Here is a 144,179-nt window from a genome sequence, read left to right as displayed (position 1 = left end):
GCTCACACTAACCCCCACATAACCACCAACTAACCACTCACTAACTCACTTCTAACCCCACGCTAACACCATTCTAACCCCACAATAACCCCACAGTACAACACCACTCTAATCCCACAATAATCCCACACTAACCCCATTCTAAACCCACTCTAACCCCACACTAACCCCACTCTAACCCCACAATAACCCCACGCTAACCTCCCTGTTACCCCATTCTAACCCCACAATTACAACACAAAACCCCTCTTTAACCCTACTCTAACCCCATTCAAACCACAGTTTAACCCCACTCTAACATTCCTCTTACCCCACTCTCTCCCCACTCTAACCCCACACTAACTCCACACTAACCCCACTCTAACCCTACTCTAACCCCACACTAACCCCACACTAACCCCAAAATAACCCCACACTAACCCCATATTAAACCCACAATAACCCTACACTAAACCCACATTAAACCCACACTAACCCCACACTAACCCCACTCTAACCTCCCTCTTACCCCACACTAACCCCACATTAAACCCACAATAATCCCACACTAACCCCACATTAAACCCACAATAACCCCACACTAACCCTACACTAACCCCATTCTAACCCAACACTAACCCCGCTCTAAACCCATACTAACCCCACTCTGACCCCACACTAACCCCACTCTAAACCCACACTAACCCCACTCTAAACCCACACTAACCTCACACCATCCCTCCACTAACCTCACACTAACGCAACACTAACCCCACAATAGCCCCACTCTAACCCCACACTAACCCTACTCTAACCCAAGTCTAACCCCACTATAACCCCATAATAACCTCCCTCTTACCGCATTCTAACCCCACTCTAACCTCACTCTAACCCCACAATAATCCCACATGAATCCCAAACTAACCTCACAATAACCCCACTCTAACCTCACAACAATCCCAGTCTAACCCCACAGTAATCACACTCTAACCCCACTCTAACCACACTCTTACACCACTCTGACCCCAAACTAACCCCACTCTAACCCCATGCTAATCACACACTAACCTTACACTGACCCCACATTAACCCCAAAATAACCCAACACTAACCGCACTCTAACCCCACACTAAAGCCACACTAACCTCATACTAACCCCATTCTAACCTCACATTAACACCGCACTAACCCCACAATAATCCCACACGAACCCCACGCCAACCTCACACTAACCTCACTCTAAACATTCTACTAACCCCACACTAAGCCCATTCTAACCCCACCTTAACCCCATGCTAACCCCATTCTAACCACAGTCTAACCCCACTCTAACCTCCCTTTTATCCCACACTAACCCCACATTAAATCCACAATAACCTCACAATAATCCCCCATGAACCCCACACTAACCTCACACTAACCCCACTCTAACCATACTCTAATCCCACAATTACCACACAATAACCCCACTTTAACCACACAATAACCCCACTCTAACACCGCAATAACCCCACAATAATCCCACACAAACCCCACACTAACCTCACTCTAACCCCACACTAACCACACATTGACCCCACTCTAACCACAATCTCACCCCACTCTAACCCCACACTAACCTCATACTAACCCCACAATAACCCCACACTGATCCCACTCTAACCATGGTCTAACCCCATTCTAACCCCACACTAACCCCACTCTAAACCCACACTAAGCCCACTCTAACCCCACAATAACCCCACAATAGCCCCATGCTAACCTCCCTTTTACCCCATTCTAACCCCTCAATTACTGCACAATAATCCCACTTGAACCCCACAATAACCCACTGTAACCCCTGTCTAACCACAGTCTAACCCCACTCTAACCTCCCTCTTTCCCCACTCTAGCCCTACACTAACCCCTAACTAACCTCACTCTAAACTAGCACTAACCCCACTCTAACCCCATTCTGGATTAGTGGTGCTGGAAGAGCACAGCAGTTCAGGCAGCATCCGAGGTTTCCAGCATCTGCAGTCCTTGTTTTTACCCACTCTAACCCCACATTCACCCCAAACTAACCCCACACTATCCCTCCACTGCTCTGTGACTCTCTGACTCTATAAACCCACATGAATACCACTCTAAACCCATTCTAACCCCACAATTACTGCACAATAACCCCACTTTAACCCCACAGTAACCCCACTCTAACCACAGTCTAACCACACACTAACCTCACATTAACCCCACTCTAACCCTACAATAATCCCACACAACCCCACACTAACCCCACACTAACCCCACTCGAAACCCACACTAACCCACTCTAACCCCACAATAACCCCATGTTAATCTCCCTTTTACCCCACTCTAACCCCACAATAATCCCACACAACCCCACACTAGATCCACTCTAACCCCACAATAACACCATGATAATCTCCCTCTTTCTCCATTCTAACCCCATTCTAACCCCACAATTGCCGCACAATAATCTCACTTCAACCCCACTCTAACCTCACACTAACCCTAAACTAACCCACCACTAACCCCACTCTAACCCCACATTAACCCCACAGTAACCTCTCCTCGGATGCTGCCTGACCTGCAGTGCTTTTCCAGCACCACTCTAATCTAGACTCATTCATCCCACACTAACCCCATTCTAAACCCACACTAAACCCACTCTAACCCCACACTAACCCCACTCTAACCCCATACTAACCCCACAATAAACCCATATTAACCCCACACTAACCCCACTCTAACCCCATGATAACCGCACGATAATCCCAGCCTACCCCCACACTAACCCCATACAAACCACACTCTAACCCCACAATAACCCCACACTAACCCCACGCTAACTCCACACTAACCCCACTCTAACCACACTCTGACCCCACTCTCACCCCACACTAACCCCACGATAACCCCAGCCTACCACCACACTAACCCCATACTAACCACACACTAACCCCACACTAACCCCACAATAACCCCACCCTATCCACACTAATCCCACACTAAACCAACAGTGCCCTCTTCCAGATCATTTATGTAGATTACAAACAACATTGGTCCCAGCACTGACCCCTGTGGAACACCATTGGTCACCTTTCTTCATTTCGAGAAACTCCCTTCAACTACTACTCTCTATCTCATGTTGTTCAACCAGTTCTTTATCCACCTAGCTAGAACACCCTGCACACCATGTGACTTCACTTTCACTATTAGTTTGCCATGGGGAACCTTATCAAACACCTTACTAAAGTCCATGTATATGACATCTACAGCCCTTCCTTCGTCTATCAACTTGGTGACTTCCTCAAAGAACTCTATTAAGTTGGTAAGATACGATCTCCCCCGCACTAATCCATGTTGCCTATCACTGATAAGCCCCTCCTTTTCCAAATATAAATGGATCCTATCCCTCAATACCTTTCCAAGCAACTTCCCCACCTCTGATGTCAGGCTCACCGGTCCGTAGTTACCCGGAATATCTCTACTACCCTTCTTGTACAGGCGGACAACATGAGCAACCCTCCAGTCCTCCGGCACCTCACCTGTGTTTAAGGATGCCACAAGATATCTGTCAGGGCCCTAGCTATGTCCTGTCTTGCTTCCTTCAGCAACCTGGGATAGATCCCATCCAGTCCTGGGGATTTGTCCACCTTAATATCCTATCGCCTACCCAACACATCTTCCCTCCTTCTTCTAACCCCACACTAACCCCACACTAACTGCATTCTAACCCCACACTAACCCTACAATAACCCCACACTAACCACACACTAACCCCACACTAACCACATTCTAACCCCACACTCAACCCATACTAAAAGCAATCTAACCCCACAATAACCCTACAATTACCCCACACTAACCCCACACTAACTTTACACCTCGCCACAATAATCCCACAAAAACCCTACACTAACCAAACATTAACCCCACTCTGACCCCACACTAACCCCACTCTAACACAACACTAACCCCACACTAACCCTACTCTAACCCCACACTAACCTCACTCTAACACAACACTAACCCCACACTAACCCACACCAACCTCACTAACCCCACTCTGACCCCACACTAACCACACTCTAACCCCACACTAACCCCACATTAACCCCGCACAAACCCCACACTAATCTGACTCTGACCCCACTCTAACCCCACATTAACCCCACACAAACCCCACTCTAACCCGACACTGACCCCACTCTAACCCCAATCTAACCCCAAACTAACCCCACAATAACCCACACGAACCCTACAGTAACCCCATACTAACCCCACAATAACCCCACAATAACCTCACACTAACCCCACTCTAACCCCACACTAGCCCCATTCTAACCCCTCTAACCCCACACTAACCCCACAATACCCCCACACGAACCCCACACTAATCCCACATTAACCCCACACTGACTCCATTCTAACCCCACATTAACCTCGCACTAACACCACACTAACTCCAAACTAAACCCACACTAACCCCACTCTAACCCCACAGTAACCCCACAGTAACCTCTCCTCGGATGCTGCCTGACCTGCTGTGCTTTTCCAGCACCACTCTAATCTAGACTCACACTAATCCCACACTAACCCCACTCTAACCCCATACTAACCCCACAATAACCCCATATTAACCCCACACTAACCCCACACTAACCTCACACTAACCCCACTCTAACCCCGTGATAACCCCACGATAACCCCAGCCTACCCCCACACTAACCCCATACTAACCCCACACTAACCCCACACTAACCCCACACTAACCCCACAATAACCCCACTCTAACCCCACAATAACCCCACCCTATCCCACATTAATCCCACACTAAACCAATAGTGGCCCCTTCCAGATCATTTATGTATATTACAAACAACATTGGTCCCAGCACTGACCCCTGTGGAACACCATTGGTCACCTTTCTCCATTTCGAGAAACTCCCTTCAACTACTACTCTCTGTCTCCTGTTGCTCAACCAGTTCTTTATCCACCGAGCTAGAACACCCTGCACACCATGTGGCTTCACTTTCTCCATTAGTTTACCATGGGGAACCTTATCAAACACCTTACTAAAGTCCATGTATATGATATCAACAGCCCTTCCTTCATCTATCAACTTGGTGACTTCCTCAAAGAACTCTATTAAGTTGGTAAGGAATGATCTTCCTTACCAATAATCCCACACTAACCCTACACTAACCACACAATAACCCCACCATAACCCACACTATCCTTACATTAACCCAACAATAATCTCACAGTAACCCTATACTAAGTACACAATAACCCCACACTAACCCCACACTAACACCACTCTGACCCCACACTAATCTCATTCTAACCCCATCCGAACCAAACTCTAACCCCAAACTAACCCCACAATAACACCACACGAACCCTACACTAACCTCACAATAACCCCATACTCACCCCATAATAACCCCACACTAACCCCACTCTAACCTCACACTAACCACAGTCTAATCCCACTCTAACACCACACTAACCCTACAATAGCCCCACACTTACCCCACACTAACCCTACTCTAAACCCACTCTAATCCCATTCTAACCCCACATTAACCCGACACTAACTACACTCTAATCCCACACGAACCTCACCCTAATCTCACACTAACCCCACTCTGACCCCACTCTAACCCACACTAACCCTGCTGTAACCCCACACTAAACCCACACTAACCCCACTCTAACCCCACAATAACACCACACAATCCCTACACTAACCCCACAATAACTCATACCAACACCATAATAACCCCACAATAACCCCACACTAATCCCACTCTAACCCCACTCTAACCCCACACGAACCCCACAGTAACCCCACATTAACCCCACACTAACCCCACGCTAACCCCACATTACCCCATACTAACCCCGCACTAACCCCACACTAACTCCACACTGACCCCAACCTAACCCCGCACTAACCCCACACTAACCGCAAGCTAACCCCGCACTAATCCCACACTAACCCCACATTAACTCCGCACTAACCCCACAATAACCCCACACTAACCCCACACTAACCCCACACTAACCCCGTGCTATTCCCGCACTAACCCCACACTAATCCTGCATTAACCCCACATTAACCCCACACGAACCCCACACTAGCCCCACTTTAACCCCACTCTAACCCCACACTGACCCCACACTGACCCCACACGAACCCCACACTAACCCCACACTGACCCCACTCTGACCCCACTCTGACCCCATACTAACCCCACGTGAACCCCACACTAACCCCGCACTAATCCCACACTGATCCCACACTGACCCCACACAAACCCCACACAAACCCCACACTAACCCCGCATTAACCCCACACTAACCCCAAACTAACCCCACATGAACCCCGCACCCACTCCACACTAACCCCGCACTAACCCCACACGAACCCCACACTGATGCCACACTGATCCCACACTAACCCCACACTAACTCCACACTAACCCCACACTAACCCCACACTAAACCCACAGCCCCGGTACATACTCACCTTTCAGGGGGTTTACAGCATGTGGCTGCCAAGGGTGGTGCATGCTTTTAGAGTTTCCCATTCTCGAGGAGGTCGGTTTGGAATTCAGAGACTCTCCTGAATACCTTGATAACGGGATCAGAACTCCTGACGAGAAATGCGCTGCTCTGTACCAGCCGAAGGAGAACAGAAATCTCTGAATATGGTTACCAGTGCTCGGAATATCTGGGCCTACAGAGAACGGTGAGAACTCGGATGGAAAACTACAGCATGTGGTAGGTCTAACATATGAGGAATGGCTGAGGATCCTGGGATTGTATTCATTGGAGTTTAGAAGATTAAGGGGAAATTTAATAGAAACGTACAAGATAATACATGGCTTGGAAAGGGTGGATGGTAGGAAATTGTTTCCGTTAGGCGAGAAGACTAGGACCCGTGGACACAGCCTTAGAATTAGAGGGGGTCAATTCAGAACAGAAATGCGGAGACATTTCTTCAGCCAGAGAGTGGTGCGCCTGTGGAATTCATTGCCACAGAGTGCAGTGGAGGCCGGGACGCTAAATTCTTCAAGGCAGAGATTGATAAATTCTTGATGTCACAAGGAATAAAGGGCTAGGGGGAGAATGCTGGTAAGTGGAGTTGAAATGCCCATCGGCCATGATTGAATGGCCTTACTTCCACTCCAATGTCTTCTAGTCTCTTATGGTCTTATGGTCTTTCAGCCCCTCAAGCCTGCTCTGCCATTGTACTAGACTATCTGTACCTCAACCTCATTGCACCGCCTTGGCTGCATCCCTCTTAGGAACCTAAGAGCAGGAATAGATGAGATTGCACAGCATGATCCCACATATACAAGGTGGTAATAATACTTTTATTTTATTGAGAGAAGTGGTGACTAGAGACTCAACTCTATCAATCGTCCCCACTCCCTCCGTACCCTGATGTTCTTGTAAAGAGTGGAGGGTATCTTTGGAGGGTTTCCCTCCTCAGCGATAGACAGCCCCCTCCCTCATCATTCTACTGGCAGTCTCAGTCCAGATTGTCTCTTCAAGCCTCAGAGATGGGAACCCGGAACCTCCCCCTGTACAGACAGAGGGTGAGAGGAGGGCTATGTTCGTTTATGTTTCAACCTCATTGAGAAAGAGATCGTGCGACGTGAGTGCGAAGATTCATGTGGCGCCCAGTTGACAGCTTCCGACCCACGTCTCGAGGGATTCTCAAGGCCCGGCATCCCCAAAGCAGCCGCTGTCCTTTGGATGGTAAATAACTGGTTGGTCGTCTGTCAATTATTCACGCCTGACATTCGAGAAGGGCTCCGATTCTTCGGGTGCCTTTCACGTGTTACTGAAGCACTTACGGAGGATCAGACTGAGGTGAAACTTCTACAGCCCACCCCCAAGGGTCAAGTGTGGCCCCCACCAGAGGTTTTAAGGGTACAGATGTTAATAGAAACTAATAAAGAGGAAGCGTTGACATTGCCTTGCAACCAGCCCTTATTCTGGGCTAGACAGCAGTGAAGTAAAAAGTGAGGTCTGCAGATGCTGGAGATCAGAGTCGAAAATGTGTTGCTGGTTAAAGCACAGCAGGCCAGGCAGCATCCAAGGAACAGGAGATTCGACATTTCGGGCCAGAGCCCTTCATCAGGAAAGATTCCTAATGAAGGGCTCTGGCCCGAAACGTCGAATTTCCTGTTCCTTAGACAGCAGTGAACCCATGCAGCTAGGGAGCAGAAACAGGGATTGGCCCTTCTCTACTGTTTGATAGGATAGGGGTCTGATCTACTGTCAATCACGTTGCTGCCTATGTGCCCCCCACTTCCCCCACTATTATCTTCATGATGCTATAGAACTTTCATGGACTGAAGGAATCAACAAAAAATAGATGGATGGAAGCAGCAATAATTCTGTCTGGAATAAACTGTAAATGGGCAAGGACAAACGTACACAGGAACTGAAAGTGCCTGGGAAAAGAGGGGGCTGAAGAGACAAGAATAGAACTGCTTTGACATCTGCTTGATAAACTGGCTGCTTTATATCATAAGGACAACTGATTTAGATTATTTTTAGTGTCATGTGTGCTCAGGTATAGGACTACAATGAAATACGTGTGTACAATGTCGTCATGTGTGGTGTCACCTTCGGTATAAAGCTACCCAGGGACAAAACCTTAGGGATAAAGTAGTAAAAGAAACAATGTTTAAAACGTTAAGTGTTATCTTCATTAAATAAGTCAGAAAATAGAGAAATAAGGTAACAATTAATGTAAAAGTCCTTCTTAATGTAAACTAGAAAAATAAAGGAATGAACATAGACCATAGAACAGTACAGCACAGTACAGGCCCTATGGCCCTCGATGTTGTGCTGACTTTTTATCCCACTCTAAGATCAGACATACCCTTCATTGTACTATCATCCATCTGCCTATCCAAGAGTCGCTTAAATGTCCCTAATGTGTCTGAATCTACTACCACTGCTCACAGTGTATTCCATGCACTAACCACTCTCTGGGTAAAGAACCTACCTCTGCCATCTCCCCTAAACCTTCCTCCAATCACCTTAAAATTATGCCCCCTCGTGTAGCCATTTCCGCCCTGGAAAAACGTCTCTGACTATCCACTCTATCTATGCTTCTCATCGTCTTGTACACCTCGATCAAGTCACCTCTCATCCTTCTTCGTTCCAATTAGAAAAGCCCTGGCTCTCTCAACCTTTCTTCATAAGACATGTCCTCCAGTCCAAGCAGCATCCTGGTCAATTTCCGCCTCATCCTCTCTAAAACTTCCACATCTTTCCAGAACTGAACACAATATTCCAAGTGTGGTCTAACCAGGGCTTTATACAGCAAAGTCTCACGGATCTTAAACTCAATCCCTCCTGCTAATGAAAGCCAACACACCATGTGCCTTCTGAATAACCCTATCAACTTGGGCGGCAACATTGAGGGATCTATGGACATGGACTGCAAGGTCCCTGTGTTCCTCCACATTGCCAAGAATCCTGCCTTTCACCCCGTATTCTGCATTCAAATTCAGCCTTCCAAGGTGAATGCCTTCATGCATTGCCAGGTTGAGCTCCATCAGCCACTTCTCAGCCCAGCTCTGCATTCTGTTAATGTCCTGTTCCAACCTACAACAGCTCTCCACACAATCCACCACTCCAACCTACAACAGTCCTCCACACAATCCACCACTCCACCTACAATAGCCCTCCACACAATCCACCACTCCACCTACAACAGCCCTCCACACAATCCACCACTCCACCTACAACAGCCCTCCACACAATCCACCACTCCACCAACAACAGCCCTCCACACAATCCACCACTCCACCTACAACAGCCCTCCACACAATCCACCACTCCACCTACAACAGCCCTCCACACAATCCACCACTCCACCTACAACAGCCCTCCACACAATCCACCACTCCACCAACAACAGCCCTCCACACAATCCACCACTCCACCAACCTTGGTCATTGGCAAACTTACTAACCCAGCCTTCCACTTCCTCATCCCAGTGATTTATAAAAATGACAAGAGCAGACGTCCCCAAACAGATCCCTGCAGAACACCACCGGTCACTGAGCTCCAGGCTGAATACTTTACATCCACCAAACAACCTCTGTTATCCAAAAATCAGTTATCTGAATTTCAGATTATCCGAGCAAAATTTCAAGGTCCCGAAGTTGAGATCAGAAACCAAACTTTCTTTCCTTCCTTCTTTTCTTCCTTCTTTCTTTCTTTCTTTCCTGCCCTTCTGCCTCATTCTATCTCTCTCACGTTGCATCTGCCCCCCTTTCTCTCTGTCTCCTTCTTTCTCTCTTATTCTCTCTCTTTGTCATACACAGAAGGAAGTTTCTGACAGCTGTTCTTTCAGGAGTTATATTTACAGACATACAAACAGTTTTATTTCCATTGTACCTTAACTACAATGTAAAGTTCGGATTTGGCTATTTTAAACAATCAGTTTTAGACTCGGGTACCTCGTTCTATGACCTGAATGAGTAAAGCAGTGTGGCTCTGAGCTAAGGCACTGACAGACACCCAGGCAGATATTTGAGCACCTATGTAAGATGGCCCAGCTCCATCCCAGAGTGCCTTTTGATTTGATTTGATGAGGTCGACGGGTGTAACACGCGAGTGGTGCTTCTGCTGAGGCTTTGTGTCATCGGGTTGCAGTTACACTTGAGAATGCTTCCTTTGTTTATGATCAGATCAGTTATCCGAACAAAATACTCCCCACCCACCTCATTCGGAAATCGAGGTTGTTCAATACCTCCACCATCTGTCTTCTATGGACCAGCCAATCCTGTATCCAAACGGTCAGATTTCCCTGTATCCCGTGCCTCCTTACTTTCTGGATGAGCCTACCATGGGGAACCTTAGCAAACACCTTGCTAAAACCCAACCACTGCTCTGCTTTCCTCAAAGAATTCAATAAGGCTGGTGAGGCATGACCTACCCCTCACAAAGCCATGCTGACTATCTCCAATCAAGCTATGGTTTTCCAAGTAATCATAAATCCTGTCTCTCAGAATCCTCTCTTTACCCACCACTGACATAAGACTGACTGGTCTGTAACTCCCAAGATTATCCCAATTCCCTTTGTTGAGAATTTGCCACTCTCCAATCATCTGGCACTACTCCAGTAGACAGGGAAGACGCAAAGATCAGCAATCTCTTCCCTCATTTCCTGTAGCAACCGAAGGTATATTCTGTCTGACCCAGGAGATTTATCTATCCTTATGTTTTTCAAAATTTTCAGCACATCGTCCTTCCTACCATCAACCCGTTCGAGCACATCAGTCTGTTTCACACTTCTCTCAGAGACATCAAGGTCCCTCTCAGCAGCAAGTACTGAAGCAAAGTATTCGTTGAGGACCTCCCCTATTTCCTCCGACTCCATCCACTATCCCTGATCATTCCTACCCTCACTCTGGCCATTCTCTTGTTCCTCACGTAAGTGTAGAATGCCTTAGGGTTTTGCTAAGTTGAAAGGTCACCAGTTTTTGGTGAGTGCTCTGCTGACCTTGCTCTCTGGGAGAGTCCAGCTGCCTGCCCTCGATTCAGCCACAGATGCTGTGGGTGCTCCCTCAACACGCCGTCGTCTCGCATTTGACCACGTGGTCATCACTGCTGCTGTTCCCCTCATCTCCTCCTGGACATGACCAGACAGGACCCACATGCATGCCAAGATGCCGCCACACCAGCTCGAGAGACCAGGCCAAGGGGCCACCACGGCCAGACTGAGAAACCGGGCTGAGAGACCGCCACCCCGTGCTGAGAAACCGGGCCGAGAGACCAGTCCGAGAGACTGCCATGCCAAGCTGAGAGACGGCCATGATGTGCCAAGAGACCAGGCCAAGAGACTGGCACGGGCCTTCAGAGACCAGAACTGATTGCCCTGCAGAGGAATTGAAGGAGTTAGTCACAGGAAAGCTGTGTCTTCAAACAGACAGTCAATGCCAAATAAAACAAGGGACAGAGACATTACTTCCGATAAGAGGGCAAGCTGAAGGCTTGTAATAATTTGGATCAAAGAATTTAAAGAATCATCCGTAATATCAGATCTGAGGCCCGAAGAACAAAAATCTGCAAAAGGAATTCAGCAGCAGAACAAGTTAGCAGCAAGGCCTCAAAGAACAGCAGTGCACGAGGATCAAACCCTCGCCATCAGAGACACACACTGATGGGTGGAATCATCGAAACATCGAAGATAGGAGCTAGAGTAGGTCATTCGGCCCTTCAAGCCAGCTCCGCCATTCAATATGACCATGCAATCTCAGTCTCCCATTCCTGCTTTCTCTCCAGCCCCTTTAGCCACAAGGACCACGTCCAGCTCCCTCTTGGATATATCTAAGGAACTGGCCCCAACAGCTTCCTGTGGGAGAGAATTCCACAGATTCACAACCCTCCAAGTGAAGAAATTCTTCCTCATCTCAGTCCTGAATGGCTTACCCCTTATTCTCAGACTGTGCCCCCTAGCTCTGGAGTTGCTAAGTTCCACCATTAATCACTTAATAACCAGGTTGGGTTGTTAACCAGCTTGCTTGAAGGATCTTACTTCGGTTGCTACATGCAATAGAACTTAAATCATTGTTTCAGTCCTTGACTGTCTGTGAGATTTCTTGAATTGAATTGGATTGAACTGAATTTATTGTCACGTGGACCGAGTCACAGTGAAAAGCTTTGTCTTGCGAGCAATTCAGGCAGATCACAGAGTTCAGTAGCGTAGATAAGTAACTAACAGGTAAACAGCAACAAAAGTAAAAACACAGGGACAGGTGAATGTTCAGAGTTTGTGAGTTCATTCAGTATTCGAACAACAGAAGGGTAGAAACTGTTACGAAACCCGCTGGTGCTTCTGTACTTTCTCCCCGATGGTAGAGGTTGTGGGAAAACATTCCCAGGGTGGGATGGATCTTTGAGAATGCTGGCGGCCTTTCCTTTACAGCGGGCCTGGGAGATGGATTCTTAATGAGCAGCCAATTAAAGGCATCTAGTGGTGATTTAGCCGCAATGTCCCTCTGACTCCCTCATGGGCTCTGTCTTTAAAATAGTCCCTCTGCCTCATTTTCTGGGCAAAAAGAATTTACGAGACTCATTTCTTTTCTCATCTGCCATTGCCAAGTCTAATACTGGGGGGGGAGGACATGCGTTTAAGGTGAGCAGGGGCAAGTTCAATAGAGATATGAGGGGCAAGTATTATACACAGAGTCTGGAATATGACGCCAAGGGTGTTGGTACAGTCAGATAAGATGGGGATATTTAAGGGGCTTTTAGATATGCACATGAATAAGTAAGGAATAGAAAGATATGGACAAAGGGCAGGCAGAAGTGATTAGTTTAACTTGGTGTCATGTTTAACACAGCATTGTGGGCCGAAGGGCCCACTCCTGTCCTGTAGAGACTCATGTTCTGGGAGAGTGTGTGCTGAGCAGGATTTATGACTGGGAATGGCCAATCCCTGGACATTTCCCACAAGGAAGGATGTCGCTATGTCGACGGATTGCACTTAAGTAAATGGAGGCTAATAATTCATGGAATGGGAGTTCAAATCCCATCCTGCCAATTTGTGGATTAAATCCATTTTTTTTCTTTTAAGATGTTCAAACTTCTGCAGATCTTTGTTCCAAATATGCAGAACCGGGTTCCACAGCAGGCTGGCTGTTGATCAAAAGGAAGATATTTCCGCAGAAGAATGCGAGGAGAATTTTTTTTCTTTCTTGCAAAATGAGATATGATCCAAGTTGTACTGCTTGAGAGAGCGATGGCAGATAATTCAATGGCATATCATTAGAGTTAGGTGTGCATTTGTGAAGGAAACATTTGCAAGACTCTGGGAAGAAGAACAAAAGTAATGAGGTTGACTGAACAGCTCTTTCAAAAAGCTAGCACAGATAAATGGGCCAAATGACCTCACCCTATCCAAAGCATTCTATGATTTGCCGGGTCCAAGAGGAGGCAGCTATAGACAGCCATTTTTTTTTGTATCCTTCATTTTTCAGGGGTCACAGAGTCATGCAGTACCAAGTGGTTCACGGTGGCTCAGCGGTTAGTGTCAGGGACCCAGGTTCAATTCCAGCCTCGGGCGACTGTCTGTGTGGAGTTTGCACATTCTCCCCGTGTCAGCGTGGGCTTCCTCCCACAATCCAACGACGTGCGGGTTAGGTGGATTGGCCATGCTAAATTGCCCCATCATGTTCAGAGATGTGTCAGTTAGACGCATTAGTAAATATAGAGGAATGGGCCAGGGTGGGTTTTTCTTCAGAGGGTCAGTGTGGGCTTGTTGGGTCGAAGGGCCTATTTCCACACTAGGGATTCAGTGAAACAGTCCATGGTGCCCATGGTCCTAAACTAAACTAGACCCACTTGCCTGTGATTGGACCATAGCTGAAAAATGTGTTGCTGGAAAAGCGCAGCAGGTCAGGCAGCATCCAAGGAGCAGGAGAATCGATGCCTGAAGAAGGGCTTATGCCCGAAATATCGATTCTCCTGCTCCTTGGATGCTGCCTGACCTGCTGCGCTTTTCGAGCAGCACATTTTTCAGCTCTGATCTCCAGCATCTGCAGTCCTCACTTTCTACCTGTGATTGGACCATATCCCTCCAAACCTTTCCTGTTCATGTCCTTATCCCACTGTCTTTTAACCATTGTAACCATATCTGCATCCATCACCTTCTCTGGCAGTTCATTCCACACATGAACCACTCCCTGTGCAGAGAAGTTGCCCCTAACAACAAAAAACATGATAGCACTGGCACAGGCCCTTCAGCCCTCTAAGTTCTTTCTAAATCTTTTTCCCCTCACCTTAAAAATATGCCCTATAGTCTTGAAATCCAACATCCTAGGGAGAAGCGCCTTGTCACTCACCTTATCTACACCCCTCATGGTTTTATGAACCTCTCTAAAGTAACCCCTCAACCTCCTACACTCCAATGGGAGAAGTCCCAGCCTTTCCAGTCTATTTCGATATCTCAAGGCTTCCATTCCCGGCGACATCCTGGTCAATCTCTTCTGTACCTTCTCCAGTTTAATAATATCCTTCCTATAACAGGGGAACCAGAACTGGACACAGTCCTCCAGAAAAGGATTCACCAACATCTGATACAACCTCAACAGGATGTGAAAATGTGTTGTTGGAAAAGCGCAGCAGATCAGGCAGCATCCAAGAAGCAGGAGAGTCGACGTTTCGGGCATGAGCCTGAAAGAAGGGCTCATGCCCGAAACGTCGATTCTTCTGCTCCTTGGGTGCTGCCTGACATGCTGCGCTTTCCCAGCAACACATTTTCAGCTCTGATCTCCAGCATCTGCAGACCTCACTTTCTCCTCAACAGCATGTGTCAACTCCTGTGCTCAAAGATCTGAGCAATGAAAGCAAACATGCAAATGCCTTCTTACAACCCCACCCCACCCCACCCCCACCCCCCGTCTACCTGTGATGCAAACTTCAAAGAATTACGGACCTGAACCCTTCAGTCCCTCTGTTCTACAATACTGCCCAGGGGTGTGTGAGCAACAGTTCCTTGTGTGTTGCTGAACTAAGCCGGGTACTGTCAGAATTTCCCATCTTGCATTCATCAGGAGAGATGTGAGAATGCCAAATTTCAAAGACAGTATTGATTTATACAGCAATGAGGAACAGATGCAGAGATTGGAGAACAAGTCAACTCTGATTCATTCTGGTATGGCCAAGGAGATCAGGGTCAAGGAGCTATTACCCCAGGCTTTTGATACCTGAACACAATCCTTTTGCTCACAGGGGACAGACCCCTGGATATAAAGGTGTGTAACTTCCAGCAAGTTTAAGTGTGATTCATTTCAAATTTAAATCAGTTGTTTGTGTAATTCTCAGCACACTCGGGATTGTCCACCAAGTTGCAACCTCCTTCCCTTGCTGTAATCAATCACCTCAGCAAGTGGGCTCTATTTGGCATCGAATACCTTACTGCTGCCATCTTAGAGGCACGTGCTGCTGGGAAACCAAGTTACTGCATTGAAAGGAAAGCGCGAGAATTGATTGATACGGACATAGAGCCAGACAGTCAGCTCAAAAAGCTGAGTTCCCTCCTCAGTGACAGGCTAAGGGCCTAATGTGGATAAATCGCATTGGGTAGTCAGAATCTCAGGGCATGCAAGGTTACAGAGCCAATGCCTATTGATTAGAGTCATAGAGATGTACAGCACAGAACCAGACCCTTCAGTCCAACTTATCCATGCCAACCAGAAAGGGTTAAGGTTAGGGTTAGGGTTAGGTTTAGGGTTAGGGTTAGGGATTTAACAGGATGTGAGCAGAACTCAGAAGCCAGTAAGCTGTCAGCATGGGTTCAAGTTAGTGTTACGGTCATGGTTAGGGTTAGGATTATGGCCAGGATTAGGGTTAGGGATTTAACAGGATGTGAGCAGAACTCAGAAGCCAGTAAGCTGTCAGGATGGGTTGGGGTTGGGGTTAGGGATTTAACAAGTTGTGAACAGAATGCAGAAACTAGCAAGCTGTCAAGATGGTTTTGAGTTAGGGTTAGGGTTAGGGTTAGGGTGGAGGATTTAACAGGATGTGAGCAGAATTCCGAAGTCGGTAAGCTGTCAGGATTTGAATTAGGGTTAGGGTTTGGGTTAGGTTAAGGGTTAGGGTTAGGGTTCGGGTTGAGGATTTAACAGGATGTGAGCAGAATTCCGAAGTCAGTAAGCTGTCAGGATGGTTTTGAGTTATGGTTAGGGTTAGGGTTGAGGATTTAACAGGATGTGAGCAGAATTCCGAAGTTGGTAAGCTGTCAGGATGAACGGAACAGATTTGGACTCTTTTCTCTGGAGAATGGAGTTTGGAGCGGGTGACTGTTTAAGATAACAGAGTGGAAATTACCCAGCAATATCAATTAGGGGCGTACAGATGAAGGTCAGGGATGCGCTGGAGGTCAAATCTTTCCAACCAAACCTACGATAAGACTGAGCTGTCGAGCAGTTCCCACATGTTCTGCTTCAATGTCCAATGAGTGAGGAATTCACGGGTCTGAGTCCTCAGATTTCTAGTACATGCTTTCCCTTAGCTGACACTCACAGTGCAGCACTGAGGGACTGCCGCATTGTCAGCGGTGTCACATTTCACAGCAACAACCTGCATTTATATAGTGCCTTCCCGAATACTTTAAGTGTTTCACCTGAGCATTATGAAACTAACTATAGCTCCTCATGGGGCTGGGTAGATAACCAAATCTTGTCATTATTTTGGTTTATTCATTCACAGTAGTTGGCTGGGCCTAGCATTTATTTATTCCCTGTTCCTAGTTGCCCCTTGAGAAGGTGGTGGTGAGCTGCCTCCTTGAGCCAGTGCAGTCTGTGTGCTGTAGGTTAGACCCATAATGAAAAGGATTTCATGGCAATTGTACTTTGGAAAGGATGTGAGTACATTGGGGAGGGCTCGGAGAGAGACCACAAGAATGGTTCTAAGGGTAGGAACTTCAGTGATGAAGATAGATCGGAAAAGGTGGGACTGCCTTCCTCGTGGGTTATGGGGAGATCTGGTGGAGATCTTCAACAGTGTGAGGGGTTTGGATGCAGTTGATAAGAAGGATTTTCTCTGGCTCGTAAAAGGACGGGGAACGAGAAGACACAGATTTAACGTGATTGAGAAAGAAGTGGAAATGATGTGCAGTGACGATCTAGATTGTCTGGTTGCAGTTTGGATGAAAGTTTTCAGGTTGGAACCTGACTGTTTTTGCAGGGGAATAGTGTACAGGGTAAAGGCAGGAGAATAACATTGTTCCTTTGGGAGAGCTGGTGCAGACATGATGGGCTGAACGGCCTCCCGCAATTGCTAGGTGCCCTAAACCTGAAATGTAAGATAGTCACTATCAGAATTCAGGAGGGTGTTCTTTACAGAGAGAGAGAGAGGGGGGTGTGAACATGTAACTGCAGAAAGGCAGTGGACATAATTGGTGTAACAGGAAGTGTATACTGGAATCAGAGTGTGTTACAAAATGGTGATAGGAAGGGCAGGAGGAGTTATGCATACACTGGGATGGTGTGAGTTGAGTGGGAGGAGGGCTGTCTGGATTTCAAACTTTGGAATAAACCAGTTCAGTTGGATGTCTGTTTACTCGGACTGATTTCTGACACTGATCGCTTGAAATAGAAACTTAGCCAATTCCCTCGAGCCCACGTCCTTCCGCCTACAATGTGTACATTTATTTCAGTCCACATGAGCAATGCTGCCGCATTGGGCAGTGGTTCTGATGTAATGGGTGACCAACATTTGATGAGGCTTCAAGCTGATCACAGAGAACTGAAGCAACCCTTCCAGACTGCTGAGTCTCAAAGCAAGGAGTGGGCTTCAATCCTACTGCCTGCCCACCGAGATCACTCTACAGCCAGGAACCACTGACCCCAACTCCCAGTCTCCTCCAACTGTGACCGACTCCTGCCACACGCTGATGAGGTAGAATTTGAGTTCAAACCCTAGCATGGGTTCAAAGCTGGGGCAGTCGCGACATTTTCCAACGGAGGAACAGGTTTTAATCGGGACCCACTATTATTCTGATAAACACAGAAAATGCTGCACAAGTTGTTGAAGTGAGAATCACTGTGGCTGATGCAACGCACAGGAGCCAGTCGGTGATTTACCACTAGGCAGCGCTGTCTGCTCACTGGAGACAGTCACTGAGGCCCCAGCAAACGACAGGAGAAATCCCAAACCAGACTCGACAGAAAGTTCAAGTCATACAGTAACTGAAAGCTGATGACTGTGTCAGCGTGCAGTGCAGGAGAATCCCTCAGGAGGGGGGTGGGGTTTAATCATTTACAAATCCACAATGTCAGTGGCAGTCTGAGTCATAGGTTGTGCTGTGTGTGTGTGTCCCTGTCTGCTAGCCTGTCACACCACAACCCTTTAGAACCCCTCCAAGGCCATCTGTTTCTCCTTCTGTCCCCTCTGAGCCCTGCTTCTGATGACGAATGAAAGACACAATGTTGTACTCTTCCTCCGTCATCTCCCACAAGATGTCACTACCAGGCACATATCCCCTTCCCGTCCAATGTCAGCGTTCCACAGGGACCATGCCCTCGGTGGTACCCGACCTCATTCTCCTATCATTGCGAACACTTAGAGTCATAGGGACATACAACACGGAAACAAATCCTTTGGCCCAACTCGCCCATGCCGACCATGTATCCTAAACTAATCTCCTCCCATTTGCCAGCATTTGGCCCCTATCCCTCTAAACCCTTCCTATTTATGTTCCCATCCAGATGCCTGTCAATGCTGTAATTGTCCCAACTTCCACCACTTCCTCCAGCAGCTCATCCCATACACACACCACCCTCTGAGTGAAAACATTGTCCCTCAGGTACCTTTTGAATCTTTCCACTCTCACCTGAAACCTATGCCCTCTAGCTTTGGCCTCCCCTCCCCAGGGGGAAAGACCTGGACTATTCACTCTATCCATGCTCCTCATAATTTCATAAACCACTGTTCAGCCTCTGACGCTCCCAAGAAAACAGCCCCAGCCTATTCAGCCCCACCCTGTAGCTCCAACCCGCCAACCTTGGCAACATCCTTGTAAATGTTCCTGCACCCTTTCAAATTTCACAACATACTTCCTTTAGCAGGGAGACCAGTATTGTATTCAATATTCAATATTGGTGGGAGGCACGGTGGCACAGTGGTTAGCACTGCTGCCTCACAGCGCCTGAGACCCGGGTTCAATTCCTGACTCAGGCGACTGACTGTGTGGAGTTTGCACATTCTCCCCATGTCTGCGTGGGTTTCCTCCGGGTGCTCCGGTTTCCTCCCACAGTCACAAAGATGTGCGGGTCATGTGAATTGGCCATGCTAAATTGCCCGTAGTGTTAGGTAAGGGGTAAATGTAGGGGTATGGGAGGGTTGCGCTTCGGCGGGTCGGTGTGGACTTGTTGGGCTGAAGGGCCTGTTTCCACACTGTAAGTAATCTAATCTAATCTATTCCAAACATGGCCTCACTAATGACCTGTACAGCCTCAGTATGACCTCCCAACTCCTGTACTCAACACTCTGACCAATAAAGGAAAGCATACCAAACCCCTTCTTCACTATCCTATCTACCTACAATTCTATTTTCAAGGAACTATGAACCTGCACTTCAAGGTCTCTTTGTTCAGCAACACTCCCCAGGACCTTACCGTTAAGTGTATAAGTCCTGCCCTGATTTTCCCAAAATGCAGTACCTCACATTTACCTGAATTAAACTCCGTCTGCCACTCCTCAACCGATTGGCCCATCTGGTCCAGATCCTGTTGTAATCTGAGGTAACCTTCACTGTCCGCTACATCTCCAATGTTGGTGTCATCTGCAAACTTACTAACCATACCTCCTGTGTTCACATCCAAATCATTTATATCGCAGTGGGTGTGTGTATGGGTGTGTGTGCGTGGGTGTGTGTGTGTGTGGGTGTGTGTGTGTGTTTGTGTAGGTGTGTGTGTGAGGGTGTTTGTGTGTGGGTGGGTGTGGGTGGGTGTGTGTGGGTGGGGGTGTCTGTGTGTCTGTGCGTGTGGGTGTGTGTGTATATCTGTGTTTGGGTGTGTGTGGGTGTGGGTGTTGGTGTGGGTGTGGGTTGGTGTGTGTGGGTGTGGGTGTGGGTGTGTATGGGTGTGTGTGTGGGTGTGTGTGGGTGTGGGTGTGTGTGTGTGTGTGTGTGGGTGTGGTTGAGTGTGGGTGTGTGTGGGTGTGGGTATGTGTGTGTGTGTGTGTGTGTGTGGGTGTGGGTGTGTGTGTGTGTGTGTGTGTGCGTGTGTGCGCGTGTGGACGTAAAAATACAACTGAATAGTTCATCCAGAGCTGAAGGACAATGGTGTGTGATTGTGGTGGAGATAATGCTGAGTGAAGTATTGTGGCAAACTATAAACCAATCCTGTGAATGACTGTCCCTTTCCCAGCTCAAACCTCGATCTTATTGTTGATTTATTCATGGTGTGTGGGTATCGATGGTGATGCCAGAGTTTGTTCTTGAACCCTAATTACCCTGGGGAAGGTGATGATGGGCAGCTACAGTCCTCAGAAGTAGGTACATTCAGCTGCTCACGAGAGCATTGTAACATTTTGACCTCGGGACACAGAAGGAATAGCGATATATTTCCAAGTCAGCACAGTGGGGTGACACAGTGACTCAGTGGATGACATCGCTGCCTCACAGCGCCAGGGACCCGGGTTTGATTCCAACCTCGGGTGACTGTCTGTGTGGAGTTTGCACATTCACCCCGTGTCTGCGTGAGTTTCCTCCTGGTGCTTGGGTTTCCTCCCACATTCCAAAGATAAGAAAGTCAGGGTGGATTGGCCATGCTAAATTACCCTGTGGTGTCCAGGGAAGTACAGGCTCAGTGGGTTAGCCATGCAGAGTAGTGGGGATAGTGTCTGGATGGGTAGTCTTGGAAGGAATATGTTGATTGGGGATAGTCAACACCATTTTGTGAAGGTTAGGTCATGTCTCACAAACCTTCCTGAGTTCTTTAAGATGGTGACCAAACAGGTGGATGGGGGTAAAGCAGCTGATATGGTGTATATGGGTCTCAGTGAGGCATTTGATAATGTTCCCCACGGAAAGCTATTACACAAAATACTGAGGCATGGGATTGAGGGTGATTTAACGATTTGGATCAGAAATTGGCGTGCTGAAAGAAGGCAGAGGGTGGTGGTTGATGGGAAATGTTCATCCTGGAGTTCAGGTACTAGCGGTGTGTTTAGTGGCGTGTTCCTCCCACGGAGGAAACAAAGATCTTGCCCACTACTGTTTGTCATTTTTATAAACATCCTGGATGAGGGTGTACAATAATCACAGAGTCATAGAGATGTATAGGGCAGAAACAGGCCTTTGGTCAAACTCATCAAGCCGCACAGGTATCCCAACGCAATCTAGTCCCACCTGCCAACACCCAGCCCATATCCCTCCAAACCCTTCCTATTCATATACCCATCCAAATGCCTTTTAAATGTTGCAATTGTACCAGTCTCCACCACTTCCTCTGGCAGCTCATTCCACACACGCACCACCCTCTGCGTGAAAAGGTTGCCCCTTACATCTCTTTCCCCCACTAACCCTGAACCTATGCCCTCTAGTCCTGCACTCCTCCACTCCAGGGGTAAGACTTTGTCTATTTACCCAATTCATGCCCCTCATGATTTTATAAACCTTTTTAAGGTCACCTCTCAGCCTCCAACGCTCCAGGGAAAACAGCCCCAGCCTGTTCAGCCTCTCCCTATAGCTCAAACCCTCCAACCCTGGCAACATTCTTATAAATCTTTTCTGAACCCTTTTAAGTTTCACGACATCCTTCTGATAGAAAGGAGACCAGAATTGCATGAATATTAAAATTGGCCTCACAAATGTCCTGTACAGTTGCAACATGACCTCCCAATTCCTGTACTCAATACTCTGACCAATAAAGAATAGCATACCAAACGCTGCCTTCACGATCCTATCTACCTGTGACTCCACCTTTAAGGAACTATCAACATGAACTCCAAGGTCTCTTTATTCAGCAATACTCCTGAGACTGTTACCATTATGTGTATAAGTCCTGCGAAGATATGCCTTCCCAAAGTGCAGCACCTTGCATTTATCTAAATGAAACTCCATCTGCTACTCCTCAGTCCATTGGCCGATCTGATCAAGATCCTGTTGTAATCTGAGGTAACCTTCTTCCCTGTCCACTGCACCTCCAATGTTGGTGTCATCTGCAAAGGGGTTAGTACATTTGCAGCGGACACGAAGGTCAGTGAAGTTGTGGACAGTGCGGAATGTTGCAGGTTACAGAGGGACAGAGATAAGCTGCAGGACTGAACTCAGGTGGCAAATGGTGTTTAATGTGGAAAAGTGTCAGGTGATTCACTTTGGAAGGAGTAACAGGAATGCAGAGTGTTGGGCTATTGGTGAGTGTAGATGAGCAGAGAGATCTTGGTGTCCATAAACATCATTGGTGAGATTCTTGGCAGTGTAGATGAGCAGAGAGATCTCAGTGTCCATGTACATCGTTCCCTGAAAGTTGCCACCCGGGTTGATCGGGTTTGTTAAGAAGGTATACGGTGTGTTAGCTTTTATTGGTAAAGGGATTGAGTTTGGGAGCCACGAGGTCATGCTGCAGCTGTACAAAACTCTGGTGTGGCTGCACTTGGAGTATTGCGTACAGTTCTGGTCACCGCATTATAGGAAGGATGTAGAAACTTTGGAAAGGGTTCAGAGGAGATTTACGAGGATGTTGCCTGGTATGGAGGGAAGGTCTGATGAGGAAAGGCTGAGGGACTTGAGGCTGTTTTCATTGGCGAGAAGAAGGTTAAGAAGTGACTTAATTGAGACATATAAGACAATCAGAGAGTTAGATAGGGTGGACAGGGAGATACTTTTTCCTCGGATGGTGATGGCTAACACGAGCGGACATAGCTTTAAATTGAGGGGTGATAGATATAGGACAGATGTCAGAGGATGTTTCTTTACTCAGAGAGTAGTAGGGGTGTGGAACGCACTGTCTGCAACAGGTGTAGACTCGCCAACTTTAAGGGCATTGAAATGGTCACTGGATGGACATATGGATGAGAATGGAATAGTGTAGGTGAGATGGGCTTCAGATTGGTTCTACAGATCAACACAACATCGAGGGCCGAAGGGCCTGTACTGTGCTGGAATGTTCTACGTTTTGTGTTTAAATGAAGCCCCTGTTTTTTGAGCAGAAAAGGAGGTGGAAACTCAATGTGAAAGGTCTTCCTTGCAGCTTTGCTCCTCCTGCCTCTCTCCCTCTGGTGGACCTGCTGTCCCACTCACTCCAGCAGGGGGCAGCCTATCCCATTGGTTCCCAGCTTGGAGAGAAAGAGATGGTGCAATTCTCTGTCCCAAGCTGAATCTCTCACATCACCTTCCAGCAAGAGTCTGAGCAATGGGCCACAGCTCTGCTACTTACTGCCATCTGCACAGTCATGTCTAAGGCCCGAAGGATGGGGCATTCAACAGCAACTTGCAACTGCGGAGCTCCCACACGATGCAGGACAATATTGAGACAGGCAGTCTCCCGAGGCTGGAATCGAACCCAGGTCCCTGGCACTGGGAGTCAGCAGTGTCAACCACTGAGCCATTCTGCCACCTCTGACACTGCTAACCTCCAGAGGAGACAGGTCAAACCTGTCTGCATGAGGTGATCTCATCAAATGTGTCAGGATCACGGTATTTAATTAAGCAACAGTGAACTGGGGCTGGTTGCAACTCTGTTACCTCCCAGAGAAAGGGTGAGCTGAACGTTGACTGTAAAACAGTCGCCAGGGTTACCCGGGCAATGGCTAAAACCGAGAATAGAGAGTGACTGTGAGATTCCTCACACACTCCAATGAATAGCTCCACGACTTTGCGTTATCGTGGTCCTGTAACTCTGCTGAGGAAGGGGTTTGCAGGATTTGGGACATATCCCAGTGATAAGGGTCATGGTTCAAGGGCAAAACAACCGTAAGGAATAGGCACAGGAATACGCCCTGTTCCATGTTCCATAAGGGAAGGTATTCAGGGGAGCTCACATTTGGAGTTGTTCTGGAGTCAGTGCCTCGATGGGAGGGGGCGAGGTGAGGGGGCACCTTGAAGGGAGAGGGAGGGTGCCACATGTCAACCCTTGGATTAGGCAGCACAGCACACCCTCCTGAACAACAGGCCAACCCCAACATATAGAAACCAGAACTGGGCGGCCCGTTGGCCCCTATTGTAAGAGATTGTCGCTTTACATCAACTATTTGTCCATCAGCCACTGCTTTCGACTTGTATTCAGAGGGAAGTGTGTGGGGTACTGAGGCTGAGAGATCCCAGGATGTGACCCTCAAATATGGCCACATATTGTGGCCTATTGGTATTATCGCTGGAACGTTAATCCAGAGACCCAGGTAACATCCTGGGGACCTGGATTTGAATCCCACCATGGATTCAAATTCATTAGCGAGGGGAGGACTGATGCTGGCTTAATTTGAGGGTCCCCATGCCTCAGGGAGAGTGGGAAAGGAGAGAGAGAAAGCATGAAGTGAGACATTACACTTTACTGTAATAATGTGTTCTTGTATAAGCATCATAGTCTTGTTCAAGTAACAGATGCCTTTAGTTTGTTTGGATAGAGTCAAAACTCCAGTGTTTTGTCTGTTTCCTTGAATTGTGACTGTACTGAATCAAAGTGTATTTGTGACGATGTAAATATACAAAAATATTTTTAAGAATAAAGCATATTTTTGAAATTAAGTAAGAGCAAATGCATCCAGACACAGGGAGAATCTTGTCAGAAGGAGAGAGTGAAAATGTTGGATAAACTGTTCAGAAAAGAGTGAGAAATAATCTTTTGTCGTGTTGAGAGATTGTGTGTGTGTCAGAGAGTGAGAGAAGTAATATTACAATAGAGTAATAATACAACAGAGGGAACCCAGCAGTATGAAGCTTCGATAAGACACTATAATCTTCCCCGTACTGATCAGTCAGTACATACCGAGTAGTAGCTGGATGCTGGGCCGGGTGGTCATGGTTCCTTAAGGAGGGTTTCCCAGTTGGTCTAGTCACTCTCTCAGCCTGGTAACTGCACTCTCTCCTCCAGCACTGAGACCATCTGGCAGCACTTCAACAATTGTAGTCACAGACCCACCCGAAAAGGGGGAGGAGAGTCTGTCGTTCATTGGGTCAGACTCTGAGGCTGCTTGGTTTGTTAAAGGTGCAGTGTTTTATTTTGATGTTCCTCAGGAAATCTCCTGTGTGGCCTGCTTTCTGTTCTCCCCCTCCAGCCTTTAGGCCTCAACACCTCCAAGGAGAGTCGAACCCTTGAACTGAGGGAGTCCCCGTTCAATGTTTATGTTTCTCTCCATTCTCCCATGGGATGTCCAGGTTAGCCTTTCTTGCCCGTCTCTGATCGATTTTGAAGGGAATGGTTTGCTGGAGACATTTCAGTGGGCAGTTGAGAGTCAATCACATTGCTGTGGGTCTGGAGTCACATGTAGGCCAGACCAGGGAAAGATGGCAGTTTCCTTCCCTAAAGGACATGAGTGACCCAGATGGGGGAGGTGATGGCCTAATGGTGTTAACCTTAGACTGTTCATCAAGAGACCCCTGTTGATGTTCTGGGGACCTGGGTTCAAATTCTGCCACAGCAAATAGTGGAATTTGATTTCAACAAAAATCTGGAATTAAGAGTCTAATGATGACCATGAGCCCATTTCCAATTGTTGGAAAAGCCCATCTGGTTCAATCATGTCTTTTAGGGAGGGAAATCTGCTGTCTTACCTGGTCTGGCCCACATGTGACTCCAGACCCATTTTAATGTGGTTGACACTTAGCTGCCCTCTGGGCAATTAGGGATGGGGTAATAAATGCTGGTCTAGTCAGTGATGTTCTCATTCTCTGAGTGAATAAGAAACTGTAGAGCCCCCTGAGATTCACCACTGCAATGACATGTCAGACAATGCTCATGGGAGGGAAATCGGACCGTAGTCAGGAACCTTTTCCACCTCTTCCGAGACCTGGTGATGAATAAACTGCTGAATTCAATCCTGAGGAAGCCAGTTCTGGAAGAGAATTCGAAGAGGGGATGATTCTAATAACTGACCGTTTTTTGTAAATTAATCTCACTCATGGGGTGCAGGCATTTCTGGGTAGGTCAGCATTTACTGCCCATCCCTGATTGGCCAGAGGGCAGTTAAGAGTTGACAGCATTGCTGTGGGTCTGGCGTCACATGTAGGCCAGACCAGGTAAGGATGGCAGGTTTCCTTCTCTACAAGACCATGAGTGAGGAAGGTGATTTTGTAAAGAATAATCGATAATCATTTTGTGGTTGCCATTACTCAGAACAGAAGGACTTCACTCGGCCTGACTCTCTCTCTCTCTGACTCTCACACATCTCTCTCTTTCTCTTTCTCTCTCTCTGACTCTCATTCATCTCTCTATTTCTCTCTTGCTCTGACTTTCACAGTCTCTCTCTCTCTCTCTGTCTCTGACTCTCACACCATCTGTCTCTCTCACTCTCTTTCTCCCTCTCTTTGACTCTCACAGTCTCCCTCCCTTCTCTCTCTCTCTCTCCCTCCCTCTCTCTGACTCTCACACATTCTCTCTTTCTCTGAATGTGTGGGTATTGCTGGTGATGCCAGTTCTTGTTCTGGATCCCGAATCACTCTGGGGAAGGGGATGATGGGCCTTTGGAACATCCTTGTAAATCTTTTCTGCACCCTTTTAAGTTTCACAACATCTTTCCAATAGCAAGGAGACCAGAATTGAATGCAGTATTCTATTCTGGTTCACACAAAGAGGGATGGACCAGTACGAGTGAGAAATGAACATACTGGTTTTCCCAGACCTCCGTGTTGATGTACGTCAGACAGGATGGACCAATATTGCCTTTTTCACCAGTTTTGCTGGTTTTCCCTTTTGGGATAACATTCCTCATGTTAGTTCAAGGGAAGAAGTGAGAGAGAAAGACTCCTTGAGAAAGAGAGAGAGAGTGAGAATGTGTGTGAGAGGGAAAGAGAATGTGTGTGTGTGAGAGAGAGAGAGAGACAGAGATGATGTGAGACTCAGGGACAGAGATGATCTGAAAGTCAGAGAGAAAGAGAGAAAGGCTATGTGAGAGTCAGAACGAGAGAGAAAGAGAGAGAGAATGTATGAGAGTCAGACAGAGAGAGAGAGCGACAGTGAGAGTCAGAGAGAGACAGTATGAGTGTCAGAGACAGAGAAAGTGAATGTGTGTAAGTCAGAGAGAGAGAGAAAGACAGTATGTGTGAGTCAGAGAGAGATAGAGTGTGTGAGATTCAGAGAGAGAGAGATAGAGAGAGACAGTGTGAGAGTCAGAGACAGAGAAAAAAAAGAGACTGTATGAGAATCAGAGATAGAGACTATGTGTGAGTCACAGAGAGTGAGAGAGACTGCATGAGAGTCATGAAGAGAGATGGAGAGACACTGTGTGACAGAGGTGAGAGCAATGCAGTAAAGAAATGGAGTGTATTTCTATATTCTGCATGAGCCAAGGTGTGTGTGCATTTGACAACCCATTAGGTTAACCACACTGAACAAAACAGTAATACTGGGTGTGAACAGACAGGTCTCACTGGGCCATAGTTCTGAGGTACAAGTCAGATCAGCTGGTACCATTGACAAGTTGTGCTGTTTATTCCTTCACAGTATGGCTGTGTGAGCTGGCAGCTTAAACAGCCTCCTAGTCACACAGTAACCGTGCAGCCTGATGAACAGATTACACCTGCAGACCCTGATCAAACAGACTGGACACATGAGGCATGGGGTGGCTGAGACGCTTGAGGCCTGGAAACAGGCTGCGGTACATGTAGCCTGCTGCAGGTTAGACAAATGCGGCCTACTCTGACAGGCTGCACAGGCAGCCCTCCCCAAACAGATTATTTCTTGAGACTCCTTGTGAGCAAGAATGTGCAAATTCTGATGCTGATCCTATCACTCTGTCGGGTGGAGGTTGTGTAGATGTTGCTTCACAGCCACAGGAACCAGAGGCCTTGCTGATATTTCCAGTGAACTGTATCTGAGTGCGGGAGAAAGATCTGTCACCTGACCCACCCACAACATAACCACATTAAAAACAAAACAAGCCGGACAACATGCACAGAACACACCCACAATGCACCAGTCTTGGCCAAACAGGCTAACATAGAAGCCAGACATGGCCAAGCTACTCCCAGACCAGAGAATACACTTCCCAACAGCCTTCACAGTGAGCTCCCAGCCCAGCTTAGCACCACGGTCCCAGTACCCTTCGGGCAGGCTCCTTTCCCACTGAAACCATAGCGCGTAAACAAAGAGGCAGATTGAGACACCCCGGAAAACTTCGCTCCCAGGAGGAACATAATGGACACACCTGAAAGCCAGGAGAAGGGACATTTACACATATTCACGTAGACGGGAAATCCAGCGAAGAATCTTCTGGAAGACATTCTCACCCACTCACGGAGATGGCTGGAATCTCCTGTGCCAGTTCCAAAGGGATGACAAAAACAGTCAATGAGGGGGAGAGTTGTGCTCTCTCAGGTCTGGAAAGGTATTGGGGGGGGTAGTCTTCATAAACAGAGAGAGCTCTTCACAGAGCCTCAGCTCAACACCTCGATGCGGAGCTGGTGAAAGCAGCGGGGAATCTCACAAAATGCCACCTGACCTTCTCCAGTCAGGGTCTTCCTGCACAGGCTGAGGTAACCCATTACCAAGTGGAGTATGGCCCTCACCTGAACAAAGAGACCTCGGAGTACAGATTCATAGCTCCTTGAAAGTGGAGTCACAGGTAGATAGGATAGTGAAGAAGGCGTTTGGTATGCTTTCATTTATTGGTCAGAGTATTGAGTGCAGGAGTTGGGAGGTCATGTTGCAGCCGTACAGGACATTGGTTAGGCCACTGTTGGAATATTGCATGCAATTCTGGTCTCCTTCCTATCGGAAAGATGTCGTGAACTTGAAAGGGTTAAGAAAAGATTTACAAGGATGTTGCCAGGGTTGGAGGATTTGAGCTATAGGGAGAGGTTGAATTGGCTGGGGCTGTTTTCCCTGGAGCGTCGGGGCTGAGGGGTGACTTTATAGAGGTTCATAAAATCATGAGGGGCATGGATAGGGTAAATAAGCAAAGTCATTTCCCTGGGGTGGGGGAGTCCAGAACTAGAGGGCATTGGTTGAGGGTGGGAGGGGAAAGGTATAAAAGGGACCTGAGGGACAACATTTTCACACAGAGCGTGGTACATGTATGGAATGAGCTGCCAGAGGAAGTGGTGGAGGCTGGTACAATTGCAACATTTCGAAGGCATCTGGATGAGTATATGAACATGAAGGGTGTGGAGGGATATGGGCCAAGTGCTGGCAAATGGGACTAGATTAGGTTCAGATATCTGGTCGCCATGGGTGATTAGGACCAAAGGCCCTGTTTCTGTGCTGTACACCTCTATGACTATGACTCTAAACGGCCCACCCCTTATCCTTAGGCTGTCACCCCCTGGTTCTGGACTTCCCCGTCATCAGGAACATCCTTCCTGTGTTTACACTGTCTCGTCCTGTTAGAATGTTATACGTTTCTATGAGATTCCTCTTCATTCTTATAAACTCCAGAGAATATAGTCCTAACCGATCCAGTCTCTCTTCCTACGTCAATCCTGCCATCCCAGGGAACTTCTGGGAGTCCTTTGTTCCCCTCCCTCTGTAACCAGAGCACCCTTCCTCAGATACAGGGACCAAAACTGCACACACTGCTCCGGGTGTGGTCTCAGTGAGGCCCTGTACAATTGCATGAAGATATCTAATATAACGCACAATCGAGGAATCATAAAAAGTGAAGTCATCAGCTCACCAGGAACCATCTTGCCAATAAAGAATGTCTTGTCCGATCTGCAGAAGACCGAGCCTGCACACAGCCTGGAGTCTAACACAGGCTTGGTCTGTGTGCTTTAGCCATTAATAGACACTCTGATAACTTGACAACTGCAGCTAACTGCGTGAAAAAGATACCCCTCAGATCCCTTTGAAATCTTTCCCCTCTCACCTCAAACATACAAGGCTACAAACCAACTTCAAATGGGAAGGTGAATCATTCCGAGAGTTCTGATCTTGACATAGCGTGATTGAAGAGCAGGGTTCAGCCAATTTCCACTCGGATGATGAACAGTAATGACTAACCCGGAAACAAGGAAGTAAAGTCAGGATTAAAATTGCTGCCTTTTTGTAAGTGACTGACCAAAACAGCCCGGCCTCAAACATCAAGAACTCCAAATGGGCCTGACAGCCTTGATGTTGGCCAGGGAATGTGTTAACTTCCAAACCTAGGTCTTGTTCAATTCACCGGATTCTCCTTCAACAAGGAGGGAACCTGTCCAGATCATGTTTCCTGCTTTGCCAGGAATTGGCCAAACCTGCCGCACGGAATACCCAATCCTATCGCCTGCCATGTTTTCTGCACCCCAACATTGGGGTTTCAAAATGGCCGATCCCATCCCTTCCCTGGTTTTGGTGGGTTCTTTTGGCTTTTGCTGGGGGAAGGCCCCATACACAGTCCGGGCAGCACTGCAATACACGTCCTAATCTGAATTCCATGATCCGCCCACATTCCTGGGGAATGTTTCACGTATGCAAATGTCCGATCCAGAGGGATGTCAATATTGGGGGTTCAATTCCTGCACCAGCTGAGTTTACCGTGAAGGATGCCCCTTCTCACCCTCTCCCCTTGCCTGGGGTATGGTCACCCTGGGGTTAACCCACCAGCAGCGTCCCTCACTCTCTCTCATGGGAGTACAGGACTATGGTCCACTGCGACTACGGCCCTATTTTACAGACAGGTAATGGCAGCTGGTCAGAACATGGAATCACAGGCCAATACAGCACATGGCCCGATATATGGCTGTGATGTTCTTCAGTGGAGCTAATGGGTCAGTCCCACTCTAATTACAATTCCAGTGTAAAAAACCCGTTCGTGATTGGGAAACCCTTGAATCTTCCCTTCGGTAGGATGGCCTGTTTACTCTCCTCTATTCATTCTCAGGGTAAGGCTGACATTAGTTGCACATTGCTCATTGCCTTTGGGGTGTGAGTACAGCCAAACGGTTTCCATGGCACATCAAAGGGTAGCTCCGTCAGAATAAACGACATGGATGGAGGCGTCTCAACCACATGTAGGCCAGGCAGGGTAAGAACGGCTCGAGTCATAGAGATGTGCAACACGGAAACATTCCCTCCGGTCCAACTCGTCCATGCTGACCAGGTATCCTAACCCAATCTAGTCCCGTTTGCCAGCACATGTCCCATATCCCTCTAAACCCTTCCTATTCATATACCCATCCAGATGACATTGAAATGCTGTAAAAGACATGAGGGGCAATCTTTTTTACATGGAGGGGGTGGTTCACATGTGGAACGAACTACCAGAGGAAGTGGTGGATGCAGGTACAGTTACAATGTTTAAAAGACACCTGGATAAGTTCATGTACAGGAAAGATTTGGAGGGATATGGGCCGGGAGCAGGCAGGTGGGACTAGTCCAGTTTGGGATTATTTTCAGCATGGACTGGTTGGACCAAAGGGTCCGTTTCCATTCTGCAAGACCCTATGACCCTATAACTTCCTCTGGCAGCTCATTCCATACAGGCACCATCCTCCACATGAAAATGTTACCCCTTAATCCCCTTCAGTCAACTAACCCTCCTCCCATTCTTCTAAACCCCACGTGACCAAGTCCAACTGTCCTCATAAGTCGAGCTCTCACTCTCAAAACCCTCTGGGCTCAGGGGAGTGATTGGATTTTCATTGTAATCAGTGAATACAGCCACAAGGGATATGAAGTGAAGGGAGAGGAGGCATGAAATGGAGTTTAATCAGGGTTACGGTTAGGATTGGGGAAAATAATCAGTCTAATGATCAGCTATTACAGGCAACACAGTGGCTCAGTGGTTAGCACTGCTGCCTCACGGCGCCTGGGAACCGGGTTCAATCCCACCCTCAGGCGACAGTCTGTGTGGAGTTTGCACATTCTCCCCGTATCTGCGTGAGTTTCCTCTGGGTGCTCCGGTTTCCTCCCACAAACCAAAGATATGCAGGTTAAGTAGATTGGCCATGGGAAATTCCCTGTGGTGTTTAGGGATGTGCAGGCTGGGTGGGTCAGTCAAATGGTAAAAGCCAATGTCGGGCTGGGGGGGGTCTGGGTTGGTGCGGGTATGATGGGCTAAATGGCCTCTCCAACACTACAGGCAATCATATCCCTATGGAGAGCTTAAGGAGTCCTCACACCCTTCCCAATGAACAAGTCCACACTTTGCAGACATCCCATTTTGAACAAGGTCAGGTTATCCTCTGCTCTACCTCAAGGACACTCTGGGTAGTGACAATAATTTCCCAAAGAGCATCAATTAGAATGGAAACAAGATGAAGATTAGTCATGACTTGAATGAATTATGAAGCAGACTTGAAGGATCTGAATAGCTTCCTTCTGTTACTTCCTACCTCTCCTTAATAATTGCATTTACTTCAATTGACTGCACCAATATAATCATGGTTTGTCAATGGTCATTCTTTCAATTCACTAGTGGGACTTGGGTCCCATTGGCTGGACCAGCATTCATTGCCCATCCCTAGTTGCCCCTTGAGACATTGGTGACAATCAGGAAGTTAACAGGAAGAGGGGCACCTTGTTAATGTATAATTGCAATGCACAGAAACAGGCCATTCAGCCCAATGGAGCATGAGGATGGCCACATCTCCATTGTTTTCATTCCCAGCCCATCAACCTATTCCTTTTGACCGTCTGGATTCCTGGTCATTTGTCTCAAGCACCCACAGTGCTAGTGAGTTCCACATTCCAGGCACAGACTGATTGGTGGTTATCTGGTCTCCCTCCCTTTGGGAAATGACCAGGTTCCCATAAACCCCTCTGGAACAGAAGGATGTAGCAACGTGTCAAAATCAATTCGGAGCAGGCAGCAGACCAACTTCGAACGATCCCGTTGCAACATCGGAAAGTGAGATATCTGACAGTTATTGATGAGAAGGTGTTGTGAGTGAATAAGACAGTTTTCAGGGTGAAGCTGTGTTTGTAACCTTCCCTTTTCAATCCAGGTTAAGTGCCCTTCAAGACTGGATGGTGATGTACAATGATGCCAACATCATGGGTTCAATTCCCACATCGACTTGAAGGACTCTCTTTCTGCACCATTCCCCTCAGGTGTGACCTGGTGACCCTGAGGATTAAACCCCCCCCCCAAGTTGTTTCTCATTACACTCACTTATTCTTCAAAGAGAGACAGATTGGCGATGGTCTGACTTGAGGGTTACCATGATACAGGGGATCGGAAAAGTTCCGGAACAGTCTCTCTCTAATGAGAGACAACCTTTTAAAGACTGTGGTAGCTTTATTTTTTGCTTCAATAATTTCATCATTAATTTGTTTGCTTTAATTTTTATAATTACTGTGTGATTATAGACATTTAGATTATGTTACTTTATTTACAATTGAGTTTGAGGCAATTCAATGTTACAGCAATGTGTGGCTTAATTGTGATTCATAATATTCTTGTTTGCTTTAAAATTGAGTATCTTAAATTAAAAGCTGATAATTTGCTGATTTCCATCGTGTTTATCTCAGGTTTAAGGGTTCTAGATTTGTTCCTGTTTTTGTTTTGTTTACACCATTCTTTGCAACAATCTATGGTTTTTAAATCAACAACAGAGGTCCTTTAATCCCAGAAACCGGATATGACTTGGTTAGGGAAGGAACATGGAATGTTGGTCTTTATTTCAAAGGGATTGGAATTGAAAAATGGGGAGCTTTTGTGAAAACTCTCCCAGGCACGAGTCAGAGCCCAGATGGAATACAATGTGAAGGTCTGAGTCCCTTATGGAAGGAAATATATTCTGACATTGGAGGCAGTGCAGAGAAGGTTCACTCTGCTCATACAGGGATGGAGGGAATGTCTTATGAGGAGAGGTTGAGGATATTGGGCTGTTACTCATTGGAATATCGAAGAATGAGAGATGACCATCGGGGACTTTGACAGGTTAGATGTGGAATGTCTCCCCCTTGTGGGAGAGTCTAGAACAGCCTCAGAATAAGAAGGCACCCATATCAGACAGAGTTAAAAATCACACACCAGCTTATAGTCCAACAGGTTTAATTGGAAGCACTAACTTTCGGAGTGACGCTCCTTCATCAGGTGGTTGTGGAGGACACCATTCTAAGGCACAGAACTTATAGCAAAACCTGACAGTGTGATGTAACTGAAATTATACATTGAAAAATACCTTGATTGTTGAGTCTTTCATCTGTTCGAGTACCATGACAGTTTCACTTCTTTCATGTGTAAATCTCAAAACCTTTTTTTAAAAAGTTGCATTCTCAGGTTAGCTGTAACAATTGGTGTTAGCTTGACAATATGTTGAAGGTGTTAGCCCCCTGTGTTCTCTGTCTATGCCATGATGTTTAGATTGATTCTAATCTAAAAAGTGAGATAACAGAGTTTTATATGAATTCATGCAGTTTTTGAGCAAAGTACAATATAACCCTGCAACTACAAATTCACCCCACACATTATATGTGTGCGTGTGTGTGTGTGTCTGGGTTGGGGGTTGTGAGTGTGAGAGACAATGTATATGTGTGCGTAGTGAGTGTAGAGTGTCTTAAGTCTGTGCGTGTGGGAGTGTGTGTGCATGTCTGGGGTGGGGGGGGTTGTGAGTGTCTGTGAGGGAGAGTGTATGTGTGTGTGCATGAGTGTAGAGTGGTCTAAGTCTCCAAATCATATCAGACGAAGATGAGGAGGAATTTCTTCTCTCAGTGGGTTGTGAATCTGTGGAATTCTTGACCGCGGGGGGGGGGGGGGGGGGGGGGCTGTTGAAGTTGGGTCATTAAGTATATTCGAGGCTGAGACAGAGAGATTTTTAATCAGTGAAAGGGATCAAGGGCGAAACTACAAAAAAGTGGGCACTGGCTGTTGAGTGCCTCATGGATACATGATGACATCGTGTCATGAAGTTGCACAAGATTTGTTTTATGTAGAATGAGGCATTGTATATGATTTTGTTGCTTCAGATCATCCTTTACCTCTGCAAGTGGGATTAGTTTAAGGATGCAGTCAGTCTATTGACTCTGCGTTGATACAATTATTGCCTTGTGAACACTGAATCCCTCAGCACACCAACCGATTCTGTTCAATATGATGTAGGATGTATGATTTAAACCTACAGGTTATTCTGCTATAACGCATGTTTCATTAGGTGTGAATTCACTATAATGTCATTGACAAATTGGGGACATGGTTTCGAAAGTGTGAACGTTTAAAATGTGTGTTGGCTGTAACGCGATTACATCACCACCACTATAAACACTGTTTCTAAAGCGTGATTTTTCTAGAACACTTGCATTGCAAAAGAACGATCTGTATCTTAATATCATTTGCTTTTGAGCTTGCGTTTTGAGATTGGAACTAATGGGTTTTCTGTGAGTCTGAAGGAGTTTTAATGATTAACTTGTAAGTGTTTCTGTCGCCATGATTTCTTTTAAAACACAGACTTCCTGAAGAAGAATGAGATTTTATATATAGGGAGAGTTTAACAGGCGAGCAGAACTTTCAAACACAAGATTCTGGAATGTTTTTGGGAGTGACCTTGTTTCATTTTGGCACAGGGTTCTTATCTGAAGTTAAAAGTGTAAAGCAATTATTCCTGAGATAGGGAGAAGATGGTTTAGAATTGTAAAGGTGAATTAGTGTGAGGAGTTCAATAAAATTTCAGACCAGAAGTGTTCCTTTAAAATCCCTGAAGAATATATTTGAAGCTGAGAAAGTTCAAGCTCAGTTGTATAAAGATTCCAAGCAGGAGCTATCAGATTCTTAAGGCTGGGACTTAGTTAAATTAAGCCCTGTAAGGGTGATAGAAAAGGAATTCTCCTTGGTACAATGGGGTGCTTTTTGGGGTTAATAGGTAGAACAAATAGTAAACAGATTTTGGAAAGATGTGGAGACAACAGGGTGGTGGCAATGGAAGATTTTAATTTTCCCAAAATTGACTGGGATACACAATGCCAGAGGTCTGGATGGGGCAGAATTTGTAAGGATCATTGAGGAAAGATTTCTTGAGTAATATGTCAATACTCCGACAAGGGAAGGGGCCATATTGGACCTGGTGTTGGGGAATGAGCCAGGCCAGTGGTAGAAGTTGCAGTGGGGGATTTCTTTGGGAATAGTGACCACAACTCTGTAAGTTTTAGAATAGTCATTGACATAGATGAGAGCGCTCCTTCGGGAAGAGTACTAAACTGGGCCAAGGTCAATTATGTCAAAATTCGGCAGGATCTGAGGAATGTGGATTGGGGGCAGCTATTTGAAGGGAAGTCCACATTTAAGGTGTGGGAGGCTTTCAAAGATAGGTTGAAGATAGTGCAGGATAGACATGTCCCTTTGAAAGCAAGAAATAGGAAAGGCAAGATTCGTGAACCGTGGATGACAGGAGTAATTGTGCGACTAGCCGAGAGGAAAAGCGAAGCATATATAAGGTCCAGGCAGCTAAGAACAGAACGGGTCTTGGAGGAATATCAGGAGAGTAGGATGAATCTTCAACGAGGAATCAAGTGGGCTAAAACGGGACATGAAATAACTTTAGCGAGCAGAATTAAGAAGAATCCCAAGGCCGTTTATTCATATACAAGAGGCAAGAGGGTGACTAAAGAAAGGGAAGTTCCACCAAGGATAATGAAGGAAGGTTGTGTGGCTATCCTGAGAAAATGGGTAAGATTCTCAATGACTACTTTGCTTCAATGTTCACTGAGGAGAGGGAGATGATGAATGTTGAGATTAGAAATAGAACTTTGTTAACTCTGGATCATGTTGACATAAGGATGGAGGATGTGAAGGGTCAACTGCAGGATATTAAGGTGGACAGACCCCCAGGACTGGATGGGATCTATCCCAGGTTGCTGAAGGAGGCGAGAGAGGACATAGCTGGGACCGTGACAGATATCTCTGTGGCATCCTTAAACACAGGTGAGGTGCCGGAGGACTGGGGGGTTGCTCATGTTGTCCCCCTGTACAAGAAGGGTAGTAGAGATATTCCGGGTAACTACAGGTGATCCTGACGTCAGTGGTGGGAAAGTTGCTAGAGAAGGTACTGAGGGATAGGATCTATTTATATTTGGAAAGGAATGGGCTAATCAGTGATAGGCAACATGGTTTAGTGCGGGGGAGATCGTACCTTACCAACTTAATAGAGTTCTTTGAGGAAGTGACCAAGTTGATAGATGAAGGAAGGGCTGTAGATGTCATATACATGGACTTTAGTAAGGTGTTTGATAAGGTTCCCCATGGTAAACTAATGGAGAAAGTGAAGTCACATGGTGTGCAGGGTGTTCTAGCTCGGTGGATAAAGGACTGGTAGAGCAACAGGAGACGGAGAGTAGTAGTTGAAGGGAGTTTCTCAAAATGGAGAAAGGTGACCAGTGGTGTTCCACCGGGGTCAGTGCTAGTGCCATCTAGAAGAGGGCACTGTTGGTATGATCAGTAATATGTAGATGACACGAAGATTGGTGGAGTGGCAGAAGACATAGGGGAGTGTCAGTGAATACAGGAGAATATAGATAGACTGGAGAGTTGGACGGAGAAGTGGCAGATGGAATTCAATCTGGGTAAATGTGAGGTGATGGATTTTGGAAGGTCAAATTCTATTGTCAACTATATTGTAAATGGAAGAGCCTTGGGAAAAGTTGATGAGCAGAGAGATCTGGGAGTGCAGGTCCATTGTACCCTGAAGGTGGCTGCACAGGTGGATAGAGTAGTCAAGAAGGTATATGGTATGCTTGCCTTCATCGAACGGGCCATGTTAAAATCGTACAAGACATTGGTTCAGCTGCATTTAGAATACTGTGTACAGTTCTGGTCACCACATTACCAAAACAAACGCAGATGCTTTGGAGAGGGTGCAGAGAAGGTTTACGAGGATGTTGCCTGGTATGGAAGGATCTAGCTATGAAGAGAGGTTGAGTAAGTTTTCGTTAGAAAAAAGGAGATTGAGGGGGACCTGATTGAGGTCTACAAAATCTTGAAGGGTATAGACAGGGTAGATAGAGATAAGCTTCTTCCCAGGGTGAGGGATTCAATAACGAGAGGTCATGTGTTCATGGTGAGAGGTGAAAAGTTTAAGGGGGATACACGCGGCAAGTACTTTACACAGAGGGTGGTAGGTGCCTGGGACGCGGTGCTAGCAGAGGTGGGAGGGGCAAGCATGGTAGATTCATTTAAGGTGTGTCTGGACAGATGCAGGAGTAGGTGGGGAGCAGAGGGATACAGATCCTTAGGAATTGGGCTATAGGTTTAGACAGTGGATTTGGATCAGCACAAGCTTGGAGGGCCGAAGGGCTTGTTCCTGGGCTGTAAATTGTTTAAACATAAGTTACATGCAAGCAATTTGATCTGTTTTATCGTAACTTTATGCAATTACCTTCTGTTTGATTGTGTGGGAAAAAGATCTGCTTCCCTTTCCCCCACAGCCTGGCCACACAAAAAAAAACACACGGAGGGGAAATCCAGTGAAGAATCCTCCAGAAGACACTCTCACACACTCACGGAGACGCTTGGAATCTCCTGTATCATTTGGATACAGAACTGGCTCAAAGGTAGAAGACAGAGGGTGGTGGTGGAGGGTTGTTTTTCAGACTGGAGGCCTGTGACCAGTGGAGTGCCACAAGGATCGGTGCTGGGCCCTCTACTTTTCGTCATCTATGGAGATGATTTGGATGTGAGCATAGGAGGTATTATTAGTAAGTTTGCAGATGACGCCAAAATTGGAGGTGTAGTGGACAGCGAAGAGGGTTACCTCAGATTACAACAGGATCTTGATCAGATGGGCCAATGAGCTGAGGAGTGGCAGAGGGAGTTTAATTTAGATAAACGCGAGGTGCTGGCTGCATTTTGGGAAAGCAAATCTTAGCAGGACTTAATGGTAAGGACCTGGGGAGTGTTGCTGAACAAAGAGACCTTTGAATGCAGGTTCATAGCTCCTTGAAAGTGGAGCCTCAGGTAGATAGTTGCAGGTAGTAGTGGGTGGAAAGTGAAGAAGGCATTGGGAGGTCATGTTGCGCCTGTACAGGACATTGGTTAGGCCACAGTTGGAATATCGTATGCAATTCTGGTTTCCTTCCTATCGGAAAGATGTTGTGAAACTTGAAAGGGTTCAGAAAAGATTTACAAGGACGTTGCCAGGTTTGGAGGATTTGAGTTATAGGGAAGAGTCTGAACAGGCTGGGCTGTTTTCCCTGGAGCATCGGAGGCTGAGGGGTGACCTTATAGAGGTTTATATAATCATGAGGGGCATGGATAGGGTAAGTAGAAAAAGTCTTTTCCCTGGGGTCGGGGAGTCCAGAACTAGAGGGCATAGGTTTAGGGTGAGAGGGGAAAGGTATAAAAGAGACTTAAGGAGCAACGTTTTCACTCAGAGAGTGGTACGTGTATGGAATGAGCTGCCAGAGGAAGTGGTGGAGGCTGGTACAATTGCAGTGTTTAAAAGGCATCTTGATGGGTATATGAATAGGAAGGATTTGGAGGGATATGGTGTTTGCAGGTGTGACGAGATTGGTTTAGGATATCTGGTCAGCATGGATGGGTTGGACCGAATGGTCAGTTTCCAGACTGTACATCTCTATGACTCTAATTACAAAGGAGTTGTTACTGGCGGACACTTGATCAACTTCCATTCAGTTGATTCTTGTTTTAATCCCTTTCCAATTGTCACCATTGTAGTTTCAGTGCTTTCCAACGATCACTGTTGTGTTGTCCCCCTATAAAGCATGTCTGTACCTTCTGTTCTGGGAAGGCAATTCTGGCCATCTGTGCAGAGAGTCAGCCCGGTCAGTTTCTCTTCCACAATATCATCACCTCAGCTTCAAATTGCTCCCTGACCTGATTTGTTCAGGACAAATGGAAAACTGAGAAGCAGTGGCCATGCTATAATAAAGAACATTTCAGGCCAAAGTCCTCTTCATTTATTTCTTTTATTTACAAAGAAACCTGGCAGTATGATGAAACCACAACGTGAAAAGAGTTACGACCGAGTGCAAAATGCAGCAGTTGAAACAAAATACACCTGTCACCGGGAAAAGATTGCTAAAACGCTCCTTGGTACACAGTTAATCCCTCGCTCATCACTCGACTCTGGGGGTGGGGCGGGGGTCATGTGCACAAGTCAAAAATACGGCCAGCCTTTTGGAAGCAAAGTCTTCCTGAAAAGTAACCATTTGAAACAACACCAAGGAAATGAAGCTACAGCTCACCGAAGGAATGTTCACTTCTCAGGAGTGGTGACGGCTGGAGGGAGGGGGCTGGGGAATGAGATGGGGCCCATGTTGAGCTGGTCCAGTCCACTCAGGGTGGCATGCCCAGGATTGGCTCAGTGGACAACCATCCTCGATTGGATGACTCTCACCCAATGCCAATTGGTACAATGAGTGTCGCCCCCTTTCCCTCATGATCAGCAGTGCACCAAACGCCTTGAATGGCCAATCCGCGTTCCTCCTCTCCACTTCAGAAGCAGTTACTCTTTTTATTCTCCATGGGATAGCTCATCTCTAACCTGCAGGAAGTGAAACGCTGTGAAACATTCCCTGTTCCTGCCTGGTTCTGGGCGATGAAGTTTAACTGACCCACTCCATGTGGCAAAGCTCAGGGTGGTGAACATTTCGAAACATTTAGAAACTTCAGAATATAAATTTCAATCAGTAACAGAACAGTGTTTGGGTTTGTCTTCATAAATAGCATTGTCATTTCTAAAAATATTCATAATTTTCCCTCCATCTCTGCCGCAAACTCCCTGAGCAATCCCACCATTAAATCAGCACCCAGCTCTTCCCCCTCTGAACCTCTTGCCTTGGTTTTAACTCCAGCACTCAGTCTCACACAGCAGCCACTTTTCAATCACTGAAGCTCCGTCCAAACTGAACAACCAGCAGGAATAGACCATTCAGCCCCTCGAGTCTAACCCGCTGCTCGAGAAGATCATGGCTTATCGGATTGGAACCTCGAATCCTGACTTCATAAGAATCTTTTCTCCAGAGGAACCTCGACTGTCCGAATGACACGGGTGGGGAGGATTTTGTTCAGATAATCGAATGTTCGGATAATACAGTTTACTCAAGCATCGGGACCTTGAGATCTTGTTTGGATAATCTGAAATTCAGATAATCGATGTTCGGATAATCGAGGTTCCTCTGTCCGTCTGATCCCATTGCCAGGCACTGGGATAAGTCCTGGCATTGCCAGTGACCTGCTGAGAATGGAGAATGGTATTGACCAATGGAGCCAAATTATTAAAATAAGGAGAATGCCCCTCCCATGGTGCCCGGACCAATCTGAATGTGCTGTGGTCGGGGTAACATTGCCAGTCGCACTGGCTCTGTAACGTCTACAATAATGATGGACTAGGACAAGGAGTGGTCTTTTGCCATTTGGCTCTCTCTCTGTCTCCAAACAATGCAGGGAAGGATCCAAGGCCTAACTGTAGCCCCGCCTGCCCACTCTGGTTCATTGACGCTCCTGAAAGGAATTACGGTCACCACACTCCAGAGTGAAGGAGAACGTCTATTGGAGTAGGCCATTCTTTTTACAAGGGTTGGGTTATGGACGTCGATTGGATTGGTCCATAATTATGGGTGAAATGACCTGCTATCGCCCTCTGCAGGATTGATGACCAGGTGACCCTCCCGCTCTCAATGCTGACTAGCAGGCCCTTAGAAAGAGTTAAAGGCTGGAGTTCAACCTCTTTGGCCACAATACACACTCACGTCCCACAGCTAACAACTCCTGTCATGGGACTTGAACCCAGATCTTTGGGCCTAGCAGTGGGGTGCTCCCACTGCACCTCAACAACCTCCAGTTGATCTCCACGTCCACGTCATACATCGACCAACAAACTCCCCTCAGCAGTCCCAGCTCTGTCTCAAACTCCATTCTGCACGTACCCCACCTTATTTCAAACATTAGTGATCCTTTCCACATAACACCCACTGAAACGACCTACCCTCAACAGTTCTACAATCGACTCCACACCCCAACACCTCCATATCACTCCTACTGCAAAATCACATGTTCGAGATTCCCACAGCGTCACTCGACCAACACTGACCATGGATTGTCTCTAGTCTCTTCATCCGCATGTAGAGCGATCCCAGACTGAGTGTCAGTGTGGGACTCTTCCTGTATTACTGTATAACGGTGTGGTACTCCCTCAGCATTGACCCTCTGACAGTGCAGCACTCCCTCAGTACTGACACTCTGACATTGGGGCACTCCCTCAGTACTGACCCTCTGACAGTGCGGCACTCCCTCAGCACTGGCCCTCTGATAGTGCAGCACTCCCTCAGTACTGACCTCCTGAAGTGCAGCACTCCCTCAGCACTGTCCCTCCGACAGTGAGACACTCCCTCAGCACAGACCCTTTGACAGTGCAGAACCCCCTCAGCACTCATCCTCCGACAGTGCGGCACTCCCTCAGTGCTGACCCTCTGACAGTGCAGCACTCCCTCAGTGCTGACCCTCTGACAGTGCAGCACTCCCTCAGTGCTGACCCTCTGACAGTGCGGCACTCCCTCAGTGCTGACCCTCTGACAGTGCAGCACTCCCTCAGTACTGACCCTCTAACAGTGCACCACTCCCTCAGCACTTGCTCTCCGACAGTGAGACACCCCTTCAGCACAGACCCTTTGATAGTGCAGAACCCCTCAGCACTCGCCCTCCAACAGTGCGGCACTCCCTCAGTGCTGACCCTCCGACAGTGAGACACTCCCTCAGTGCTGACCCTCTGATAATCTTTAATGACTTGTACTGTAACAACACAGAGATTATTGAACACAATCTCGCTGTAGATAGCTGAGCTGTTAAACCATTAGTCCATTCCATCGGCTGGCCTGTGAAGTTCAGAGGAATGAGGGGATTCTCATCGAAACCTAGAACATTCTGACAGGACTAGACAGGGTAGATGCAGGAAGGATGTTCCCCATGAGCAGGGAGTCCAGAACCAGGGGGCTCGAAGGATAGCGGTGGGCCATTTTGGACTGAGATGAGGAGAAATATCTTCACGGAGAGTGGGGAGCCTGTGGAATTCACGACCACAGCATGCAATGGAGACCAAAGCACGGAATGTTTTCAAGAAGGACTTAGATACAATTAATTGGGCTAAAGGGATCAGAGGGAATGGGAGGAGAAAGTGGGAAGAGGGGAAGTTCCATGATCATATGGAGTGGTGAAGCAGGCTGGAAGGGCTGAGTGGCCTCCTCCTCCCCCTGGTTTTCCATGTTTCTATGTGGGAATACTGAGGGATGCCAATAGCTCGTGTTGAATTCCCGTAATGGCTGAGGTCACCATGAAGAGTCTGCTTCCAGAACCTTCCCTGAGAGCTGATGGCCCTCAGTGTGAACACACCCCACCAGCTGTCTCTCTCTGACCGAGAGGAGCCTACGGGCACTCTGGGGAGATACACGGTTGGAATGGTGAGATTATTACACATTTGCACACTCAGACACACACACGCACACACACACACGCACACACACACACACACACACACACGCACACTCAGACTCACACACACACACACACACATGCACACTCAGACTCACACACACACGCACTCAGACAAGCGCGCGCACACACACACACACACACACACACACACACACACACTCTCAGACTCACTCACATTCACTTTATTGTAACAGGGCCAGGAGTGGTCCTGCTGCGCTTTTCCAGCAACACATTTTCAGCTCTGATCTCCAGCATCTGCAGTCCTCACTTTCTCCACGAGTGGTAATGCCAGGATAGATGGGTATCCTGGCCAAGGGATGGTGCTGACTCCATTCCCTCCCCACCCCACCCCATGCCACGTGGTTCAAGTGTCACTTTGCTAACCCCCAGCTTGGGTTCTCAACCTGCCAATGCGTGACTGAAGGTACCTGTGCCCAGGTCTGAACAGGCGGTACAGAGGGGCCAAGCCCTGTGCTAACCACCTTGTGACACCATCCAATGGTGCCAATGACTGTAGATGGTGAACTCTAGGTTGGTGTCCGTCCACCTGACTTACATGTTAAATGTTCAGAATGCACATGGGACAGAGCAAGTCCGAAAGCCGAACAAAACAAAGAGCTTCATGGAAAACAAATAAAGCTGAAGGCACTTCCTCAGCTAATATCGAAAAGCACATGATGCAAATGAAAGGGTTTGACTGGGTTTGAAAACCTCAGGCGATACCCTGCCTGCCCCTTGGCACCAGACTCAGCTGGTACAGGATTTGCCAAGCTTCCAGTGAGCTGGGTTGGCGCTGATTCCAAGATTCCCCAACTGATTCCAGGCTCAATTCCAAAGGTGCACTGCAACGAAATTGGAAAACTGAAGAGACTTGGCTTGAGTCAAAACCAGGGTATATATTTTTTTCCTCTCGGTGTGGGGCCCTGTCTGATTTCACAGACTGCACCACAATCGTGCCCAGGATCAGACAGAGCTCTGCGTTTGGCAAAACCTCCTTCACCCAACGGATGCTTTAGAAATCCATGGACTGACGGATCATTGGGACAATTATCGTGGGGGCAATTGGAGTGTGAACGAGATTGAAAATACCCCCACCAGCCACATTTCACCTTTAACACAGCAGCCCAGGGAGCAAGAGCCCTTTCATGACCTGGAAGATCCATTTAAGGGGAGAAGATGGTGTATAATCCACCGCAGCATCGTTATTGTGCAGTGAGGCCAAATCCTCAGAGTTGTACAAGCCCATTGCGAAAGATGCCCATGGAAGCAAATGCACCCCAGTGGGTGAGAACATTTCGGAATTTAGGAATGGCACCCACACCCCCCCCACCCAAACTCCATTGAACTCTCTTCCATTGAAAGTTCGTACCACGTTGAAACAGAGAGGCTGTGGGAAAACTGGGCAGCAGGAGCGGGACAAGTCAGACCCTCTCAGTTCCAGGCAGAGTCAGTCAGTGCAATGGCTCTCTCACTGTCTCTCGATTGCACCAAAATAAGCAGCTCTCCTGCTAGCTCAGTGTGTGACCACGTGTTCTCCCCTTCACATTCCTGTTTCGTTTGTGCTTTTCAAGCCCTGGAAGAGAAGGAAGGCAGTTACTTCAAACTGCTGAGCCATTTTTGAATCCACTTGCCTGAAAGCAGAAGGGAAATGGTGACACGATGATAATGTCACAGGGCGAGGAATCCCTGGCTAATGCTCCAGGGTCAGAGGTTCTAGTCCCTTGCGATTTATAAACAATTAAAAATATCGGGAATTGAAAACTACTACTTTCAGTAATGGTGACCATGCCAACTTCCTTCCGTTCACCCAGAGGATGTGGTGTCGCTGGCTAGGCCCTGCGTTTATTACCCGTCCCTAGTAGCCCCTTGAGAAGGTGGTGGTGAGCTTCGTTCTTGAACCGCTGCAGTCCATTTTGTGGAGTTAGACCTATAGCAATGTGGGTGACTCTTTAATAGCCCAGCAAGACTTTTTAACCTCATGCTGGTTGAGGACAGAGTGGAAAATTCACACATTCAGTATCTCCAACAGTGCAGCACTCGATCAACACTGCACCGAGAGTGTCCCTTCAAGCCGTGTGAGCTAAGAAAACGTATCCACATGGACAAGATTATGGGCAGGAGTACGGCCCGGTCAGTATGCAGAGACGTGCTGTCTGGTGGACAGCGTATCAGAAGATGTGGGTCCCTCCTCTCTGACCTGTCTGGTCTGGTATCAAACATATACCTACCTGGGTGGAAAAGGTCGAAAATTCAGAGTATTTCGATGCTTTCTTCATTTGGCAAACTCTGATGAAGGCCTTGCTGTATTCATCCCTCACCTGCAAGACAATAGGAACATGGAGATTGTACCGGAGATGGAGAGAGCAGAGAGAGAGAGAGTGCAGTGGAGAGAGCAAGTACAATGGAGGGAGGGAGCACTCTATCCAAGGCCATCCTACAACAGCCCAGTGACTATCCCAGGATGGTCCAGGGCATGTCTGGGAGAGGAAGAGACAGTGTGTGTCTCCTCTGTATCCTCTTCACAGAATTCAGCGCGGACTCCGGCAGGTTATAGAAAAGGGGCCGGCACGATTTTGTGTTCAGTCGTTTGGAGGTGAAGGGTTAATTCCACACGGGGGGAAGATCACAGTCCGAGTGGGGGTAAGGTGTCCCTCCAGTGGGTTCGGCCTCGTACCTGCTTGTTGAAGAGACAGTGCAGGATGAAGATGAATGCTCCTTGCAGGCTGTTGATGACGGTGAAGACGTAGGCCATGACAATGGTGTTCTCCTGGAAATGCAGCATTCCGAATATCCAGGTACATCCCAGGAGGCAGAGCTGAGCGATGGCCGTGAACGTGAAGGCCCTGAGGAGAAACAGGGGAATATGGAATGAGTAGGTCACGGATATTGTCTCTCACCCATGTGTCGGGAGCACTTTGGGAACACTCCTGCTGGGAATCAAAATCCTGGAACTCTGTCCCAAGTTAATGTTGATCTCGCTGTCTGGGCACCTTCCCTGCAGCTGTAACCTTGTATTCCTCTCTCTGTTCTATTACCCGAACACACTTTATTTGGTACGATCTGCCTGTTACTGCACGCAAAACAAAACTTTTCACTGTACCTCGGGACATGTGGCAACAATAAATCAAATCAAATCAAAAATGTAACGATGGGACGGGCGTGTTGCTGAGAAATCCCACATTGATTGACCATCCCTAACTGCCCTATGAGGAGAGTGAGCCACCCTCTAGAAAACCCAAACACTCGGTAGGCCGGTTCAGAGGGTTGTTACAAATGATCCACTCAAGGCTGAGACTGGAGTCACTTGTAGGCCAGACCGTGTACAGACAGCAGGTATCCTTCCCTAATGGATAACGATGAACAAGCCTGTCTTTTATTTCAAACCGACAGTTATGTTCCTCATAAACCTCCTTTTATTCTTCAAAAAAATGTGTTGGCATTACTTCCTGATCTGAGTTTAAAATCCTGAGGCAATGGCAGGATTTGAACTCATGTCACTGCTCATTACAACAGCCCATCACTGAATAGTTAATGCTCTTCCATAACTGCTCCTGTTGCAGTCATAGGAGCACAGCTGACAAACAGCCTCCAGTACTTAAAGACGGAGACCCATCACTACCTCTAACAGTAAGTATTGGTGGGGAAGGCAGGTATGTCATTGTTCCTTCACTGTCTGTGGGTCATAAACCTGGAGCTCCCTCTCATACAGCACTGTGCATCCATTCACAATCAAAGGGCAGCAGCAGTCATAGAGTCATACAGAGGTACGGCACGGAAACAGACACTTTGATCTAACTCATCCATGTCAACCAGATCTCCAAACCTAATCTTGTCCCATTTTTCAGGGCCCATATCCCTCTAAACCCTTGAGTTTCTGTATGTTTCAAATACATCCTCCTTCATCCTTCTAAACTCCATCAAGTATACGCCGAGACTCCTTATGCCTCTACTCTTCCTGCATGACCTCCCATTTTCCCACAATGCCCTCCATCTGCCACTTCTTTTCCCACTCTGCTGACCTGTCCAAATCCTCCTGCAGCCTCCCCCCCACTCCTCAGTACTACCTGTCCCTCTACCCAGCTTTGTATCATCTACAAACTGCAAAATGTTGGCTATAACACAACTATTATCATTGACACATTCATAACGATGGACCAAGTCATATTGTTAATGCTTAACCTGCTATTATTTGTTGAAATGTGAACCTCTCTCTGACAAGGTATGGACAGTGGGTTACCCAATCTCTGAGGCCTAGTAGTTAGGCCTCATAGCCCCAAGCCACAGGCTCATTTCCTACCTTCATAATCAACATTATTCTCAGCGTGGAAGTAATGCTACACCTCTACAAATCGTTGGTTAGGCCATATTTGGAGATTTGTGTTCAGTTATGAATGAACATCTTATTTAGGGAAGAATTTTGAAGCCCTGGTGAGAATCCACAGAAGATTTCCCAGAAGGATAGCAGGAATGAGGGATTTTAGACACAAGGAAAGATTGGATAAATTGCGTTTATTGTCCTTGGAGTGAAGAAGATGAAGAGGTGACTGTATTGAGGTGTTCGATGCTCTGAACAATCGCGACAGGGTAAAGAAGGATATTCTGTTTCCATGAGTTGGTGTGTCAGTAACTAGGGCCCACAGTTTCAGGACTATCTGCAAGGGAGCTAGGAGTGAGATGAGGAGAAACCTCTTTACTCAGAGAGTTGTTAGGATTTGGGATGCGCTGCCTCCCAAGTGGAGGAAGGGGATTCCACAGGAGCTTTCCAAAGAGTGTAGGATCAGTATTTGAATGGGATTAATTTAGAGGGTTACGGAGATAGGGCTGGAGAATGGGACTAGCCAGTATCGACATGATGAGTCGAATGGTCTCTTTCTGTCCTGCAAAATTCAATGATTCTAGTTTGGGTTTATTCGGGAAAAACTTTGAAATGATTACAGTCTTTCGGAGAAAAGATATGATTGCCCTGGAGGGGGTGCAGAGGGGATCCACCAGGACGTTCCCTGGGATGGAACATTTCAGTGATGGAGAGAGGCTGGATAAGCTCGGGTTGTTTTCTTTGGAACAGAGAAGGTTGAGGGGGGACCTGATGGGGGTGTGTAAGATAATGGAGGGGCATGGACAGTGGGGCGGAGGGGCAGAGTTAGCAGCTGTTCCCCTGAGTGGAAGGATCAGTAAAGTGTGCAGTAAAAGATTTACAAAGATGTTACCAAGACTGGAGGGTTTGAGTTATAAGCCTGGCCAGACTGGGATTCTTTTCCTCAGAGTATCGGAGACCGAGGGGAGACCTCATAGAGGTTCATAAAATCACGAGGGTCATGGATAGGGTAAATAGACAAGGTCTTTTCCCCAGGATTGTGGAATCCAAAACAAGAGAGCATAGGTTTAAGTTGAGAGGGGGAAAGATTTAAAAGGGACCTTTTTCACACAGAGGGTGGTGTGTGTATGGAATGAGCTTCCAGAGGCTGGTAAAATTACATTGAAAAGGCATCTGGATGGTACATGAAAGGAAGGGTTTAGAGGGATACGGACTAAATGTTGTCAAATTGGGACTGGTTCAGTTTCCCAAACCTGGTCAGTATAGACTGGTTGAACAAGGGGCCTGTTTCCATGCTGTATCACTCTAGGACTGGAGATATAGAGGGGGTTTGAGGAGAATCTTTTCCACCCAGATGGTGGGTGTGAATCTGGAATGCACTCTCTGGGAGCTGGGAACATTAAAAAGTTCTTGGATGAGCACTTGAAGTGTCGTATCATTCAAGGCTACGGGCCTAGTGTGGGGACGGCAGACTGGTGAAGGTAGTAGCATAGTTTTGGCATCACAGACTTGATGGGCCGAAGGGCCTCTGTACCATATGATTCTGTAATAACAGCAAGATCCATAATGGTAAGTATATGTGACAAATTCATGGACTGATCATCTCATGAGATTTAAACTTGAAGCCTGCTGAGCTCCAGGTGAAGACAATGAATATGAAGACAAAAGACTGGATCCATTTTCCATTCATTAAACAAGGAAGGCAGCAGCAATCTCCTCACCTGACTTTCTTCAACTCGCTCATATCGGGATTAAGGCTGGAAAACTTATTGACGAGCCGCCATACAGTAAGGATGAAGAATCCTGCGTTAACCTGCATGGGAAAGGGAGAACACTTAGATCAAGGTAAACACGGTGGATACAGGAGCAGGTCAGAGGCTGGGAATCCTGTATCGAGTAACTCACCTCCTGAAACAAACTTCTCCTCGATAAGAAATAGGAACAGGAGCAAGCCATTCGGCCCATCAAGCCTGCTCCACCATTCAATAGGATCATGGCTGATCCAACATTCCTCACATCCACTTTCCTGCCCTTTTCCCTTAATCCTTGATCCCCCTGACTGATTGAGAAATGGAAAGCTCCCCACTTGCTTGGATGGGTGCAGCTCCAACATCACTTGGGATGATGCTGCTCCTTTAACAAGGTTATCTTGTCCTTGTGTTTTTTTCACAGGGGCCATAAAAGCAGAGTTACCGCGATGTCTGGCTCAGGTGGGTTTTAGGGCCAATTTGATTATAGCTAACAGATACTGCCTCAGGAAAGAGGCTTTCAAGTTTAATAAAAACCTACTTGTGCAATGAAAGTGGAGTGGCCAGTTCTCCCAGCTCAGCTTATCTCTGGTTTGGTTTGGTTTTAACAAGCAGTCAGTTTTGAGGCTGCTGGACCAAATCACAGCTCCATGGAAGAATATGTTCCTGGCTGAATCGCTCTGCCATCTCACTCTCCCCTGGAAGACCCTGGCTTTAATTTTACCTGTTTTTGCCGAAGGGTGTTTATGGGGATTGTTGCAGGAATTTGGAACAGAATCATTACATTGGGATAATCTGTTGGGTTTGTGGATAGGTTTATATTCTATATTCTTTTCTCTTTTATTTGTGTTTCATTCGGTAATCCTATAAATAAATCCTGTTTTGTTTAAAACTAAGTGGTTTGACCAGCTGCATCCCTCCTGGGATATCCCCATCAGACCTGCTCAGAACAATGAGCAAAGTTGAGATCTGGTTTACTATCTTGAAATATGTTGAGGGGGTCTGGCCTGGTCCGTATCAAGGAGCTCAATACCATCCAGGACAAAGCAGTCTGTTTGATTGAAAACACATCACAAATGCTCACTCCCTCCATCACTGATACTCAGTAGCAGCAGAGTGCACTATCTACAAGATGCACTGCAGAAATTTACCAAAGATCCTCAGACAGCACCTTCCAAACCCACAACCACTTCCATCTAGAAGGACAAGGGCAGCAGATACATGGGAACACCACCCCCTGCAAGTTCCCCTCCAAGCCACTCCTCCTCCCAATTTGGAAAGATATCGTTGTTGCATCAGTGTCTCTGGGTCAAAATTCTGGAATTCCCTCCTACAGGGTATTGTGGGTCTTCAGGGAGGGCATTGTTTGAAGAGACATGACAATTCTCACATTCCGGTCACTAAACCTGCACTCTCGGCAGTCGCAGAATGTGGTGCTGGAAAAGTGCAGCCGGTCAGGCAGCATCCAAGGAGCAGGAGAATTGACATTTCGGGCATAAGCCCTTCATGAGGAATGAGGCTCACTCCTGATGAAGGCTTTATGCTCGAAACGTCGTCTCTCCTGCTCCTCGGATGCTGCCTGACTGGCTGTGTTTTTCCACCACCACACTCTGCGACTCTGACTCTCCAGCATCTGCAGACCTCACTTTCTCCTGCACTCTCAGCTCCCTTTCTCTCCCAGCACTCCACCCCTATCGCAGAAACGCTGCCCTCTCCACACTTCCCTCCAGCTCTCATGAAGATCCATTGAGACTCAAAACGTTAGCTTGCTCTCTCTCTCTCTCCTCTCTCTCTATCTCTCCCATTGGCTGCTGCCTGACCTGCTGTGACCTCCAGCATTTTTTGTTGTTAGTTTGTCTCAACTTGGGTGGAAGTGAAAGCATCAGATCGGGGCGTTGGTCATAGACTTGGAGGAGGAACCTTACTCTGAGGATACTCCCTGCTGTCCTTATTGGTTGAGGAGAACATCTTAGTGTGGCTCTGTGAACTATCTTTCTCCCTCGGGATCCATTTGAAATTTGTTTAAGGTGCCGGATGTTTGCCAACACAGTCGGGTCTGCTCCCAGGATAATCTGGAGGTCATCGTGTTGACCATTGGAGCTCCCACGGTGCCACAGGGAAGGGATTTTGATCTTGCGTGGTAGTGAGGTGGGGAACAGTGAGGGAACAACTGATATAGATCCCCGGTCAGATGGTGACTATCTTGGAGGGAGATGTGCGATGTTGGCTTGCCCTTCGAGGTGATAGAGGTGGCAGGGTTTGGGATAGAGGTGTCGAGAAGAACCATGAATCCAGATGGAAGCTTTTGATTCTTGTGTGTTTATTTTAACGGAAGACTTACCAGAATAATGACACAGACCGGAGCAATGAAAGCCCACAGGAAACCTGACTTCAGGCTCAACCAGCAACTGGAAGAGAAAATTGTGAAGGTTTTTGTTACTTACATTCCCACTCTCCATTACCAAGCATGTACGGTGATCTCTCCCCCAGTCTATAGATGTTAGCCCATTCCCCAGTTACTCTACTCAAATGGCCGTCCCTCCTCATATTCTCCCATGGGGTGTATCATTGACTGCCCAGCTCAATCCTGCCCTCGACGTGGGGACCCATCAGGAACAGGAGCCTGATATTTTGTCTCGGGCCTCTCGGGGTTGGAAATGCAGGAGTGGTTTGGAGTCAGTCTCCCCTCTCCCTGTCCGTTCATCAGGAAGGTTAGGATAACATGTATTGTGGACATTTTACATAACAAAAGGCTCAAGGGGCCGAATGGCCTATTCCAGTTCGCATGTTCGTCATCAGTGATGAGGTAAAGGTGGAAATCAGTAAAGGCTAATCCCATCTCAAGAGCAAACTCAACTGTAAGAGTTCCGACAGTGAGAATTCAAAGTGTTGTTCAGTCAATGTAAAGTCCATACTTACTATCTGTCTGTCCCGTATCCTTCAGAGTACACAGCGGCTGAGATGGTGACCACCAGCAGGGGAAAGCCGTAGCCAAACAGGCACATGTACCTCAGGCGCATGCTGTTTGCATTGAACACTTTCACCACCATGAGGTAGAGCTGGATACCTTCCAGGAGCATCCAAGAGAAACAGGCCAGGAACAGGTAATGCAGGAGTCCAGCGATGATAGCACAACTGGTCTGAAAGAGACACACAGGGCTCATTCACTTTGTGAATACGTTGGGAGCAAGGGGGGGTGGGAGTGGCATGGTTTGTGTTGGAGGGTTCAAGGGACAAAGTGAACTGAAGCCAACTAGAATGGCAGATGGAGGTCAGTCCAGATAAACGCCAGGTATTGCATTTTGGTCCAACAATTAGAGATACGACTTACATCATTAATGGTCAGGCCTTAGGTAGTGTTGGAGACCAGGCGGGCCTAGGGGTGCAGGTACATAACTCTTTGAAGTTTGTGTCACGTGTAGACAAGCTGGTTAAAAAGGCATTTGACATATTTGCCTTCCTTGGTCAGTCCTTTGACTATTGGGAGAAAGTGAGGATTGCAGAGGCTGGAGAGTCAGAGTTGAAGAGTGTGGCGCTGGAAAAGCACAGCCGGTCAGGCAGCATCCGAGGAACAGGAGGATCGATGTTTTGAGCGTAAGCTCTTATTCGGGACGATAGGAGTTGAGACGTTATGTTGAGGACGTTAGTGAGGTCTCTGCTGCAGTATTGTGTCCAGTTCTGTTCTCTCTGTTACAGGAAGGGTTGGCGAGGGTTCCGAAGAGATTTACCAGGAAGTTGCTGGGTATGGAAGGTTTCAGTTATAAAGAAAGGCTGGATTGGCTGGGACCTTTTCTCAGTGAAGTGTAGGAGGGTGAGAGGTGATTGAAGTTTATAAAATAATGAGGGAGACAGCCAGAGTTGATGGGAATTGTCTTTTCCCTAAGATGGGGAGGGTGTTCGAGCAGAGGGACCACATGTTTAAGGTGAGAGAAGAGAGATTTAAAAAAGGCAAGAGAGGGAAATGTTTTACACAGAGGGTGGGTCGTGTGTGGAATGAACTTTCTGAGGTAGGGTTGTATCGAAGGGTCTGTTTCCGTGCTGGATAACTCTATGACTCTGTAGGAAGAGAACCGAGCGAGTGTGTAAAGAAGTTCCTCATGTGTACGGACGCTGGGTGCAGGAATGCCTTGGTCAGGGTTTCTGCTCCTATTCCCTGGATAAAGGATAAACCAAACAGGGCTCCTGATCACACCAGCCTGCCCTGGATATATGAGGGCATGGTTAAGGCCAAACGGATTAGATTGGGCAGCAGAATACAAGAAAAGTTAGTGATGAGATCAGGGTCAAAGGTCAGAAATGGGATTCGGAATGGACCAGACTTTTTAGATTAGATTAGATTTACAGTGTGGAAACAGGCCCTTCGGCCCAACAAGTCCACACCGACCCGCCGAAGCGAAACCCACCCATACCCCTACATTTACCCCTTACCTAACACTATGGGCAATTTAGCATGGTCAATTCACCTAACCCGCACATCTTTGGACTGTGGGAGGAAACCGGAGCACCCGGAGGAAACCCACGCTGACACGGGGAGAATGTGCAAACTCCACACAGTCAGTCGCCTGAGTCGGGAATTGAACCCGGGTCTCTGGCGCTGTGAGGCAGCAGTGCTAACCACTGTGCCACCGTGCCGCCCACTTTTTTTTTATAAGGAGGCAGCAAGCAGCTGACACTCCATTCCCCACAGTAACCAACAGCACCCCAGGTGGGACATGAACCCACAATGCCTGGCTCCAGAGGACAATGCCTTATCCTTCAACTACTTGATTATTCAATATGGCCAATAATTCTATCGTCATACACACCTTCCCACACTGCCCCTGAGCCCCTGCATTACTTTCACATCCATAAATACATTGTACTATCTCTTGAACATATTCAGAAGTCGAGCATTTCTCTGAGGTTCGGGATTCCAAGGGTTTATAACTCTGAAGGAAGAAATTTCTCCTCATCTCAACTCAAAATGGGGGACCCTTTACTCTGAGAGAGTGACTCTTGAATCGAACTTCCTCAGCCAGGGGAGATACTTTCCTTCACATCGACACCATCAGGTCCATTAAGAGTTTTATGTGTTTCAATGAGATTAACTCTTGTTCTGCTGCACTCCAGGCAATACAGCTGTAGTCTTCTCAGTCTTTGTGACAGGAACAAGTCTAGGGAACTTCTGTTATACTCATTCCAGGGCAACTATGCCCTTCTCAGGAAAGGAAACCAAAGCTATCCCTCTTCCAGAGTGGCTCAGTGGTTAGTACTACTGCCTCACAGCACCAGGGACCTGGATACAACTCCAACCTCAGGCGACTGACTGTGTGGAGTTTGCACATTCTCCCTGTGTCTGTGTGTGTTTCCTCCGGGTGCTCCGGTTTCCTCCCACAGTCCAAAGCTGTGCAGTGTAGGTGGGTTAGCCATGCAATAAAATCTACTTTTCTCATTCTTATTAAATGTACTGTGGGTTCATGGAGAATCAATGTTAGAAACATAGAACATAGGAGCAGGAGGAGACCATTCAGCCCTTCAAGCCTTCGCTGCCATTCAATATGATCATGGCCAATCATCCAACTCATTCCCCTGTTCCCACTTTTCCCCTTTGCTCCCTTTAGCCTGAAGAACTATATCTGACTCCTTGTTGAAAACATTCAATATTTTGGCCTCAATTGCTTTTTGTGGCAGTGAATACCCCAGACTCCCCACTCTCTGGGTGAAGACATTTCTCCCCATCTCAGTCTGAAATGTCCGACCCCATTTCCTTAAACGGTGACCCCTGGTTCTGGATTCCTCAGGTATGAGGAACATCCTTCCTGTGTTTACCCTGTCTAGTCCTGTTTGAATGTTATAGGTTTCTATGAGATTTCCCCTCATTCCTCTAAACCCCAGTGAATATAATCCTCACCAATCCAATCTCTCCTCATACGTCAGTCCTGCCATCCCAGGGATCAGTTTGGTAAACCTTTGTTACCCTCCCTCTGTCGCCAGAACACCCTTCCTCAGATACAGGGACCAGACCTGCCCACAGTGCTCCAGGTGTGGTCTCACCAAGACCCTGTACAATTGCAGCAAGACATCCCTGCTCCTGTACTCGAACCCTCTCACTGTGACGACCAACATCCCATTTCCCTTCCTCACCTCCTGCTGCCCCTGCAATGCTCCCTTTCAGTGACTGGTGTACAAGGACACCCAGCTCTCACTGCCCCTCCCTCTTTCCCAATCTATTGCTATTCAGATCATAATTACAAGCTGTTGGCTCGCTGCTCCCTTGTCAGGTTCTCCACTTCACCTGAGGAAAGAGCAGCGTTCCAAAAGCCTGTGATTTTAAATAAACCTGTTGGACTGGAACTGTGTGACTTCTGACTTTGTCTGCCCCGGTCCAACACCAGCCCCTCCACACCCCAGATAACAACCTACCTTCCTGTTTATGTGGATAATCTCACATTTATTCACATTATACTCAAACTGCCATATATTTACCCAGTCCTCAATTTGTCCACATCGCACTGAAGTACCTGTGCACGGCTCCTCTCAGATCACCCACCTACCCAGCTCTGGGTCAGCTGCAGACTCGGAGATGTTACATTTAGTTACTAATCTCAATCATTAATGAATAAGTCACTGATAAGCTGGTTTGGAGAGGTCGGGCTGAATGGCCTGTTCCTTACTGTCCTTCAGACAATGAGAGATGATGAACATTCACGTTCTCTGACCTTGTTTTCAGTCCGAGATATCCCAACGAGGAACAGGAACTCAGCCAGGAACAGGCTCACACAGAGGTGGGTGTGAATAGTGGTCCTCACACTCTTGATGGAACGACACAAGATGAATGTGAGGATCGAAATGAAGAGGCACACGAGTGACAAAATGATGCCGACTGTGGTGATCACGTATAGATTGAAACTGTGAATCTCCTGAAGAAGGGAAAATGTAAAAGGACAGATTATGAAATGGCTTGACATGTCAACCTGAAGATGGCTATTTCCCCTGGAGCATCATCAGAGGCTGAGTGGTGACCTTGTAAAATCCAGGAGGGGCATGGATAGGATGGATAGACAAGGTCTTTTGAAGGGAATGTTGTAGAGAGAGAATGTTCTCTGTGGAGAGAGAAAGAAGAGTGAAATGTTTCGAGTCTGATTCGATTCTACTTCAGGACAGGAGTTCTGAACTGAACTGTGCCCAGTGGGGATCTGAACTGAACTGTGCCCAGTGGGGATCTGTACTGAACTGTGCCCAGTGGGGATCTGTACTGTACTGTGCCCAGTGGGGTACTGAACGGAACTGTGCCCGGTGGGGTTCTGACCAAGACCCAGCTCGATATGTTAACTCTGTTCCCCTTTGCACAGACATTGCCAGACTTGCTGAGTTTCTCGCACCTTCTCTGCTCCTTTCAGATTTGCACCATTCTGTTTTTGTTACAGAGCTGGGAGTTATTGGAGCCAATGGTGAACTGCATGCTGGTGTCCAGCACTATCACTAAGTTAGCGACACAAAACTCAGTCTAATCTCCTGGGGACATGGAATTAAATCCCTCCATAGCTGGTGGGGAGGGAGTGGGGGGGACATTAAATCCAGCATTGACGCTACTCTCAGGAACTATGATTATTGTCAAACTCTCATTTACAGCGGGAGATCTGTGGTCATTACTCGGTCTGGCCGATATGTGAGGTGGTTGACATTGGTCTGGCCTTCACCATGGCGCGGTGACTCAGTGGTTAGCACCGTTGCCTCACTGTACCAGGGACACGGGGTCGATCTCACACTCGGATGTCTGCCCACGTGGAGTTTGCACGTTCTCCCCTGTCTGGGTGGGTTTTCTCTGGGTGCTCTGGTTTTATCCCACAGTCCAAAGATGAGCAGGTTAGCTGGACTGGCCATGCGAAATTGCCCCTAATGTCCAGGCATGTGCAGGCTAGATGGGATAGCCATGGGAAATGCAGACCTTACAGGGATGGGATAGGGGACTCAGACTGGGTGGGATGCTCTTTAGAGGGTTGGTGCTGACTTGATGGGCTGAATGGCCTCTTTCTGGCCTGAAGGGAATCTAAAATGGCTGAGCAAGCAAGGGCAATGTGGGACAGGGACCCAAATCCCACACGAGAGAAGAAATTAATCTCCTGCACTTCAAAACTCTGCAACGGGATTTGGCCTTTTGTTCCGAAGACAGGCTCTTTGAGGATTGGTCCATTTCAGAAGGGGAACGCAGCCTGTAGTAACTCAGAGCTGGTCACCCCTACCCACCCCCCAACCCCCGCTCCACCCAGTGACGTCCATTCCCTTCCCGTGAGGACATACCCCAATATCGTGCAGGGCCATGAGCACAGCAAAGCTCGACAGATGTGTACAGCTGCAGACGGTGACTGTGACGTTGGAATCCCTCAAACTGCAGCCCTGGATGGACCAGGCAGCCACTGAGCTGTCCCAGTAGACGCACTTCACCTTCTTGTTAGAGTGCTGTGGAAGGAGCAAAACATTCAGGGGGATGTCAGATCAGTCGCCTCGGGAAAATCTGCACGTTCGCCTGTCAGTTAGCCAGGTCCCACCTCCTGATAGACATCCCTCACCATCACCGCCCCCCACAACCCTCCCATCAATGGTGGAAGAGCAGTTACAGAGAAATATTGATGCTTCCCTCCATCCCTTGGCATTCCCACTGTGGTCAAACTCAATAACCGGCTCACATCCCCCTCTCAACCTCCTTCATCTCTGTCTCCAGTCACCGATCCCCCACCAAGGGGAAAAGTTCCTTCCTGTCTCCCCTTGTGATGACCCACATAATGTTATACATCTCAGTTCGTATCCCCTCTGAGAGATCTCAGTTCCTTCCTGAAGGCTCCTCACTTCGGAGCGCTCTGGTAAACAATGTGGAAACTCTGGGACTAAAACCGAACAAACCTTCTTGTTTTCAAAGGTCAGGATGACTGGATCATAGGGGTTCTCCTTGACCTTATTGGTTACTGCCGCAGTGACAACTTCAGAGATCAGCTCGAGCTTCTCGCCACTGTCCAGCTGGTTGTCTTTCATCAGGGAGTCCAGCTCTTTGTATGAAATAAGGGCAGCGGCAGCAACATCTGGGTGGGAGGAGACGACAAACGGTAAATGAAGGTGACACCCACCAGCAACACATGATTCTTTGAGTGGGAGTCAAGCTGTGAGCACTCTGCTTGGATTAGTGTTCTCAGCCTTCCTGGATTCACCCTGAAACCTTCAAGAATTCAAGGCGTGATAGTATAAACGTTGCAACTTTAATAGCTGCTCATGGCTTTAAAGATGAACCATTACACACAGAGAGAAGCAGCATTAACTGTGTCTGGAATAAGCTTTTAAAGAACAAAGAAAATCTTATCCAGGAGTTGGAAGCAATCAGCCATGGCTGGGAAAAGAAGGAGTTCCACGGACATGAACAAAACTGTTTTAACATCTGCTTAACAACTGCCTGCTTTCTGTCATACAGATACATGATTGTCCTGCAGAAGAATTTAAGGTGTTAATAATCTTCAAACAGTCAGCACCAAATGGAACAAGGAACGGAGAAGCTACTTCTGATAAGAAAGCAAATTACTGATCGGTGGTTCCGGGAGAGTAATCAATGTTCCAGATGGATGAATCTCAAAGATTGTCAGTTATGTCACTCCATATACCTGAAGGATGGAAAACACTGGGTTGGAATCCAGCAGCAGAACAATGAACAGCAGAACTTTGAAGGAGAATACTGCTCAAGGACTGAACCCTGGACATCAGAGACAGATGTTATTGGTTTGAGTTGGAGCCACACCAGGTTTTTAGGTTGACAGGTTTATTTGAAATCCCAAGCTTTCGAGCGCTGCTCCTTCATCATCTGACAAATAAACCTGTCGGACTATAACCTGGTGGCGTGTGACCCCTGACCTTGTCCATTCCAGTCCAACACTGGCACCTCCTCCTCATCATCAGGGAGTAGCCAAGTTGGGTTGTGAGGTTGCCCCTGTACACTTGGGGGGGGGGTCTGAGTTTGGTTGCTACATCCTATAAAGTTTAACTCCTTTTTTCAGGACTTGATTGTCTGTGAGATTCCTGAATAATTGCTTGTATTAAAGCTGTCTTGTGATGATTTACTCACAACAAAGGCTAATTCTGCTGCCAGCATGTTGGGAAGTAATTCCAGGGGGAACTGGGGCGAAGATCTAGACTGGAGCACAGTGGCTCATAGCGCTAGGGATCTGGGTTTGAGTCCATTTTCAGGCAACTTTCTGTGTGGAATTTGTATGTTCTTGCCGTGTCTGCTTGGGTTTCATCTGGGTGCTCTGGTTTCCTCCCACAGTCCAAAGATGTGCAGTTTAGGTGAATTGGCCATGCTCAATGTCCAGGGATGAGTACGTTACGGCATTGGTCATGGGAAATGTAGGTGTGTAGGATAGAGGGGGGAGTGAGATAGTCTTCAGAGGGTGGGTGTGCACTTGTTGGGCCAAATGGCCTGTTTCCACACTGTCGGGATTCTATGATTACGCACTAAGACTCACCAAACTTCTCGTTCCCTGCCACATTGTTCCAGCTAATATCCATGCTGTTCCTGGAAGTGGATAACTTTGTCCTTCCGCCCTTCGGGATTGTGCTGTTCCGGATAGCTTGCATGTTGACATCTGCAAAAGATGGCAGATACAGAAAGGTCAGAATCAAAACATCAACGGAAACATCGACCCTCCTGCTCCTCAGATGCTGCCTGACCTGCTGTGCTTTTCCAGCACCACACTCTCGGCTCTGATCTCCGTCATCTGCAGTCCTGACTTTCTCCCATTACTGACAACACCAGCCCCCCCAACCCCACCACCCACTCGCTAAATCTGTTTTCAGGTGTGAGACCGCTAATCCCAGTGACCTTTGCCCCTCCCCACAAATACTTCTCATTTTCATCAAGTGGCTCCCAAGACAAACAAAGTATTAATTTCAGATTGAGATGAGGAGGAATTTCTTCTCACAGGGGGTTATGGGTCTTTGGGATGTCCTTTTGCCTCAGAGAGCTGTGTGGGGGTAGACTCCTTGTGTGTAGTTAAGGCTGAGATAGATTCGGGTAAGAGAGGGTCAACTTTAATTTGTGACAGAACCCCTTTCTGGAGCAGCTCGGATGTGGTTACCAAAACGTCTTGTCCCGAGACTCATAACCCTGAGCCCTGAGCTAATGTCCTGGACATGTGGGTTCAAATCCTACCATGGCAGGTCTGTCTTTTCAAAGATCGGGAATTAAAGCTCGCATAGTTATGGCCATGTAACCAATCTCGATTATTATAAACATGACTGACCTTTAGGGAAGGAAATCTGCCGTCCTTACCTGGTCTGGCCTACATGTGACTCCAGAACCACAGCTATGAGAGTGACTCTGAACTGCCCCCTGAAATGGTCCAGGAAAACCATTGAGTTCCAGCCCCATTAGGGATGGACAATATGTTCGCGATTTTTGAGGAGATTTGAAGCTCAGGTTGATGGTAAATATGTAAGTCAGCTCGCTGAGCTGGAAGGTTTTTCAGACATTTCGTCACCGTGACTAGGTAACAGCATCAGTGTGACCAGTGCTTCACCGGAGACTCCCACTGATGAGTCTCAGCGAGCTAACTTACAGACTGATGGACAATATGTGCTGACCCAGCCGACAATGCCCACATCCAGTGCATAACAAAACCTAGAGCTGTAGGTCAATGCTGCATTCAATTTTCACACAACAAAATCCCACAAGTATCACCAATGCGTGCAGATAGATGGCTCTGGGGGGGTGTTAGCCTGGCAAAAGAACATTCTCAGGAAACAAGAGTTCTCTACATGCTGTCCAAGGGTATCATTATATTCTAAATGATATATTGATGATAAGGTAGATGGGAATTAACAGCTAAAATGGAAATGAATTGGTACACTGTCAGAGTCATAGAGGTACACAGCACAGAAACAGACCTTTCGGTCCAACCTGTCCATGCCGACCAGATATCCTAACCTAACCTCCTCCCATTGTTCCAAATCTTGGCCTGTATCCCTCTAACCCCTTCCTATTCATATACCCATCCAGATGCCTTTTAATTGTGGCAATTGTACCAGCCTCCATCACTTTCTCTGGCAGCTCATTCCATACACGCCCTACCCTCTGTGTGAAAAAGTTGCCCCTTAGGTCCCTTTCATATCTTTCCCCTTTCATTCTAAACCCATGCCCTCTACTTCTGATCTCCCTATCCCTGGGAAAAGCCCTTATCTATTTACCCTCTCCATGCCCCTCATGATTTTATAAACCTGAATAAGGTCACCCCTCAGCCTCCAATGTGCCAGGGAAAACAACCCCAGCCCATTCAGCCTTTCCCTGTAGCTCCAAGCCTCTAACCCTGGCAATACCCTTGTAAATCTTTTCTGAACCCTTTCAAGTTTCACAACATCCTTCCGACGGGAAGGAGACCAGACGATGACATTACCGAACCCATTAGTTGAGAGGTTCTTCATCTCTTCGTGACCTAAAGTGTTGGCAAGTGCCAGGGTGTGTTTCTCCATCTGCTCGAGGAAGTTGGAAACCAGTTTGCGGAACATTTCTGAATGTCTGTCCTCGATCTTCGAAAGGCTTGAGAAATACTGATTGGTAAACACATCGATATCCTGTGGGAACAGGAGGGGGAAAACACCAATTGAGGAAGATGCTACACATTGTAGAGAGGGACCTGCCCTGATCTCACGTCATGTCAACACAATGAGATTCGCTCAATGAGTTTGTGAAGGAAGGAGAGTTTTATATTGAAGCCAAAGATTTGTCATTTGAACTGGGGAAGCGGCAGATATTGGTGGGTGAGGGAGGGGGTGGGGAACGTGAATAGTTTTGGATTGTGCAAGCAGGGAGTCAAACATAATGGGCAGAAAGGTCTCCCCTGTTACAAACCTCTACGGTTTTATCAATTTCGGGAGAATGTTCTGATCTTAGCTCAGGTTTAGATTAGATTAGATTACTTACAGTGTGGAAACAGGCCCTTCGGCCCAACAAGTCCACACCGACTCGCCGAAGCGCAACCCACCCATACCCCTACATTTACCTCTTACCTAACACTACGGACAATTTAGCATGGCCAATTCACCTGACCCACACATCTTTGGACTGTGGGAGGAAACCGGAGCACCCGGAGGAAACCCACGCAGACACAGGGAGAACGTGCAAGCTCCACACAGTCAGTCGCCTGAGTCGGGAATTGAACCCGGGTCTCTGGCGCTGTGAGGCAGCAGTGCTAACCACTGTGCCACCATGCCGGTATCCATGGGGTGATGGGGAGAGACAAGTTTGGATGAGATGCAGGGCTCATGGATTTCAGCCCTCTCATTAGAGAAAGTCAAGGTTTATATTTTTCATAGTTATGAATGAAATTCAGGGGGCGGGGGCAGTTAGGGACATTCAGTTTGGGACATTTAGAATTAGAACCACAGAATTTTACCTGGATACAAGGACCATGAGGTTCATGTTGCTATGGAGAATGGCTCTGAAGTGATTAAGAGTCACAGCCCACCACTAAAGTTTTAGATTAAAGGGGTTTTCTAAAGTTATTAGATCCTTACTTATCTCCAGGCAGACTCCCTCTGCTGGTACATGTGGATATGGAAGCTGCAAGTGAACAAAATGTCCACTGCAATTTTCAATTTATGACACCACCCAATCAGTTCATTATGTGTTGTGGCCTTTGAGTCAGGACATAGGTCAGCTTTGTGTTCTGAAGAATAGTCACTGGACTCGAAATGTTAACAGCGTTCTATCTTCACAGATGCTGTCAGACTCTCCAGAGTTTTTCCAGCAATTTCTGTTTTGTGTGTTTTCCTGCTTGAGCACCCATAATCCTTTTAGTGACACAGCAAGAAATTATGGGACCCATTGCCGAGTAACTCCACTCATGGAAATGTTATTTGCAGGGGCTTGGGGTACTACAGGGGGATGTTGGAAAAACAGAGAGAGAATTGGATCAAATCCTGTCACAATGAATGCATTGACAAACCAAGTCAACAATGGACTGGGAAATAATGGTCTATTGAATGTATATTCTTGATAGTCTTGATAAATATAAGTGACGTGGTCAAGAAGACAGATGGCATGCTTTCCTACATTGAATGGGGTATTGAATACAAGAGTTGGCAGGTCATGTTACACCGATATAGAACTTTGGTTTGGCCACATTTGGAATACTGCGTATAGTTCTGGTCACCACGTTACCAAAAGGGTGTGGATGCTTTAGATAGGGTGCAGAGGATGCTCACCAGGATGTTACCTAGTATGGAGGGCGCTAGCTATGAAGAGAGGTTGAACAGATTAGGATTATTTTCATTAGAAAGATGGAGGTTGGGGGGGGGGGAGCGGGATCTGGTTGAGGTCAACAAAATCATGAGCGGTATAGACAGAGAGGATAGCAAGAAGCTTTTTCCCAGAGTGCGGAACTCAGTTACTAGGGGTCATGAGCTCAAAGTGAGAGGGGAAAGGTTAAGGGGGGATAGGTGTGGGAAGTTCTTTACATAGAGAGAGGTGGGGGTCTGGAACACGATGCCAGTAGAGGTGGTAGAGGCTGGAACGATAGCACCATTTGAGATGTATCTAGACAGATACATGAATGGGCAGGGAGCAAAGGGGTACAGATCCTTAGAAAATAGGCAGCAGGTTTAGTTCGAGGATCTGGATCAGTGGAGGCTTGGAGGACACAAAGGGCCTGTCCCTGTGCTGTAATTTTCTTTGTTCTTTGTTCTTTGATCACTTACCTGGAGAGATGAAGATCTCGGCCGAAGCAACATCAGGTCTGCAAAAAGAAAATGAGGTGATCAATTTGGAATCAAACTCACAACTCAACAGGGAATAAATTCCAAAATGCTGATACTCCCAGGGGAGCGCTGAAGGATTACTGCATTCCCAAAGGAGATGGTTTTAACACGGAATCATCGACCAAACGCCTGTTGATACAAATACCAAGTCTGTAGGACTGTCATGTTTTGTGATGGTCTCTTCCATTTCCAGTAGAATAGAGGAATGGGGTAGAGTTCATATTATCTGTTATGAATTGTGCTTGACAAGTTTATTTTGTGAAAAACTCCCACGCTGTCTTATTTGGAAGAAGATACAAAATATTCTAAATAGTAAACAATGATTGGGGAAGATCTGCTAAAGTTGGATATATTGTTAGTCTCTAGGTCACAAAGAATTGTTATGAAGGTCATGGTTTGTAAAGGGTCAGGCTTTAAATTGCCTTTTTAACTTCAAAATTGACTTGTCTAGGGTGCCTATAGTTTATTAGATGTTTTACCTGGATATAAGGTCCATGTGATTTATATTTGGTTTGATTCGATTTGTACCTACGTACAGTGAAAAGCTTGGGTTTGCAAGCAGTACAGGCAGATCATAGAAAACAAGCACCTACTGATCATAGAGTGCTGGGACAGAGTGAGGCACGCAGGGTTACAGCTGTACAGGAGGGTGCACAAAGCAAGATCAACATTAGCACAATCAATGTTATTTTAAGTTTGAGGTGACCATAATGTTGGCCTTGCTTTACACACCTCCTATGCAGGTGTAACCTTGTATATCTTGCTCTGTCTAAACACCCCATTGCTATGGAGGTGGGATTTGGAGTGATTAACATTCGTAGTATTGGCTTAAAGGGTTTGTTGAAAGACATTACCAAATGTCACAGATGGTTTAAGGTGAAGGAATTGTAAAGTTATAGAGAAAGAGAAAGAAACAAGGGTTGCAATCCTTGAGATTTTGGAGATGATTAGTAGCTCAGGTTGGGGATCAGGTTGTAAGTTTGCTCACTGAGGCAGTAGTTTTGTTCTCAGACATTTTGTCACCAGCTCAGTGACATCATCAGTGAGCCCCCGGTGAAGGGCTGGTGTTCTGTCCCACTTGCTATTTATGTGTCTTGGTCTGTTGTGGTGGGTGATATCAATTCCTGTTCTGTTTCTGAGTGGTTGGTAAATGGGATCCAAATCGATATTAGATTAGATTTTTTAGATTACTTACAGTGTGGAAACAGGCCCTTCGGCCCAACAAGTCCACACCGACCCACCACCCACCCATTCCCCTACATTTACCCCTTTACCTAACACTACAGGCAACTTAACATGGCCAATTCACCTAACCTGCACATCCTTGGACTGTGGGAGGAAACCGGAGCACCCGGAGGAAACCCACGCAGACACAGGGAGAATGTGCAAACTCCACACAGTCAGTCGCCTGAGTCGGAAATTGAACCCAGGTCTCTGGCGCTGTGAGGCAGCAGTGCTAACCACTGTGCCACCGTGCCGCCCATTTGTTAATGGAGTCCCGGTTTGAATACCAGGCCTCTAGGAATTCCCGTGCGTGTCTTTGTTGAGCCTGTCCCAGGATGGATGTATTGTCCCAGTCGTACTGATGTCCCTCTTCGTCTGTGTGTATGGATACCAGTGAGAGTTGGTCATGTCTGTTGGTGGCTAGTTGGGTGCTCATGTATCCTGGGGGCTACTTTCCTGGCCGTCTGTCCAATGGAATGTTTGCTGCAGTCCTTGCAGGGTAGTTTGTATCTGATGTTTGCTCTGTTGGTCGTTGGTGTGAAGTTCAGGTTGTGTTTATTCTTTACAACTGAGAGATTCTTCCAGACTTCTCCCCATGGAGTGAGGTTTTAGTGGAGTGGAGAAGGTGGCAATGTTTACAAATTTATGAGATAGCTGACCTCCCCTCATTTCAAACATTTTTTTTGCATTATCACTCAAAGTGTCAGTAAATGTCAGATGTCAGAGGTAGGTTCTTTACTCAGAGAGGAGTATGGACGTGGACCGGCCTGCCTGTGGCAGGAGTGCACTCGCCAACATTAAGGGCATTTAAATCGTTATTGGATAAACATGCAGATGATAATGGGATAGTGTTGGTTAGATGGGCTTGAGATTGGTTTCACGGGTCAGTGCAACATCGAGGGCCGAAGGGCCAGTACTGTGCTGTAATGTTCTATGTTCTAGATATCGGCTAGGAGAGGGTAACGGTGTATCTGGGACCTCAGGGAATGAGAGGTCACCTCCTAAACTAGTGAGAATCTACACTTGGGAAAGGAACAGGAGAAGGACAGAATGGGAAAGTGGAGTCAAATCAGGTACAGAATGAGAAATCAAGGGCAGAAGACATTGGGTTGGGAGAGACTAAAGACAGTCACTTGGTATTTGGGAACTTGAGTATTGCAGAAATAAAAAGACATGCTGAAGCTTTATTCATCTTGCAAAGATCAGGACAGAAACACAAGAATGCCAAATCCCAAAAGGGAAAAACAGTTTAGATAGTGCATGAGAGAAAAAAGTGCTTATCATTTGGCTAATCAGTCAAGACATTTCTAGAGAGAATGTATCAGAGAAATATTCCTCCCATCTGCTTTAAGAAAGGATGTACTGGCACTGGGAGGGGGTGCAGAGGGGGTTCAATAGGTTGATTCTGGAGTTGAGAGGGTTGGTTTATGAGGGGAGATTGAATGGACTGGGACTACACTCATTGGGATTAAGAAGAATTGGGGGAATCTGACAGAAAAATATAAACTTATGACGGGAATAGATAAGATGGAAGCAGGGAGGTTGTTTCCACTGGTGGGTGAAACTAGAACAAGGGGACATCACCTCCAAATAAATGGGAGCAGGTTTAGGATGGAGTTGAGGAGGAACTTCTTCACCTAGAGCGTTGTGAATCTGTGGAAGTCCCTGCCCAGTGAAGCAGTTTGAGGCTGCCTCGTTGGATGTTTTTACGGTGAAGGTAGATTTCGAACTGTAACGGAATTAAGGGTGAGGGTGACAGGGCGGGTAAGCGGAGCTGAGTCCAGCCATGAGCTTATTGAATGTCAGAGTGGGCTCGATGGGACCAGATGGCCAACTCCTGCTCCTGGGTCTTATGTTCTTATGTCCCTCCCATTTCATTATAAACATTACAAATCCTTCATACATGTCATTTTTATTCTGGACATGATTAATCTCAGCAGATGAATATCTGCATTTTCTAATCAGTGTAAGTATGCGATCTGTTTGCCATCCTCATGTTGGTCCTGATGACTGCAAGATGCAAGGTTTCAATGGGAACGCTGCTTCTCTTTCAGTGACCTTCAGCTCTCCACAATCTGCAGCAGTTTGCTCTTATTTCACTGAGTCCCTTTAGAAATTTAACAGCCAATCGATGTATAAGATCCAGCAAAGTTTTAGACACAGGAAAGATGTTGTGAAACGTGAAAGGGTTCAGAAAGGATTGACAAGGCTGTTGCCAGGGTCGGAGGGTTTGAGCTACAGGCAGAGACTGCATCGACTGGGGCTGGTTTCCTTGGGGCGTTGCAGGTTGAGTGCCTATCTTGTAGAAGTTTATAAAGTAATGAGGGGCATGGATCAGGTGGAGAGTCAAGGTCTTTTCCCCAGAATAGGAGAGTCCAAAACTAGAGGGTATTGGTTTAGGGTGAGAGGGGAAAGATTTAAAAGGGGCAACTTTTTCACGCAGAGGGTGGTGCGTGTATGGAATGAGCTGCCAGAGGAAGTGGTGGAGGCTGGTACAATTACTGCATTTAAAAGGCATCTGGATGGGTATGTGTCTAAGGAGGGTTAGAGGGATATTGGCCAAGTGCTGGCAAATAGGACTAGATTAAGGTAGAACGTCTGGTTGGCATGGACAAGATGGACCGAAGGGTTCTGTTTCTGTGCTGTACATCTCTATGACTCTCAATAATGGGAAGGGTGAAGACTTCTAAAATCCCCTGTCAGTAGATGCTGGAATCGCTACTGGAAACAACAAATACAGGAGATCACAGTGGGTCAGGCAGTTTCCATGGAGACAGAGCCATCTCCACTCGAAACGTTAGCTTACTCTCTCTCCATGGCTGCTGCCTGACCCACGGTGACCTCCTGCATTTGGTGTTCCCCTGAATTTCGCGGCAGGAATATACGTCATGTACGATTATTTTGCTGACAACATCTGGCAGTTCAGAAACACAGCAAGGCATCTACAGCCATCAGGCTCAGTACCACATGCACAGAAAGTGATGGGCAAACATACTCGAGAAAGGAGAAGGGAAGTGAAGGTGAGGGAGCACTGAGCCTTTACCTTGACAGTTAATCGCTCGGTTAGATCCTTCAATGGATGAGGCAAAGCCTTCATCACAGGTACAATTGAAACCTCCCATTGTGTTGTTACAGCTGGCGTTATGCCCACAAGCCGCCACTGTGTCCTGGCATTCATCTTTATCTGTAAGGAACATGAACACGGCTTAACACATTGGAGGGGAACGACGGGAGTGTTTATCTTTCAAAAGATAAGGTTGCTCCTGGGTAAGGGGAGTGAAAGGGTCTTTTGCCAAGCGGTGTGGAGGGAATTAGCATCGAGGGGCAGTGGCTAAAGCGACTCACCAGGGTAACTCCCACATCTCCCAAGGCTGGTCTAGGTCTATCAGGTCCCTCACAGCAACAGCCTGTTTCACAGAGCGAGGCTATTATCACTGGAGTGCTAATCCTGAGACTCAGGGAATATTCTGGGGTCCCGGCTTGGAATCCTGCCATGGTGGATGGTCCCATTACAAATCTGGAATGAAGACTCTGATGGTGACCATGATCTGATCATTTGAAATCCTCACCTGGTTCACTAATGCCCTTTCGGGAGGTAAACTGTCATCCTCACCTGTTTATTTTCGACTCACAATGGTTTACTCATAACTGCCCTCTGGGTAATTGGGGATGGGCAATAAATACGGGCCTAGCCAGCAATACCCTCATCCCATGAATGAATTCAACAAACACACAAAGGCTCATGGGAACTGACTCCCAAACCTGGAGGAAACCCACACAGACACGGGAAGAATGTGCAAATTCCACACAGTCACCCGAGGGTGGAATTGAACCCGGGTCCCTGGTTCTATGAAACAGCAGTGCTAACCACTGAGCCACCATGATCTGGTGTACATGTAACTCCAGACTCATATCAATGTGTTAACTCCTTTACTGTCCTCTGAAAAGGCCTTAGCAAGCCTATCGGTTCAAAGGACAGTCTAAGCTGGTTTTGCCAACCCATCTACTTGAGTGCAATGTCTTCCAGTTTCACCATTCAGAGAACATCTTCACCTCCTTTGTCTCATGAATGTTGTTAATCCAAATATGTGCAGGTTAGGTGGATTGGCCATGCTAAATTGTCCCTTGATGTCCAGGGATGTGTAAGTTAGGTGCATTAATCAGGGGTAAATGTAGAATAATAGGGCAGAGGAATGCATCTGGGTGGGGTTAGTCTTCGGAGGGTTGGTATGGAATGTTGGGCCGAGGGGCCAGTTTCCACACTGTAGGGATTCTATGATTCCTTCCAAGTGAATCAGATGCAATTTTTTACAACAATTATTGATAGTCACCAGTTCACCATTACTGAGACCAACTTTAGATTCTAGATTCATTGACTCAATTTAAACTCCACCAACTGACATGGGGAGATTCCAGCTCATGTCCCCAGACCATTAACTGAAGGTGTAGGATTACTGATGCAGTGACATGACCACGACATCATTGTGCTCACTCACTGATCGACCCAAGGCTGTTCTGAAAATGTCCCAAGTCCACCTCAAATTACCCTGGAGGTGAAAGGTGGCTCAACATTTGAGCACAACTGCTTCGTGTGAAGCAGTTGTGAATTGAGTGATATGATCAGAGAGGTTTGCAATGTCGCTGATATACACTCGTGAGAAGCTACGACGAACTCTACGGATGGATATTTGTGCTCATCATCAGTGAGACTTTTTTTAGCCTTTGTTCCTGTTCAGAAAACCCGGTGGGTCAGAAGGAAGAAGCCGCTCAACCTTGTGGTTAAAAATAGAGTCTGTCTTGGTTCAAGTTTCCATTTGATACATATGGCACAGTTTGGATGAGCTCACAAATCCTGAGGAGCTGAAGTGTGATCACTTTGCAAAGTCTTGGAAACAGCCTGATCTTCCTCTGAACCAAAGCTTACTCGGATGATCTTCCAGCAGTCTTTTCGATTTCATCAACAAGAAACCCAATAGGCTGCTCTCATTCACAAAATATGTACCTATATTTTTCAGATAAGGGCTTTTCGTTTTGCTATGCTTTTTCAACTTCGCATATTGATAAATGCTTTGCGAGAAAAAAAAGAGGACGATAGATGCTGGAAATCTGAAACAGAAACAGAAATTGCAGGGAAAACCCCACCAAATGGGACAAGGTCAGATTGGGATATCTGGTTCCCATGTACTGTATGATTGTATGACTGTAACATCAGAGCTTTAGGATCAGAGTTTTGCAAGCATGCGTTAGCTGAGTCCACTCAGTACTCCGTGTCTTGTGATGGGATGTGCTGTTTTTATCATCAGTCACTGGGAAATGTAGAAACATGCAGTGTTTTGGCTGGGATGGGATAACTATGCTATTAATCAGGCCCCACAGCTCCACAAGTCACAATATTCGTGTAAATACTTTGATTCAATCACCAAATTTCTATCCAGAACAGGACAGTCTTTCACTGAGGTTTTCTGAATGAACGCACAAATTGACGATAAAGTGACATTTTTATAAACAAGGGGCGAAAGTGGTGAACATTCCCAACTGTACCCTGGAATTAGAAATAAGTTTCCTCGGAATACCAACACAAACATGTTCACCCAACACGAAGGCATCAAAGCAGAACAAAAACGGAAATGGCTGGAAAATCTCAGCAGGTCTGGCAGCATCTATGGAGAGAAATCAGAGTTAATGTTTTGGGACGAGAGACCCTTCCTGATGATAAAAACAGCACATCCCATCACAAGACACAGAGTACTGAGTGGACTCAGCTAACGCATGCTTGCAAAACTCTGATCCTAAAGCTCTGATGTTACAGTCATACAATCATACAGTACATGCCGACCAGATATCCCAATCTGTCCTTGTCTCATTTGCCAGCACTTGGCCCATATCCCTCTAAACCCTTCCTATTCATATACCCATCCAGATACCTTTCAAATGCTGTAATTGTACCAGCCTCCAACACTTCCTCTGGCATCTTATTCCATACACGCACCACAGTCTGCGTGAAAAAGTGGCTCCTTAGCCATCGTTTAAATCTTTCCCCTCTCACCCTAAACCTGTGCCTTCCATTCTGGACTCTCCCACCCCAGGGAAAAGGCCTTGCCTACGCACCCTATCCATGCCTCTCCTGATTTTATTAACCTCTATAAGGTCACCCCTCAGCCTCCGATGCTCCAGGGAAAACAGCCCCAGCCCGTTCAGCCTCTCCCTATAGCTCAAACCCTCCAACCCTGACAGTGTACTTGTGAATTGTTTCTTAGCCCTTTCAAATTTCACAACATCCTTCCTACAGCAACGAGACCACAACTTTATGCAGAATTCCAAAAGTACCTGCACCAATATCCTGTACAGATGCAACATGACCTCCCAACTCCGATACTCAGTTGGATAAGATTCCGTGATAAGGGCATGCTGATGCCTGCCTTTTTCAGGAAAGGGGAGCGGACATTGTGCCCCTTTCTCGAGGGGATTAAATGAAAGGGCAATAATTCCCTGATGCATTTCTCCTGGCAGTCATGGCTGACTAATCTTGACCAGTCATGGTTGTCATGCCAACCTTCTCAGCATACAATGCCAGTTGCTGCTCCCTCTGGAATTAGGCATTCTTGCTATTGGGCCTGATGAGTGCAAGTCAAAATCTTCTGACTGCTTATTCTTTTTTTTCCCAGCAACCTACAGGTTGTCCCTTAGGACAGAGATGTGAATGAACTGCGTTTTCCCAGAGAGTAGTGAATCTATGGAATTCCCTGCCCAAGTAGAAGAGGCAGCTTCATTAAATATATTCAGGACAGAGTTGGATGGGTTTTTGCACAGTCAGGGAATTAAGGATCATGGGGATAATGCAGGGAGGAGGAGCTGAGACAATGGATAGATCACCCCTGATCCTAATGAATGGTGGAACTGAGACAATGCTGAGATCAGCCCTGATCCTGATGAATGGTGGAGCTGAGACGATGGATAGATCAGCCCTGATCTTAATGAATGATGGAGCTGAGACAATGGATAGATCAGCCCTGATCCTAATGAATGGTGGAGCTGAGACAATGGATGGATCAGCCCTGATCTTGATGAATGATGGAGCTGAGATGATGGATAGATTAACCCTGATCTTAATGAATGGTGGAGCTGAGACAATGCTGGGATCAGCCTGATCTTACTGAATGGAGGACCAGGCTCGATGGGTCAAATGGCTGACTGCTGCTTCTCTTATAATGAAACAGACTATTAATGATCTAATGTCATCCATTATAGGAATCAAGCCCCATGAACTCTCGGCCAAGAACACGTTCCCACTGAGGGCTCAGAAATAAAAAGTACCGGTTTGAAAATTACTCCAAAACAATCTCCTGTGTCACCTTCTGATCGGGGACACACAATTACTCCCCGTTAAACTTGCTCTGTCCTCTTCAACAGTGACAGTGGCCAGTGTTCAATGCTTCACATTGAGAATATTGTCCCTGGGGTGGTGGTGGCCCTAGTGCTGCGCTGAGTGGGACACGTTCAGAAGAGGTGGAGCAGTTCTAAAGCGTAAAGTGTTGTGGGCCATCAGCAGCGATGGTGTTGTTTAAGAGCGTGATCCATAGCATCATGGTCCAGCGCATTCTTTACTGCTCCCTGCCGAAATCTTACCAATGCAGGGTGCCCTCAAAGTCACTCTAGTGCGGCCAGTGGGTGAGGAAAATCCTTCCAGACACTCACAGGAGAAGCGGCCAGCTTTATGACGACACACAGTATTGGCTCCACAGATACGAGACAGACACAGATCGGCTGCAATGGATGTCAGACAAACACACACAGGTTCAAGACACACACACACAGAGCACAGAGAGAGAAATTAAAGAAGGACCAGTGTTAAGGCACTTTCTCGGGACGTCCCTAAAGAGCCGACAGCCTTCCTGCCTTGGCTTCGAGGGTAGCCCTGTCACCTCGTAGTCAGGCCGTTGTGGGTTCATGCCCTACTGGGACACCCCACAAGGTCTGGGCTTTGGGAGGATCAAGAGAAAAATCGTAATGCCTCCATTCCGGGTCTTGTGCTGAGGAACAGTAAAGTCTTTACCTTTACACTGTGTTTTTGCTTTATCGGTAAAGGTAGATTCCCCTGTGGTTGACGTAAAGCCTGTTCTGCAGCTACAAATGGCCTGTTCCATTGTCATTGAACAGTCAGCATTGGGGCCACATGTACCCACTGCATCCTTACACATATCTGTACAGAAGAAACATATGATTTAGCTCATTTTAACCAGTAGTTGAGTGATTTCTTTCTCTATTCATTGGAACAGGCAACTGGGACACCTTGTACAGAGACCCAAGGGAAGTCATAGCTTCAGGAACTGTGCTTGAGTTAGCTCACATCTAGAACTGCTGCTTCCCTGGATTCCTCATGATAAACATTAGCCATCCCCTGAGACTTACCCGCTGACCATTTCTCACCTTCACCCCAGCTTGTTAGCACCACCATGTGACAGAAAGAGTCAGCATCATCATCTCAGTTGATAGTATTACCAGACAAGTCCGTTTCCAGTCAGGACTCTGGCAACTGTCTGCGTGCAGTTTGCACATTCTTTCCGTGTTTGCGTGGGTTTCCTCCGGGTGCTCCGGTTTCCTCCCACAGTCGAAAAATGTGCAGGTTAGGTGAATTGGCCATGCTAAATTGCCCCTAGTGTTAGTTAGGTGAAGGGGTAAATGTAGGGGAATGAGTCTGGGTGGGTTGCGCTTTGGCGGGTCGGTGTGGACTTGTTGGGCCGAAGGGCCTGTTTCCACACTGTAAATAATCTAATTTAATCTATCTAATCGATAGGCCATATGTCCATTTGTTTAGATATTAAGAAGTGGTCTATCACTGAAACATAAACATGAAAGGTAGTATTTATTTCAATGCCAGACCAGGAAGTTATTAAAAAGGAAACAGTCATAATATAGAATATTTCACGGTATTCTGTCTACTTATAACACAAATTCAAAACATATAATCAAGGTATAATTGCATTGCACCTAAAACACTCCTTTATAAGTTTAAAACAAATACATCAGCTTCTATAAAGTATCCATTTCATACCCCACTACAGTTCCCAAACACTGGTGTAATCCTGATACTAGAGTCCCTGTATCAAATACCTTGCTGGGTTGAAGTCACTGGAAATGTCACCTTTCAGACTGGATCTGTGATAGCTACTTCCTGGAGCTAACCACACAGCTGAGCTTCAATGTCCTCAGCTTTTAGGAACTGGGGTTAGATTGTGTGGGCAGTTTTGGTCTCCTAGTCTGAGGAAGGACATTCTCGCTGCTGAGGGAGTCCAGTGAAGGTTCTTCAGATTGATTCCCGGGATGGCAGGACTGACATCCAAAGGAAGTCTGGACCGCCTGGGCTTGTACTCACTGGAATTTCGAAGAATGAGGGGGGGGTCTCAGAAACGTATAAAATCCTGATGGGACTGGACGGGCTGGATGTGGGAGGAATGTTCTCGATGTTGGGGAAGTGCAGAACTAGGATCTAAGAATAAGGGGTAAGCCATTCAGGACTGAGCTAGGGAAGACTTTCTTCACTTGGAGGGTTGCGAATCTGTGGAATTCTCTCCCACAGGAAGCTGTTGGGGCCAGTTCCTTAGATATATCCAAGAGGGAGCTGGATGTGGTCCTTGCTGGAGAGAAAGCAGGAATGGGATACTGAGATTGCATGGTCAGCCATGATGGTACTGAATGGTGGTGCAGGCTCAATGGGCCGAATGGCCTGTTCCTGCACCTATTTTCTATGCCCCTATGGAACCTGACACACCTAGTCTGGGGTTCACACTAACTCCACAACCCAAGGGAATCTCATTCACCATATCTCTGATTGTCTTCTCAGGAGCACAGTTCTCTGAAGCTAACCCGCTCCAGGGGCTTTACAGGACAGCCCCACTTCAAGTTTCAGAAGTCTGGAACAAACATTTGAGATTCCTGCTGGGTCACAAATAATCAAAATCAACAAAACCCAACCCTACTCCAGCTAGTTAGATTCTGTTGTTGGAGATGGGCATTGCCTGGCATTTGTGTGGTATAATTATTACTTGCCACTTGTCAGCCTAAGTTCGATATTATCCAGACCTTGTTATATTTAGATGCGGATTGGTTCAGTATCTGAGGAGTCGTAAATGGTGCTGAACATTGTGCAATTATCGATGAACATCCCACTTCTGACCTTATCTTGCATGGAGCATTTTATTTGCATGATAAATTTGTGCTTACCTTATAAAGAATATTGACAGCCTCATGTGAATGTGTTCAGTAACTGAACCCACAGTATCTGACCTACCCATTGGTATCACAACATATTACTGGAAAGGTTCATTCTTCCATTCAATCTTTGTGAGTGATCTTTGAAAGAATATTATCAAGAAATAGATCTTTACCTGCAATGCAGAGCTGTTTGACATTTTTATTCCCAAAGGGACCTCCTCCAGGGATTGAGACAAATCCTTCACTACACGTGCAACTGAAACTTCCAATCATGTTGGTGCATGTTGCATTTGAACCACACAGGTCTGTCTCACACTCATCAATATCTGGAATACAAAATAACCATCAATCTCCCTGACCACCCTCATGCACTGGTCATCTCCCAGTCCGTGTTTCTGACTATAAAAAGGTCCCGGACAGCGCTACCTCACTGGGTCATGGCTCAACTCTTGGAGAGGTCGCAGTCAGGGAATTTGAGCATTGCACAGGGCACGAGGGGACACCAATAAATACCAAGGGAATTAACTTCCTTATTGACCCTTGTCTCTCCCTGTCTGAAAGGGACAATGTGCAATGAGTTGGTAACAGCTTGGAGAAACCACCAGTATTAACTGAATGAAGATGTGGGGGGGGGGGGCACTTACGCACAGATGGCTGGAGTTGGCAATGTGAGCCGTGAATCCCCAAAGAACAGCAAGGCCCACCCAGACAGCAGGGAAACGGAGACTGGTGGCACCCAGAAAGAAGAACAGGCTGGAGTGGAGGAGGCAGCAGCCAGCGGAGAGACACAGCAGCTGATCCTAGCTCTAGCTGGGCAGATGGAAGCAATGGAGGAGGAGGTAATCGAGAAGGCAGAGGAGCGGATACCTGTTAAAAACAGGAAGAGAAAATCCTGCTAGGCCCCCAAAGCCTCCCAGCAAAGGGGGAAAGGACAGCTGCACGAGGGAGAGACGGCCAGTGCTTCGGATGGGGAAGATGGGCGCTAAGAAGGTCATCACCACCAGAAGAAGAGACAGAGCGCCGTAGATAAAGAGGATGGCATTTCCTCCCAACCAGGAAACAACGGACCCCGCGAAGTCCACCCTCCACCCAGTGAGAACCAGGGGATACCCACTGCCCCACAACTACAGGTAACTGAAAGCTGTGATCCTCTGACAGTCCCATTGTCAGACACAGAACTGGACGGTGCGGAGCCTTGCCTTGGCTCAATGACACCAGAGCGGGTAAATGACCCCAGTGAGGAGCTGGATAGCTACCTCAGCCCAGCGAAGGTCCAGCAGTTCGTGCTCACCATGGGGATGCAGACAGCTACCCCAGAGACAGGACAGTCAAATGGACAATGGTAACCCCATAAACTGGGGATTAAAGAAGGTTCCTTTGCTATTGTATAACAGGGCACCCACTCAGTAGGTGGGTTCCACTGAAGCCACAGCTAAATAATAAGAGACTGGATGGTTAATAAAGGGAACTGTAAATAGGATAACTGTAAATTCAATTAATTCAATCTGTTCTTTGTAATGTTAAGACATGCAATGTATATATCTATGAACGACATGACAAATTGTACAGGTACCAAAGATTTATTTCTATGAATAAAGTATATTTTGAAAAAAAAATAGCGGGAGTGTACTGCCTGGCCCCGCTGCCCCGGAACGCTCTGAGTAGTTGGACCGTTCCATATCACCTGTCCTTCATGGAGAAGTTTATGAAGAAAAACACCTTTAAGCACAAGTCCATCAGGAAGTGGTCAGCACATAATGTCCTTGAGACCCTTTGGGAAAAGGAGAGGGTGGATCCTATCGAGTGGTTCCCTGAGCAGACTGTTAAACCCATTTGGCAGAATGCCTCATCGCCAGAACTTTCCAACAAGCACCAAGACATGGCTTGGCTGGTGGTGAGAAGGACTCTGCCTGTGAGATCATTTATGCACGCCTGGACTCTCAACCCGAAACCTGTCGATCTTCCAGCTGAAGGAGTTGACCCCGACTGAGTGTTGCAGACTGGCACATTCCAAGGTCCAGGACTACGTGTTGAGGGACGCGCTGAAGCTTGGGGCAGCTGCCGCCAAGGCGCGGTGGGGAAAGACCACCGTGTAACATCTGCCTGCCTAAAGAAGAAAAGGGGGCCCATGCAGTCATTTGGGCTCTGCTGGCACCTCAGCTAAACATATGGGCGTATGAGTGATAAACGTACAGAGCTGTATATAATAATGATAATTTCTGATCTCTGTATGCAATGAAGTGGAATGTTTCTGCATGTATGGCATGACCAACTGTACAAGCCATCAAAATATTTTATGAATAAAGTATATTTTTGAAATAAAAAAAATCTCAAAGTACTGAAGGAGGCCATTCAGACCATCATTCAGGTTGCTGACAGAGTGATCCAATTTCCCCAGATCATTGCTCCAATAGCCCTACAGATCTTCCCATCAATTCAGAACCCAATCTTGATAAGGAATTCTCCTTTCTGGGTGCTTAATGTCACTGAGTATTTGCAGAAAACAGACAAAGGTTTTAGAGGTTGGTTCCCAAGCAGCATAGTCTTTACCTTGGCACTGCGTGATTGTTTTATCAGTAAAGGTGCGTTCTCCAGTGGTTGAGACAAATCCTTCATTACAGGTGCACTCAAAATCACCAACGCTGTTGGTGCATGTTGCATTTGAACCACACGGGTCTGTCTCACATTCATCGATATCTGGAATACAAAATAACCATGACTCTCCCTGACCACCCTCACGCACTGGTCACCTCCCAGTCCATGTTTCTGACTATAAAAAGGTCCCGGACACCTCTACCTCACTGGGTCATGGCTCAACTCCTGGAGAGGTCGCAGTCAGGAAATTTGAGCATTGCACAAGGCAACAAGGAGACACCAATAAATACCAAGGGAATTAACTTCCTTTTTGAGTCACATTTCTCCCTGTCTGAAAAGGAAGATGTACAAAGTGTTGGTAACTGCTTGAAAAACCCAGCAATGTTAACTAAGGCATTTATTTATTGGGCACACTGATTCCAGACATTCTGACAGCATTGCCTGTTGGATTAGGATGGAACAGCATGGTAACAACTCTCCAGTTGGTCAGATTGTAGTGACTGTGGGGGAAATGTGAGGGAAGGAGATTTCCAGCAGTTGGCTGCAGGAAAACCTGTTTCTCTCCCCTTTTTCAGTAAAGTTGCTGTCTCTGGTACTCTGTCAATACACCCAAAAAAATCTACACCCAGATACGGTGGAAGAAATAACCATAAAACCAAAAGGCCTGTGGGTCCAACCAAGCAACCAATCAGTGACAGTGTGATCATCGCTGCGTGGATAACATTGAGGCATCTGCAAAGAATCAAACAGATTGAGAAACACATGCACGTAGAGAGAATTGTGCTGTTCTGATGAGTATTCACCGCCACTGTATGTGTGTGTGCATGTGATTGTGATTGTGATTGTACGATTGTGGGAAAGCTTGTGTGTGCATGTGATTGTGAGTGTGAATGGGTATGTGCGCGTGTGATGGTGATTGCAGGTGTGAGTGTGTGTGCGCATGTATCTAACTGTAGATACATATGTGTACATATGTGTGGCAAAGAATGTGAGCATGTGTGTATTTACCTGTGGGTCTGGGTCTCTGTGTATTTGTGTGTCTCTCTGTATATGCGAGTTTGTGTGTATGCTTGTGTAAGAGAGAGAATGAGAGAATGTGTGCGCGTGTGTGTGTCTGTGTTAGTGAGAGACAGTGAGAGAGAATGAGGTGAGTATGTGTGAGAGAGTGTGCGTGTGTGTGTGCGCGCGCGCATGTGAGAGAGACAAAGTGTGTGAGTGTCTGTGTGTGTGTCTGTGTGTTTGTGTGTGAGCGCACGTGTGTCTGTGTGTATATTTATGAGTATGTCTGTGTTTGATGGGGTGATTATGAATTTTTAAACAGAATAAAGCTGCAGTTATATGAATTAGAAATCCTGGGTTTTTTTTCTGTTCTTGTTAAAGGTCAGTGTATGGCCCTAAACAGATTATTTGTTAACTATTACTGAAGGTACCTATTACTCTGGGTAGCAGTCAGTCGGTCAGTCAGAGACAAATTGGAGTTTCTTTGATTATGCCATTAAATCTTGCCACGAGTGATGTCATTGGGAACAGTCTCTCATCGCAGTGTCCTGTCTCCCTGGTAAAGGCAGTCAGTGAGAATGGGTGGAGTTTGGGGGGGGGAAAGAGTCAGATGAGTACATGTAAAACAAAACTCATCCCATTTGCCAGCATTTGGTGCATCTTTCTCTAAATCTTTCCTATCCATGTTCTTCTTCAAATGTCTTTTGTACAAGCCTTGACCACTTCCTCTGGCAGCTTGTTCCACACATGCACCACCCTCTGTGTGAAAAAGTTACCACTTTTTGAAATCTTTCCCTCTCACCTTAAACCTCTCATTTTGGACTCCTCTACCCTGGGGAAAAGCTTTCAGTTCTTCACCCTATCCATGCCTCTCAAGATTTTATAAACCTCTATCAGGTCGCCCCTCAGCCTCCGACACTCCAGGCAAAAATGTTCAAGCCTGTCCTGCCTCTTTTCCTAACTCAAAAACTTCCCGTCTCAGTAACATCCTTGTAAATCTCTTTCACACTCTTTCCAGTTGAACAACATCCTTCCTGCAGCAGAGAGAGATCAGAATGGGATACGTTGCACCCAATGTGGCCTTCCCAACATCCTGTACATCTGTAACATGACATCCCAACTCCTGTACTCAGGGCTCAGAGTGGTGGAGGTAAGTGAACCAAACACCTTCCTCACCACCCTGCCTACCTGTGACACCACTTTCAGGGGAAATATGTACCTGAAACCCGAGGTGTCTCTGTTTGACAACACTCCCAGGCCCTACTGTTAGCGAAATATGTCCTTCCTTGGATTGCCTTACTAAAATGCAACATCTCATATTTATCCAAATTAAACTCCATCTGCCACTCCTCGGCCACTGGCCCAGTTGATCAAGGTCCTATTGTTGTCTTAGATAATGTTCCTCACTGTCCACTATGCCACCACTTTTTGTGTCATCCGCAAACTTACTCATTTTGCGTCCAATATTCTCATCTAAATCGTTCGAATGAATGAGGAACAACAATAGCTGAAGCAATAGTGGTCCTTGCGGCACACCACTGGCCATAGCCTCCAGTCTGAACAACAGTCCTCTACCATCACCTTCTGTCTTCTACTATCAAGCCAACTTTGGATCCAATTGGCTGGATCTCCCAGAGTTTGTCCCAGTGCCATTTTTCTCCCCAGGTTCATCGATTACAGCATCTTAAAGGACTGAAGGAGGTCATTCAGGCCATCATTCCCATTCGTCCTATGTCATCACTCCGATATCCCTGTGGGTTTTTCTGACAATTGAGAGCCCAGTTTTGATTTAGAGTTCTCCTTTCTGAGTGCCCTGTGTCAATGGGTATTTTTGCAGGAAGACAGCTTCATGCAAGTAGAATAATCTTTACCTCGGCATTGTGTGACTGTTTTATCAGTGAAGCTGCGTTCTCCATTAGTTGTGATAAATCCTTCATTACAGGTACACTCAAACTCTCCAAACTTGTTGGTGCAAGTTGCGTTTGAACCACACGGGTCTGTCTCACACTCGTTGATATCTGGAACAAGAATTGGTTTTGTCATCCTGCGCACTGTTAAATCTAGTTGTCTCCCAGCCCTGTTCCATCTTATAGCCGAAAGGGAGACTCCTGTCACATTGAATTCCTTGTATCATTGTAGAGAAACAGCTTCTTGGGAGCCAGCAATGTACTAAGGGGAGATACAAAAAATTACAATAGTTGTACCATCTCTAATGTCACAAAAAAATCCCATTCTACCTGTAGGAGGGTCAGCAGACATTATTTGACACCTGATTGTTAATCTCGGTGTGATGTTCACGTGAATATATTTTATGCCTAATTTGGACATCAAGTTAAAATGAACCAGGAATATGTTCAGATGTTCCACCTGCAGTCTTTAGTTCCACACTGTGTTTTAGATTCTTTGAGCAAAATACCTTCCCACAGGGGCAGCTGAAGGCTGGTGCATCCTGTGTGGGATTGCCTTCTAATATCTGAAACTAATTTTTTAAAAAACACATGCTGAGAATCTGCACTGAGCACATCAGCTTACCGAGCTCCTCTCAGCCCAGCTCCAGCACTGAATCTCAAAAAACACTACAACTCTCCAACACCAAAGACAATGCAGCCGTCTTCAACACTTTCAATTTCCACACAGATAGCAGCAGTTCCCCACTTTCTCCTGAACAGCACAAGGGAACTGGTTCAGGGCACGGATTTGAGACTGTTTCAGAACATTATATCATTCCATCAGCGAGGGAAGAGAATCATTTCGATCCTGTTTTGACTGAGTTAGCTTTTCATCTCAGGGATAGTCTCAGAAACACCGATCATAACATGATATTGTACAGAGTAACCTTGATTGTCCGAATGAGATGGTTGGGGATATTATGTTCAGATAAAGGATTGTTCGGATAACGGATGGCGTTTTTACGGGACCTTGAGATCTTGTTCAGATAATCCGAAATTCGGATAATTGATGTTCAGAAAATCATTGTTGTTCTGTATTTAAGAAATAGTGATCATAACATGATATTGCATTTCAGAAATAATGATCACAACATAATGTTCCATTGAAGAAATAGTGATCAGAACATGATATTGTATTGAAAAGCGATGATTACAAATCCAATTCCGTACATATGAGGGATGGCCTGGTGCCAGAAGATGGGAAAATTGACTAAATCATGTGACAGCAAATAAGCAATAATGCAAATGGAAAATATATTTCACATCTCTCCACAAATCTACATTGCATGGAGAAACTAAAGCTTTAGAGGAAAAGAGATGAATTTGAAACTTGCTAAAAAAAAGGTGAAAGGCAGGATTAGTTTAAAATAACATGGGGATAATATTGCTAAGGGGAATGGGATGAGAATGAGGGCTGTGGAATTATTGGATACCAGCAAAAGATGATCAGACTGATGAATAGTGAGAACGTAGATCATAAGCTTCGGTTCATCAGAAATACTAAAAGAATGAAGCCTCACAGAAATCAGTGCAACACATTCCCCATTTTTAAATGCTCCTGCTCCAACTTAACATACTTGCAGAGATTAAGCATTCAGCTACAACATGACTAATGTAGATGAGAGTTGAATACCAACACAATGATGCCTTTAGGGAGAGTTCGGCACCTTTGGAGCTGGAGGGTATTATTTCCCCACTTCAACTTCATTTTAATTTAGTTCCCTCTGTTTCTCCTACACTCCTTTATTTATATTATCATTACATTGTCCCTGGGGTTTCTAAATTGGTCTGTTAATGGCAATTAAAGACCATTAGAGATAGGGCCACCCCCACCCTCCAATTCAATTGGATCATGGCTGATATGTTGGTGGTGTCCAACATATCGAGGTATTTAATTTAAGCAATATCCCCAGTCGAAAACTCTCTGACAAAATGAGAGGTCCAAGCCTTTGAGCTGATCAAGGAATGTCTCCCACTCTTGAACACTATGGTACAATCAATGACCATCTGTCTATCAGGCCATAAACAACATTTGTGATTACAACATTACACGTTCCGGAGCACTAGTCAGACTAAATCTATCTCACTCACCCTTGGAATCGTTCCAACTTGAAACAGCACGTACAACTACAAAAATATTATTTCTTCAATTCAACGGAAGGCCTCTTCATCTTCGGTTAAGCAGCCGATACAACACCCTCTAATCATTCAGCACAGACACAAGTCAACCTGACCCAGCAGCTCATTCAGGAGCTCCCACCATTCCAGCTTCCTGCTGAATGATAGCCAACTTCGGCACAGATTAGAAGTACATTTTGGCAAACTAACATCCAAGCCCTGGGCTGTCATCTGTTAAATCCTCAAATTGGAGTGCACTCTGTCAATGTAAGTTTGCATTTGTTCAGTGAGGAGTTAGTGGGGAGTTAGTGGGGACTGAAGATGCTGGATTCTGCATTTGTCCAGTTGATAAGGCACTTGGTTTGCGAGCTGAAAATTGATTTGTGCTCCAATTGTTCTTGCACCTACAACAAAAGTTGATGAGGCCTAACAATGGAACACTAGGCATGTTACCATGGAAACTAGCCAAATGGCAGCTTCATCCAACACAAAGAAAATGGAATGAATCATCCATTCCTTTCTCCTTCACAACCTGTTGACAACCAGGAATAGTTTCAGATTGCAACGATGTGTCAAGATGATGAACTATTCTCTTTCAGGGCATTCGTCACAAACCTGCTAAAAATCAACAGGAATATCAAAGGGTCATGGAGGAGAGGCAAAGGCAGAGCTGCAGAATTGATCAATTATTTTTAATCACAGATTTATTACCAAACCAGTGAGAGGTGGTGAGAGCGACAGTAACGAATATCGATATCCCCATGTTTTTATGGCCATGTAAGCGACACTACAGCTTACCCACTAAGCAGGTGGGGCACCACATTCAAGGAACTTGGAGCTGACCAGCAGAAAGGACCCCACTTGGTTCACAACTGTAGTAATTCACACTCTCCAACACTGACACTCCGTGGTAGGAGTGTGTACCATCTACACGATGCACCAAGACTCCTTAGGCTGCACCTCCCAACCCCATGACCTCTACCACCTAGAAGGACAAGGGCAGCAGATACATGGGAACACCACCCTCTGCAAGTTCCCCTCCAAGTTACTTACCATCCTGATTTGGAAATATATCGCTGTTCCTTCACTGTCTATGTGTCAATCCTGGAAATCTACCCCAAGGGCATCGTGGGTCAACCTGCAACACATGGACTGCAGCCGTTCAAGAAGGCAGCTCACCCTTACCTTCTCAAGGGGCAACTAGAGATGGGCAATAAGCACTGATCTTGCCAGCATTCTGAAAATAAAATCTTAAGTAGTGCTACTTGCTTTCATCTCTGCAGCTGTTGTTCTATTCCCACGCCCTTTTGCTCATATTTTTGATCTTCGTTTTCAGGGATAACGTATATTTTGACAACAGACCTGGGTTTCACCAGTTTCCTCATTTCCCCTCCTCCCACTTTACCCTAGTCCCAAGCCTCCAACTCAGTACCACCCTCTTGGCCTGTCTGTTGTCTTTCCCATCTATCCACTCCATCCTCCTCTCCAACCTGGCCTGCTGTGCTTTTCCAGCACCACACTCTCAACATCAGACCAATGTTGGCTGACACGATTTGGACAATTTGCATCACCCTCCACCTCATTGATGGTCATGTCATTGACCTCTTACTGACAAATGCCAATGGCAAGACCATTTTATTAGCGTCTATGCCTGGTAGTTAGCTCCTGGTGCCCAAAGCAGGAAAAACAATTCTGAACCTGCCCCCTTTTATGAAGGGTCCCGCCATATTGAGTAGAATTGACACGCACCCATTGACTTTATGCCCCTCAGATTTCACATGAGAATGTCACATCTTCAAAGGGCCCAGTAACATTCTTACCAAAACACCCTCCATAACCAGCTGTAAAGTTAGTTAGTCCTGAAGACGTGATGAATCCTTTCTTGCACAGACAGTAGAAACTTCCCAATGTGTTATAACATATTGTATTGGGGCCACATACTGGTGGCATTTGGTAACATTCATTTTGTTCTGTAACAGACATGAAACAGACATGTGAATATCATCCATTATTGACGTTGAATTACAGTCCCCTTCCTCCCTCCTCTCTCACTCTCTGCAGAGTCTCGTCCCATTGGACAATCTGCCTTGTGATCGATCCATACGTCTAAGAGCCGGTCAGTGGCTAGAATGTAGATTGGGGAATGAGAGGGGTTTGAAATTTGCAGCAATCTGAAAAGGAATTTATCACTCAGACGTTTGATATTTCTCTAACGGCCAACACTGATACAACAGAACATTTCTCAACTGCTGGAGCCTTTGATGCTCATCAATATTCTCCTGAGAACTAGCTTCACATGAAGACTTGGTTGAACATGCACACCAGGAGAGACCCGAAGATTCTGGAGTTTAGAAGATCAAGGTCCAACCTGATTGAAATATGGAAGGGTCTTCAGGGTTAATGTTCATGCTGCATTGGCTGCACCCATTCTGCTGAGGTCTGTAGGAGTGGCAAGGAATTCTACTCCATTTTTGGAGCGGGCAGAAGTATCTGTATCAACTCCCTAATAATTAACATAGACCATAGAACAGTACAGCGCAGTACAGGCCCTTTGGCCCATGATGATGTGTCAAGCACTTATCTTTATCTAAGATCAACCTCACCTACACACCCCCTAATTTACTGCCATCCATGTACTTGTCCAGCAGTCGCTTAACCATCCCTAATGTCTCTGACTCTCCGACCACCGCTGCCATTCCATTCTATACACCCACTGCTCTCTGTGTAAAAACTCTACCTCTGACATCTCCCCCAGACCTTCCTCCAATCACCTTAAAATTATAACCCCTCATGACAGCCATTTCTGCCCTGGGGAAAAGTCCCTGGCTATCCATTCTATCGATGCCTCTCATGACCTTGTACACCTCGATCAAGTCAGCTCTCGTCCTTCTCACTCAACCTCTCTTCCGAAGACCAGCCCTCCAATCCAGGCAACCTGACCAAATGCAGTTGTACTTAGTAATCAAGCAATAGACCTTATTGTCTGAGAGCAGCCAATTCAGTGGATACTCCACGGTGATGTATCCTCTCCCACTAATCACTAGATAGACCCAGGACAAAGGTAAAATGGTAGCAATGAATGACCTCAAACAATTCTTCCTCAGTCGATCTCGGTTAAAAACCACACAACACCAGGTTAGAGTCTAACAGGTTTATTTGGAAGCACTAGCTTTCGAGGCACTGCCTCTTCATCAGGTGGTTGTGAAACATGACCATACGACACAGAATTTATAGCAAAAGGGTTACAGTGTCACGGAGTTGCAATGATATATTAAACAACCCGATTAGATTATGTTCCCTACAGTGTGGAAACAGGCTATTTGGCCAAACAAGTCCACACCGATCCTCTGAACAGTAACCCCCCAGACCCATTCCCCTGCCCTACATTTACCGCTGACTAATGCACCTAACACAATGGAAAATCTTAGCATGGCCAAAGCCTGTACATCTTTGGATTGTGGGAAGAAACTGGAGCACAGAGGAAACCCACGACGACACAGGGAGAATGTGCAAACTCCACACAGCCAGTCACCCAAGGCAGGAATCGAACCTGGGTCCCTGACACTGTGAGGCAGCAATGTTAACCACTAAGCCATCATGCTGCCCAATTGCCACACCTTGGGAGTGTAAGAGAGGGACTGTAGGAAATTTGCTGAGTCTCACTCATTAAATTGTAGACAAGGCAATCGAGAGGAAATGGGCAAGTCCGCCCAGTGGCTTTCCAAACCCCCACACGGCCAGACCTGCGGTGGGATGGCCCAGGAGCAATCAGGACGTTTGTGGCCTCCATCAACCTGACAAAGACAGTCCAGACGGTAGGAGCTGAGGAAAGAATGGAACGGGAACAAATATAAAGAGACAAATGGAAGGGAATGAGAGTAAAGAAGGGCAATCAAGAATGGGCCGATGAGTACCCTAGACCCCAGCATCAATCTGTAACGAGCCTATCTGTGGTATTACTGAACTCTCGTTATGGGTTCCCCTCCAATCCACTCACCAACCTCATTTGGAAATATATCGCTGTTCCTTCAGTGTCGCTGGGACAAAATCCTGAAATTCCCTCCCTAACAACCTACACCATGTGGACTGCAGTGGTTCAAGTAGGCAGCTCACCCCCACCTTCTCAAGGGGCAACTCGGGATGGGACAATAAATGCTGGGCCCAGCCAGTGATGCCCACGTCCCACTAACCAATACATTAAAACAAAGCAGCATAACCTCAATGTCAGCAGCAGTGAGGGAGATATCCAGTTGGGAGAGAGGGGAGGCAGGTTAGTTGTTGTGATGTGTTGGACTGTTGACACAGGGGTTTCTGAAGAGCGTCCTGTATTATTGGGGGTGGAAACCCAACACTATGATAAGTCTGACCGCATTTCAGAGCTAAATAAAACCAGTTCATACAATGAGCACCCAGCAACCTTGCTTTCTGTGGTCTATTCTCTATATTGTCCTTATACAGGCAGTTGAGAAGTGAGCTCTATCACATCAGAATGGCATTTTAGGAAATATCACTGAATGATTACTGTGATAAACAGTGAGCAAGAAATGATTTGTCAACATGTGTTAATTGGTTGAGGACAACCAAGAAATGGAGGATATCGTTAATCAATTACTAAGGTCCAGAAAGTATCATTATCGAAATGTCCAGATTGCAAGACAGCAAAGCACATAAAGTCTCTGATATCGCCAGGCATCTGGATATCACGTAGGCATCAGTTCCTGTGAGGAGACACTGCATTCCCACTAAAACACCCAATATTTCCTTGCAATCAGTTGAGATTGTGCACATCAGCTTATCTCTCACAATTACACACACCTTCCCTTCACTTTGTACAAACTCTACCCGATACAAAGACTGGGCTGCAGATAGGGAGGAGGATTGCCAGACCACATAGACAGGCCAGAGATTTGAGCAGAGAAATGGCAGTTGGAGTTTAATCTGGACAAATGTGAGGTGGTACGTTTATGGAAGATCTAATGCAGAAGTGAAGTATGCAGCAAATGGCAGGACCTTTAATATCATCAACATACAGAGGGATCTGGGCATACAGGTCTATAATTCCCTGAGAGTTGCAACACAAGAGGATAAGGTGGTCAGGAAGGTGGATGGCACACTTGCCATCATTGGTCAGGGCATAGAGTATAAAAATTGGCAAGTCATATTGCAGCTGATGTGAACTTGAGTTCAGCCACATTTGGTTCTGGTTGGCACATTCCCAGAAGGAAGTGGAGGCTTTGGAGAGGGTGCTGAAACAGTTTACCAGGATGTCGCCTGGGTTAGAGTTATTAGTGATGAAGGGGGATCATACACTTGATTTGTTTTTTATTGAAGGATGAGGAGGGGGATGATCTGATAGAAGGCATGGAGAGAATGGATAACCATGGTCTTTTTCCCAGGGTAGAAATGTCAATTACTAGAGAACGGAGGTTTCAGGTAGAAAGGGGTAAAGGAGATGTGACAGGCAGGGTTCAAACATTGAGGGTGGTAAGGGCCTGGAATATGCTACCAGAGGGGGTGGTGGAGGTGGATACAATACCAATGTTTAAGAGGCATCTTAACAGACGCATGAATAAGGAGGAACAGAGAGATATGGATCACATTGGGGCAAAAGGGAATTAGTTTTCGAAAGGCATTGTATTGGTGGGCTGAAGGGCCTGTTCCTGTGCTGTATTGTTTTTTTGATTAGATTACTACAGTGTGGAAACAGGCCTTTCAGCCCAACAAGTCCACACTGACCCTCCGAAGAGCAAACCACCCAGGACCCATTCCCCTACATTTACCCCTCCACCTAACACCATGGGCAATTTAACATGGCCAATTCACTTAACCTGCACGATGTTGGACTGCGGGAGGAAACCGGAGCACCCGAAGGAAACCTACACAGATACAGGGAGAATGTGCAAACTCCACACAGACAGTTGCCTGAGGCAGGAATTGAACCCAGGTCTCTGGCGCTGTGAGGCAGCAGTGCTAACCACTGTGCCACCATGCCACCCCTTTGTTGTTTATTTCTTTGCATAATTCACCACATGACAGTGGGAGGGGGAACAGGGTGATGGCACACACAGTGGCCAGTGGATTCTGAGGATGGATGTTGCTTTAACCATTTTAGAGGCAAGAGATGAAGAATAGGAATAATATTCCAAGTGAGATTCAGGTGAACGTTTCTCGGCTATTAAAAGAAGGTGATTTCTGTATATCTTAATTGGAACTACGAGGAAATGGAGTTGTGAAAGTGGAGAAGAGTCATGTTTACTTTATCATTTGGAAGATTACTCCAGACGGCCAATGTTTACTCTTGAATACAAACTGTTATCAGTGTGATGTCTCCTCGAAAATCTTTGTTAAGCTGTGGTGAACATTCCAATATTAAGGAGAATGGAGATCTTTGAGAACTTGCGCAGCGAGATTCGGGTCAGAACTATCCAACTGCGAGAGATAGTGAGACGTAGGCTTTTATGTTCAAACCCATTAACAGAAATCTTTCCCACCACAGGGAGCTCCAAACAGAGCTTTCAACACAACAGCAATACCAAATACCCGAGAGGACTCGTGTGGAAGTAATCAAGATTCAGTAAATATCATGCTCAAGTACGTGTTCCAGCAGGAGACATCATGCCACCTACAAATACAAACTATTGCACCCACCCAGTCAGTGGGTGATTCTTTTGTCGGCCATGCATCTCAATTAACTGTGTGCCAACCCTGCCACAGGGTTCCAGCTCCAGCACACAACATCTTAGGGTTTTCGGATTCCAACATTGCCCACCATGCCATGCCAACTGAACCGACTGCACCGAGTCACGTATGTTAACGCGTTGCCAATAGGTTGCTCAGCCCCAGTGCCCTTCATGCAACACAAGCCATTCCACAACACAAGCCATCTCCATCACCACATGCCAGCCCTTACCAAGCAGCTCACCAAGACAAGTCCATTGTGCCAAGAGTAGGACTAAAACAGACTTCACCAAATGTTCCCAGGTACGTTGGTGTGAAAACACTAGTGGGAAAGATTTCTACATTGGAAGCCAACACCAGCAAAGGTGGCGGGGGGGGGGGATGGAGAAGATTGCAGGCAGAAAGAGGAAGCAAACATTTGCTTAACTTATAAAAGTTACTCAATCCTTGATGATGGCTGTGGATGTGGAATGTCTTTATCATTTCTCAGTGATACACACTCGATCCAACGCACTCCAACTCCTCACCAAAGATTGCCCAATCAGATTTGAGATTCTGGAGTAGGGTGCAGGGACAGTTCTCCAGGCGATAGACTATCGGAAGGCCTAACCTTGCACGCCACACAGTGGGACTATGATCCAGATTATTAAAATGGAGAACTTAGGAATCATCGATTGAATGGAGCGGTGCTGTGAAGATTCAGAGGCTCCTTTCTGATAGAGCGAGAGAGAAGTGTGACAATTTATATCACTCCAACACCGCTATGAGGGGTTGGGATTCTATTGGTTGCTACTGAACAAACAGGGCTGAGCATTGGTGGGCCATTTCAGAGATGGACCCTGTGCTATCCCCCAAAGTGAATTTCTGTCTCGGTATGCTGAATGGTCTCTTCCTCATGAATCTATCATGGTTTCCCAACCATCTATCAGTTGGTGACACTGGATGCCAGTGGGGAGCACGGAGATTGGCCAACTGTGCTGCCTACACTGCCACTGGCTAAGGAAGGTGGAGAGCTCTGAATGTACCCAGGAGAGGGGGGGGGGGGGGGCGACATCAGCAACGAACAGTTAACATCAATGATACGGGCATGAGAGGGGAGATTGATGGGTATGAGGAGGGAGGGGGTTTATCCTTCTTCTGATTGGTCATTGAACATTTGGTGGTTGTGCCATTGGCCAGGATTAAATAAACATGGTAACACTCACTGCTTTGGGTCAACCATAAGGACTGGCCACTTGAGATGGGTCCAACAATGGCCAGGAGAATTATTTCCATGTGCCCAGATTCTGAGAGATTTATGTTTCACTTTTTCTTAAAGGGGCTACTCTCTCCTCAACAAAAATATCCGTTGATGGATGTCTCATGGTGTCTCTGGGGAAAAGCAGAGCCTAAGGTATCACTAGGCACATTGTGTGACATTTTCCAGGCAATGTGTGATATACCTTTAAGGGGCACACTCATGATGTCATCACTTCACATGACCTAATGGGATAACAGGCTCAGTCTCCATCGTACTGAGCTCTGACCTCTGGCAGCATGACATGCTGAGGGAACGGTGCATGTGAATTGCTCAGCTTGGGCCCAGCTACATAAATGCAGTGTACATTATGTAGCGAGCAGGGCATTGAATTCTTCATTGTTCCATGGCTCCCAGCATATTGTTACACTGTGGGAGCTAACATGGGCCAGGAGCAGGCAGGTGGGACTAGTTTAGTTTGGGATTGTGGTTGGCTTGGACTGGTTGGGCCGAAGGGTCTGTTTCTGTGCTGAATGATTCTATGACACTGTGAGTATCACAGTGTGATGTTACCAGATCATTAAACCATGTCATGCCACAGATGGGTGACAATGAGGTCTCTCCAACCAGACCCTTCCTCAGAGGTTAAAGATTGCTAAACACTTTCCTATTTACAGATAAAGGTAATGTTCCTTTAACAGCAATTGGCTCATTCTATCCCAAAGGTAATTAGATGAAGGAACATTGTACATGAGGAAGATGTGTCTATTGAATACATTAATTCTGTGGAAGGTGAGTTATATTCCCTGGGGCCTATGACCTCTTACTCCTTGAGTTGTGCCAAGGGCACTGACATGAATGATCTCTCCCATCATGCCACAAAGTAAAGCAACAATATATCAGAGGGTTCTCACCTCGGCAGTGTATCATGGTGGTAAAGTTAGTTTCTCCTGATTCACTGGCGTATCCTTTCTTACAGGTACAGTAGAAACTCCCGATGGTATTGTGACACTCTGTGTTGGTACCACACAGGGCCGATGATTCAGCTTCATTTTCACCACACTCATTGTCATCTGGAAATGAATGGAAATATGTCTCAAAAAAATACAAGAGTAGTGACAGCCAGTCAGTATTAATTATCTTCGATCGCACATTAATAAGGAGCAGCAGTGACGCTGAGTGCAAGATGAGAGCAGTAAGGCTGAGTAAGTCATTAGACTCTCTCCACAAAGATGAGAGCTGGTAGGACTAAGGTTCCTTGAACCTGTTCTCTATGATCTATAAGGATCATGGGTCACCTTCTGTCTCTGTGCTGTATGACTCTGTAACACTCCACCTGCCTTCCCAATTACAATATATCCCTTGGTGTTAGCCAGGACTAAACCCACCAGCTCAGACTTCACAGAGGACACTGAGGATTTACCACTTTCCAAGTGAAGACCTTTCCCTCATGTTAGTCCAAAATGGCATAGACCTTATCCCATGACAATGACACCCAACCCTTGGGCTCCTCAACCAGGAGGATGGATCCTCCTAGATTCTACTCTGTCAGGAATGTAGGTGAGGAGGTATGTATTGTTCTTAGGGATCAATGAGTGACAGGAGAAAGCAGGAACAAGGGTCAGCCATTGTCATATTGAATGGCGGAGTGGGCTCGATGGGCTGAATGGCCTCCTCCTGCTCCTGTATTCTGTGTCTTTATGTTTCTATTGGCCCCTCATTCTTCAAAACTCCAGAGATTCCTTACTCAATTTACATAACTCTTCCTTGTGATCAATCTGATGAACCCGATCTTTGACTGACTTGAAACAAAATCTACCGTTGAGATCCACTGTGTGCGTGTGTGTGTCTGTGTGTGTGTGTGTGTGTGTCTGTGTCTGTGTCTGTGAGAGTGTGAATGAGAGTGTGTGAGCGCGTGTGTGCGTGTGAACTGTTCATAACGGAAGGGTCCAGTCATGTCCACTGGGAAGGAATGGGCCTATTTCTCAGATTTCCTCTCTCTGAGTCTGTGTGAATCCTACAGTGCCATGGTGTTCTCTTGTCAAGCCCAGAGGAGCCGAGTGCTCATATGTGATCAATAATATTGTCAATTTTGTTAATGTCTGTGTCAAGGTTAAGAGAGACAGGCAGTCATAGAGTTATATAGCACAGAAACAGACCCTTCGGCCCAACCCATCTATGCCAACCAAGTTTCATGGAATCATAGAATCCCTACAGTGTGGAAACAGGCCATTTGGCCCAACAAATCCACACTGACCCTCTGAGCAGTAACCCACCCAGACCCATTCCCCTAATAATAATAATAATAATAACAACAAGAACCCATGGTGTTAGTGGTGAGGTACTGGCATGGATAGAGGGTTGGCTGATTGGCAGAAGGTAGAGAGTGCGGAGAATTGGGTCTTTTTCAGATGGCAAATGATGACTAGTGGAGTTTCCTAGGGGTCAGTGCTGAGCCCACATCTATTCACATTATACATTAATGATCTGGGCGAAGGAACTGAGGGCCTTGTTGCAAAGTTTGCAGATGACACAAAGGTAGATGGAGGGACAGGTAGTGTTGAGGAAGCAGGGACGCTGCAGAAGGATTTGGACAGGCTGGGAGACTGGGCAAACAAGTGACAGATGGAATACAATGTGGGAACATGTGAGGTTATGCTCTTTGCTCAGAACAATCCAGGCATAGACTATTTTCGAAACAGGGAAAGGATTCAGAAATCTGAAGTACGAAAGGACTTGTGAGTCTGGGTTCAGGATTCTCTTCAGGTTAACGTGCAGGTTCGAGGGGGGGATTCAAGATGGTGGCGACCCAGTCGGTCCAGGTTCGCTGAGCTCTTCCCAGGACCCAGACAAAGTGGCATATCTACACTCCGTGCACCTCTTAAACTACTAAAACTAGCTTTTTCCAGGCTGCTATAGCCATTTTGCACCAAACCTTAGCAGTTTGGTATATTTTAAAATGACCAAGGGTAAAGGAGCATGGAGTTCACAACAGGCAGGGACCCCTCTCCCTACCCCCACCCCCCCACAGCAACAGATGTGTCTGCGGCCACCCCAGAGGACTGACCGGCAGAGGTGAGCCTGATCTCAGAGTTTGTCAAGCTCTGAGAGAAGATTGTCTCTTCGATTAAGGAGACCCGGTCTAGGTGGGATTCGCTCTCGGTCGTGTTTCTGCAGGATGTCCGGGGGGAATCGAGAAACTCGGGCAGTGTGTTGGAGGGGAGCTGCAATGAGCCGCGGCCTTTGAGACCGCTGCTGAATCTGCCGTGGGCGAGGTCCGGGCTCTGGAACATCGTGTCCAGGCCTGAGAAGAACAGATTGACGACCGCGATTTTCAAGGTCGTCGGAAGAATATTCGGTTGCTGGGCCTTCCCGAACGGGAGAAAGTAGGCCAGCTTGTTGAATTTTTGGAGCAATGGCTCCCACAACTGCTGAGGCTGAAGTCTGAGGTAGGCCAGGCGCGAGTTGGGTGGGCCCAGCGTATAACTATGCGCAGGCCCAGGTTGGACCAGCATCCCCTCCCAGTCCTAGTGCCAGTCCAGCACTACAGAGACAAACAAATGGTGCTGGAGGCCTCCAGAGCTCTGGGGAAGGATCCCCAAGCTATGGTATCCAAGGGATCCAAAATAATGCAGTTCCAGGACTTCTGTCCAATTGTGATTTGTAAGAGCAAAGCGTCTGACGAGATAAAGAAGCGTCTTGAGGGATTTAAATATTCAGTATTCCATGAGATACCTAGCAACACTGCACTTCAGTCACAGAGGGTCTGTGTGTAACCTTGGATCACCGGAAAAAGCAAAATAATTTTTGGATGCTCTTAAATAGACTGATTGACCTGAATTATATGGACATTATTTGGTTGTTGGTGGAGGGGGGTGGATTTTGATTTCTGAGTTTTCCTCTAATATATGTCACAATTGTAATTTTATATATCTTATTTCATGTTACTGCTTTGCCAAGAATGCCTAGGATAATAATATGGAAGGGACAGGTTGGATGCCACTTTTAATTTCCTTGCTATAAGATATGGCGTTTGTTTATCTTACTTTGCGATGTCTGGGGCGAGGGTATGGAGGGAATCATGGTGGGATTATGGGATGATAGAAGTACAGAGGGACAGAGGGAAAAATCTCCTTTTCGTTATGTTTTATATTGCTATTTCTTAGTAGTTTTTAGTAGTTTTGTTTTAGTAATTTCAAAGGTTGCATTTTTAACTTTGTGTGAATTGTTTGTGGTCTGTACTCGATGCTTTTTGAGTGGAGTTCATCCTCCTGGGGGTTCTAGGATTTTCCTGAACGATCATGGCTAGTCATTTGTTTAAATGGTGCACCTGGAATGTCAAAGGGAGTCCCTCATCAATTAAAAGGAAAGAGATACTATCAAGTCTTAAACAAAAAGGAGGTCGATGTTGCCCTTTTACAGGAGACACACCTAACTGATAAGGAGCATTTGAAGCTGCAGCATGGAGGATTTGCCCAGGTGTTCTTCTCACCTTCCAACTCAAAAAGTAGGGGAGTGGCCATTCTTCTCTGGAAGTATCTTCCCTTCCAAATGTTAAGCCAGATAAAAGATGAGTCTGGGCGGTTTATATAAGGGTCTCGTATACGGAGGAGAAAGTGTGGACTGCAGATGCTGGAGATCAGAGCTGAAAATGTGTTGCTGGAAAAGCGCAGCAGGTCAGGCAGCATCCAAGGAACAGGAGATTCAACGTTTCGGGCATAAGCCTGATGAAGGGTTTATGCTGAAACGTCGAATTTCCTGTTCCTTGGATGCTGCCTGACCTGCTGCTCTTTTACAGCAACACATTTTCAGCTCTCATATACGGAGAGGAGTGCAGGATTTTGAATGTATACTGCCCCCCGGCACATCCTTTTAAATTTGTAACAGATGCATTCTCCAGGTTGATGGCCCTTGGTATGCATCACATAATTATAGGGGGAGGTTTTAATTGGATTATTGATCCTGAGATGGACAGGATACCTAGGAGCTCTGCAGGCATATCTCTGCGATCTAGGCAGTTGGCTGATCTGAATAGGGAACTGGTAGATGTGTGGAGGTGTCTTCACCCTGAGGGTAGAGATTTGACTTTTTATTCTAACCCACACAAGTGCCATAACAGAATCGATATGTTTTTTGTCCCCTCAACCTTTCTGAATTCAATACTGTCCTGTAAAATAGGGAATATAGCTGTTCCCGACCATGCCGCAGTGTATGTGGAGGTCAAGTTTAACAGTGATAAGACGGACTCTTGCCACTGGTGTGTGTGGACCTTTCCTACTGAAGGATAGAAAGTTTATAGGATACTTTTCACAGAAATTTAAAGCTTTCTGGGGTATTAATTTAGGTACGGCCAGCAACGCATCTGCGAAGTGGGAGACTGCCACGGCCTACACACAAGGCTTGATGACCTCATATTCTGTGACCCAGAAATGACTCAAGGGAGAACAACAGCGTCTGCTGAAGGCAGCTGAATCAGCGTTTGTCGAGAGGCCATCTATAATTAAGTTACAGTGGATTACAGCCCTCAGGGCTACTTACTCAAATAGCAAAGAGGGAGATGCTGTTTGCGAAGCAGAGACTATTTGAGTATAGTGATAAACCGGGCAGGTATCTAGCATAACGTCCCTGAAAGAAAAAAGGCTCCCCAGTCCATAACATCTATTAGAGAGAATTCTGGTTCTTTGACTAAGAAGATCAATGCAGCATTTAGAAAGTTCTATTTTGGGCTGTATCAGTCGGAGGGCTGTAAGGACAGAGCGAGGAGGATGGAGTCCCATTTTTAAGAACCTGGGCCTCTCAGGCGTAACCTCGGAGCAGGTGTCTTTTTTGAATGCCCCCCGACAACTCAGGAGGTGCAGGAGGCGGTGAGGCAGCACGAGAGCGTCAAAACGCCAGGGACAGATGGATTTCAGACTGAGTTTATAAAGAGTTTACAGATGAATTGGCCGGACCACTTATAAACATGTACAGCTACTCATTTAGTCAGGGTTGTCTCCCACCCTCCCTGAGTAAAGCAAATATCCCTCCCATCCTTAAGCACGGGAAAGTCCCAGACGATTGTACCTTGTACAGGCCGATATCCTTATTAAATGTGGACTTTAAAATTCTCTCCAAAGTGCTGGCGTAAAGACTGGAGAGGGCTTCGCCGTTTATTATAAAAGAGGATCAGACAGGGTTGATGAAGGGTTGCAGATCTACTATTAACATCAGAAGAGAGTTAAATATGGTACAAGTCTGCCAGAAAACTGCGATACTGGGATTAGTTGTCTCCAAAGCATTTGATTGGGTGGAATGGCCGTACTTTTTTTATATCATGGAGCGGTTTGGTATTGGAAAGGTTTTTAACTAAATGAGTCACACAGTGTTATATAATGACCCGACAGCAGTAGTGATTACAAATGGCATAAGATCGGATTGTTTTAGAGATGGCAGAGGTTGTTATCAAGGGTGCCCTCTTTCGCCATGATTATTTACCCTAGTAATCGAACCGCTGATTGAACCTATGCAGACGGACCCCAGTATAACGGCCCCGGAGGTAGGATCAGGCAAGCGTAAAATGACTCTTTATGTGGATGATGCTCTTTTCTTAAATGATCCATTGACATCTTTGCCCTGCTAAATTCAAGTGGTTAAGTTATTTGGTATGTTTTCAGGGAGCAAAACTAATTTCATGAAATTAGAGGTCATGCCGGTAGGGGGTGTTACCAGCATATCCAACTTTGCGGATGGATCCCACTTCCCCTTTCGGTGGTCACTGGGAGGATTTCTCTATTTCGGTATTTTTATTTCCTTGGTCAGCTACATAAAGTTAATTATACATATGTATTGGAGAAAATAAGGCAGGACCTCCAACATTGAGAAGATCTCCCGATATCCGGCAGGAAGAATAGCTTTGGTTAAGATGAATATTCTCCCTCGTCTATTATACCCGATGAGAATGCTTCCATTGATGTTGCTGAGACAGGCGCTGTGTAAGTTTTATGGTTGGCTCTGTTCCTTTGTTTGGAATTATAGATGGCCCCTTATTAAATTAGATAAATTGCAGTTCCCACAAGAAAGGGTGGGTCTAGATTTCCCGGATTTTAGGAAGGACCAACTGAGCTCTCTGCAATCATATGTGGTTGACTGGGTCTCTTGCGATTCACAATCAATTTGGCTCAATATCGAGGCTTCCCTCATCAATCTATTGTTTGTGGATAAGATGGGAATTGTCACAGATCATTGTAAAAGCCCGATTGTCCGAAATACAATCAAAGCTTGGAGGATAATACGACAGGGTGAGGGCAATTTACAAAAACATTTCCCCCTATACTCCTATAGTGGGAATGCTGGGATTCCAGCCAGGCCTGACATACGCTGGGTTTAAAATCTGTGAGTCCAGAGGAATCTCCTGTTTGGGAGATTTCTTTGATGTCCTTTGAACAATTACGTCAGAAGTTCGGTTTGCTGAGCAAGGATCTCTTTCGATATTTTCAAGTATGAGACTTCCTACAAAAAAGACCACATTGATGACTAATCCTTATAAACTGGTTATCGAAAGGAGAGTGCTCCGGCCAATGGGTGCACCCTCGGTCAGTGCTCTCTATCACTCGCGAGGTAATAAGGTATCAAAGAATATGGAACGGCGATATAAAACCTGGACTCAAACATTAGGGATGGAAATCTCCTTAGAGATGTGGGAGGACATCTGGGAAAATGCCAGGAAGATCTCTATCTGTAATAGGACTCAAGCTATTCAATTGCAGATACTTCATAGGGCCCATACAGTACCACAGCGACTTGCAAACTCTAAGGCAGCAGCATTCTCAATGTGCCCTAAATGTAAAATAAAAGTTGTTAATCTCACTCATTGTTCGTGGACATGTCATACGATTCATAGATATTGGGACAGTGTAGCGAATGCCTTGGTAAAGACTTTAGGAACAGAGATTGGGTCGGACGCGGTGTGTCTCTCCTTTTGGGCTTTCCAAATTTTCCTTCTCTCGATGCACACGGGAAGAAACTGTTTCATATCCTCCCCTTTTGTGAGAGGAAAGGCATTTTAGCAAGTTGGGTATCAGAAAGTTCCCAGGACTTTTGAATTAACTTACGAGAATCTGGAACACATTCCCCTGGACTTCCTTACAAATATGGTGCACCATAAAATGGAAGTGTTCGATAGAACTGGCAGCTCTTCTTGAACTACACCAGGGCTGATGTATCGGCATATTGTCTCGTGCCTTTGCTTAGCTGTGAGGGTGATGTTTGCTGGTTCGGGAGCCCCTGGGAGGAAGAATCCCATATAAATATGGGTCGTGTATGACTTGATATAATGTTATTTTGAAGGTTTAATTCCTCTTTTTTTGTTAGTTATGTACCGTGTTGTAGTTTTTTATAGAGTTTTTTTCTTGTATCTTACTTTGTGTTTTGGTAGTCTACAGAGTAGATTAAGAGTTTTTTTTCTTCATTTATATTGATGTTGCTTTATATTGTAAAGTGGTTACAGTATTGTGTATTAGTTTTGTAATTTTGTTTAAAAAGCCCCAAAAACTTCTTTCTTTTTTCAAAAACAATTTTAAAAGCATGTAGGTTCAGGGGGTGGTGAGGAAGGCAAATGCAATGTTGGCATTCATTTCGAGAGGGCACGAATACGAGAGCAGGGATGTCCTGCTGAGGCTGGATAAGGCTCTGGGCAGACCACATTGAGAATATTGTAAGCAGGTTGGGTCTCCATATCTGAGGAGGTGTTGGTGAGGATCTGCTGGTGTTGGAGGGGATCCAGGGGAGGTTTACTGGAATGATCCTGGGGATGAAGGGCTTGTCATATGAGGAGTACCTGAGGATTCTGGGTCTGTACTCGATGGAGTTTAAAAAGATAATGGGGGGATCTGATTGAAATGTACAGCATCCTGAGAGGCCTGATAGAGTGGATGTAGAAAAGATGTTCCCAAGAGTAGGAGAGACCAGGACCCAAGGGACAGTGAAGGGACGATCCTTTCAAACTGAGATAAGGAAGAATGTCTTCAGCTAGAGGGTGGGGAATCTGTGGAGCCCATTGCTGCAGAGGGCTGTGGAGGCCAAGTCATTGAGAGGAATTAAGATTCTGGAGTTGGAGTTGAAATGTGGATTCAATGATGCCTAGCCCCTGAGCCACCCCTGAATGGGACCTAAAGGGGTAACTAATTTGTCTGGCTCAATGGCTTCAGTTAACTCCTCTGCATTGTTTGGAGTAACTGGGCTGACCATTCATCGAAGAAAGAAATAGATATCGCCATCAAGTGAAGCTCTGGACACTGACTCACCGACACAAGTTCTATTTGTTCCAAGGTAAAATCCTTTCCCACAATTTATTGCCTCTCCTCCATGTTGTGTCACCACATTGTTGAAGTAAATCACTGTAAGACAAAAACCAACCCAACTAATTTAGTCGATGGGCGAAGTCTACTTGAGTGCAATGATAATGACATTCCCACAGCACTGGAGATGGAAGCAGTCAAGTCCCTGTCAGTGTTACAGCTCTCCCTACACCGTGTGGAGTCCCAGGAGGGAGAGTCAGAGACCTACGATGCAAAGGAAGCCAGGGCAAAGCAACACATAGAGTCAGAGAGTCACAGAGATGGACAGCACAGCAACAGACCCTTCACTCCAACTCGTCCATGCCAACCAGATATCCTAAATTAATCAAGTCCCATTTGCCAGCACTTGGCCCATATTCCTCTAAACCCTTTCTATGCATAGACCCATCCAAATGCCTTTTAAATGCTGTAATTGTACCAGCCTCCACCACTTCCTCATTCCATACCCGCACCACCCTCTGCGTGAAAAAGTTGCCAGTTACGTCTCTTAACTCTTTACTCTCTCAACCGAAAGTTATGCCCTCTAGTTCTAGACTCCCTCACCCCAGGGAAAAGACTTTGTCTATTTCTCCTATCCATGCCCCCATGATTTTATAAACCTCGATAAGGTCACCCCTCAGCCTCCAACGCTCCAGGGAAAACAGCCCTTGCCTATTCAAACCCTTCAAATCCTCCAACCCTGGCACCATCTTTGTCAATACTCCAAATATTTTGGAATTGCACGCAATATTCCAAAAGTGCCCTAACCAATGTCCTGTACAGCTGCAACATGACCTCCCAACTCCTGTACTCAATACTCTGACCAATAAAGGAAAGCATACCAAACGCTGCCTTCACTATCCTATCTACCTGTGACTCCACTTTCAAGGAGCTATAATACTGCACTCCAAGGTCTCTTTATTCAGCAACACTCCCCAGGAGCTTACCAATAAGTGGATAAGTCCCTCTAAGATTTGCTTTTCCAAAATGCAACAGCTCGCATTTATCTAAATAAAACTCCATCTGCCATTCCCGAGTCCATTGGCCGATCTGATCAAGATCCTGTTGTAATCTGAGGTAACCTTCTTCACTGTCCACTGCACCTCCAATGTTGGTGTCATCTGCAAAAGGGGTTAGTACATTTGCAGCTGACACTAAGGTCAGTGAAGTTGTGGACAGTGCCGAATGTTGCAGGTTACAGAGGGACAGAGATAAGCTGCAGAACTGGACTCAGGTGGCAAATGGAGTTTAATGGGGAAAAGTGTCAGGTGATTCACTTTGGAAGTAGCAACAGGAATGCAGAGTGTTGGGCTCATGGTAAGATTCTTGGCAGTGTAGATAAGCAGAGAGATCTCAGTGTCCATGTACATAGTTCCCTGAAAGTTGCCACCTGGGTTGATAGGGGTTGTTAAGAAGGCATAAGGTGTGTTAGTTTTAATTGGGAGAAGGTTTAAGTTTGGGAGCCACGAGGTCATGCTGCAGCTGTACAAAACTCTGGTGTGGCTGCACTTGGAGTATTGTGTACAGTTCTGGTCACCGCATTATAGGAAGGATGTGGAAGCTTTGGAAAGGGTTCAGAGGAGATTTACGGGGATGTTGTCTGGTATGGAGGGAAGGTCTGATAAGGAAAGGTTGAGGGACTTGAGACTATTTTCGTTGGAGAGAAGAAGGTTAAGGGGTGACTTAATTGAGACATATAAGATAATCAGAGAGTTAGATAGGGTGGACAGGGAGAGCCTTTTTCCTCGGATGGTGATGGCTAACATGAGGGGACATAGCTTTAAATTTTGGGGTGATAGATATAGGACAGATGTCAGAGGATGTTTCTTTACTCAGAGAGTAGTAGGGGTGTGGAATGCACTGTCTGCGACAGGAATAGACTCGCCAACTTTAAGGGCATTGAAATGGTCACTGGATAGACATATAGATGAGAATGGAATAGTATAGGATAGATGGGCTTCTGATTGGTTCCACAGGTCAACACAACATCGAGGGCCGAAGGGCCTGTACTGTGCTGTAATGTTCTATGTTCTGTGTTTAAATGAAGCCCCTGTTTTTTGAGCAGGAAAGGAGGCGGAATCTCAATGAGAAAGGTCTTCCTTGCAGCTTTGCTCCTCCTGCCTCTCTCCCTCTGGTGGAGCTGCTGTCCCACTCACTCCACCAGGGGGCAGCCTATCCCATTGGTTCCCAGCTTGGAGAGAGAGAGATGGTGCAATTCTCTGTCCCAAGCTGAATCTCTCACATCACCTTCCAGCAAGAGTCTGAGCAATAGGCCACAGCTCTGATACTTACAGCAATCTGCACAGTCATGTCCAAGGCCCGAAGGATGGGGCATTCAACAGCAACTTGCAACTGCGGAGTTCCCACAGGACACTGTTGAGATCAAGCCCAGCATGCTGCATTTAAATAGCCTCTTGGGTTTCCCAGCATTAATCACTCCATCACTGAGGGCTGTACCTTACATTTCCAGCTCCTACATTGACAAGCCCATTTCACCTTGTAAGGCTGTTCTGCTATGATTATACACACATACAACATACAACTAACATATGAATAACATGCAAACAACACGTTAACAACTCGGAAATCGCATATGAAATACCGAGCAGCAGCATACATGATATGAATAACATATAAATAACATGCACAGCATGCAAATGCATGAACATACGAATAACATGCAAATAACAAATTATAAATATGTGAAAAAAACAACATTAAAAAACATGAATGAGATACCAACACATTCAGACACACGGACTGCAGAGAAATAATGCATGAATAACATGCAAAAACATACAAATGTGAAAAAACAATATGCAAACAACATACAAACATAGGAACAACAAAGGAACATACAAACAATGCACAAAAATAGGCCACTTGGCCCTTCGATTCTGCTATCCCATTCTATAAGATCATGGCTGCTCTGATTTTAACCTCCACTCTATATTCCTATGTATCCCCTGATAATCTTACCTCCCCTTGGTCATCAAGAATCCATCTCCCTCCGCCTTAAAAATATTGAAAGACTCTGCCTCCAGTGTCTTTTGAGGAAGGGAATTCTAAAAACTCACTACCCTCTGAGAGAAAATGGTTCCACATTTCCGTGTTATGTTGGCACTGCCTTATTTTTAAACCATGACCCCTAGTTCCACAAGAGGAAGCGTCCTTTCCACATGCACCTGGACAAGTCCCCTCAGGGTCTCATCTGTTTAAATTAAGTCACCGAATCATAGAATCCCTACAGTGTGGAAACAGGCCATTTGGCCCAACAAATCCATACTGACCCTCCGAAGAGTAACCCACCCAGATTCATTCCCCTACCCTATTATTCGATATTTCCCCTGATTAATGCACCTAACCTACACATCCCTGAATACTATAGGCAATTTAGCACAGTCAATTCAGCTGACCTGCACATCTTTGAACTGTGGGAGGAAACCCACGCAGACACGGGGAGAATGTGCAAACTCCACACAGACAGAAAATGCCAACTTTTCTAATCATTCCTTTCTGGTGCTACTTTGGAGATTTTCTGATTTATTTAATTTAGATTTATGATGCATTATTGATACTAATTATAAAGGTATTACATTCGCTAAACTGTTGTGCCTTCACTAGAAATGACAAGTGGTCTACATTGATTATCATTTAACATGACACAGGGAGAATGTACAAGCTCCCCACAGACAGTCACCTGAGGGTGGAATTGAACTCAGATCCCTGGCACTGGGAGGCAGCAGTGCCAACCACTGAGCCACTCTGCCACCGCTGACACTGCTAACCTCCAGAGGAGACAGGTCAATCCTGTCTGCATGAGGTGATCTCATCAAATGTGTCAAGATCACGGTATTTAATTAAGCAACAGTGAACTGGGGCTGGTTGCAACTCTGTTACCTCCCAGAGAAAGGGTGAGCTGAACGTTGACTGTAAAACAGTCGCCAGGGTTACCCGGGCAATGGCTAGAACTGAGAATAGAGAGTGACTGTGAGATTCCTCACACACTCCACCACGTTGCGTTATCGTGGTCCTGTAACTCTCCTGAGGAAGGGGTTTGCAGGATTTGGGACATATCCCAGTGATAAGGATCATGGATCAAGGGCAAAACAACCGTAAGGAATAGGCACAGGAATACGCCCTGTGATCCTGCCCCACCATTCAATGAGGTCACGTAGGACAGAGAGACCTAGGGGTGAGGAACATAATTCTGTGTAGTTTGTGTCACATGTAGACAGGGGGGTTAGGAAGGTGTTTAGCACGCTTGCTTCAATGGTCAGGCCTTTGAGTGTAGGAGTTGGGACGTGATGGTGAGGTTTTACAGGGCCTTAGTGAGGCCTCTTCTGGAGGACTGTGTCCAGTTCTGGTCCCCCTGCTATAGGAAGGATATTATTAAGCTGGAGAGGGGACAGAGAGATTGACCAGGATGTTGATGGGAATGGGGGGAGGTTGAGTTATAAGGAGAGACTGGGATTATTTCACTGGATCGTAGGTGTTTGAGGGGCGACCTGAGAGAAGTTTATAAAACCATGAAGGATATAGATAATGTGAAAGGCAGGTGTGTTTTCCCCAGGATGGGGGAATTCAAGATTAGGGGCAAATTTTTAAGGAGAGAGGAGAAAGATTGAAAAAAGACACGAGGGGCAATGTTTTTACACAGAGAGTGGTTTGTGCGTGGAGTAATCTTCCTGAGGAAGTGATGGACATGGGGACAATTACAGTGTTTACAAGGCAGTTGGATATGTCCATGAAAAGGGAAGGTTTGAAGGGATATGGGCCAAATACAGGTAAGTTCAGGGGCTAGTTTAGTTTGGGATTATGTTCAGCATGGGCTGGATGACCCGATGACTGATGAGGGGCTTATTCCTGAAGCGTCGACTCTCCTGCTCCTCGGATGCTGCCTGACCTGCTGTGCTTTTCCAGCACCGCACTCTCGACTCTGATCTCCAGCATCTGCAGTCCTCACTTTCTCCTCAATGACTGATTCCTCAATTCCCCTGCCCTTTCCCCGTAACCCTTGATTCCTCGGTTGATCAAGAATCACTCGATCTCAGCCTTAAATAGACACAAGGACTGTTAAGCCTGACCTCACACATTTCATGTTGTCATGTACGTTTGTGATCATTATCACGAAATTCACAGAACCCAGGAGGTTGGTACTGTAGATTTCCGATGATCTGTCATGTCCAACAGATCACGGGGTAGTTACTCTGAAGCAGTTTAACCCCTCAGTTCCCGGGTTCTGTTCAAACGCTGCCAGCCCCTCTTCAAGAAAATGGTTTGCCGCTCGATGCAGCTGGAAGACGAGAGACGGGCAAGTGGGAAATGAAACCATGGGCCATCAGAGTGTCCCTGGGACAGAGTCAAACATGGCAGCGAATTCCTTGTGCACTCCCCTGGCATGTTAATGATGCCCAGATGCCCACTCTGGTGTCTGCCCAGTGCTTGATGTCCACTAGAACAATCATCAGGCTTCTCCTGTTGATTAATGGCCAAGCTGCTGGTTCTCCCGGTAATGGAGACGTTGTGGAGATTTGAGAAAGTTGGTTGGAGCCAGTGCCAAGATGCCAAACCCCAGGAAGGGGGCATAAGTTCTCCAGACTCAGTCGGGTCAAACAGATAGGTAGAGCGCAGGAAGTTCAACTCCCTTGATATATAAAAGTGAAACTGTAGGTAGGGCAAGAATCTACCCAGTCAGTGAATTAATCCTCCAAAGGGCCTCGGGGCAGAGGGTTTGGGATAATTGCAAGTTTAGTCCTTCCAAACATTTCCAACTCTCTCTAACAATGAAGGGGATACTTGCAGTGGTCAATGAAGGTTTGTTCATTTGATTCCTGTTTGTCTGATGGGGAAAGCGCTGAAATCCATTGGTGTTTTGAAGAGCTATCATGGAATCATAGACCCCTACAGTGTGGAAACAGGCCCTTCGGCCCAACAAGTCCACACCAACTCTCTGAAGAGTAACCCACCCAAACCCATTCCCTATTACTCTGCATAGAAGGTGGTATAGAAACTGTGGAAATATTGGAGCCAGACCATTCTGGAGAAATGTTAGGAAGCATTTCTGCACAAAGTGGGGGAGAGGATTGGAACTCTCTTCCACAAGTGGAGTTGGATGCTGGATCGGTTATTCATTTTAAATCTGAGGCAGATAAATAGTTTCCAGCAAAGTTATTCAGGGATATGGGCCATAGGCAGGTCCATGGGGTCAGGCCACAGATCAGCCGTGATCCCATTGAATGGTGGGACAGACTTGAGGGGCTGAATGGCCTCTTCCTTTTCCGACATTCCTGATCTGTTTTATTTCATAGGGCATTGCCCCTCCCTAATTGCCCTGGAACTGAGCAACCTGCTCGCACCGAGGGGCAGTTAAGAGTCAGCCATGTTGTTGTGTGGGTCTGGAGTCACATGGAGGCCAGGTCAGGTAAAGGTCAACAGTCTCCTTCACTAAAGGACACGAGAGCACCAGACGGGGTTTTGTACGGAGATCGATGACAGTTTCATGGTCAATGTTACTGGGACGCCTTCTGTAATTCCAGATTTCCAAATCAAGTTTAAACTCTTCCAGAGCCTGGTTTCTGGATTAGAAACACAGTGATGTTAGCCCTACATCGCCATCTCCCCATCTTAATGAAATATGTTGGATTCTGTGAGGACTTTGCAGAGGAGATGCTCGGAGGATTTTGCCTCTTAAGGGTGTATCTTTACCGAGGCAGAGTTTAATTGGGGAAATGATAATGGCGAGCTGGGATATACCTAAGGCCAGGAATGAAACATTGCAGACACTTTGGCGTATGGCAGGAAGGCACTGTGTACAAGAGATTTCTGCACACAATGTCAGATTGCAATTTGAACTGCAGTCACAATTGAAATAGCCCCTGGGTTTGAGACGACTGGACACTCAGTGAGGCTGGACACTGACCTTCGACCTGGGAAGTCAGAGTTCAGAATCAGACAGTACTCTTCCTCTCTCACCGCCTCGTGAGACTAGGCCCCAGTTGACTGAACGTGTGTTAGAGTTCACTCAGTCAGAGTTGCCATGGAAACAGTGTGCTTGCTGCTGGAGAGGGACAGTGAAGGCTCCAATATTTCCCCTATCACTACGGCAGGACAGAAAATCTCTCCCGCCCTGACTGTCAGACGCTGGGAGGATTTGCAGGTTCCCACTCTCGCCATGTTTGATGACATCGTGAGGACATCTTTCCTGGACACTGGAGCCCATCCATGGATTCCTGGCTCAGAGATACTCCCCACTGGGTCACATGACCTCCCATAGCAACATGCTTTCCCGTGTTCACAATGTCCACAGCCTGCACCACACAGCAATCACACTTACATTTACTCCGTCTCTAACCTCATACTGCCCCTGTCCCGGGTGTGTTTAATAGGGATAGTGTAGAGGGAGCTTTCCTCTGTCTCTAACCCCATACTGTCCCTGTCCTGGGTGTGTTTGATGTGGACAGTGTAGAGAGAGCTTTCCTCTGTTGCTAACCCCGTACTGTTCCTGTCCTGGGTGTGTTTGATGTGGACAGGGTAGAGGAGCTTATTCTCTAACCCTGTGCTGTCCCTTTCCTGGGGGTGTTTAATACGAACAGTACAGAAGGGCTTTACTCTGTATCTAACCCTGTGTTGCCATTGTCCTGGGAGTGTTTGATGGGGACAGTGTAGAGAGAGCTTTACTCTGTATCTAACCCTGTGCTGTCCCTGTCCTGGGAGTGTTTGAAGGGGACAGTGTAGAGAGAGCTTTACTCTGTATCTAACCCTGTGCTGTCCCTGTCCTGGGAGTGTTTGATGGGGACAGTGTAGAGGGAGCTTTACTCTGTATCTAACCCCATGCTGTAACACAGATAACATGTAGTCAGTGCCACTCAATGAGGGAGACAGCCCTGTGTGTGTGAACCCTGTCCTGTCAATGGACAGTGTTCATGAGACATGGCCTAGTTCACCGACTGTGTCCTGTTCTTGAATTTTTATGCAATTTGCCACATCTTGGTGTTTCAGTGTGAAGGTTCCACATTGGGATGACCCCCTGCAGATCTCTCTGGTGGGTGGGCTGTAGATCCCCCAGTGAGTTTGCTTGTTGTGAGTGTGCTGACCTCAGTGGGGGGAGTCTGAGCTGGTTTCCATGTGTTGGCGAGTGGAGGGGGTTAAGATCAGTGTTGACCCCCTGATCATTCCTCATCAGGTCCCATGATGGATTGGACTGGCCAAGACCGTTTGCTCTGGTTCCATGAGGGAAGGGATTCAGGGGAGCTCACATTTGGAGTTGTTCTGGAGTCAGTGCCTCGATGGGAGGGGGCGAGGTGAGAGGGCACCTTGAAGGGAGGGGGAGGGTGCCACACATCAACCCTTGGATTAGGCAGCACAGCACACCCTCCTGAACAACAGGCCAACCCCAACATATAGAAACCAGAACTGGGCGGCCCGTTGCCCCCTACTGTAAAAGATTGTCCCTTTACATCAACTATTTGTCCATCAGCCACAGCTTTCGGCTTGTATTCGGAGGGAAGTGTGTGGGGTACTGAGGCTGGGAGATCCCAGGATGTGACCCTCAAATATGGCCACATATTAATGTTGATCCAGAGACCCAGGTAATGTTCTGGGGACCTGGGTTCAAATCCCGCCATGGCGAATGATGGAATTTGAATTCAACAGGAAATCTGGAATTAAGAGTCTAATGCTGACCGTGAATCCATTGTCGATTGTTGGATCAAACCCAGCTGGGTCACTGATGTCCTTCAGGGATGGAAACTGCCATCCTTACCTGGTCTGGTCTACATGTGACTCCAGGCCCCACAGCAATGTGGCTGCTCCCTGGGCAATTAGGGACGGGCAATAAATGCTGGCCTGGCCAGTCACACTCTCATCCCATGAGTGAATTGAGAAAAAGGGGCAGAATTAGACCATTCAGCCCATCGATTCTGCCCCGTTGTATGATCATGGTGGTTGTGTTCCTCAGCTCCACTCTCCTGCCTTCCCCTCCCTCAATCCCCTTGATGGGCAAGAACTGATCTATCTCCATCTTAAATACACTCAATGACTTGGTCTCCCCCGGCCTCTGAGTTCCACAGATTCACTCCCCTCCACCCCCCTCCTAAGAGTGTCCGTTCTGCTTGGGGGTCCACTGCTGAACCAGACCCCCCCCCCCGCCCCCGAGTTCAAGTCCCACTTTGGGACTTAACAGCCATCGCTCAGTGAGTTGACTATCGATTTGAAATTTCTCACAGAGAAATTGACTGCAAAGTGCTCAACGTGGGAGAGTTCCCGGATTCGTGCCGCCAAATCCAATGTGTTAGTTACAGCAGCAACAGCCTTCCCATGTTGGAGGGGTCCACAGTAAGTAAGGGGCTCTCACATTCTGAAAATGTACACACACATACGCACACACATACACATATACAAACACACACACAGACACACATACACATGCACAGACGCTCACACAGACACACACACACAGACACACACACATACATACACACAGACACACACACATGCTCACACACACATACATGCACAGACACAGACACACAATCTCACACACAAAGACGCACACACATACACAGACACACAGAAACACACACTCACATACACAGACACACAGACACAGACACACAATCTCACACATATACACAGACACACAGAAACACACAAATAGATACACACACATACAGGTACACACACAGACATACACATACACAGAGATACACACACATGCTCACACACACAAACAAATGCAGAAATACACACACATGCAAACAGATAACACAGAGATACGCATACAGAGATACACACTCACACACCGATACGCACACACAGACAATACACCTGCACAGATGCACACACAGACACAGACATAAATATACACACATTTATACACACAGGTATATATCCATTTAGACAGCCCCATATAGTCACACATATACATGCACAAATACACACATACAGATAGACAAAGGCACATGCTCACATATCCACACAGATAAACACCCACAGATACAAACATATCATTGAACAGAAACTTATGCACACCTACACAACTACACACACATACACAGATAGACACACACATAAATACAGAGAGACACATCCACAGACATACACACACAGACCTGACTGCTTGCACCACACACACACACACACACACACAGACACACACAGACACACACACACACACACACACAGACGTGTGACTAACACTGAATGTGCGTGTATCACACAAACACACATCGGATGAATTTAATACTGACTCTGCACACACACACAAAATGACTTGACTGCTCGCTCTCTCACACACATATACACACACACAGTGACACATACACACACACAGTGATACATACACACACACACAGTGACTTGACTGCTCCCTCTCTCATACACATATACACACAGACAGTGACATATACACACACACACACACACACACACAGACACACACACACACACACACACACAGACTTGACTGCTCGCGCTCTCACACACCCACACACACACAGTGACACACACACAGACACAGCCAGAGAGACACAGCCAGAGAGACACACTCCCCTCAATTGCCGTCAGGAGTAATGAAAGCCCTGATGGAGCCTGATCCTTATTGGGACAAGCAGCATCACAGAGACACATTCCCCAGAAAAGCATGTGGAATACTCTCACAAATCTTCACACATGCAGCTCAGGAACCATTCCAATGAAAAGTCTGCTGAGTTTTGAATGATTGTTTTCTGATTTCTACAGAAGCTGTAATCCAACACCTCTGGCCATGTTTCACTCAGACCGGAGGACCATCATTCTAACGGCTGGTTTAACTGACTCAATGCAGACGGTTACAAACCCACACCTCCTGCAATCCGAGCCTTCATAAAACTTCACGCTAACACAACACTCACTCTTCCCCTTTCCAGATATTGACTTGGGATCAACATTCATTGTTCCCCGTGGGTCAGCTCCACAGATAATTTATAATCATCATGGCTGCTTCAGTTTGACTGGAAAACACTTTCACAACTGAGACAGACTGGCAGGGACCAGAGGGAGAGAGACACAGAGAGGAAAGTATGGGAGTTGTTAAGTGGTGGTTCTGAAGGCAGGAAGGAAAGAAGGTGACAGGGGTGAAAAGAGAGAAACACAGTCATGGGATGTACAGCGGGTCGGTACATAAATTAAGGAGATAACCTGCAATCAGGGAAGCAAAAACAGAAAGGGAAATGATAAATTCTCCATAATCCTACCAGGGTGATAGGGCAGCTCTCTCTCATTAGCGAGGGGAGGACTGATGCTGGTTTAATTTGAGGGTCCCCATGCCTCAGGGAGAGTGGTAAAGGAGAGAGAGAAAGCATGAAGTGAGACATTACACTTTACAGTAATAATGTGTTCTTGTATAAGCATCATAGTCTTGTTCAAGTAACAGATGCCTTTAGTTTGTTTGGATAGATCAAAACTCCAGTGTTTTGTCTGTTTCCTTGAATTGTGAGTGTACTGAACCAAAGTGTATTTGTGACGATGTAAATATACAAAAATAATTTTAAGAATAAAGCATATTTTGAAATTTAAAAAAAGCAAATGCATCCAGACACAGGGAGAATCTTGTCAGAGGGAGAGAGTGAAAATGTTCAGAATAAACTGTTCAGAAAAGAGAGAGAAATAATCTTTTGTCATGTTGAGAGATTGTATGTGTGTCAGAGAGCGAGAGAGAAGTAATATTACAATAGAGTAATAATACAACAGAGGGAACCCAGCAGTATGAAGCTTCGATAAGACACTATAATCGTCCCCAACTGATCAGTCAGTACATACCGAGTATTAGCTGGATGCTGTGCCGGGTGGTCATGGTTCCTTAAGGAGGGTTTCCCAGTTGGTCTAGTCGCTCTCTCAGCCTGGTAACTGCACTCTCTCCTCCAGCACTGAGACCATCTGGCAGCACTTCAACAATTGTAGTCACAGACCCACCCGAAAAGGGGGAGGAGAGTCTGTCGTTCATTGGGTCAGACTCTGAGGCTGCTTGGTTTGTTAAAGGTGCAGTGTTTTATTTCGATGTTCCTCAGGAAATCTCCTGTGTGGCCTGCTTTCTGTTCTCCCCCTCCAGCCTTTGGGCCTCAACACCTCCAAGGAGAGTTGAACCCTTGAACTGGGGGAGTCCCCATTCAATGTTTATGTTTCTCTCCATTCTCCCATGGGATGTCCAGGTTAGCCCTTTCTTGCCCGTCTCTGATAGATTTTGAAGGGAATGGTTTGCTGGAGGCATTTCAGTGGGCAGTTGAGAGTCAATTACATTGCTGTGGGTCTGGAGTCACATGTAGGCCAGACCAGGGAAAGATGGCAGTTTCCTTCCCTAAAGGACATCAGTGAGGTAGATGATTTTGAAAAGAATAATCGATAATCATTTTGTGGTTGCCATTACAGACAGCAGGTGTCCTCTTGGCCTGACTCTAGGATAAGAGCAAACTGAAGGTATGAGGGACTCAGAGAATACTCATAACCTCATAAGGAAGTGCAATCTGTAAAAGGGCAGGTGGGGACGCCGAACAGCTAGCAGAGCCAAGAGATTGCAGAATCCATGAAGGGTCAAGAATGGTTGTCACTGGAAAAGCACAGCCGGTCAGGCAGCATCTGAGGAGCAGGAGAGTCCACGTTTCAAGCATTAGCCCTTGGACATTCCTGATGAAGAGCTTATACTCAAAACCTCGACTCTCCTGCTCCTCGGATGCTGCCTGACCAGCTGTGCTTTTCCAGCACCACACGTTTTGACTCTGATTTCCAGCATCTGCAGTCCTCACTTTCTCCTGGGATCCACAAAGGGACCACCAGGCAGCAGTGACTCCTCGGGTAAAGCATAACTCATTGGCATTGCTACAGTGGGCACTGTCAGACCATGGGGTGACCAGCACGAAGCAAGACAAAGCAGACGAGGGAACCTCAGCATCATGAAACTGTATCATGGAATGATGATGGCACAAAACGAGGCCATTCAGCCTGTCATGTCTGTGCTGGCTTTCTGCAAGAACAACTCACCTCAAGCTAATCCCTTACCTTTGTCTGTCCATCAGAAATGTTCTCATCGTGGGGCAATTGTCTGATGCAGGCCTCGATGGAACCCATTCTCTGACTTTAATCCTCTTTAGGATGTGAGTGTTGATGGGAAGACAACCATTTATTCCCTGTCCCTCAAATTGGGTGAGCTACTCGGTCATTTATCGTGGGCGGCACGGTGGCACAGTGGTTAGCACTGCTGCCTCACAGCGCCAGAGACCCGGGTTCAATTCCCGCCTCAGGCGACTGACTGTGTGGAGTTTGCACGTTCACCCCGTGTCTGCGTGGGTTTGCTCCGGTATCCTCACACCGGTCAAAGATGTGCGGGTCAGGTGAATTGGCCATGCTAAATTGCCCGTAGTGTTAGGTAAGGGGTAAATGTAGGGGTATGGGTGGGTTGCGCTTCGGCGGGACGGTGTGGACTTGTTGGGCCGAAGGGCCTGTTTCCACACTGTAAGTAATCTAATCTAATCTTATGAACGCAGTTTAGAGTCAACCACATGGGTTGTGGGTCTGGAGTCATGTGTAGGCCAGACCCAGGAAGGATGGCAGATTTCCCCCTCTAAAGGACATTAATGAACCATATCGAATTGTAAACAATAATTGATGGCTAACATTACAGAGACCACACGAATAAGGAACAAGGATAGGCCATTCAGCCCTTCAAGCCCTGCTCCAGCATTCAGTAAGATCGTGGCCAATCTGATTCTCACCTCAACTCTACATTCCCAATAATCTTTCATCCCCTTGGTCATCAAGAATCCATCTACCTCAGCCTTAAAAACCCTTAAAGCCCGATCGGACTGGCTTTAAACCGCAAATTCAGAATTGTGAACTGAAGTGAAATTCCGTGAGATGCCATTTGAGTGAACATTCAGTCGGAACCTCTGGATGACGAACCCAGTGACATCACTGGGATGTCACTGTCTCCCTTTCTACTCGAGCTCAGTCAATCTGTGGGCAAATTGTCGATCATTCTTCCTGTGGGAATCAGAATGAATCATACTGACAGAGAGCTCTGGAGGGAACCACTCTCAGGCTGACCTTAACTTTGGGTGCCATGTTGTTGACATTGTTCCAATTTTTTGGCAGTTGTTATGACTTGGATTCAACAACTGTGGGAAAGCAAACTGAACAAATCCCAAAATACTTCTCTAAGTGCTTCTCTGACTGAGAAACGGGATGTTGCAATCTGCCTGCTTCCTCATACACAATCTCATCTGACTGTTGTCTATGTTTTATTCACTGATAGCAATGGGGTATCACTGGCTGGGCCTAGCATTTATTTCCCATGGCTAATTGCCCCTTGAGAAGGTGTTGGGTGGTTTGCCTTCTTAAACTGCTGCAGTCCATGTGCTGTGGGTTGACCCATTAGGGAAGGAATTCCAGGATTTTGACCCAGCAACCCTGAAGGAACGGCGATATATTTCCAAGCCGGGATGGTGAGTGGCTTGGAGGGGAACTTGCAGGGGATGGTGTCCCCATGTATCTGCTGCCCTTGTCCTTCTAGGTGGAAGTGGCCATGGGTTTGGAAGGTGCTGTTGGTGAATTTCTGCAGTGCATCTTGTAGGTAATACACACTGCTGATACTGAGCATCGGGGGTGGAGGGAGTGGATCCTTGTGGATATTTTAGATTAGATTTACAGTGTGGAAACAGGCCCTTCCGCCCAACAAGTCCACACCGACCCGCCGAAGCGAAACCCACCCATACCCCTACATTTACCCCTTACCTAACACTATGGGCAATTTAGCATGGTCAATTCACCTGACCCGCACATCTTTGGACTGTGGGAGGAAACCGGAGCACCCGGAGGAAACCCACGCTGACACGGGGAGAACGTGCAAACTCCACACAGTCAGTCGCCTGAGTCGGGAATTGAACCCGGGTCTCCAGCGCTGTGAGGCAGCAGTGCTAACCACTGTGCCACCGTGCCGCCCACCGTATGGTGTCAACCAAGTGGCTGTTTTGTCCTGGATGGTGTCAGGTTGTTGGAGCTGCATCCATCCAGGCAAGTGGGGAGCATTCTGTTCCAGTCCTGACTTGTGTCTTGTAGATGGGGGACAGGCTTTGGGCAGTCGGGAGTAAGTTACTTGCTGCATTATTCCTAGCCTCTGACTGGAGTGAGGAGATAGTTAAGGGCAAGGGGGAGATGTGGAGGTGGGTGACTGTGAGGAGAGCATGTGGAGAAGTCTGAGGTTGAAGGGAGAGTGTGGAGATGTTTGAGGGTGAGGGGGTGAGTGTGGAGGTGTCTGACGGTGAAGGGGAGAGTGTGGAGGTGTTTGAGGGTTAGGGGGTGAGTGTGGAGGTGTCTGAAGGTGAATGGGAGAATGTGGAGGTGTTTGAGGGTGAGGGGGTGAGTGCGGAGGTGTCTGACGGTGAAGGGGAGAGTATGTAGGTGTTGAGGGTGTGGGGGCGAGTTTGTAGGTGTTGAGGGTGAGGGGGTGAGTACGTAGATTTTGAAGATGAGGGGGTGAGGGGGTGAGTGTGTAGGTGTTGATTCGAGGGGGCGAGTTTGTAGGTGTTTATGGTGAGGTGGTGAGTGTGTAGGTGTTGAGGGTGAGGGAGTGAGTGTGTAGGTGTTGAGGGTGAGGGGAGCGTGTATGTAGATGTTGCGGGTGAGGGTGGCGAATGTGTAGGTGAGGGTATTGGGGTGAGTGTGTAGATTTTGAGGGTGAGGGGGGGCGAGTGTGTAGGTGTTTATGGTGAGGGGGTGAGTGTGTAGATGTTGGAGGGTGAGGGGGTGAGTGTGTAGATGTTGGAGGGTGAGGGGGTGAGTGTGTAGGTGTTGAGGGTGAGGGGGTGAGTGTGTAGATGTTGGAGGGTGAGGGGGTGAGTGTGTAGATGTTGGAGGGTGAGGGGGTGAGTGTATAGATGTTGAGGGTGAGGGGAGTAAGTGTGTAGTTGTTGAGGGTGAGGGGTTGAGTGTGTAGGTGTTAAGGGTGAGGGGGGCGAATGTGTAGATGTTGAGGGCGAGGGGGCAAGTGTGTAGGTGTTGAGGATGAGGGGAGTAAGTATGTAGTTGTTGAGGGTGAGGGGGCGAGTGTGTAGGTGTTGAGGGTGAGGGGCTGAGTGTGTAGATGTTCAGGGTGAGGGGAGTAAGTGTGTAGTTGTTGAGGGTGAGGGGGCGAGTGTGGAGGTGTTGAGGGTGAGGGGGCGAGTTTGTAGGTGTTGAGGGTGAGGAGGTGAGTGTGTAGGTGTTGAGGGTAACGAGGGTGAGTGTGGAGTTGATGAGGGTGAGGGGGGCGTGTGTGTAGATGTTGCAGGTGAGGGTGGTGAGTGTGTAGGTGTTGAGGGTATCGGGGTGAGTGTGTAGGTGTTGAGGGTGAGGGGGTGAGTGTGTAGATGTTGAGGGTGAGGGGGCGAGTGTGTAGGTGTTGAGGGTGAGGGGGTGAGTGTGTAGATGTTGAGGGTGAGGGGGCGAGTGTGTAGGTGTTGAGGGTGAGGAAGTAAGTGTGTAGGTGTTGAGGTTGAGGGGGCGAGTGTGTAGGTGTTGAGGGTGAGGGGGTGAGTGTGTAGGTGTTGAGGGTGAGGGGGCGAGTGTGTAGGTGTTGAGGGTGAGGGGGTGAGTGTGTAGATGTTCAGGGTGAGGGGAGTAAGTGTGTAGTTGTTGAGGGTGAGGTGAGTGAGTGTGTAGGTATTGAGGGTGAGGGGGGAGTGTGTAGGTGTTGAGGGTGAGGAGGTGAGTGTGTAGGTGTTGAGGGTGAGGGGGTGAGTGTGTGGGTGTTGAGGGTGAGGGGGTGAGTGTGTAGGTGTTGAGGGTGAGGGGGTGAGTGTGTAGGTGTTGAGGGTGAGGGGGCGAGTGTGTAGGTGCTGAGGGTAACGGGGTGAGTGTGTAGGTGTTGAGGGTAACGGGGGTGAGTATGTAGGTTTTGAGGGTGAGGGGGCAAGTGTGTAGGTGTTGAGGGTGAGGGGTTGAGTGTGTAGGTATTGAGGGTGGGGGGGTGAGTGTGTAGATGTTGAGGATGAGGGGGCGAGTGTGTAGGTGTTGAGGGCGAGGGGAAGAGTGCATAGGTGTTGAGGGTGAGGGGGCGAGTGTGTAGGTGTTGAGGGTGACCGGGGTGAGTGTGGATGTGTTTGAGGGTGAGGGGGTGAGTGTGTAGGTGCTGAGGGTAACGGGGGTGAGTGTGTAGGTGTTAAGGGTAATGGGGGTGAGTGTGTAGGTGTTGAGGGTAATGAGGGCGAGTGTGTAGGTATTGAGGGTGCAGTGGGTGAGTGTGTGGTTGTTGAGGGTGAGGGGGCGAGTGTGTGGGTGTTGAGTGTAACGGGGGCGAGTGTGTGGGTGTTGAGGGTGCAGTGGGTGAGTGTGTGGTTGTTGAGGGTGAGGGGGCGAGTGTGTGGGTGTTGAGTGTAACGGGGGCGAGTGTGTGGGTGTTGAGGGTGAGGGGGGGCGAGTGTGTGGGTGTTGAGGGTGAGGGGGCGAGTGTGTGGGTGTTGAGTGTAACGGGGGCGAGTGTGTGGGTGTTGAGGGTGAGGGGGGGCGAGTGTGTGGGTGTTGAGGGTGAGGGGGCGAGTGTGTGGGTGTTGAGTGTAACGGGGGCGAGTGTGTGGGTGTTGAGGGTGAGGGGGGGTGAGTGTGTAGGTGCTGAGTGTAACGGGGGCGAGTGTGTGGGTGTTGAGGGTGAGGGGGGGCGAGTGTGTGGGTGTTGAGTGTAACGGGGGCGAGTGTGTGGGTGTTGAGGGTGAGGGGGGTGAGTGTATGGGTGTTGAGGGTGAGGGGGGGTGAGTGTGTGGGTGTTTGAGGGCGATGAGTGGAAGTGATGGCGTACTTTCTCCCTGTGAAATGGATGGGAATATTAACAACCCTTTCCTTAATAAACGCACTTCCAAGTTGATCCCATTCAATTTTACTTTCGGTAAGCTTCCTTCCCTCAGTTTTCTGCTGACCTTGGTGGGTTTTGTTCTGATCATTTACTGGCCCGAATCACTGGCGACAACACACAGTTTGTGTGACCTGGTTTAATCATTGTGTACAAGCTGTGACGGCTAACTTTCACTTTTAACCTCAGAGAGAGAGAGAGATGAAGAACTCCTGTCGTGTACGTCCTCCAGTACAGGGTCTGAGCACCCACCACCCCCACGTTGTTCAGCGCTGGGACCTCCATGAATTATAACTGGCATAAGTCACTTGGACTGAGTATTTGGCAGCTAGTTTCACAATGCCGCATTGTCAGGAGGATATATGTTACAAACGGATTTCGACAGGTTAAGTGAGTTGAAAAGTCAGTGGCAGGAATATAATGTGAGAGAATGTGAACTTGCCCACTTTAGCAGGAAGAACACAACAACAGCACACTATTTGAATGAGAGAGAGATTGCAGAACAAGATGTTACAGAAGGATCTGTGTGCCCTGTCACATGAATCATGTAAACCTAGGCTGCTGATTCAAGCAAGAGATTAGGAAAGCAAATTAAAGCGTTCTTGCTTATTGTGTGGGTAAGAGGAACTTTCCAAACAACCTGCTCAGACACACCTCTAGTGCTGGTGGGATTTCATAGAAGCCCTACAGCATGGAAGCAGGCCATTCAGCCCATCACGTCCACACCAACCCTCTGAAGAACATCCTACCCCACTCCTGTAACCCTGCATTCCCAAGGCTAACCCAACCAGCTTCCACATCCCTTTACACTGCTGGGTAATTTCCCATGGCCAATCCACCCTAACCTGCATATCTTTGGACTGTGGGAAGAAACCCAGGCAGATACAGGGAGAATGTGCAAACCCCCACACCTGAGGCTGGAATCGAACCCGGGTCCCTGGCACTGTGAGGCAGCAGTGCCAACCACTGAGCCACTGAGTTCAGGATTTGGACCTGCACCTCCTGGTTCAGAGACAGGAACACTACCACTGCACCACAATGAGTGGAATGGTACATAAAAGTAAGGAGGATTCACTGCACCTACGCACAATGTTAGTGAGACCACATCTAAGATCATAGGATATAGGAGCAGAATTAGCCCATTCAGCCCATTGAGTCTGTTCCACCATTCAATCATGGCTGATGAGTTTCTCAACCCCATTCTCCTGCCTTCTCCCCCACATCACCCTTGATTCCCTTACCAATCAAAAGCCTATCTATTTCTGTCTTAAATACACTCAATGACCTGGCCTCTACAGCCCTCTGTGGCACTGAGTTTCACACATTCATGCTGTGACTGGAGAATTCCCTCCACATCTGCAGCACGGTGTAACAGATGTATGGCCTTATTTGAAAAAAAAGAGAAATAATTGCTTGAGGGAAAATTCACTGAAGTTTTGTTCAAGTTACTGCTGAGATAAAAAAAAGAACTTGCCTTATGTAGGACGGTGAGATATGGTAATTGCCTAGTATATTATCACAGGACTGTTAATCATGGAATCCCTACAGTGTGGAAACAGGCCATTTGGCCCAATGAGTCCATTCTGACCCTACCCTATTACCCTGCATTTGCCCCTGACTATTGCACATCCCTAAACACTATGGGCAATTTAGCACGGCCAATTCACCTAACCTGCACATCTTTGGACTGTGGGAGGAAACCAGAGCACCCGGAGGAAACTTGCGCGCAATATGCAAACTCCACACAGACGGTCACCTGAGGCTGGAATCAAACCCAAGTCCCTTGCGCTGTGAGGCAGCAGTGCTAACCGCTGTGCTGCCCCATATTCCTGCCCTTAGCTCATCATTTGCTATCTGAAAGGACAAGGGCAGCAGCTACCTAGGAACATTTATACAAGTTCCCCTCCAAGCCACCCACCATCCTGACTTGGAAATGTGTCACTGTTCCTTCACTATCGCTGGAGCAAAATCCTGGAATTCCCCTCCCTAAGGACATTGTGGGTCTACCTACAGCATATGGACTGCAGCGGTTCAAGAAGGCAGCTCACCCCCACCTTCTCAAGGGGGCAACTAGGGACAGGCAATAAATGCTGGTGATGCTGGCAATAGCACCATCACACAAACGAGTAATAAAAAACCCTGCATCCCAATATTACAATTCCGCAGAGCCCTGTAATGTAAACAGCTTTGCAACATCAAAATCAGTTGCAGAATTCATCACATGTCTGTTATTATTTTTGCTTTAGTGTGAAATTTCGATCATTACGTTAAAATGCTGGAACTGAGAATTACCAGACCTGGTGGAAAAGCCCATTTTATTTTTGCTGTGTTGGTTTAGTCAGGTTTACATGTGGTAGGCATATGGTATGCAATGTATCGTGACTGGGGATACTCTCTGAGTTAACAGCTCAGCAAAACAAAAAGCAATTCACCCACCCACCACTCGACAGCCCTCAGTACGTTCTAATGCCAGAATTACGCAGGGAAAGACATGTATCTGAAGCTCTGCAGAACTCACAGTGAGAGAAGTTTGCAAAATTGGAGAGTCGAAAATGTGTTGCTGGAAAAACGCAGCAGGTCAGGCAGCATCCAAGGAGCAGGAGAATCGACGTCTCTGGTACAAGCCCTTCTTCAGGAAGGATATTGTAGAGTCATAAAGTTATACAGCATGGAAACAAATATCTCAATCCAACCAGTCCCTGCCGACCAAGTTCCCAAACTAATCCAGTCCCACCTGCCTGCACTTTGCCCATATCCCTCCAAACCTTTCCTAGTCGTGAACTTATCCAAATGTCTGTTAACTCTTGTAGCTGTGTCACATCCAACTCTTTCTCTGGCAGTTAATTCCACGCACAAACTACACACTGTGGAAAAACATTTTCCCTCATGTCCTGTTCAAATCTTTCTCCCCTCACCTGAAAAATAAGCCCTCTAGTTTTGGACTCTCCCACCCTATGGAAAAGACCCTTGTCATTCACCTCATGATTTTATAAACCTCAACAAGGTCACTCCTCAAACTCCCCGAGGCTCCAGTGAAAAAAGCTCCAGCCTGTCCAGTTTATTTTTTTATAACTCAAACCCTCTATGCCTGGCAACATCCTGGTAAATCCCTTCGGAAACCTCTCCAGCTTAATAATGTTTTTTCTATAACAGAGCGACCAGAACTGGACACCGTCCTCCAACTGAGGCCTCAACAACATCCTGTATACAGTATAACATCTCAACACCCACACTCAAGGGTCTGAAGGCAAGTGTGATAAACACCTTCTGAACCACCGCATCTATCTGTGACGCAAATTTCAAAGAATTCTGCACCAGAACTCTGAGCTCTGTCTGTTCTAGCCCACCCACTGTCCTGCCATGAGCTGTATAAGTCCTGCCCCTGTTCGTTCTCCCAAAATGCAGTAGTTCACGTTTATCCAAATTAAGTTCAGCCTGTAGACCCAATTAATCAAGATGGTATCATCTGCAAACTTACCAACTCTGCCTTCTGTGTTCACATCCAAACCATTCATATAAATGACAAGCAGAAGCGGACACAGCACTGATTCCCTGTGGAACACCTCTGGTCCGAAAAACAATCCTCCACCACCACCCTCTATCTCCTGGTAGAAAACCTGACAAGGTTTACACATTGTCTAGTGCAGTCTGTTCTACTGTAATACAGTGATTGTGTTCTCGTGTGCACTGGTGATGTAGGAAAGTGAGCAATAGAAATAATGGCGTCCATGGAAAAAACAGGATTGGGGCAAACCACGAAAAATATCACTAAAAATTGATACAAGTAGCAGTTAACCCAACTCAAAAGATAGCGCAGTCGAAGTAAATGTTAAAATCGTATATTTGAATGAAATAATACAATAAATTTAACACATTAAGTTTTTCTGAGTTTGCTGAGTTATAATACAGATTGTACCAGTCTGCACCCAACTTCCCTGGTTTTACATTCCTCTGTGTGACAGTCTATAGAGGACAACAGAAACCGTGAATCTCCATTGCATGGCTCAGGGCTACGGATAAAGGGTTCATGCTCCCCACTTGGAAACCAATTCCTGCATCTCACAAAGCTGCCACGTAAAAATAATGAGGCTTCAGTAATTGTGGGGGCTCATGGTGATGAAGGAGGTTACAGCAGTCGGGAGGATTGTAGGGGCTTGAAGAGGTTTCACAGTTTAGGAGAGCAGTAGGAACCGGAAGAGGTTACCAAGAGAGGGAGGATAGGCATTAGGTAGGGATACCCACAGGAGGATGGTGCAGAAATAAGGAGGTTTACAACAGCAGGAAAAAGTTTCAGGAAGCCGGAGAGGAGGGGGGTGAAGGATGTGACACAGGCAGGAAGGGAGTGGAGGAGATTACAAAGAGAGCAGAGTTCTGATCTGGAGCAGTTGTGGGGACTGGAGGTGGTTTCACAATGGGAGAGAGTATAGAGCCACAGGAGGTTATGGATATAAACCTAGAGTGGACTTCAGGTAACCAAGGATGGAATCGTGTAATAACCAAGGGAAGTTCACGTTTTAAAAAGTTCATTCCCGGGTTCACCAGTTGCGTTACAGCTAAATCACATTGACGAAACGACAGAGTTCAGGAAATGGGGCTGCGTCCCAAGAGCAGCTTGTCAGGTTATACCAAGCAGCAACCTGGAGTGGGACCATGGAATAGGAACTGAACATGCAGCCAGACAGAGTGGACACACTCCACCCTCAAACATCCCCTCACCCCACCCTCAAACATCTCCTCACCCCACCCTCAAACATCTCCTCACCTTACCCTCAACCATCCCCTCAACCCACCCTCAAACATCCCCTCACCCCACCCTCAACCATCCCCTCACCCCACCCTCAAACATCCCCTCACCCCACCCTCAAACATCCCCTCACCCCACCCTCAAACATCTCCTCACCCCACCCTCAAACATCTCCTCACCTTACCCTCAACCATCCCCTCACCCCACCCTCAAACATCCCCTCACCCCACCCTCAAACATCTCCTCACCTTACCCTCAACCATCCCCTCAACCCACCCTCAAACATCCCCTCACCCCACCCTCAACCATCCCCTCACCCCACCCTCAAACATCCCCTCACCCCACCCTCAAACATCCCCTCACCCCACCCTCAAACATCTCCTCACCTCACCCTCAACCATCCTCTCACCCCACCCTCAAACATCCCCTCACCCCACCCTCAACCATCCCGCCACCCAACCCTCAAACATCCCCTCACGACACCCTCCACCCTCAACCATCCCCTCACCCCTCCCTCAACCATTTCCTCACCCCACCCTCAACCATCCCCTCGCCACATCGTCCACCGTCAATTATCTCCTCACCCAACCCTCAACTATCTCCTCAACACACCCTTAACCATCCCCTCACCCCACCCTCCATCCTCAACCATCCCCTCACCTCACCCTCAACCAACCCCTCACCCCACCCTCCACCCTCAACCATCTCTTCACCCCACCCTCCACTCTCAACCATCCCCTCACCACACCCTCCACCCTCAACCATCTCCACACCCCGCCCTCCACCCACAATAATCCCCACACCACACCCTCAACCATCTCCTCACCCCACCCTCCACCCTCAACCAACCCCTCACCCCACCCTCCACCCTCAACCATCTCTTCACCCCACCCTCCACTCTCAACCATCCCCTCACCACACCCTCCACCCTCAACCATCTCCACACCCCGCCCTCTACCCACAATAATCCCCACACCACACCCTCAACCATCTCCTCACCCCACCCTTCACTCTCAACCATACCCTCACGATACCCTCCGCCTTCAACCACCTCCTCACCCACCCTCCACCCTCAACCACCTCCTCACCCACCCTCCACCCTCAACCATCTCCTCACCACACCCTCCAACCTCAACTATCACCTCACCCCACCCTCCACCCACAACCATCCCCTCACAACCCCCTCAACAATATCCTCACCCCACCCTCCACCCTCAGCCATTCCCTCACCACACCCTCCACCCTCAATCATCCCCTCACCACACCCTCCACCCTCAATCATCCCCTCACCTCAACCGCAACTATCCCCTCAACACACCCTCAAGCATCTCCTCACCCCATCCCCTCACCCCACCCTCCAGCCTCAACCATCTCCTCACCCCACCCTCAATCATCCCCTCACCACACCCTCCACCCTCAACCATCTCCTCACCCCACCCTCAGCCATCCCCTCACCACATCCTTCACACTCAACCTTCCCCTCACCTCACCCTCCATCCTCAACCATCCCCTCACCCAACCCTCAACCATCTCTTTCACCCCATCCTCCATCCTCAACCATCTCTTCACCAGACCCTTCACCCTCAAACATCCCCTCACCCCACCCTCCACCCTCAACCATCCCCTCACCCCACCCTCCATCCTCAACCATCCCCATACCCCACCCTCCACCCTCAATCATCCCTTCACCCCACCCTCAACCATCCCCTCACCCCACCCTCTAACCTCAACCATCCCCACACCCCATCCTTCACCCTCAATCATCCCCTCACCACACCCTTAACCATCTCCTCACCCCCACCCTCCACTCTCAACCATCCCATCACCACAACCTCCATCCTCAACCCACCCTCAACCATCTCCTCAACTCACCCTCCACCCTCAACCCACCCTCAACCATCTCCTCAACTCACCCTCCACCCTCAACCATCCCCTCACCCCACCCTCAACCATCTCTGCACCCCATCCTCCACCCTCAACAATCTCCTTACTCCACCCTCAACCATCCCCTCACCCCACCCTCTACCCTCAACCATCCCCACACCCCACCCTCCACCCTCAATCTTCCCCTCACCCCGCCCTCAACCATCCCCTCAAACCTACCCTCTATCCTCAATCATCCCCTCACCCCATCCTCAACCATCTCCTCACCCCACCCTCAATCATTCCCTCACCCCACCCTCAACCATTCCCACACCCCACCCTCCATCCTCAACCATTCCCTCACCCACCCTCCACCCTCAACCATCCCCTCACTACACCCTCCACCCTGAACCATCTCCTCACCCCACCCTCAATCATCTCTGCACCCCACCCTCTACCCTCAATCATCCCCTCACCCCGCCCTCAACCATCTCCTCACCCCACCCTCAAACATCTCCTCACCCCACCCTCAACCATCCCCTCACCCCACCCTCTATCCTCAATCATCCCCTCACCACAACCTCCACCCTCAACCATCTCCTCATCCCACCCTCAACCATCCCCACACCCCACTCTCCACCCTCAATCTTCCCCTCACCCTGCCCTCAACCATCACCTGACCTCACCCTCAACCATTCCCTCACCCCACCCTCCACCCTCAACCATCCCCTTACCACACCCTCCACCCTCAACCATCCCCTCACCCCACCCTCAACCATCTCCTCACCCCACCCTCCACCCTCAACCCTCAACCATCCCCACGCTCCACCCTCCACCCTCAATCTTCCCCTCACCCCACCTTCAACCATCTCCTCACCCACCCTCAACCCTCAACCATCCCCACGCCCCAAACGCCACCCTCAATCTTCCCCTCACCCCGCCTTCAACAATCTCCTCACCCCACCCTCTATCCTCAATCATCCCCTCACCCCACCCTCAAACATCCCCTCACCCCACCTTCCACCCTCAACCATTCCCACACCCCACTCTCCACCCTCAATCTTCCCCTCACCCCGCCTTCAACCATCTCCTCACCGCCACCCTCCACCCTCAACCATCCCCTCACCCCACCCTCAACCATCTCTGCACCCCACCCTCCACCCTCAACAATCTCCTCACCTCAGCCTCCACCCTCAACCATCCCCTCACCACACCCTCCACCCACAAACATTTCCTCACCCCACCCTCCACACTCAACCATCCCCTCACCACACCCTCCACCCACAAACATTTCCTCACCCAACCCTCCACCCTCAACCATCTCTTCACTCCACCCTCCACCCTCAATCATCCCCTCACCACACCCTCCACCCTCAACCATCCCCTCACCCCAATCTTAACCATCTCCTCACCCCACCCTCAACCACCCCCTCACCCCACCCCCCACCCTCAATCATCCCTTCACCCCACCTTTAACCAGCTCCTCACCCCACCCTCCTGCCTCAACCATCCCCTCACCACAACCTCCACCCTCAACCATCTCCTCACCCCACCCTCAATCATTCCCTCACTCCACCCTCCACCCTCAATCATCCCCTCACCACACCCTTAACCATCTCCTCACCCCCACCCTCCACTCTCAACCATCCCCTCACCACAACCTCCACCCTCAACCCACCCTCAACCATCCCCTCACCCCACCCTCAACCATCTCTGCACCCCATCCTCCACCCTCAACAATCTCCTTACCCCACCCTCCACCCTCAACCATCCCTTCACCACACCTCCACCCTCAACCATCCCCTCACCCCACCCTCAACCATCCCCTCACCCCACCCTCTACCCTCAACCATCCCCACCCCCCACCCTCCACCCTCAATCTTCCCCTCAACCCACCCTGAACCATCCCCTCACCCCACCCTCAACCATCTCCTCACCCCACCCTCAACCATCCCCTCAACCCACCCTCTATCCTCAACCATCCCCTCAACCCACCCTCTATCCTCAATCATCCCCTCATCCCACCCTCCACCCTCAACCACCCCCTCACCCCACCCTCAACCATCCGCTCACCCCACCCTCAACCCTCAACCATTCCCACACCCCACCCTCCACCCTCAATCTTCCCCTCACCCGGCCCTCAACCATCACCTCAACCCACCCTCAACCATTCCCTCACCCACCCTCCACCCTCACCCATCCCCTCACCACACCCTCAACCACCCTTCATCCCACCCTCAACCATCCCCTCACACCACCCTCCACACTCAACCATCCCCTCACCACACCCTCTATCCTCAATCATCCCCTCACCCCATCCTCAACCATCTTTTCACCCCACCCTCCACCCTCAACCATCCCCTCACCTAACCCTCCACTCTCAACCATCCCCTCACCCCACCCTCCCCCCTCAATCATCTCCTCTCTTCATCCTACACCAGCAATGATCTCCTCAGCCTGCCCGATGCCCCAACCATCTCCTCATCCCACCCTCACCTATCTCCTCCCCCACCCTTCCACCCTCACTCATTTCCTCAATGCATCCTTCACTTCCAACCAATTCTGTCTGTCCCTTCACCCTCAAATAAAATTCAACCTGCCTTCAATCTCCATCAAATCCTCACCCCCACCCTCCAATCTCAACCATCCCCTCACTCCAGTGTTCTCCTCCTTCCAAATTCTACCAGTGTATCACTCTAGGGTGGCACACTGGCTCAGTGATTAGCACTGCTGCCTCACAGTGCTAAGGATCCGGGTTCGATTCCAGCCACGGGTGACTGACTGTGTGGAGTTTGCACGTTCTCCCCGTGTCTGTGTGAGTTTCCTCTGGATGCTCCGGTTTCCTCCCACACTCCAAAGGTTTGCAGGCCAGGTGAATTGGCAGTGCTAAATCGCCCATAGTATTCAGAGGTATCTAGGTTAGGTTCAGTAGTCAGGGGAGATGTACAGTAATAGGACGGGGGAATGGGTCTGCATGGAATACTCAGGATAAGTGGGCTGCGAGGGTTTTGTAAAATTACGGGGGGAGTGAAGAGGGGTTTGCAAAATAACTGTTTGTTCACACTCCACTTCAGGCAATCCAAGGCCAAACAGTAGGCCTGTTATGCTGTCCACTGGACCAAGACCTGCTCGGCCTGTTTGGTAAGCTGTGCACAACAGTTACCCCCCACGTTAAAAGAATTCTTGCACAGGCATCTTCCACGCCTTCAGGATTGGATCCCTTCGATGTAGAAACAGGCCATTCGGCCCAACAAGTCCACACTGACTGACCACACAGCATCCTACTCACACTCACTGCCCCTGCCCTATTCCCATAACTCTGCATTCCCCATGGCTAATGCACCCTAACCTACACATCCCTGAACACTATGGACAATTTATGGCCAACTCACCTGACCTGTACATCATTGGACTGTGGGAGGAAACCGGAGCACCCGGAGGAAACCCACACAGACAGGGGGAGAACCTGCAAACTCCACACAGGCAGCTGTCTGTGGCTGACGCTGTGAGGCACCAGTGTGAGCCACGGGGCCACATTAATACCCCACCTACCCCTTCCTGTGACCATCACCTTCTGCCCCAAGGGTAATAGAGCCCATGGTCGTTCCATTGGTCTGTACGGCCACCTGTGGACTTACCCTTATCTGTGAGGGACTGCCCGTGGTGAGGATTTTCATAAAATCATAGAATCCTTACAGTATGCAAACAAGTACACACTGACCCTCCGAGAGTGTCCTGTCCAGACCCATTCCCCTACCCTATTACTCTACATCTCCCCCTGACTAATGCATCTGAACACTAAGGGCAATTTAGCATGGCCAATCCACCCAACCTGCACAATTTCGAACTTCTAACATTTTTCTCTAAAATATGGATGGGCTGAAGTCTTATTCTGCAGGAGAATCGATGTTTTGGGCATAAGGCTTTCATTAGGACTTTTGGGCTTATGCCCGAAACGTCAATTCTCCTGCTCCTCGGATGCTGCCTGACTGGCTGTGCTTTTCCAGCACCACACTCTCGACTCTGACTTTCCAGCATCTGCAGGCCTCCATTTCTCCCTGAAGTCTTATTTTGCCCAACAATGCCATGTAAAGTGGGTGAGCCCAATGTCCAATGGATACTAACCACTCCCCTTGGTGTGTACCACACGGGCACAGCCAGCCTCACACTGAGCTGTTTCTCCCCTTGCAGTGCCCACTAAACCCCGATTGTGCCTGAGTTCAGTTAGGCCCAGGCTTGTCCTAGTTTCTGAGCTCAGGCTTACTTTCTTCAGTGAGTCTCTCTCTCTCTCTCACTACAACCCCCAGGTCATCTCCTCTGCCTTGGTGGATTTCACCAATTACCTAATTTCTCCTCCCCCCCCACCTTACCCTAATTCCAACCTTCCAGCTCAGCACCATCCTCGTGACATGATCTACCTGCCTAGCTCCTTTTCCACCTATCCACTCCACCCTCCTCTCTGACCTATCACCTCCATCCCCACCCCCATCCACCCATTGTACTCTTTGCTACCTTCATCCCAGCCCCACCCCCATCCCATTTACCTCTCCACCTCGGAGGCTCCCTACCTTCATTCCTGATGAAGGGCTTTTGCCCGAAACATCGATTTTTCTGCTCCTCGGATGCTGCCTGACCTGTTGTGCTTTTCCAGAACCACTCTAATCAGGACCCTTACTTCCTTCACAGCACCTCTCAAACAGCCGTAGTTCCAAATGGCGTGGGTCACTGGCAATAGATGGAAGTGGAACTGTTCCTGCGTTCAAACGTCTTTCTTTTCAAAGGCTTGTCTTTATTCCCAGCCGATGAGTCAAAGCTGCATAGAATTGGGAACAGCTCACCAGAAGAGACCGAACTGTAGTCATGACAATTAAATGATTTATTAGATTAGATTACTTACAGTGTGGAAAGAGGCCCTTTGGCCCAACAAGTCTACACCGACCCATCAAAGCGCAACCCACCCATTCCCCTACATTTACCCCTTCACCTAACACTACAGGCAATTTAGCATGGCCAATTCACCTAACCTGCACATCCTTGGACTGTGGGAGGAAACCGGAGCACCCGGAGGAAACCCACGCAGACACAGGGAGAATGTGCAAACTCCACACAGCCAGTCGCCTGAGTCGGGAAATGAACCTGGGTCTCTGGCGCTGTGAGGCAGCAGTGCTAACCACTGTGCCACCGTGCCGTGCCGTGGAGATCTATGTTCTCACCACCAGACAACTTTGCTCTGTGTTGGGTTTTTGGACAGTCATTCAGCACTGAAACAGACCCTTCGGCCCAACCAGTCCGTGCTGACCATGTTCCCAAACTAAACTAGTCCCACCAGCCTGCTCCTGACCCATGACCCCCCAAACATTTTTATTCATGCACTTACCCAAATGTCTTTGAAACGTTGAAGCTGAAACCACATCCACCACTTCCTCAGGAAGTTCATTCCACACACGAACCACCCTCTCTGTAAAACGTTGTCCCTCATGTCTTCTTAAAATCTCTCTCCTTTCACCTTACAAATATGCCCCCAATCTTGAAATCCCCCCACCCTAGGGAAAAGACACCTGCCATTCACTGTACCTATACCCCTCATGGTTTTATAAACCTCTATCAGGTCACCCCTCAACCTCCTACGCTCCAGCGAAAGAAGTCCCAGCCTATCCAGCCTCTCCTTATTACACCAACTTTCCATGCCTGGTGACATCCTTGGTAAATCTTTTCTGAACCCTCTCCAGCTTAATAACAGGGGGACCAGAACTGGACACAGTACTGCAGGAGGGGCCTCCCCAAGATCCTGAACACTTCAATGTGACGTCCCAACTCTTGTCCTCAAAGCAGAAACAGAAACAGCTGGAAAAGCTCGGCAGGTCCAGCAGCACCTGTGGAGAGAAATCAGAGTTAACATTTCTGGTCAAGTGACCCTTCATCAGAATGGTTTGGGAATGGTCTGAGGAAGGGCCACCAGACCCGAAACATTAACAATGATTTCTCTCCACAGATGCTGCCAGAGCTTTTCCAGCAAGTTCTGTTTTAAATTTCGATTTACAGCTTCCCCAGTTCATTTGGTTTTTATTTCTATACTCAAAGGTCTGAGTAATGAAGGCACAAGTGCTAAATACCTTCTTTAACCACCCTACCTACACGTGATCATTTTGAGTGTTACCTCCTGAGTGGCTTATCAAACACTCGTTCCTGATGACAAGCTTATGCCCGAAACGTCGAATCTCCTGCTCCTCGGATGCTGCCTGACCTGCTGCGCTTTTCCAGCAACACACTCTCGACTCTCATCTCCAGCATCTGCAGTCCTCAGTTTCTCCTATCTATATATAGTGCAAACTTCAAAGAATTAAGTACTTGAGCCCCTAGGTCTCTCTGTTCTGCAACATTACCCAAGGCCTGACTTTTAATCGTATAAACCCTGCCCTTGCTTGTTTAACTAAAATGCAATACCTCACTTTTATTCAAATTAAAATCCACCTGCCATTCCTCAGGCCCCATTGAACCAATTGATCAAGATCCCTTTGTAATCTTAGATAACCTTTTTCACTGTCCACAATACCATCAATTTTGGTGTCTCCACAAACTTACTACCCATGCCTTCTATATTTTCATCTAAATCATTTACATAAATGACAAGCAAAAATGGACCCAGCACCAATCCCTGCGGCACACCGCTGGTCACAGGCCTCTGAAAAACAACCCTCCACCATTACTCTCTGTCTCCTGCCGTTAAGCCAATATTGTGTACAATTCACAAGCTGACCCTGAATTCCCTGTGATTTAACTTTACTAATTAGTCTACCATGCAGAACCTGGTCAAAGGCTTTACTAAAACCCAAGTAAACGATGTCTATCACACGATCAATCTTCTCAGTTACTTCCTCAAAAAAACTCAAGAACGTTTATGAGATGTGATTTCCTTCATTTAACTACTTCTTTCTGCTTGTTCTTTAATACTTTTCCAAACACATGACCACCACCATTTTGAAGGACAGCAGATATATGGGGAAACCACCCCCTGCACATTCCCTTCTGAGTCATTGACCATCCTGACTTGGAAATATATCGCCGTTACTTCAATGTCTCTGGGTTAAAATCCAGGAACTCCCTCCCTAAGGGCATTGTGGGTCAACCCACAGCAGGTGGACTGCAGCAGTTCAAGAAGGCAGCCCACCCCCACCTTCTCTAGGGGGCACCTAGGGATGGGTAATAAATACTGGGCCCAACCAGCAGCACCCACACCCTATGAATGAAAACAAAAGTAAATGGGGGCATGATCAATGCATTCCTTTGTTACTCTCTTGGAGACCCTAATTCACAAAGTGGCAAGGAACCGTTTAACAATTAAAGACGTGTTTTCCTGCACTCTCCTTCCAAATGCTGCAATGCTGTATTTTGAATCATAGAATCTATAGTGTGGAAACAGGCCATTTGGCCCAACAAGTCCACACCGACCCTCTGAAGAGTATCCCACCCAGACCCATTCCCCTACAATATTACTCTACATTTCTCCTGACGAATGCACCTAACCTACACATCCCTGAACACTACGGGCACTTTAGCATGACCAATCCACTTGACCTACTCAGCTTTGGACTGTGGGAGGAAAGCAGAGCACACGGAGGAAACCCACGCAGACACAGGGAGAATGTGCAAACTCCACACAGACAGTCTGCCCGAGGCTGGGATTGAACCCTGGTGCTGTGAGGTTGCAATGCTAACCACTGAGCCACCATGCTGCCCCAGGAATGGAATGTCCCTGGGAATCCTACATTAGAAGTTTAGAATTTTGTGTTTGAGAAATACGTTCAGCTTGTGTGTGGATAATTCACAAGGCCTGTATCCAACGTTAAGACGTTGTGGAGCGATGTCAGTGAGGGGGTGGCTGCAGATATTGGCCTTGGGTTGATCTGGAGGTGGTTGGGTTCACTCATCCCTTTTGTCTACCAGGGTCACCTACACCAGTTCACCCTGTCTTCACTACCTAACCGTGCCTGCAATACGTTGTGCTCAAGCGCTTGCCTCTCAAATTAGTTCCTAAAGGATGGGTGTGGCCCTCTTGCCTCAGTTGAATGGCTTCCCTTGGTGAGGTAAAGGCCCCTTCGCCATGCCAACAGAGCCGTGTAATTGAGGAAAAGGGGCAGGAAGGAAGTCTGGGCTGGCCTTATTCTTGGTAATGCCACAGAGGGAAGAGAGACATTATGCTCTCTTCTCAGCGTAACTGCTTGACATTTGTATCACTGCCGAGTATTGGGAGTGAAGCTTCCTCTTTCCTTCTCCTTCTGACCATCCCTCAACTGCAAGATGAGGATGTTCCCGTGTGACGTCACCCTGACATCCTTTGTTCTCCATTGCAACATGTTCTGTTCCTCAACCCATTGAATCACGTAAGCTCTCCCACCTTCCTCCCATCCCCCCACGATTTCCCCCACCCCGTGATCTTCACAGACATTGGCAAACTGGATATTTCCAGTTGCTCTGCAGACAGAGTTGGACCCTCACCTTGTCCAATGTTCCCTTCATTTCCAGTACGGGCTTCTCCTTCCTTCGTCAGTTTGGATGTTGAGGTTTCAGCACAGAAACAGACCCTTCGGTCCAACTCGTCCATGCCAGCCAGGTATCCTAAATTAATCTAGTCCCAGCATTTGGCCCACATCCCTCCAAACCTTCCCTATTCGTATACCCATCCAGATGCCTTTTAAATGTTGTAATTGTACCAGCCCCCTCCATTTGGGTGGCACAGTGGTTAGCACTGCTGCCTCACAATGCCAGGGACCCGGGTTCAGTTCCAGCCTTGGGCGACTGTCTGTGTGAAAGCCCCGTGACTGTGTGGCTTTCCTCCGGGTGCTCCAGTTTCCCCCCACAGTCCAAAGCTGTGCAGGTGAGATGAATTGGCCATGCTAAATTGCCCCATAGTGTTCAGGGATGTGTAGGTTAGGTGCATTAGTCGGGGGTAGATATAGGGGAGAGGAATTGGTCTGGGTAGATTACTCTTTAGAGGGTCGGTTTGGGCTGAAGGGCCTCCTTCTACACTGTAGGAACTCTTTGACTTCTTCTGGCAGCTCATTCCATACACGTGCCAGCCTTTGCATAAAAAAGTTGCCCCTTAGGTCTGTTTTATATCTTTCCCGTTTCACCCTAAACCTATGCCCTCTAGTTCTGGACTCCCCCATCTCAGAGAAAAGACCCCAGCTATTCACCCCACCCATGCCCCTCATGATTTTATAAACCTCGATAAGTTCACCCCTCAGCCTCCAGGGAAAACAGCCCCAGCCTGTTCAGCCTCTCCCTATAGCTCAGACCCTCCAATTGTTTGAGGTGAACATGTGATGTCACACTCCAGTGGGACTTGACCCCTGACATTCAGGAAGGAACATGGTGCACCGACACTGGACTGGCAGTCTCAGAGGCCCAGGATGAGATCGGGGAGATGCGGGTTCGAATCCCACCAAAGCAGAAGCTGAATTTCAGAAGAAATCTGGAATAAAAAGGCTAGTTTAACGGTGACCATGCGGCCACCATTGACTGTGGTCCAGACCCACTTGTGGGAACAAATCTAGCCTGCTCTTGCTAAATTGGCATTATCGACCAGCTTCAGATGAATGGAAGGTGGTCACCTTCAAACCTGACTGGGGAATGTACTGAATCGGAAGCAGGGGACAAAGAAAAGAGGTTTGAGGAAAGAGGAACTTCCAACTGGGTTCGTTGGTAAACAGCTTAGTGGGGAAGAGGCTTGTGGTGGCTCAGAGTTACTCTGCAATTGCATGGAGTACTATAATTAAATGATGGATGGTGTTTCTCTACAGACTCTCCCCATCATGAATGGAGCCTCCCGTATGACCTGGGCAGCTTATGGTGGGACGGGAGAGGTCCAGTTACTCTGGGACTGATCGTCGTCTTGTCCAAACCTCTAATGCATTCCCCTGTTCATGCCATTGGAATGCAACGGAAAGGTGCGTTTACATAGCGTATTCTGCAACCCTCTGGACTCACCCCCTACCAAAACCAATTTAAAGCAATTGAGGTGTTTTTGAAGGGTGGTCGCAGTTGTGCGATGTAGTCATTTGGAGGTGTTGGCAAAGGCTGACTGGCCCACGGGCAGGGAAGGATTCCTCTATTTCCTTTCTTTGACAACGTTCCGTATGATCTTCCATGCCAGTTGACATAGCGCGCCTGAGAGTCGACTGCACCTCCAGCGGCAGTCCCTCAGCGCTGGACTGGAATTGTCCAACTTGATGTTGTCTTTGACTCCCCTGGGCTGGGATTTGAACCAACGACAAGACTGACCGTCACTGAGCCAGAGCTGAAACAGGACCTTCAGCCCAGTCACCTGTCCTGTATTTTGGAGAAATCTCAAAATCACGTAAACCTGGCCTGATTGTTCAGCCCGGGTCAGCCGTCAGGAGGAAGTGGAATAATTAGAGAACAGTCAGTTGTCCAGATAATGCTGCAGCTTTATTGGGTATTACTGAGAACACAGTTATAAGATACTTTGTCATAACCACAGTGTGTGAACTCATTCAGTTCCCGTTCCACAACCTCACTGACTGATTGACATTCTTGGTTTTGACGAGGTCACAGAGTCCAACAGCACAGAAACAGACCCTTCGATCCAACCTGTCCATTATCCCAAACGTAACTCGCCCCACCTGCCTGTGCTTGGCCCATATCCCTCCAAACTTTTGCGATTCATGAACAAATCCAACTGCCTTTTAAACATTGTAACTGCACCCGCACCCTTCACTTCCTCAGGAAGTTCATTCCACACACAAACCACTCCCTGTGTTTAAAAAAAAGCCCCTCATGTCATGTTTAAAACTTTCTCCTCTCACCTTAAATGCCTTCTAGTTTTGAAATTCCCCACAGTCTAGGGAAAAGACACCTGCTGTTCACCTTACCTATGCTCCTCATGGTTTTGTGAACTTCAATCAGGTCACCCCTCAACCTCCTGCACTCCAGTGAAAAGGTCAATAGACAATAGACAATTCCTGTCCTGAAGAAGGGCTTAAGCCCGAAACATCAATTCTCCTGCTCCTTTGATGCTGCCTGACCTGCTGTGCTTTTCCAACAACACATTTTTCAGCTCGGATCTCCAACATCTGCAGTCCTCACTTTCTCCTAATAGACAATAGGTGCAGGAGTAGGCCATTCTGCCCTTCGAGCCTGCACCACCATTCAATATGATCATGGCTGATCATCCTTAATCAGTGTCCTGTCCCTGCCTTATCTCCATAACCCTTGATTCCACTATCCTTGAGAGCACTGTCCAACTCTTTCTTAAATGGATCCAGAGACTGGGCCTCCACTGCCCTCTGGGGCAGAGCATTCCACACACCCACCACTCTCTGGGTGAAGAGGTTTCTCCTCATCTCTGTCCTAAATGGTCTACCCCGTTTTTTTAAGCTGTGTCTACTGGTTCGGGACTCGCCCCTCATCGGAAACATGTTTCCTGTTGCCAGAGTGTCCAATCCTTTAATAATCTTATACGTCTCAATCAGATCCCCTCTCAGTCTTCTAAATTCAAGGGTATACAAGCCCAGTCGCTTCAGTCTTTCAGTGTAAGGTAATCCTGCCATTCCAGGAATTGACCACGTGAATCTACGCTGCACTCCCTCAATAGCCAGAATGTCTTTCCTCAAATTTGGAGACCTGAACTGCACACAATACTGCAGGTGTGGCCTCACCAGGACCCTGTACAGCTGCAGAAGAACCTCTTTGCTTCTATATTCAATCCCTCTTGTTATGAAGGCCCGCATGCTATTAACCTTCTTCACTACCTGCTGTACCTGCATGCTTGCCTTCATTGACTGGTGAGCAAGAACACCCAGATCTCTCTGTACTGCCCCTTTACCTAAATTAATTCCATTGAGGTAGTAATCTGCCTTCCTGTTCTTGCAACCAAAGTGGATAACCATACATTTATCCACATTAAACTGCATCTGCCATGCATCTGACCACTCACCTAACTTTGTCCAGGTCACCCTGTAATCTCCTAATATCCTCATCACATTTCACCCTGCCACCCAGCTTAGTATCATCAGCAAATTTGCTAATGTTATTGCTGATACCATCTTCCATATCATTAACATATATTGTAAAAAGCTGTGGTCCCAGCACTGATCCCTGCGGTATCCCACTGGTCACTGCCTGGAGCCGTTTATCACTACTCTTTGTTTCCTATCAGCCAACCAACTTTCAATCCAAGTTAGTACTTTGCCCCCAATACCATGCGCCCTAATTTTGCTCACTAACCTCCTGTGTGGGACTTTATCAAAAGCTTTCTGAAAGTCCAGGTACACTACATCAACTAGATCTCCCTCGTCCTTCTTCAGAGTTACATCCTCAAAAAATTCCAGAAGATTAGTCAAGCATGATTTCCTCTTCATAAATCCATGCTGACTCTGTCCTATCCTGTTACTACTATCCAGATGTGTCGTAATTTCATCCTTTATAATCGACTCCAGCATCTTTCCCACCACTGAGGTCAGACTAACTGGTCTATAATTTCCTGCTTTCTCTCTCCCACCTTTCTTAAAATGTAGTACAACATTAGCCACCCTCCAATCCGCAGGAACTGATCCCAAATCTAGCGAACTCTAGAAAATAATCATCAACGCATCCACGATTTCTTGAGCCACCTCCTTCAGTACCCTGGGATGTAGACCATCAGGCCCCGGGGACTTATCAACCTTCAGACCTTCAGTCTCTCCAACACCAAATCCTGGCAAATATAAATTCCCTTAAGTTCAGGTCCTTCAGCCACTGTTACTTCAGAGAGATTGCTTGTGTCTTCCCCAGTGAACACAGATCTGAAGTACCAATTCAATTCCTCTGCCATTTCTTTGTTCCCTGTAATATATTCCCCTGTTTCTGTCTTCAAGGGCCCAAGTTTAGTCTTAACCATTTTTTTGCTTTTCATATACCTAAAAAAGCTTTTACTATCCTCCTTTATATTATTGGCCAGTTTACCTTCGAACCTCATTTTTTCTCTGTGTATTTCCTTCTTGGTAATCCTCTGTTGTTCTTTAAAAGCTTCCCAGTCTCCGTTTTCCCACTTATCTTTGCTATGTTATACTTTTTCTCTTTTAACTTTATATGTTTCTTAACTTCCCTTGTCAGCCACGGCCACCCATGCCTCTTCCTAGGATCTTTCTTCCTTTTTGGAAATAACTGATCCTGCAACTTTTGTATTATACACAGAAATATCTGCCATTGTTCCTCCACTGTCATCCTTGCTAAGGTATTGCACCATTTGGCCAGCTCCTCCCTCATAGCTCCATAGTTCCCTTTATTCAACAGAAATATTGTCACTTCCGATTGTACCCTCTCCCTCTCAAATTGCAGATTGAAGCTTATTGTATTATGGTCACTACTTCCCAATGGCTCCTTCACTTTGAGGTCCCTGACCAATTCTGGTTCGTTGCACAATACAAGATCCAGAATTGCCTTCTCCCTGGTCGGCTCCAGCACCAGCTGTTCTAAGAATCCATCTCTGAGGCGCTCCACAAAGTCTCTTTCTTGAGGTCCCATACCATCCTGATTCTCCCAGTCTACCTGCATGTTAAAATCCCCCATAACAACTGTAGCAACATCTTTGCGACGGGCCAATTTCAGCTCCTGATTCAACTTACATCTGACATCCAGACTACTGTTTGGGGGCCTGTAGATAACTCCCAAGAGAGTCTTTTTACCCTTAGTATTTCTCAGCTTTATCCACACTGATTCTACATCCCCTGATTCTAGGTCCCCCCGCGCAAGGGACTGAATATCATTCCTTACCAACAATGCCACCCCACCCTCTCTGCCCGTCAGTCTGTCCTTACGATAGCACATGTAGCCTTGCATATTCATTTCCTAGGCCCTGTCCACTTGAAGCCATGTCTCAGTTATCCCCACATTATCGTATCTGCCAATTTCCAAAAGAGGCTCAAGCTCCTCCATCTTATTTCTAATGCTTCGAGCATTCATGTATCATATTTTTAATTTGTTATTGCCCTCACCCTTCCCATCAACCCCTATTTCACTCAACCTTACAGCATGATCCCTTTCTGAGTTTTCTGCTTCATTGATACAGTTGTCTTTCTTGACTTCCCAGCCAAATCAGCCTCACCTTCTAAGTCAAACCTCGCAATATCCTAGTAAATATTTTTTGAACTCCCCAATTTAATAATACCCTTCCTATAACAGGGGGACCAGAACTGGACACAGTTCTCCAGAAGAGGCCTCACCAAGGCCCTGTACAAACTCACCATCACGTCCCAGCTCCTATACTGAAAGGTCTGACCAGTGAAGGCAAGTGTGCTAAACCCTTCTTAACCACCTTGTCTACATGTGATGCAAACTTCAAAGAATTATATACTCGAACCCCTCAGTCTCTCTGCTCTACAACACTACCCAGGGCCCTATCAGTAACTGTATAAATCCTACCCTTGTTTGCTTTACCACAAAGCAATATCTTGCATTTATCCAAATTAAACTCCATCTGCCAGTCTTTGGCCCATTGACCCGTTTTTCAAGACTAACAGATTCTCCATGTTTGTTCTTGTACCAGAGAGGCTTCATATCAGATATCTCCAGACTAATTATACCACAAACAGGCCATTCAGGCCTTCCAATCCATTCTGGCCCTTCATGCTCCTCATCAGTTTTCTCCCACTTGCGCACACCAGCAATCCCTTGCTTTCACCCACTTTATTGCGGAGACTATTTACCTCAGGTTTCCTTCCTCAATCCAGCCACTCACTTTACTCGCTTACTTCATCGATTTTTGTGGTGATCATTTTATGTTTATGATCCTAATTTAGGCGTCAAGGATGAGTTGACAGATCTCCCTGCTGAACCTCATCGACCGCAGGATCACTTGAAAAACTGCGGTGATGGTCACCTGCCCCAGCCTTCCATCTCCTGGACCGGTGATGGCCTTGTGATTTCATGGGTGGATTATTATTATTAATCCAGAGACCAAGGTAATGGTCTGGGGATGTGGGTTCAAATCCCACTGATGGCAGATGGTGGAATTTGCATTTAATTAAAAGTCTGAAAGCAAGTGCTTAATGAAGACCAAGAATTGAATTGAATTGAATTTATTGTCACGTGTACCGAGTCACAGTGAAAAGCTTTGTCTTGTGAGCACCACAGGCAGATCACAGAGTTAAATAATAGGTAAACAGTGGCAAAAACAAAACACAGGTACAGGCGAATGTTAAGAGTTTGTGATTCCATTCAGTATCTAACGACAGTTGGGGAGAAACTGTTTTGAAACCGGCTGGTGTGTGTGTTCAGGCTTCTGTACTTTCTCCCCGATGGTAGAGGTTGTCGAAAAACATTGCCAGGGTGGGATGGATCTTTGAGAATGCTGGCGGCCTTTCCTTGACAGCGGGCCTGGTAGATGGAGTCTATAGATGGGAGGTTGGCCTTTGTGATTGTCCGGGCCGAGTTCACCACTCTCTGTATCTGTCTCCGATCTTGAATGGTACAGTTGCCATACCAGGTAGTGATACATCCAGACAGCATGCTCTCGATGGCACACCTATAAAAGTTGGCTAGTGTACTCGCTGTCATGCCAAATTTCCTTAGCTGCCTGAGGAGGAAGAGACATTGTTGGGCCTTTGTAACCAGTGCATCCACATGAAGAGCCCAAGAAAGCTGGTTGTGGATGACCACTCCCAGGAGCTTGACACACTCCAATCGATTGTCATTTAAACCATTCTGAGTCACTACTGCCCTTTAGGGAAGGAATCTGCCACCCTTATCTGGTCTGGCCAACATGTGACTCCAGACCCACAGCAATGGGATTGATTCTTAACTGCCCTCGGGGGCAATTAGGGATGGGCAATAAATGGTCTATTGAGCAATGCCTACAACCTGTGAATAATTAATTTAAAAAGGCCTGTTCAACCCTTCATGCCTTGACAGTTTAGACTATTCTATTGCATTTCCATTTATCCCAGGGTGCGGGTAAGGATCGGTTTTCTAGATGGCTGGTTTGCAATATAAAGGGCAGCAATGTGTATGCAAATCCCACAACGACTGAGACTACTATGAAGGATTCTCCATCTCAACCTTTCCCCTCTCCTGAGCCCTGTGGACCCTCAAGTTAAACCACCACCAGTCATTCATGCTCTCTCACTCTCTCTCTCTCTCTAAGGAGTCATCAGCCCTATATTCCTGTAGGACTACAGCGGCTTTACCATGACAATTATTCCCAAGTTATTCCCTGGATGTGAGGATGACAGTGCTGATACATCTAGTTCCGCCAGAGACTCGTTTGAAGACAGTGTGGGAATCTTCCTCACCAAAGAATGCACGAGAAACAAGGAAGAGAATTCAGACCTTTATCATCACGTCCATTTTTACATGAAAAATACAGTGAAAAGTTTTACGACCCTTGACAACAAGGGTGTTGCCAGGGTTGGAGGATTTGAGTGACAGGAAGAGGGTGACCTTATCGAGGTTCATTGAAGGGTGACCTTATCGAGGTTCATAAAATCAGGGCTAGAGCTCCAAGGATGGTGGTGGGAGAGGGGGGTCAGGCGTCAAGGTTCAAAGGAAAGCAGAGTTCATTGTGATCTCAGAGAAGGCCTCATGTGAAATCCATGAGGATTTATTGTCAACGGCAAGATTTTCCTTTTGCAGGGATGGAGGTAAATGGAGAGGGTAAATAGACAAGGTCTTTTCCCTGGGGTGGGGGAGTTCAGAACTAGAGGGCATAGGTTTAGGGTGAGAGGGGAAAGAGTTAAAAGGGACCTAAGAGTCAACTTTTTCACACAGAGGGTGTTGCATGTATGGCATGAGCTGCCAGAGGATGTGGTGGAGGCTGGTACAATTACAACATTTAAAAGGTATCTGGATGGGTATTTGAACAGGAAGGGCTTGGAGGGATATAGGCCAAGTGCTGGCAAATGGGACTAGATTGGGTTTGGATATCTGGTTGGACCAAAGGGTCTGTTTCCATGCTGTACATCTCTATGACTCTAAATTGCTCCAACTCCATCGATGACAGAAGTCAGACATAATAAAAGAGTAAGACAAAGTTTATCACGGTTCAGTTAGCGGTTCCTGGACTTGGGGAAAGCCAATTAAGAAGTGATGGAATACCTGGAATTCACAGCAGGGAGGAGACTCCCATTGGGAGATTTCCAGGCCAGACCACTGGAATACTGGGCTTTGTCAAGGAAAACTGCCGATCTGGGCAAAGACCACCTCTTTCTGGACTTGACCACCTGCTAGAATAGCTGGACATTAAAGTAGAGCTCCAGACTGGGTAGAGACCTCCACACCATGCTGAGATCCGCCGCCTCTCCTCCTTCAGGTGCTCGGGCCTTGCCGCAAACTCACAGCCTGGGCCTGGCCTGACAATCCAGGCCTGGGAGAATGTCAGCCCAAGACCTGCATGTCACTTGCTGGGAGACCCCTGGGCTGGGGTGGAGCCATGTCAGGCACGCTCCGGTGTTACTGCCCACTGCCGGGGGCCTCCACCAGATCGGAAAGAAACGGAAACAAAGAAGAAAAGAGAAAAGAGAGAGGGTAGGAAAAAAAACCAAAAAAAAAACAAAACAAAAACAAAAACAAAGAGTAGGAGAAAACAGGGAAGAAAAAGGATAAGAAAAAGCAAAAATAAGAAAAAGTAGAAAAATAAAAAAGCAGAAAGAGAAGTAAAAAATAAAATAAAGGGAAAGAAAACTGACAATTCCAAGGCTCAGTCTGCCTTCTCCACCACCAACTTGACCTCAAGATTCCTCCAGGGATCGAGGTGGGAAAGTTATAGGAGGGCTTCCATGATGCCCAGTGTTGGCTTGATTTGAGATGAGTACTGCTTTGAAGAGGGATCTTAGAAAATAGACACTCGGTAACCGTCTCGGTAACAGAGCGAGAGCTCCAAGGATGGTGGTGGGAGAGGGGTCAGGGGTCAAGGTTCAAAAGAAAACCGACTTCATCGCGATCTCAGTCTGGAATCCCAGAGACGGCTGCATTTGAAATCCACGAGAACCCATTGTCAAAGGCAGGATTTTCTTTTCGCAGGGATGGAGGTTGATCTGAAAGCGGAACGTTCCGGAGGAACTTGGCAAGTCTGGCAGCAACAGCAGCGAGTAGACAGGCAGGGAGGCTGGGAGAGCCTGCCTTGGATTCCAACATCTGCAGGTTTGCAACAGCAGAGAGAGCAACAGCTGAGGTAACATTTGTCAAAGAGAAGTCACACTGGGACTCGAAACATTCACTCAGTTGCGCTCTGCTGCCAGACCTGCTAGGTTTCCCTTGATTTTCCCTGGTACTTTCTGTTGGTATTTCCAATCTCTGCGGTATTTCTGCTTTCAGTTGATGGGACATGGTGATTGGCTGTCAGTCTCTGGACCAAAGCAACTAACCTGCAAAAGGCAAGCAGGGAAATGTCACGGTTAAAGTGAAAAGCAAAACATGTTATTACTGCAATCAGGTTACCAACGCAGAATGAAGAGAACAGAAAGGGCTTACTTAAGTTTGTCAGATGTAGCCTCAAAAGCATGGAAGTTATGTCCATCTGTGATTGGACCTGCACTACCCTATGGTTCTTCAAATCCAGACAGTGTGGAAATAG

At 47.2% G+C, this 144,179-nt stretch overlaps 1 protein-coding gene across 7 annotated transcripts; it reads right to left on the bottom strand.

The window, feature by feature from the left end:
* Window positions 1-44,868: 44,868 nt before the first annotated feature.
* On the bottom strand, window positions 44,869-113,048 carry LOC132835939 (adhesion G protein-coupled receptor E2-like). 7 transcript variants are annotated; one of them, XM_060855063.1, is made up of 21 exons: window positions 112,953-113,048; window positions 101,121-101,213; window positions 92,754-92,912; window positions 85,745-85,894; window positions 81,729-81,875; window positions 78,814-78,960; window positions 76,437-76,589; window positions 74,105-74,251; window positions 69,095-69,235; window positions 64,768-64,805; window positions 62,466-62,643; window positions 60,540-60,659; window positions 58,936-59,111; window positions 58,336-58,494; window positions 56,754-56,954; window positions 52,975-53,195; window positions 52,397-52,463; window positions 50,029-50,120; window positions 46,667-46,835; window positions 46,221-46,310; window positions 44,869-45,565 (listed from the first exon to the last, which is right to left on the bottom strand). In XM_060855063.1, exons 1-21 carry the CDS (start codon window positions 112,984-112,986, stop codon window positions 45,533-45,535), a joined length of 2,715 nt encoding a protein of 904 aa, XP_060711046.1. In that variant the 5' UTR covers window positions 112,987-113,048; the 3' UTR covers window positions 44,869-45,532. The 7 variants fall into 7 exon arrangements, with proteins under 7 accessions (XP_060711046.1, XP_060711048.1, XP_060711049.1 ...); XM_060855065.1 differs by lacking the exon at window positions 69,095-69,235; XM_060855066.1 differs by lacking the exon at window positions 81,729-81,875.
* Between the last annotated feature and the right edge of the window lie 31,131 nt (window positions 113,049-144,179).

This window comes from Hemiscyllium ocellatum, chromosome 45 (genome assembly GCF_020745735.1).
Source record: "Hemiscyllium ocellatum isolate sHemOce1 chromosome 45, sHemOce1.pat.X.cur, whole genome shotgun sequence".
NCBI classification, from domain to species: domain Eukaryota; kingdom Metazoa; phylum Chordata; class Chondrichthyes; order Orectolobiformes; family Hemiscylliidae; genus Hemiscyllium; species Hemiscyllium ocellatum.
Note: the sequence above shows the minus strand (reverse complement) of the source record. Positions and strands in the feature narration are given on the sequence as shown.

Coding starts and splice junctions, on each gene's coding strand:
- LOC132835939 (XM_060855063.1), bottom strand. CDS start 112,986: ATGACCACCCGGCACAGCATCCAGCTAATACTCG. Junction 101,214..112,952: donor CAGCATCCAGCTAATACTCG/GTATGTACTGAC, acceptor TTTGTCTTACAG/TGATTTACTTCAACAATGTG. Junction 56,955..58,335: donor TGGCCCTGCACGATATTGGG/GTATGTCCTCAC, acceptor TCCCTTCTTCAG/GAGATTCACAGTTTCAATCT.